The sequence below is a fragment of the Mirounga angustirostris genome, unplaced genomic scaffold, assembly GCF_029215605.1.
Source record: "Mirounga angustirostris isolate CCGP_5_RB_7025 unplaced genomic scaffold, mMirAng1.0.hap1 SCAF_7, whole genome shotgun sequence".
Classification (NCBI taxonomy): domain Eukaryota; kingdom Metazoa; phylum Chordata; class Mammalia; order Carnivora; family Phocidae; genus Mirounga; species Mirounga angustirostris.
In genome coordinates, this window is record NW_026991715.1 from 130,044,870 (window position 1) to 130,189,048 (window position 144,179).

The following is a 144,179-nucleotide window of genomic DNA, read 5'->3' on the forward strand; positions in this document are numbered from 1 at the left end:
TTAAACAATGGAAAGGGATCAAGGCAAATGGTCAGAATCAGCATTATTAGGGAATGGCAATGGATAAAGGCAAGGAGGGCTGGAAATTGAAACAGTTACTGTAGGTCAGGAGGAGTGAGAAATAAAATGGATTGTGATCAGACATCTAGCTCTAACAGCAAGGAAAAGTAACAGGCAGAGTGGGCTTCATGCTTGTGACCAGTGTAGTTGTTCAGGGCCCCATGCTCAGTAACATTCCTTGCTTAGGGTTTCATGCTCTATGGTTGCAAGTCTTGAAATTCTTAATCATTTTTTCTTTGAATTTGTATTTTGTAAGAGAGTCCAGTGCAATGCTAGAGTATGCACCTGGGACTCTGAATCTTGGAGCCTTGGAGCCTTGGAGCCTTGGAGCCTTGGCTCAGGTGTGGTCCCCCACCTCTGCCTTCCCACCTCTTTAGTATTGGTTCTCAGCCTCCTGGTCCCAGCAAGTTGGTTCTCTGGTTTCGGGTTGGCCCATCCTCACCTCACCAAGACTATAACCCTCCTGGTCATGGTCACATTTGTGGGAGGTGTGTGTATTCTGATACTGCCCTGATTCTGGGGGGGCTTGGGCAGTGGCACAGAGAAGGTAAGGGTTAGTCAAATATTTCATGGTGTCTTAGGGTGGGATAAAGCCGTGACCATCTCCTTTCCAGGCTGGCAGTGCCATGGTGCAAACTGCAGGCAACTTGACAAAGGGCCTGCAATGGAGTGAATGTTAGTTGAAACCTCTCAAAATTCCTATGATGAAACCCTAATGTGAAGACATTTAAACATAGGGCTTTGGGAAGAAATTAGGTCATGAGGGTAGAGCCTTCATGAATGGGATTAGTGCCCTTAGAAGAAGAGATAAAAGAGCTTTCTAGTTCTCTTCTACCATGTGAGGACGTAGCGAGAAGACAGCCCTCTGTAACCCAGAAAGAGTGTACTCACCAGGAACTCAACCATGCTGACTCCCTGATCTCAGACTTCTAGCCTCCACAACTATGAGAAATAAATGTTTAAGCTACCTAGTCTATGCTAATTTGTTATAGAAGCCCAAACTAAGACAGAGCATTTCCCATTGCCTGTCCAGATACCAAGCAAAACGCAGCATGGACATTGTAATACATTAGAGTATACCTATCTGCTTTGGGGTGGGACTGCAGGCCCAGGGGAAGGAAAGACTGACTTCCCTGCTTCCAGCAAGGACTGTAGATTTTCATTTTGCACTAGGCCCTGCAAATTATGTAGCCATCCCTAAAAGTCAGCTCCATGTAAAACAATGGCCATGACATCACTGGGCACTATCCTGCTGTTTCTAGGAAGGGGTGGGGGTCATGATTCTGTCTTCCTATGGCCAAGAGATGATGGACTGTCAGGAATTCTTGTTGATCTTCATGCTGGCATGCCTGGCACAGCCCCTAGCCACTTCCTGAGATGAATGGCTCCTTCTCATTCTCAGTAGTATCTTCTCTCAGAATAGTGACCATGTTGCTGCAAGCCTCAAAAAGTCTCCCACACTTTTGTTGCCCGCCCCAGTTCCAAATCACCTTTTTCTACCTAACTCACCTCTTTTAACATTTTTATTTCCATGCATTTTGCTTTCTCTTGCTGCCCTTAGTTGTACTTTTCTGTCCCTTAGGCTTTTCTTCTTTGTTCCTCATCTAGTGGTAAGATTTAATTTATCTCTTACAAGACCTAAAAGTAGGTGGAATTTTCGATTCGTCCTAGTATTTATTCTCTCTCAAGCTATTTTTCATTTTGGAAATGGCATTTTTCAATATGTCATTATTTGTTCTTTGAGCTTAGGTTGAATGCTTTGTCTAAATCAAGGTACAGTTCTCCTGAAATTTGGGAATACATCTATGCTTTTAATTAACTTCATTCCTGCTGATCTTCACTTAAGGTCCATTTGAAATAATTTCTGAGAACCAAGTCTATAAGGCTCAGTCCTGGGGCCTGGCAACTAACACATAAAATTCTTCCTTAGAATTTTTCATGAGGGCTTTTGTAACCAAACAAATCGAGAGTTCATCCACCCAAGGCACAGCAAACCAGTAAAAACTGACAACCAAGCTTTTGCAGTGAAGGACGATAGGCTATTTATTGTCATGGCACCCCCTGGGAGAATGGGAAGCTAATGTTCAAAAGTCTCGATCTCCCCAATGGCTTGCAAGTGATGGTTTTTAAAAGCAAAATTTGGGGCAGGGGTCTTCTGAGAAGGTAGATGCCATTGACTGGAGGCCCATGAGGTCATGCTCTCAGGTGTTACTTAATAATTGGTGCCGCTTTGTTTGGTTCCCTGGAGGTCTACTCCATCTCAGGAGGCTTGGAGTCTGAGAAATATCTTTGTTCTGTATGTCGGAGATTTCATTAGTGCTGATTAACTACTTGTTCTACAGGTCCTTTTGAATGATAAGCATTCCTAGCCCTTGAGCCTAGGCCTATGTGTTCCGTGGCCGCTCCAGCATGTGCCTGGGGGGTGATAGGACCTCTAGTGTTCATTTTTCCACCTGAACTAGGAAAACGGACCCCAGCGTCACCGCTTCTATTTGAAGTAGAAGGAAAATATATAAATTACAAGTATTTTTCATCCACTTTATACTTCATTTTGGTGTTCAGTTGATCATTAGGCATATTTCATATAAAATTAATGTTTCAAATTTACCATCAATATTTCTTTATTCTTTCATACTTTCTCACCCAGCCACTAGAATGGCCCAGATCTCCTACTTTAGAAATAGCAAATAGGAAAGGTAGAAACAGTGATGAAGGTGAAGTGGGAAGAAGAAAGTGTATTAGAAATCTTTGCCAGGTTACTGTGGCCTCCTAAGGCAGAGCTTGGAGAACACCTTGGCAAACTTAAAAGTCATCCGACTTTCACGTTCTTCAATTAATATTAGTCAATGGCAGACAGTGCTATAACCAGACTCATGATAAAGGCAGAAAGAAAGAAAGAAAACTGTAATATTTGCTGTATCGTCTGTGTGCCAAGCATTGTACTAAATGTTTTACATATGGTGTATTATTTTGTCTTCACAATCCCTCTGGGATTTGGATATTATCCCATTTTTGTAAGAGAGAGCAAAGGCTCAGAAATGATAACTTTCTGTAGTCAAACAATTGAAGAATGATAGAGCTCAGTTTCATTCATAAGTCTGTCTGATTTTCAAATACTCTACTGCACTACTCTGAGAATTCTATTCTTCCTTATTTGTATTTTCTTCGTTTTCCTTATAAACTCTGTGGACTAATATTCAACTTTAATTTTAACGAGACAGTCGGCTGCCTGACCTGTAAAAACCTCACCTTTTCTCTTAGGAGCCATCTTAATTTAAAGAGCTGCCAGTCTAGGAAGGGTCAGTAATCTCCTTCCTGTTGAATTATCATGCCTCATACACTTTGTTTTATGGCTTCAGATAAGAGCTAAAGTCCTCCCTTGTTATTCATTGCCTTGTTTCAATAAGGACAGAGTTGGTTAATGTTTTACTGGGAACATCCCCCAGTGGTCACATTCTGGCATGTGAGAAAAATTGGATTTATTTATCAATATATAACCAGCTGTGTGGGAGATATCTTTCCCCACCCATTTTCCTCCTTGTTAGTTACTTGATTTGGGAGGACTGTGAATAGTGAGAGGAGATACAAATTTTGAGATTTTGGTTCTTCAAAGAGAAGAGTCAATTCTGGGCCCAGTGTTCCAATCCTGCCCCTCATAACCCCAATTTTTAAACTCTTAATTCAGAAGATGATGGATAAAAGCTAAGCCAAAATCAAGGTGAGAGAGAAAATTGTTAGCCGTATCAGCTGCGGGGACAGTCATTCTTTGCAGTATTCCACTGACCTTGTAAATTTAAAAACTACATAGTCCTAGATGAGGGTGGTTCAGAAGGAGCAAAATGAGAAGGATGCTAGCCTAACACTGCCAGCTACAACCGTGTACACAGTGTTTGGGGCATGGTCCTTGAGACGCCTCCTCAGAAATTACCTTTCTAGACTTTCCTTTGAAGCGCTTTGCATTCCTGTGTCCCAGGACTTTTTGTGTCCACTCATTTTCTTCTCCGAGTTTAAAAATTTTACTCGAGACATTTACATAATGTTTATTATTTAGAAAAATTTAATTCCATGAACAAAGTACATCAAAAGCAAGAAAATAATCATGATAACGTCCTTTGCTATTCTTCGTATAGTTAGACCGTATGCTGCATCTCTGTAGTATAATCATTGTTTCATTTAGAGAATTTTTTTTTTAAAGATTTTTATTTATTTGACAGAGGGAGAGACAGTGAGAGAGGGAACATAAGCAGGGGGAGTGGGAGAGGGAGAAGCAGGCTTCCCGCGGAGCAGGGAGCCCGATGCGGGGCTCGATCCCAGGACCCTGGGATCGTGACCTGAGCTGAAGGCAGACGCTTAATGACTGAGCCACCCAGGCGCCCCTCATTTAGAGAATTTTAACTAAACAAAAATGATGGAAAGAAAGCCATTTTCTGAATTCAAATTTACCCTTTCAGTTTTAGAATAATTAAAATGGTACCTGGACAGTTTCATCTTTTTGTGTCTTCACTGGGTTGTTCCCTGAATTAGTTTGGGACAGCCATATCAAAGTACCACAGACTGGGTGGCTTAAACAAAAGAAATTTATTTTCTCACAGTTATGGAGGCTAGAAATCTAAGGTCAAGGTGTTGACAGGGTTGGTGTCTTCTGAGGCCACTCACCTTGGCTTGCAGATGGTCATTCTTCTCCCTGTGTCTTCCTTTCCATGGTATTTCCTCTGTGTGTGTCTGTGTCCGAATCTCCTCTTCTAATAAGGACACCAGTCAGTGGATTAAGGCCCACCCATATGACCTCATTTTGCCTTAATTCCCTCTTTAAAGATTCCGTCTTCAAATACAGTCACATTCTGAGGTACACATTCTGGTGTAGGGGAGAAAAAATAATTTTCCCTTTACCTTATAGGTTCTTGTCTGAGAACTCCCGTGCCTAATCATAAAACACAAATGAGCAGAGAAAAACAAACAAAATAACATGTATACTTCCTGTATACATGGGTGATGCCCAGGACAACCGAGTAACCCCCCAAATGGCCCAAGCCATCACCTTAAATACCATCTTCATCTAAAGACAAAAAATGTTTGGGGGTGGGGAGGTCAGTGATGGGAGGTTACTAGGAAAAACACAGTCAACAAGTAACAAAGATGTGGTTGTTACGATGCCTTCTTTATTTATAAGAATTTCTAAAGATTTAATCATCTTTTTCTGCCTGGTACAGAGAGGGAGATACCCTTACAAATGGAAATTTCCCTATTAAGTGTAAGTTTCTCATAAATGATGACTCCTACTTGGATTTCAGAGCTTCTTTTTGTGTCTACTATTTCTTAAAAATAATTAGCTCAAAATAATCAATACACCAAAAAAGTACATTTATTATGGCAAATTCTGCATTCCTTCAGGGGGTTAGGACTTTGACATATGAATTTCAGGGGGACACAGTTCAGCTCATAATACTCCCTAAAATCTAGGCACAAGCTGGCAAACAGAGTGATCCTTGCTTAACACAAGTCAGACTGAGTCACTTCTCAGCTCACAGTTGCCTTCTTGCACGTTCTCATCAGGTGCCTGGCATAGAGGAAGCCCTCAATTCATATTTTTTGAATGAATGTATGGTTTTTTAAAAAATTTTTTACGATTTTATTTATTTATTTGACAGAGAGAGACACAGCGAGAGAGGGAACACAAGCAGGGGGAGTGGGAGACGGAGAAGCAGGCTTCCTGATGCGGGGCTCAATCCCAGGACCCTGGGATCATGACCTGAGCTGAAGGCAGACGCTTAATGACTGAGCCACCCAGGCGCCCCAGATGAATGTATATTTTAAATGTGCTTTTGAAACTTCAAATTGGTGTTAACACCTGTTTAATAAAATGTAGCTCAGTCTACTTTTTCCAAGAAATTCATGTAATAGCCACGTGTTTTGGTGTTCCAGATTTTAGGTTACCTTGATTCAGGTATATCCTGTATGTTTAATGCATCCTAAAGAGAATTTGAAAGGCACAGAAAGGTCAAAGATCAAAGATTTCACGACTGTGTCCTTTAGTCCTGTACAAGTTATCTTACATCTTGTGGGCAGCATTTTTCTCAAAACCACATGTAACTGATGCAACATTTCATTCTAAATTTCCATACAAAGTAGAGCAGGCCTTCTATTTGATGTAGTTCTCTTGATATCAGAGGAAATGTGCATCTGACTTTCTATTCATAAAGTATAACTTAGTGCTTTTAACAGCAGGCTCCGTAATTAGTTGGGCAATTAAGGGACCATAAATTATAATTTTAACTCAGATAGACATCCTCTCTAACACCTTGGGAAGTCCATTTACCATTACTTTCTCTATTTTCCCTTCTGTAAAAAAAGTCTAAATATAGATGTTCCATAAACTTGCTGATGAATGAAAGAAAGATAGGTTTAGAAATGGAGGAAGTTTTGCAAGGTTATCTGGGTAGGTCCCCAGCCTCTAGGCACATTAATTTTGTAAGGATAGACAGCTGCCTTCTCTATTTTATTCTTGAAAATTAAAAAAAAATATATATATTTGATGTGTTTTAATGTTATTTTTATAGAATTTTATGTGAAAAACAAAGTGATTTTCATGTATTATAAGTATGCATCATATGGAAAGCTAAATACTAGCTAATGTCTACTACAGAGGTGAATATATTTACCAGCTGCACCTTGGTTGCATCTTAAATTTCAAGGCCAGTCATTAATGTGCTTAAACTAAGGTAATCTACTTTCATTAAAGGTGTTAGTACCTGCAGATCCTGATTCATAGCCAGATCCCATTCTGGATTTGGAACTGAGCTATAATATTCCTTTCCCTTTCTGAAATCGCTTTCTCTTAAAAGTTCTGGCTTGTATTTCTTTTTCTTATTTTGCTGCCTCTCTTTTTCTCTCTCTCATTAATATGTGCTGTGTTACTACCAAGACCTTCAATCAAACCCTTTATACATTTTTACAGTTCTACATTTCTGTTATCCCAAGGGACTTTATGCCTATAATACCACATTTATTCATCTTAACTTTTTTGAGGAAAAAAACCCACACATCTCCTTTCTTTATACATACAGTTTTCTACTGCACTCTTCCCTTGGGACCCTGATGGAGTTGAAGTTCATAATACTTGAGAGGTAGCACATTTTAGAATGCTGTCACCTGGGTGGGCCACGGGAGTGGTTCCCAATTTGAGTATAGGAGGTAGAAGTCTACCAATATCCTGGCCTCATAAGGTCATGTGTTAAAGAAAAAATAATTCTGATGCTTATTAAATTCTTGACACCTATTCAGCTATCTCCGTAGGTGTTAAGACTATGGTAATAGGGGAGAGAGAGATGAAGCTCAACTCCAAATATAAGTACAAGTGGGGATATTTAGCTAGGGAGTGGAGGGGGTGGAGTTTGGTGGATGGGAAATCATCAAGAGGACACATCAAGGGTAGGGGAAATTCTTGCTAACCTGATCTAACAATTGCTGAAGGCAGGCCAGGATGAGGAGATAGCAGGTGTGAGATGGTAGGGCATGAGGAATTTGATAGATTTCAAGAGTGATCAGATAGGGATCTGCTTTTCACAGATCCTTTCCTTTCCCTTTTTTCTGTAAACAGTTCTGAAACAAATTATTATTAATAAATTATGTTTCCATAATACCCTTCTTCTGCCAGAGCTCCCAGGGGACACTACATACAGAAATAAAAAACAAACAAACAATTATTTCTTATACCTCTTAACTCTGCCTGTTGTCTGAAGCAGTCATTGTTAATCTCAAGAATTTCACAAGTATTTTGAGTTAAGTTCTATAAAATCATCCAATCTTGGAGGATGGCAGCCTATTAGGATGAAGTATTTGGAGGATGAAGAGCTTTGAACTTTAAAAACAACTAAGAGATGTATGAAATCTGACTTTCTGGACAGAAAGGGCCTTGAAGAAAGTGAAGAAATCTGTAAATGTAATATATTTGGGAGATGATTTTTACAAATATCTAGCCATATCTTAACCAGAAGAACTTTCTCTAAGTAACTAGTCACTTTAAAATTTAAAGTGTTTTTAAAGTCTGGATTAGAATCTTAGTCAAAGAATATGATTAACTGTAAGTTTTTGGTAAAGTTGGATAACTGTCATCAAAATGGCTAGGTTTTGTGCATATAGCAATGATCTTTCATCAATTTGTCTTAATCCTCAGTGCAAAAAGCAAAGAATGGGTAATCAATTGAAAACAAAGTACACGGCGTATAGCACCAAAGCATCATGTGTGAAGGTATAACAAACATATGGGATTATTTCAAAGACAGGTACATATTGGATATGGAAATAGTGCTAAACTTCTCATAGAGTACAACTGAACTCTTAGAATCCTATAAGCATAAAATGTGTTTTTTTTTTCTTAGACCTTACTACATTTAAAATAAGTTCCATTTTCTTTTTTGTTTATACATGATAAATTGTCATGTCTGCATTACTTAGATTATAAACAAGAATCATTGTCTGAGGTCAGGCACTTTATGTAGACTTTTTAGAATTAACTCTTCTCTCTGGAGATTACCTAAAGTTTAGATGTTTCCTTGATTCTGGTCACTCTGGGAATTAGGCTATGGCTCATGGTAACTGACTCCTCTGAGGTCACTTGTTTGAGTTAGTACCTTTTAAAAAGTCAATAATTAGGACCACAACTTGTCTGAAGCCAACTGATGATATGTTAGTCTCTGTTTTCAGAAAATCCTGCACACTACATGGTTCTTGAAATCAGTGGGGCAATGATGGAAGTGGTTAATCATTTGTTCTCTAGCCTCACACGTCTCTGAACTTGCCATTAATCATCAGTGTGTATGGGTGTGCCTGCACCTTTTTTTTTTTTTTTTGGACTGGTGAGTTATAAAAAAATATATAACTGGTGAGTAATGATTAACAGAAAGTCTGTGGAGAAATATTGGTGCTGTCATTTCATTGTTTTGTGCTTAACTTTTGCCAGTATTCATTACTACAGAAGAATATTTGAATGACTTCATGTCAACACTATGACAAGCAGTTCAATCCTTCAGAAATATTCATAAAATACTTTGAAACCACGAGAATTTTCACTGTGGCATATCATGGTAAATCATCTCTCTCTATTGCTTTTTGTGTATACGTCTAGGTTCAGACTTGGAAGAGTATGTCCCTCCAAAACTGAAGTATATTTTATGTATGGGTTATTTCAGGGTCCTGGTTAATTTTCTCCCTAGCTGTATATTTCCATACGGTTTAAAAATTGTTTAGATTCCGTCTCTAAGTCTAACTGTATTCTTTTTTTTTTTTTTTTGAGATTTTATTTATTTATTTGACAGAGAGAGACACAGCGAGAGAGGGAACACAAGCAGGGGGAGTGGGAGAGGGAAAGGGAGAAGCAGACTCCCCACTGAGCAGGGAGCCTGATGCAGGACTCAATCCCAGGACCCTGGGATCATGACCTGAGCCGAAGGCAGACGCTTAAAGACTGAGCCACCCAGGCGCCCCTCTAACTGTATTCTTTCAAATTTAGATATACCTTAGTTACATTTCAGGGAGATTTTTAGACCTGAGCGGGGGTGAATTCTCCATATACTTTCTGGCACCAACCACTAAACCTTCTGGGGTTTGCTCTGGCCTGGAGGCCAAACACCACGCACATGGGAGTCTCCGTAGGCAGAGTTGTTTAGTCACCTTTTGGTTAGGTGAATCTGAGGTTTTCCCTTTCTATGAAATTTATCATAACACGATTGGTCTTTCCAAGGACAGATTTTTTAGCTGCTGGAATGTGTGGCACACAAGCCACATGGCCCTTGGCATTTACTCTTATGTCTGGTCAGTTATCTAGTTGTACCTCTAGCATTCAGGTTTGACCAATTAGTGGGAAAATACATGAACAAAACTCCACATTGGTCAGATCTGGCTTTCATAAGCAAAGCAATAGCCATGTGTGAGTTTATGAGTACATGTTCCTAATCACTGAGAATCCCAGACAAGTTTCTTTGACAAACATAGTCTTTGCCTTCCTTGTGTCATGTATTTGCTTCTTAAATCTCCAGTGCTTTACTAGATCTTTTGTTTTTGAGTCCACAGTGTTTAATCCCTGCTGGTTCCACCTCTGAGTGCCACAGTCTCATAGAATGCTTACAAGAGGCGCCTGGGTGGCTCAGATGGTTAAGCATCTGCCTTTGGCTCAGGTCATGATCCCAGGGTCCTGGGATCAAGCCCCACGTCTGGCTCCTGGCTCAGCAGGGAGCCTGCTTCTCCCTCTCCCTCTGCCTCTCCCCTGCTCATGCTCTCTCTCTCTCTGTATCTCTCTGTCTCAAATGAATAAATAAAATCTTAAAAAAAAAAAAAGAATGCTTACAAGAAATACTTATAGCATTCCTTTTTGTATAGAGAAATCAGAATTCGGACGATTGACTTGACTTTAATGATTTGAAATAGCAGTATTTCAGGCATTTGGCCCATGATTCACCTTTTTAAACCTTGTCTGGTATGTAGGAGACACTCAATAAATATTTCTTAGGTGAATGATTGAACATTGAATTAATCTTTAATGGTGCCAACTGACCTCACACCTTATCATGTACCTTCATTTGCTGGTTAAACATTTCAGGGTTTTTTTTTGTTTGTTTTGTTTTGTTTTTTTACTGTGATACATTCTGAAATTCAAACTCCTTATCTTGTCAGTCAGTCAATTTAAAAAATCATTTGCATCATACATATTTTCAGTCTTATCTTGCGTTGTGTCCTAGCAAAAGAGAAAATTAAAAAATCATTAATGCTAATACTAAGTCATATACTTACTATATATGAATAACATACATATAGTACATTCTTTTTTTAAATGATGGCTTAGGTATTTGAACATCACATATTAGGTATTTGAATATTATCTCTTCTCAGACTGCAGCATTTAATGTTGAGAGCCAACTGGATGAGATTTTCCTTCTCACTAATTTTCCTATTCATTTTTAGTCATACTAACCATAAAATCATTATGATGATGTAGTGAATATATCTGTGGATTGTTTTTTTGGTTAAATTTCTTTGGTGAAAACTGCTGGCTGAAATATATTTAGAATAGTTTCCTCTGTGTTTTTTCCTATGATTTTTAATTGTTTAAATGGAAAGAAAAAGTCAAATGAAGGCAACTTTAAATAATATATCACTATATAAAATGAATACACAATGTGAAATGTTATGATGAAATTAATTAGTAAATAAAAGCCAAGTCTAGGAAACCCAGGAAAAAGAACTATATATATGAAACTGTAGTACATATTGTATGTGAACACTTACCACCTGTTTTTGTGGAAACATTTTAAAAAGATGAAGAAAATTATATTTTGACAATGATGAAAACAATAGGAATTTGTGATCTACAAAATATTTTTTTCCCTAGATTTTGTATGTACTTAATATGAGCAATTGCTAAAACAATGAGAAGACTGGGAAGATAGGTATACACTTGTTATTAGTAAGATTTTTGCCTTAAATTCTCTAACTACACATTCTGATGCTTCTTCTGAGCATCCAAACATATTTAAATATCTTTCTCTTCAACGATAAAACACCAAACCAAATCAAACCAAAACACCTGTCTCAATCAATATCTTATCTAGCTTCTACCTTTTCCAATTTTGTACTCAGATCCAAGATTTTCACAAGACTTGTCTACCTATGTGGCAACATTTCTTCACTTTGCATTCATTCCTCAGTCCACTTTAGTCTGGCCTTTTCTTTCTTTATTTAGCAAACTGGTTTTCTCTGAGACCACGAGTGAAATCCTCATCTCTAGATCCATTTTGATATACTTTGCTTCTCAGTAGCAACTGACACTCTTGACCACTCTCCCTGAAATACTTCCATTGACTTCAGCTATGTGGGTCTTTCTTTTACCTTTCAGGTTATACCTTTCCTTTACAGGCTCTTTTTTCTCTGTTTGGCCATTAAATATTGAAATTCCTTAAGACTCAATTATACTCCCTTCTTTTTGTGTATTTTTCCTAGAATGTCTTCTTTACATCATAGTTTGATTTACCATCTGTATGATAAGGACTCTGAAATTAATATTTTGATCTCAGACTTTTCTTGGCTCCAGATTTGCATGTATGCATTGTACCTACTTAAAAATCTCTTTCTAGATGTTTCTAAGGTGACTTAAACCCAACACACCTAAAACTACACCCATGGCCTCTGTCCCAAACTCCATCCCCCTCCTGTGTTTCCTGTTGGGGTGAACAATGCTATGCTTCTGATCACATCTCATGCAATCTTCTGTGCTGAGCTTCAGCTGCACTGGCTGGCTTGCCGGTCTTTGAATAAACCAAGAAAATTTCCATCAAAAGACCTCTGTACTTGCTTTTCCTTTTGCCTGGAATGTCCTGCCTCTGAATCTTTCCAGGGCTATTCCTGGAAAGTCTTTATTCACTTCTCATCTCAAACATGACTTCCTCAAAGAAACTTTCCCCTGAGCACCTTATCTAAAGGAGTGGCTCGCCTACCCCTGCTGTTCTCTACATATTGCTGTTTTTTTTTTATGCTTATAAATATCTATTGTGATGTTATTTTTATATATGTATTGCATTTCCCAAACTAGAATCTAAGCTCCTTAAAAAAGTTACCTTTTTGTGTTGTTCCTAACTGTCAAAAATAGTGTCTACCAGATACTACAAGTCAATTTTACTTATCGGTTGTCAAATTCATTGCTCTTTATCCCCATTGCCACTACCCTAGTCTGAGCTACCTCCTCTCTTGTGTGTACTAGCTTCCTTAATTACATCCATTTAGTTACTTTTCAATACACGTATTTTCCGCCCTGCAACTAGAGTGGGATTTTTACAGAAGCAAATCTAATAATGCTTCTTTGTTTCTTAAATACATTCAGGCATTTTCCCCATTATTCTTAAGGTAATGATAAAAGTCTTTAACATGGGTTATAAAGCCCTGAGTGATCTCCTTCATCTCTTACTGCTTTTCCCCTTGGTCTCTTCTTAACTACTCTGGTGTTCTGAAGGTTCTTCAAATGCACCATTTTCTTCCCATTTTGAAATCTTTCATATTTTTCTTTGGCTTGGAAGTTTCTTCAGCTGCACTCAACTCGCAACTCTGGACTTTATCTAGTTTATCTAGTTAATTCCTGGACTTTATCTAGTTAATATCTAGTTATCTAGTTACTTCTCAAATTTCAGTCCAAAGTCCAATATACTATGTGTCTGGCATTGTGCTAAAATATAATGGTGATCTACTTTCTTACCCTTTCAATCTAGGACAGAAGCCTGATATAAACTCACTGGGCTCCCAAAACTGACTCTAACCCCGTTAGCCCTTTCACAATTTGTAAATATATATATATTTATGCATTTATGGAATTGTTTCTTTATCTCTCTCACTAAGCAGTAAGCTTCATGATTTGCAATACAGACTTGTGGAATGAATGAATGAATCATGTCCATTCAATAAACACTTCTTGAATACTATGGTACATATTAGAACTCAAACTTGATTTCAGTAATTAATATGATAATATTTTGCATATTTGTTAAATATCTTCAGTGAAGATAATTCCATGATTAAAATTTGAAACATCTGTTATTACATACTCAGCTCAAGCTTTATGTTTTGTAACATTTTTTTCTTTCTCTTGTAGAATTTAAGTTTCTTTTCTCTGCATATCTCTAATTATGTCTAATAGGAATCTTGCTTGTGCTCTTGTTTATAATATCCTTTGATGAAATTGCAACTTTGGTCAAATATAATCCTGATTGAATGGGCTCAGTGGTCTTTGCCACAAGCATTTAAATTAATCTGTTGGCAACACGGAGAGAACACATTTCTTTCTATTTGGCAGGATATTAACTCATTTCAGCCATGGAAGCTGTAATTTTCTGAATGGTGTCCTAGTGGCTGGCAAAAGTTAATGCAGGTTTCCAGTCCCTTTCTTATGCCAATGGTACAATTTACACACTGAGAATCTGGCTAGACATACGTTGAATTAAACCAATGCCTGATGTAAAACATGATGAGTTCAGTTCAGCAAGTGTGTTTTGAATTCTACTCTGTGAAAACACTTCTTTTTAGCACTAGTGGGGGATAGAATAAAGGGTATGAGAGAGGATTTTTAATAAGGTTGTAGTCTTACTGGGATAATAAAACTTATACACGTTTCCCTGGGGACTTCATGCCATCATCCAATAGCATTATTTATTTTTGACTTCTTCCAAAAACTCATCCCCTGTTTCAAATTCCTTCTCTGTAAGAACACTATTCATGTGATTACTCAGTTTTGAAATATTGGAATTCTATCAGGCTAATCTCTTTTCTTTCATACCATGCGTCTGGTAGGTCATCATGTGGTATCTCTTCCTCTTCAAAACTTACTCTCTTTTTTAACCCCATCATTTGCATTTCTGTGACCCACATTATTTTCTTTCCTCTTCAGTGAAAACATAAATTTCTAAACCATTTCATAGAGCTGGGCAAGTGGAATGTCATTCACATAGACAAAAATGTAAATGGTACCCCATGAGCTGTGCAAGGAGGCGGGTCTCCTATAGAGTATCATCTAGCCAAACATTGTTAAGTTGGTTTTCAAATGTTTGATCCCATTTATTTATTTATTTATTTATTTTATCATGTTATGTTAATCACCATACATTACATCATCAGTTTTTGATATAGTGTTCCATGATTCATTGTTTGCGTATAACACCCAGTGCTCCATTCAGTACATGCCCTCTTTAATACCCATCACCAGGCTAACCCATCCCCCTCCCCGCTCCCCTCTAGAACCGTCAGTTTGTTTCTCAGAGTCCATAGTCTCTCATGGTTTGTCTCCCCCTCTGATTCCCCCTCTTCATTTTTCCCTTCCTGCTATCTTCTTCTTCTTCTTCTTTTTTTTTTTTTTTAAACATATAATGTATTATTTGTTTCAGAGGTACAGGTCTGGGATTCAACAGTCTCACACAATTCACAGTGCTCACCATAGCACATACCCTCCCCAATGTCTATCACCCAGCCACCCCATCCCTCCCACCCCCCACCACTCCAGCAGCCCTCAGTTTGTTTCCTGAGATTAAGAATTGTTCATAATAGTGAGATCATATGATACATGTATTTCTCTGATTGACTTATTTCACTCAGCATAATACCCTCCAGTTCTATCCACGTCATTGCAAATGGCAAGATTTTATTCCTTTTGGTGGCGGTATAATATTCCATTGTGTGTGTATATGTATATGTATATGTATATGTGTATACACACACCGCATCTTCTTTATCCATTCATCTGTCGATGGAGATCTTGGTTCTTTCCATACTTTGGCTATTGTGGACAGATGTTGGTGGGGATGCGGAGAAAGGGGAAGCCTCCTACACTGTTGGTGGGAATCCAAGCTGGTGCAGCCACTCTGGAAAACAGTATGGAGGTACCTCAAAAAGTTGAAAATAGAGCTACCATATGGCCCAGCAATTGCACTACTGGGTATTTACCCCAAAGATCTCTTTTTTTTATCCATTAATTGTTCAGGAACATGTGATTTTAATTTCTGTATATTTATCAATTTTCCAGCTTTTCTCCTTTTACTGATTTCTGGTTTTACACCATTATGGTCAGAAAAGATACTTAACATAATTTCTGTTTTCCTGAATTTGTCGAGATCTGTCTTGTGTCCTTACATATGATCAATTCTGGTGAACATTCTGTGTACACCAGAGAAGAATGTGTACTCTGCTGCTGTTGGATGAAATAATTCTGTATGTCTGTTAGGTCCGTTTGGTCTATAATGTTGTTCCAATCCACTGTTACCTTACTGGTTCTGTCTGGATGATCTATCTATTAACCTTTTAACGGCAGGACTATGGGCTGGTCTCTATAACCACTCCTGGTTAGTGGAGTCTCAGGCTGTGCTCTGAGTTCATGCAGGGCCACAAGCTGTGCCTGCAAGTTGGGTGGGACCCCTGGCCATGCTGAACGATCAGGTTCCTGGCTGTACTCCTTTGTCAGAGTAGCTGGTTATGCTTTTTGGTTGGGAGGCACCCTCAGCTGTATCCTGTACGTGAGTGGAGCTGCTCCTGACTGTGCTTTGTGGTCAGGTGGGGGTCCCTGGGCCCCCTTGTTGGGTGGAGTTGCAGGCTATGCTATGTGACTGGGTATAGTAACTAGCTTTGTTCCCTGTCTGGGATGGTTGCAGGCTGTGTTCAGCAATTGAGAATGTCCTTCACTGGGCTCCATTGCAGGGAGAGTGGTGTATGCTGGGCTCTGTGGCTGGGTGGTATCATCCTGGTTCCAAAGCTGCCCAGTGTCACTGTTGAGGCTCCTACCAGTTGTGCTCCAGTTTCCTGTGTCCTCTTTCTAGGCTTCTTGGTCAGGAGGGGCAGTGAGCTGTATTCAGGTTGGGTGAATCTTCAAATTCGCTTCCATTCCTGGAAAAGGCTATAGAACAAGCTCCCCTGCTGCTGTAGTTCATTGACTGGGGACCCAAGTCATGCAAAACTGCCAACTAAACTCCCTGGTCAGGAGGGATCACTGACTGGACTCTGTTGATGGGCAGAGCATTGAGCTAGGATCTGTGCTCAGGCATTGCTACAAGAAGGAATGAGATCTGTCAAGATCTGCATGTTGGTTGCTGTAAGTCCTTCTCCCTTCTCCATCTCTGTCTGATCCCCAGGATCAAGCCCCACACATTTCCCCCAGTGATCCCTGAGAAGTGAGACCTGAGTGAGCCTCTCAGGAAGTGACCCAGATAACTACCTTGGAGTCTCTTCCTGCTGAAGAAACTATAGGCCCAAGATGGCTTCCTCAGAGCAGCACCGGGCTGGCCTCTGAGATGGGTGACGTGGTCAGAGTATAGTCATTGCTCTTACCATTCTAATGTGATATTATTCTTGATCTCTGTGGTTCAGGGTGGGTGCCTCAGCCTCACCCCCCCGGGGGTTCTAGAATTTCCCCAGTGGTGTCTTGTCTAAGAATTGTTGCTAGTTGGCCTTCTTGTGAGGGGGGTTGAAGTCAGGAATCACCGATGTCATCCTGATGGCTGAAAGTGAGCTTTCTGCAGGCAGGGGTTATAACATTCATTTTATAAATTTCTAGTAACTAATGCTGCAACAAGCATATTGTTGACATTCATCAAATCTTTCTTGAATGACTAGATCATTTTTTTCCTTTTTGTTTTACAAAGGAACAAAATTAAAAGTAAAAATAGATGAAGTTTTATTTAAATATTCTGAAGTTTACTGTTCAGAAAGAGTCAGATCATTGGCACACAATGGGTTTCACCATTCCTCTGCTAGTATTTTCTTTATTCCTGTCAGATTTGATAAGGACTATAATAAAACTTAGAGAAAACATTAAACTGCTGACACTTGAAATATCCTGTTAGAAAATCTGATGTTCCTACTATTTTCACTCCCAGGGTTCCTGACTGTATTAAGCAGGTTTATTTAAGGGCAACTTAGGTCATGAGAGAACTTATTCTGGGTGACAGATTATACTGAGCCTGTGCTTTGTATGTTTCCATCACACTGAACTGAAATGGATGAAGCATTTGTTGAGTTTCCTTCTATTTTATCATTGGGGTACCAGATAAAATGGCTCACATGAGTTCCTTACTGTCATACACTTGCTGCTGGAAACTGAGCCCTCTGGAAACAATCTTCCCAATCAGTTTGAAGATTTTACATAAGAGTATAACATACTCAAGTTTGTATTTGGAGAAGATCAATCTGGAGCCCATGGGAAGAAATACTGGGGAGGGGTGAGAGATCAGTGAGGAGACATGCAGTAGCCCAGGCCAGGAACCTAGACAGAAACAGTCACGGGGTAGAGATGCTGACACACAAGTTTTATGAAGCAACACTCACCCTTATTTTTCGCGGTGTGCTCGTTACTTTTCCTTCCACTTTATTCTCTTTATTTCATTTCACTCTGTTCCTTTTTTTCCATTATGTTCCACTGTAAAAATAAATACATTCTGATCGAACAAACCACCAAGTTGACTTATACAAACTATTAAGAGGCCACAATCCACAGTTTGAAAAACTCTGCTTTAAAAATCCTCCTGAACCTCGTATGGTTTGAAGGTGAATTCTACAAGTAATACCTTCATTGAGAGTAGGCGAGTGTAAAAGAGTTTCTAGGAGACTAATTAGGGCCCTTGTGGATCTTCACACAGGAATCTTGCTGAGGAGCTCTAAACCATTTAGTTAATCATTTATTCATTTCCCATTCAGCCAGTGGATATTTATGGACTGCCTACTCTAGGGCACGGTGCTAGTTGTTGGGGCTAAAGTGCTCAACACAGGGCAGATCCAGAGTTTGTGGGGCTTAACACCTACATAATTTGGCAACTCATTTTAAGACAAATGATGTAAAATTGCAAGGATAAAATTAGGTGCTAAAGTCATTATTTATTTAAGATGAAAAAAGATACCACACCATATTCTTAAAGCCTCAAGTCCCTTTTGTCTAAGATCTCTTCAGTGAATTTGCCAAAAACGTTTATACACTAATGCTTACTGACTACAGCCTTGTTCCCCTCCTCACCTAGAACACCCGGCAGCTCCTACAACTTCCACCACTCACTGGGGCCTGGGTAAGCAAATGGACCACAACCTGATATTCACTAGCTTCAAAGTAAATCCATTTGTGTTTACCTCTGTGTAAACAATATCAGCATGGGCAAGGCAGACACAAAGGACAAGTCCTATAATACATTATTCAAGTATTTTGTGAGACAGAGAAGTACAGAGAACTGGGAGAACTACAGAGAACTGGTAGGAGAACGTAAAATAGGGAAATCAGACTGAGCCTTCAGCAGAGGGAAGACTTTCCTAAGGAAAGGCCAGCTAGAGAGAAAGAATCTGAGCTGTAATCAAATCCAGGGACTGGTGCTGGTTTGCAAACTGTCAGCACTAGACTATGACAAAACACATCCAGAAACTTAGAGTAAGTGTCCAGAACCTTTCAAAACAATTTGAAGAAGTAATTCTATATCTATTACATCTAATAGTATGATTTAAGCTTGCATTTTGCATGCCTCCTTAGAATTTTGTTTTCCCAGAAATTCATTTTTCTTATATTTATGAAAGTATGAATCTGCACAGATTTCAGGAAAAAAACCTGGTTCTTCCTCATTGGTAGATTGAGAAACTCTGTCAGGGATTCCCCTTACAGCTGAACCTCACTTTTCTCTGCTTTCTTCATGCCATTCTTAGAGTAAATAAAATTAAAGAGAAAATAAAGCAAAATTTGGAATAAGGACTAGACATCAAGAAATATTATCTTTACCTTAAAATAGAAAACTTTAGTAAATAAGAATATTTTAAAAATAGGGTATGAGATGAGAATTTAGAAAACCTCAAAAAAGGGCATGAAAAATTAGGATGTGGTAACTTTTTAAAAATGTATCAAATCATTAAAAGGATAAATCACTGTGCAGTATGACTTAGCATTGAACGAGTTCATATGACAATGAAGTTTTTCATTTAGGAGCTAAAAACCAAATGGATGTGCATGTACTCACAACAGCAGGTTTGTTTTCTCGCTGAGAGCCAGTGGGTAGAGATGGATTCCTTGGTCTTGTACTGGTTGCTTGACAGTCTTCCCCTCCATATTACTCTAAAATGCCAAGAAGGGAGGAGGCAGGAGACACTGAATTCTTTCAGTGCAGGTTATGCCTCTCTCCATGTCGCCAGTGTACAATCTAATGGCAACTCCCTTGGATTGTCGGATACTCCCATGGACGTTGATCAAATGGTGACATGGTAATCACATTCCCAAGTGAGGCAACAGAACATCTGTTAGAAATACATGGACAAGGGCGCCTGGGTGGCTCAGTCGTTAAGCGTCTGCCTTCCGCTCAGGTCATGATCCTGGGGTCCTGGGATCGAGTCCCACATTGGGCTCCCTGCTCAGCAGGAAGCCTGCCTCTTCTACTCCCCCTGCTTGTGTTCCTGCTCTAGCTCTCTCTCTCTCTGTCAAATAAATAAATAAAATCTTTAAAAAAAAAAAAAAAGAAATACATGGACAATATATTCCAGTGTAAAAAATCCACAGCAACTTTAACTTTTTGATATTTATGAACTAAGAAAGAGTTTGCTTCTAAACATTTAATTTCATTTCACGAAGGTCAGTAAAAGAATGTTTAGGCGTTAAAGGAAGAGATATGCCTTTTACCTTAAACATCAGCCTTTAACTCACTTTTAAAATAATTTCTAAGTGTTCAAGAGAATTTAACCTTTTCATATAATTTTTATTAGATTAATGGATAGAAAAAGAAACCAGTATCGCATTTATATTGAGTATTTCCTACTTGTTTTCTCAATCTCCTGTTTTAAACTCATCATATGTTTTCTACTTTAAAAAATACTGTTTTAACATGAGCCCTGATTTTGCAAGTAAAATTTATATATTCCTTTCACCAATAAAATAGTGAAAATTTGGTCATCTTAAGAGAGGCTTTATTAATGTAGTAAAAGCACACTGTTTTTAGTAAGTTGCTTATCATAATATATTTAAAGTATTATTTTTTTCAGGTGAGCTAAACTAGCAGATTATCTAATGATGTGCTTACCTCTGTAAGCTCCTGATTCTTGCAGGGTATCTATATTACATTCTTCTAAAATTAATTCATAACTTTGTCAATTATTTTTCTTGATAGATTTAGAACATTGTATATTGGGTGCATTTAAAAGTGTTCCTATATTTATAAAATAGCAGGAATGGATGACTTTTTTATTGTAGCATTCTTCAGCCATTATGTCATAATTGCTTAATTTAGACAAGTAATGCCTTGTCACGGTGGTAATTTAGTAAAGATAAATCACATTTTTGTTAGGTTGTTTTCCCTCTGTGTAGTTAGATTTATACACTTATATGTAGCTGGTGAAATTTATAAATGGGGTCTACTTTGAACTGAACTTGAAGGAAAAAAAATCTTAAGTGAGATTAATGCAGGAAAGGTTTGTGTTTACCTGCATTTTCTGTTTTTGTTATTAATGTTCGTGTAAGTTACTTGAGTTTCAGAAAATTGGGAAAATTTTAGAGAAATGTCATATACCAAAACTGGGGCACATGGATTGCAAATAATTTATGTGAATCATTGCAAATACACCTGTCAACAGGAAAGGAAAACACAGAAAGAGGACTTGGGTCTCTGTTGGATGGATTTTTTTTTTTTTTTACAAGAGTTTTCTCTGTTTTGTACCATGACACAGAAATGTAAATGTCTCTTGGATAAATTGATGTTGATGGCATTTTCATAAATCGTGCTTTCATGAACGCTCTCTGATCATAGTATTTGGAAAGTAGGATAACTATAGACAGTTTTTTTTTTTTTAAAGATTTTATTTATTTATCTGAGAGAGAATGAGAGAGAGCACATGAGAGGGGGGAGGGTCAGAGGGAGAAGCAGACTCCCTGCCGAGCAGAGAGCCCGATGCGGGACTTGATCCTGGAACTCCAGGATCATGACCTGAGCCGAAGGCAGTCGCTTAACCAACTGAGCCACCCAGGCGCCCACTATAGACAGTTTTGTGTTGGTGAGAATACTGCATAACCATTTTTCTAATAGCATCAAGGAATGAATGAATGAATGAATGATACCGGGGATACTTGGAACATTGATCAGAAGTCACTAAACCCCTTGAAATATTTAAGATTTGCTAGAAATTCAGTTTTTCCATGGACTTAATTTGGATGGTGGATAAATTGGTCAAGTCCATTTCCCAGACTCTTGGAGGAATTTTTTCAAAGCAACAGCAACACATGCTTGTATACTTTTTCTAACTTTCAATGTATTATTTATTCTTCTTAAGACACATTTCAAAGGGGAAAGTACTTGCTGCAGATGCTGTGGATCTAATTACAGAAACACACAGATGTCATAACAAATACACCTTCGGGGCCCAGGATATAAGTTCAGGGTTTAAAGCCCAGGCCTCCGTTGAGGTAAGATCCATGGTAAGATCCAAGTGTTCTGAAAGTGAGAGGCATGATGGCAACTAGGAGTGCTTTCCTCCCATTTTATTGATATAGTTCACCTGGGCCCAACTGTGCAAAATAGAAATTCAGTCTTATTTTGGTTTGGCTTCATTTGGGCTAGTTTTGATGTACAGTTGTCAAATTAGACATGTATAATAAAAGAAATACAGTTAATTAACAGAGTACGAGTGGAATTAAATTGTTCATAAACAAGATAGTTATGAGAAGGGGAGTCATTTGTTGGAGTGAAAAAAAGCGTATTTTTTTCTAAAGATTTTATTTATTCATTTATTTGAGAGAGTGAGAGAGAGAGAGCACATGAGAGCGGGGAAGGTCAGAGGGAGAAGCAGACTCCTCGTCGAGCAGGGAGCCCGATGCGGGACTCGATCCCGGGACTCCAAGATCATGACCTGAGCCGAAGGCAGTCGCTTAACCAACTGAGCCACCCAGGCGCCCCAAAAAGCGTATTTTGAATATATGTCAATATTAAAATAGTATTACTGGATCATGCTTATAAAATATCTTTTGTAAAATCTAGATAAAGAAGTTGTCCATTTACTCCCTTAAAAGTAATCATTTTACCCAGACATGGGTGTGAGAACTTAGCTTTCCTTCAGTTCAAACACATTATTACACAGTGAAGAAGAAAAGAAGAAAGAGATTAGGGGGAAAAGCTACTTAGTAGAGGCCAGAAGCCTCTCCAAACTGAATTTTAAGTGCTGCTTCTCATGTAGGTTTCTTCTTTTCATTAAAAAGGGGTCTTAAGGAAGTAACACAAGCACAATAACCGTTCACACAGCCCCTTTCACAAGTTATTCTTAGTGGCTTGCATTTTTCTGGGCCTCGTGTCGGATCGTGGAATGGAACTGGTGCAGATGGTGGAGAAACAAATTCTGTGGCAGTGGCCACAGTGAGCAATATGGTGTAATCTCAGACACAGTGTTTTCATTGTGCTTGATGCATTCATTCAATTGCAGATGAATTCATTTGCAAATTACCCACAGTTCATATCCCTTTCAGACTAAGAATATGTCATTCCAAGAAGGCCAGTACAACCATGACCCACTAGATTCTTTAAAAGCCTGCCCTGGTTCTGGTTTTCCCCACCCTCTTTTATTTCCTTTGCAAGCCTGGGAGAGTCTCAAGGGAAGAAAGCATGGGCTCATGCGGAATATGAAGGTGTTCCTCCAACTAAACATGCCTGGACATTTTCCCTATGGATATTTCATTACATATCCATTTGAAATTGGTGAAATTAACCATAAACTGATGGAGTAATCTTGGGAGAGAAGGAATTACTTTAGTTAAATTTACTTTGTCATCATGGATGTGCAGTATGTAAATAGATACCTATTTTATTTAGCCAGGGGGGAGATATCTTATATATTCTTGTATTGGGTCACGATTATCTATAATGCTTGGAAGAATATAAGGAATAGAGAATGAAAATCTTATAAGAGAGGAAGAATAAACCACAAAAGAAACTATTGGTAAGATAGGATATAATTCTCCAATAAACAAGGATCCGTGTTTGCCGTTTTGCCAGTGCCTCAGGGCATCTCAGGATAGACTGGCCGGGATGCATCTGTGGCCCATGTGCCATTGCTAAACCCTGAGTTTTAGAAGCACATGGAACTGCCTCTACCTGAAAGTTGCTCACAGTTGACAAAGGCATCTGGGCAGAGTGGGGTCTGGTCCTGCGGGTAATCCATCCTTGATCATGAAACCGTGGAGCTGAAACTTTGAAGAAATGATGACCTCAGAGTCAACTAAGTGCCTACCGAGGGAAAGATCCAAATTTGCACACAGGGGACTTAGAAAAAGTGAGTGTTTGAGCTGAACAACTAACTTTAACATGGCCATATGATCTTCATTCTGGCGCTCCCGCCTCTCCATCACAGTCTCTCATCAAATTCATTGAAGGCTCATCTATAGATTAACTTAGGTGTATAACCGACTCAGTTGTGTCCTCTTTCTGTTTTAAATGATACTCAAGATATTATTATTAATGATAGGAATAACTGAAATATGTTTTGTTCTCTTTACCTAGGCTATCCAATTTTTGACATCCATTCCAGAAAAGGTATTAGTATAGATCAGTAGAACTAGGTTGTGAGGAACTATGAAAACTGACATTGATCATTGGAAACCACTGTTGTTTACACAAAATGAAAACCTCCACTCCCCCTCCCCTTCCCCCCCCTGCTTTTTTTGGACATTACTTCAAAATGTAACCTATAATCATTCTTATGATATTCTGTGGACAAATATTGGGGAGGATGCTAGATGGGTAAGTAGGCATTTGCAGAACTCGTTAGTGGCTCATTTATTGTCACTCTGAAGTAAAGTGTCTAGTTAGGACCTTGCCTCTTGACTCCATTCACTCCTGCAGCATCAGCATTGAATTGAAAGATTAAAAGAGTTACTGTTGCCAATGTTGTGATGTTACAACACAGGATTTTCCCCTCTCTCTCTGCAGTAATGACCAAAAGTAGCCAGCACCTATTATATAGTTGGCAGTAACATACATTTTCTTTAATATTCACAGTGTTCCTTCCTTAGAGGCATATTATATTCTGTACTTAAAAGAGCTGAACCACATAGAATAACCTACCTGAAAAGTCACATAACCTATAAAGTGGAGTGCAGATTCCAGAGATGACTCTTCTGGCTCCCAGACCTATGCTTTTGCCCACTGTTTTCAACTGCCTGTACAAAGCGTCCTTTGAATATATATGTCATCAAAAATATTGCACATTGTATAATCCTGCTACTATCTCAAGATTGCATCCCTTATGGAAGGAGACATCTCTGTTAAATAAGGAGGGGGGTAAATATCCTCCATCACTCTAATTAGACCAGATCATCTTTGTATATTGATAACTTGATAGCTTCTGATACAGTGAAAAGAGCATAAGTACCATTATTATTTTTAAATAAACTTTTGAAAAATTTGGAAAAAATTTAGATTTACGTTAAAGATAGTACGGAGAGTTTGTATACACTGGAGGACTGCCACTGACCAATGCGTTGTGTTAAAGCTTATCAAAGAATTCAAGGACAGGAATAAAAGTTTACTCATTTGCATTCCCTCAAAGAGCACTATGCTGTTATGATGCAGAGTCATAATCATTTTTTGTAATCCTTTGCTTAGCACAGTATTGAATGAGTGAATGCAATAAAAATGCAGTTCTTAACTCAACCTTTTTACATGAAATTCTCTGAAAACATTATTATTTAAGAGTAATTTGATTGAATTGGCAGGACAGTTTTTTTTAAAACACTTGAACCTCTAGCTATTTATAAGAGTTTAAACGAGACTTCCAATTCTTTTCTCTTCCAGCAGGAAAGAAGGAATATCAGATTAAATCTATTTGTGTGAAAGCCCCCAAAGTAGGTTGTGGTTTCAGCTGTGTTTCCCCACAGTAAACTCTGGTTTCAGCTGTGTTTGAGAAAGCTAATGCATTTTATTTTTCCTTGCCATTTCTTTCTTCCTTTCTTTTCTTGTTTTCTTTTATTTACAAAAGAGGTCACTTTCTTTGGAACTGAGTGTATATCATATTTGCTTTAAGTACACATTAAGTTTGGCTATAAGAAGGAAGAAACATGCGAAAGTTCATTTTGCTACCTTGTTTGCCATCATAACACTTATTTTCTGAGATTCTTGAGCATTTCATTAAATTTACTTTAAAATTTAATTATGTAAAACCAGTGCATTAGAGCTTGTGAAATCATCGTGGCTTGGAAGATGATCACTCAAGAGTTGCACACCCAGGGAAGCTGGGAGGTTGCATTACCAATTACCAAAATATGCTTAATGCAAGCCCATTCTTCCTCCTAGATGGTACAGCATTTATTGGAAACATTCCAAAGCCTTATGAATATGTATGCCCTAAATTGTCCATTTAGCTTAGCAACAAAGAAGTGTTTCCTGTTACATTATACAATATTGGCTATCAATTACTTTTAAAGAGTGCTGCAAAAGGTTTTGAATAAGCAGGCAAATAGAAACTACAATATCCCACACTTTTGTCATATAGTAGTAAAAAAAGATAGGTCCTGATACATACATACACACACACACACACACACAGAGTATGTATACATGTATATATTGGGCTTCCTACATAAAAATGTGTATAATTAAAGCAGTTTTGATTTTACATGTGGCATATAATGACCTTCTTGTTTTTATATGGACATACCAGTTGCACCATTTTCATGAGTACATCTCTTTGACCATTACTCATCAACTTAATCTCTAAATTATGTCAGTTAATTTGTTATGGGATAGTTTTAGGTAAGGAGGAAGTCTGGGAGAGTGAGGCAGAGACTGTGATGATGATGATGCTCTCTGTCTAATATGCCAGAGAAAGAGAAAGTTTTTTCTGTAATTCCTTCTTATTGTTCAGTATCATATCTCAGGAGGCTTCCTGGGGTGAGCAAGGGTAATATTCTCTGTGTTTGCTCGGTATGTATTCATTTTGTTCCTCAATAATTATTGGCAATAACTGATTACTAAATGCGACTTTAACAGTCAGTCACATCAGCCATACTTGGGGACAGGAGGAGAAGACGTGTAAGAATCAAACAGTCTGAGGCAACTGATGTGCCATGGATCTGTGTGATAAGCCGCCCTCCATGGTGTTGTTTTGTTTTGTTTTGTTTTACACTTGGTTTGAATTAGATTAATTGTGCAGGGAAGATTATGAGTGCTTATTCAGTAAAATGCTTGTCATGTGCTGGTTATCACATGTAGTTTGGCACCAAGGAGAAAACACTCCTGCAGTTTTCTTAATTTCTTTTTTAAAGATTATTTATTTATTTATTTATTTATTTATTTATTTATTTATTTATTTGAGAGAGAGAGAGAGAGTGCAGGGTGGAGGGGCAGAGGAGAGGGAGAGAGAGAATCTCAAGCAGACTTCCCGCTGAGTGTGGAGCCCGACGTGGGACCCTGAGATCATGACCTGAGCTGAAATCAAGAGTCAGATGCTGGGGCGCCTGGTGGCTCAGTTGTTAAGCATCTGCTGTTGGCTCAGGTCGTGATCCCGGGGTCCTGGGATCAAGCCCTGCATCAGGCTCCCTGCTCAGCGGGAAGCCTGCTTCTCCCTCTCCCACTCCCCCTGCTTGTGTTCCTGCTCTTGCTATCTCTCTCTCTGTCAAATAAATAAATAAAATCTTAAAAAAAAAAGTCAGATGCCTAACCAACTGAGCCATTCAGGTACCCCCAGTTTTCTTAATTTCTTAAGGAAAAACAATTAGATGTTACCTTTTGATGAAAGAAGAGAAATCAGGTAGCAGAACTGCCCCCCAACAAAAAAAATCAAACATATTGAGAATAAATCAAGATTTATGAAAGCACTTATTTAAAAAAGTATTTCTTTTGGGGCGCCTGGGTGGCTCAGTCGTTAAGCGTCTGCCTTCAGCTCGGGTCACGATCCCAGAGTCCTGGGATCGAGCCCTGCATCGGGCTTCCTGCTCTGCGGGAAGCCTGCTTCTCCCTCTCTCACTCTCCCTGCTTGTGTTCCCTCTCAAGCTGTGTCTCTCTCTGTCAAATAAATGGATAAAATCTTTAAAAAAAAAAAAAGTGTTTCTTTCTTTAGCAGTTTTAGCAGTTGGGCCCATTTATTAAAATTTCTGTCCTGAGGAATAAATTTTTAAAATCTACCAGGTATCCAGCCATATTGTTACTGAGTCATATATCATAAAAGTCTGGCTGCAGTAAGTGTGGACAGATTACTTGGAAACATGACATATATTTCTACATAATAAATAGGAGTCATGAAAAATGAGGAAAACAAAGCACAAGATAATCTTCCTTTAAACTGCCCCAAATTAAATTCCAAATATTTTCAAGTATTTGTAGTTCTCTAGGGAAGAATCGCGTTACCTGATTGAAATGATAATTTCCGCAATGCTACTTTGGAACATGCCAGGTACTTGCTTAGATTAGAATGGGATTTATTGGCAAATATATGAATATTTTTGAACATGACTTTTATATTTTAAAGGGAGACCAGGTTTCTCATTTTCCCTTTGGGCAATTTTATTAGGAATTCAACTTGACAAGGACTTGAAGACATTTCCTTCAAATCCCTTGCTTTCCTGGCCCTAGTCCTCTACCAACCACAGAGCCTTCAGCTGTCAAGCTATAGTTTTAAGGAACCATCAGTTCTTTTTTACTTTATCTTCTAATATTTATCAGTTTTCTCCTGTTCTAGTAGCAAACCATCCCCAAACTCATTTGCCTTAACAAGAGTAGTGGGGACAGCAAATCTCCACTTCATGGTGTCGGGGCCTCAGCTGGGAAGTCTTAAAGGCTGGGGTTTAGAATTATCAGATGGCAGCTTCACTCTCACATCTGGCAGTTGATGGTATATCATGGCTGGGATCCCAGCTGGATGGTCAGCTGGCATTTCTATTTGGCCTTCCCATGTGGTTTCTCTGTGTGGGGTTAGTTTGGGTTTCCTTACAGGAAGACAGCTGGGTTCCAAGAGCAAGGACCTACGAGGACCAGATAGAGTCTGCATCACATTTTATGACCTAAGTTCAGGGAATGCATAGTCTCCCTTCTGCTGTAATTGAAGGGAAGGAATATTGACTCTACCTCTTGATGGGAGAAGTCTCCAAGTCACATTGGAACTTAGAGCTGTGGGATGGGAGTTGTGGCGGCCTCTTTTGGCGGATATAATCTGCCACATTTTCCCTCCTCTCCTCACCTTCAATCACTATTTTAGGTCTGTGTCTCATCTTTTTTTTTTCTGGAACATTCAGGCCAATGGCCTCTTATCTATAGGTCTTTCTGCCAATACTCTAATTCTCTTCAAATCTACACTCCACATAGCTGTAAGAGTGACCTATCTAAAATGTGAATCTGTCTTTCATTACATTGTTCCAGATCCCTAAAAGCTCCTTCTAGAAGAAAGGCCCTTAGCCTGGAGTACAAGCTCTTCATGTTCTATTTGCCAAACTCACCAACCTAGTCACATGGGTCTCTCCAACAAGCTTCTTATGGTTCTCTTTTGCCCCGTCCCTTTGCCCCCCACACACGCCTCTCATGCCTTTTTTAGGGGTGTCTCCTTTCCCTCAAGTGTATCCCGCATCTTCATTTTCCTCTAGCTAGTGCATTCCAATTCTCTCTGAATAGGATATTGTGAGGCCTCCTTTAACCCAGTATGCAACACGATTTCAACCCATCTTCTAAGTTGTAATTTTCATTTCTACTCGCTATTGCCTCCTTTCCCACATCTATTAAATGGAAATATAGTCCTCCATTCATATGGCTCTTGGAAAAATTATATGAATTTAAGATATGTGAAGTGCTTGTAAAATAATACCCAACATATGGGAACTGCTCAAAAGATGTTAGGTATTATTATTAGCTTCTTGTATCTTACATTTCTGGCAAACTAGAATGATTCTGGAAAATGTCTTGCCTCAGTATCTTTTCTTATGTTCATCTTTGCATGGGATTCTCTACCTTCAATCTCTATCTAGATCCATTCTCCCTATTCCTCAACTTCCACAAATGTGTAAGTTCCACAAATTCTCAAAAGAAGGCATCTGCAATGGGTTGAATGTTTGTGTACTCCCCAAGTTTATATGTTAAAACCTAATGCCCAAGGTGATGTATTAGGAGGTGGGAACTTTGAGAGGTGATTAGGTCACATAGGTGGAGCCTTCATGAATAGGAATCGTGCCCTTACAAAACAGACCCCAGAGAGGTAGCTTGCCCCTTCTTGCCGAGTGAGGACTCAGTGAAAAGGCAGCCATTTATGAACCAGAAAACATGCCCTACCAGATACAGAATCTGCCTCTGCCATGATCTTAGGCTTCTTAGTCTCCAGGACTGCAAGAAATAAATGTTATTTATAAGCCACCCTATCTCTGTTCTTTTGTTCTAGCAGCCCAAACAGACTTAGACAGCGTATTTCTTCTCCTGACTTTAGACCTTCATGTCTTTGTTGTACACCCCCTTGGAATCTGTATATTTTATTTTTTATATTAGTTTGTTTGAATGTGTCTTGTTTATGGAATCCTTGAGGGTAAGGATTACATCATATATTTTTTTCACTTTAAGCCCTAACATTCAGCCTTGCTTGGAGTAAGCTGATACTCACTGCCTTAAATTAGACTTAAGACAAAAGAATTACTTTAACAGATATTTTGGTATTATTAAACCAAGACAAATATATATTAAATTTGGCATTTAGTTTTATCATATTATGTCATATATTTATTAGTGTATTTTATGAGATATACCCAGTGTCTTATATGTATTATATATAAAACATTAACTTTCATTTCCAGCGTTAATTTTGTTGATGTTTTGATAATACCTATTTTATTTTTTATCTTGTCCTCTTCAATTATCCTTGTTTAAACTCTTTTCAAATTAATGCAAAGGGAAACTATTATGCAGACTGTCCCCCAAAGCATCTTAAATAAAAATTTTAAATACATATTTATACTTGTTAATTTATAATTTATTTTGAATCCAAGATTTATTTCATGACTGCTATTTGGTGCCTAATATGGGATAAACATTGGGGCTACAAGGGTTAACAAGACATAATCTTCATCCTCAAGGTGTTTAGCATCTACTAGGTAGAGAGAGAGGAATCAGTGGGGGATACAGATAAAGAGAGAAGAGTTCAAAAGGGGTGATCTTCTTTTTAGCCAAAAGGAACAGTAAAGGATTTATTGGAGGACATGGTATTTGGGCTGGGTCTTGAAGGATAAGTTTGGGTTGATTTGGTAAACATTCGTTATTTCAGAGTAAAGGAGAAAGCAGAAGAATTGTCCAGTGAAGGTAACAGTGTGAATATACCATTTGGTGGGAAAGCAGAGCAGTGTGCACACATAGGAAAGAGTGTTTGGTTGGAATACACTGTGGGTATAAGGGGAGGAATAAGAAATGTAGTTGGAGCCTAGTGCCAAATTCTTGAAATATTCCACTTTGTTCTGTAGGTGATGCGAAGCCATTCAAAGGTTTATGTGTGATCAAACCGAATTAAAGGAAATTGCATGGGGAAAGAACCACTGAAGTGAATGGATTAGTAAAAGCACCTGACCTCAAATACTTTCTCCATAAATGTTTAAAGAAAATCTAATTGGGATGTGGATATATTTGCTTTTACACTGGCAATCCTATTTCATAAGCTTGAAGTTGCTTTTTAGGTAAGGATTTTTAATCACTCCCAACCCAACCAGGAATCAGTCCAGTGAGTGACCCTGGAGCAACAGCTCCACAAGCCAGTTACAATACTCAGGGGATTTCTGCACAGGGTCTGTGTCACTCTAATTTCAATTAACATCTTTCTTAATTAGAGAGAAGTACAGAGGTACAGAGGCTTATACTTTTAATTCATTGCCCCTTATTTAGCTTTCTGTCCATTTGATTCATAAGATCCCATAGATGAAAATTTAGAGCCAATTCATGGACAATATGATTTAGGACAATAAAAAGTTAGGTCAGATAAATTATATGCAATTTAAAGTTTATTGTAGCCTCCATATTTGTCTTGAAGAAGTTGTGTGATTGTGCTTTAGAAGCTATTCAGTGGACTCTGTATGTCAAACTGTTACGGACAGTGCTCTAATGAAGCCAACATCATACGTAAGAATTAGGTCCCTAATTCAGTTTCCAATAGAAAAATCTGCAGTATAGTTACCTCAAAAACAGCAAAACACCAAAATGAACCAAGTGTTCTTTCATCGTGCCAACTATACTTTGAGACACTTAACCATTGGGTATATATGTTAATTTACCAATGGGAGGTACTTTCAGTATATATACTGAGGCTATTACTTCAGCCAGAGAGAAGAACCCGATTCACTACTACCATCCCAGCCTCTGGTCTTTTCAGAAAGCTGGATAACCTGACCTTAACTAGACAGCTCACATGATAAAAGGTCAGAGGCAGATCATTGCTTTCTGAACTGAAAGCTATCCGTACTCAAGTAAGAAGGGCAATGCATGTTATAAAAATGGCAAGAGAGGAGCAACTCAAAAGGGCTTTTATACTATAGTGAAGACATCACTATGTGAAGACATCACTATGTAATATTCAGCAGGATGGTAACAGAGAAAATCCTACCAGAAGTATTTCCAGGTACTAAACACAACTATCTGGAGGTAGGAGACCCTAAGCTAGGCCTTTATGTCATCTCTCTTTAATTAAAGAGGAGGAACACTTTTATTTAATTTTAACAGAACCTGTGAAATGCTTTCACCATTTCATACACATTGTGATGAGACTAACATGAATAATGGAAACTGGGTTTTCCCCCTTTTAGGTCAATAAAAATAGCTTCCATTTGTTGAATGTTTACTTTATAAATGCTTTACATAAATTATCTTACTTGTTCCCTAAGGTTATGGGTTGATATAATTATATTCATTTAACAGGTGAGGAAGCTGTGGCTAAACATGTTCAAAGATGTTTCCCAAATTACAAGCAATTAAATGAAAGTCAGTGTTTGGATCCAGGTTAGTATGAATTCAAAATCTGAACTATTTCCCACATTGTAATGCCTGTCATGCAGTATCCTAGGATGTTCTGTGGGATGCTATTGTAAAGTATTCCTTAAGTCGACACTGGCATTGGTTTTGGCTGCATCTTCAGCAGTAGCCTATTAATTGGGACCTTTTACTACTAAATTGTGAGGATCACAGGCATAATATCTTGATGCAAACTGAATTAGGAAAGGTTGAGTTTGTAACCTTCAAGTTGCTTTTTCAGATCCCTAAGTTGGTGAATGTAACTGTCAGGTAGAAATGAAGCAAGACTATAATTTGAAAGAGTTCTACTTGCTTTTTTAGTTTGGGTAACTTAGTTATGTTCCTTTCCTTATACTACTCTTTTCCCTGTTCACAAAGTAGTGTAATTGTGAAGGTAATAGCCCTTTATATTTAGGACAGTCTTTATGTAGTGTGGTTCAGCCATTTAGAACTCAAATGAAGCTTAGTACCATAGTTTAAATAAATAAATATTTGACTTTAGACTGAGGCCTACAGTCTGTTTGTGTCCCTTCAAAATGTAAATGTTGAAATCCTAACCCCAAAGATGAAGTATTAGGAGGTACGTCCTCTAGGAGGTCCCTTTCATGAATTGGATTGATGTCCTTATAAAAGGATCCCAGAGAATCCCTGGCCCCTTCCTCCATGTGAGGACACAGTGAGAAATCGTCAATCGATGGGGAGAAGAGTGCTCCCTTGACCATGCTGGCAGCATGATCTCAGATGTCCAGCCTCCAGAGCTGGGAGAAATATATTTCTGTTGTTTTATAAGCTGCGCAGTCTGGTATTTTGCAGTAACAGCCCAAATGGACTAAGACACTGAGATCTCAAAGTTTTCAGGCATGAAGACCTGCTTTTTACTCTTATCTCCTTATCTGAATGCATTCAGTAGGTCTAGTGATTTTTCAGCTCTGAGTCATGCCTCCTTAGCTCACCATATACCCTGAATATCAACTAGCACCAAGGGCTACTTTGTGGGTTTGTCCTGTCAATTTCTAATTTAGGAAAATGGGATACAGTAATTTCCTTGTACTATTTATACGCATTCAGTACTTTTACACTTTTAAACCCTCAGGGACATTCAAGGAAACTTCACACTTTTGTGTCATTTTCTGCTCAGATTCAAGGCCATCAGAATTACAATTAATGTGCATTTTAGACCCCTGTGTAAGAGGATGTCACTTCCTGGTAAAGCTACTGGACGATAAAGTAAAGCAAGAATCATCCCTTGCTCTGTATACACTTAATTAGGAATTCTAGTTAATTACTCATTATGTCCCTTTACATTTCTGGAAATTTATAGAGAAAAGAGTTTCTTCCCCCTTTGTGTAAAAAAAAAAAATCGCTTCAGTATAGGAAAGCTTTTCTTTTTCATACAATCAGATTCTTAAGTGACCATTGTTAAAAATACTTTTCTATCTCAATGTTTTCTTTTACTTTTCAGTTGGTAAAAAACAGCCTGTCTGAAGAGATGCAAATTTTATAGTTAGGTACACTAAAAAGTACAGCATGGATGAAAATAAACTATTTGTTTTATTTTTTTAAATTCAACAAACACTTGTATTTTAAGTGCTTTAAAATATTAGCTCATTTAATCCTTATAATAAGACTGTGATGTGGAATCCTATTATTATCCTATTATACAGATGTGACTACATCTGCAGTCATTATTAGATATTAAATAATATCATTAGATGGGCAATGACCAAATGTTTGAATTCTGTTTATGGGTTTAGAAAAATAGCAGAAGTGAAATGTTGATTACCAGCTTCTTTGAAGAGCTGTTATTTCTCTCTGTGGCAGTTCTCTTAGACTTAATCTCAATGGTGAGTCAAATCTGTATTAGGAGCAGCTTCTTCAAGAATTCTAATGGACAGGCTCCCAAAGCTAATTCTGAAGATGATCTCAGTGTATTAAATTCTGCACCACAGTGAGCCCATTATAGTGAACCCCCAACATGGGTCCTTTTTAGAGTTAGAGTAGCAAATTAAAGATTTCATTTGGTTTTGAGCCATTCTCCAATTTAATTGTTCACATTTATATAATAGGTGGTAGCATAACCTATTGGAAAGGATAGCCAAAAGCAATTGAGTTCTTTTTTTTTTTTTTTTAAGATTTTATTTATTTACTTGACAGAGAGAGAGACAGCGAGAGAGGGAACACAAGCAGGGGGTAGTGGGAGAGGGAGAAGCAGGCTTCCCGCCGAACAGGGAGCCCGCTGCAGGGCTCAATCCCAGCACCCTGGGATCATGACCTGAGCCGAAGGCAGACGCTTAACTACTGAGCCACCCAGGTGCCCAGCAATTGAGTTCTATTTGTTCCTTAATGGGCTGTGTGATTTTAGGTAAATCCCTTTATCATTTTCTGATTTTTGTTTTCTTTTCAGTGAAACAAGAATAATGCTCTTTCCTTTCCCTACCTATCTCCTAGGAATAATCTATGATAAAAACTCCAAACAGCTCTTGCCCATGAGAAGAAGCACAGCTGTGTGTTCCCTTTTCTTTTCTTCTCTGAATGTGAGACTACTGGTAATATTGTCCCCTATTCTTGCCTAACTGCCTTTTTGTGATTTTGATGGACAAGAAACCCTTGTGCAGTTTGTCAAACATTCTATTACAAAAGATTTGATAAAAGCAGTATCTTAACACTTTTCAGACTATAGAAAGTTGCTCCTTGAGATTGTACCTGCTTTGATGTAATGGGCATAGAGGTTAACTTCTTTATTTTTTTGCGGAAATATTTATTCAGTCCTGCAATGAATGATAGGAAGTAAAATGTGTGAACATTGAAGTAGAATTTTAAAACCCTGGTTTTGACTTCCTGCTTTGCCATTTATAGGCCTCTGTCCTGCGATACATTGTCTAAAGTAGCTAAGGTTTTGTTTCCTCATCTATTAAATGAAGCTACTAATATCTCATCTGCCTTTGAAAACCATAGATGCCATTTGTCTTATTGATTTTTGTCAACAAATGATGGTGATATTTAGGGGTGAAACTAGTTAAAGGGGTGATGGTCACCTCTTCTGGTTTTGCATGAGGAATGATGCCTTGAGTCCTTTCAACTTAAATGATGTTGTAGTAAGTTGCCTCTGCACCTTTCCTTAGGAAATCCAGAACTGTTAAAGGGAACTTATTTGTACACTAACAAAAATATCCAAATATTTTCTCCGGGCTTCTAAAAGTTTTAGTTGAGTTTGGATTCCTTTGCAGATTTTCTTCAAAGCCTTTTGAAATCATGTAGAGAATGCTCATAGTGTTTACTGTGAGCTGAGGTCAAAACAGCACCAGGCTCCTTCCTACTTAACTACTCTTTTCCCTCTACACACGTCTGATTTGGATTTGCCATATTTCCTCCAAAAATACTTCCTTCTTCAGAAGTTCCTGTTTCATATGCATTATAGGATGGAAACCAGGGTCATCATGAAACCTTTCCTGCTACCTTATTCTCTCTTCCTCTTTGTTTTGCCCATTATAATCTATAAATCATCCAGAACCATTGATTTCTTCTTTCTCTTACTACTTATATATTTTTTGCATATATATGTCTTCAAAATTTTGAATGAATATGAGGAGCAATGTGTTATGGGTAAGATGCTATGGAGTGGGAGAATCGAGGCCACTGAAATGACCATTGATAGTATAGGCTAAAGTGAGTGCTAATCATAACAAAAAAAAAAGGTTAAATATTTTCTTTTTTAAAATAGATTTGAAGAACAGATTTGGAAAGAGTAGCATGCTGCTTAAGTATTTACTAATTGACATGGAAATTAAAGCAAATCAAGAATGCTAGTATAAACATTCACTAGTGTAAGACAAGCAATATGTAATATGACATGTTATTTAATATCAGACTTAATGACTACAATAAAATATGTTGATAGTTTTTGGTGGTCTTGTGTGAGTTCATGTTGTGTTGTATGTCTACTTGTGTGTAGCAGGCACTTCTGTAAGTTATACTATTATCATGGGTATGAGAAAAAGAGCTAACATATATTAAACATTCTTCTAAATTATTTCCTAGATAGACTCTTATTTCAACTTCATAATAGTTTCATGCAGGAGGTACTATTATTATGACCATTTTACAGATAGCCACGGCTGAGACAAAGAGCAATTATTTTCCCAGAATTACAAATATCTAGTAAGTTGCAAAGCTAGGATTCTGATCCAGGATGTCCAAATTTAGATCCTGAGCTCTTATCCTCAACACATGCTCCTCTTCTCCCTCATGAGAATTTCATCATGATCCTTTATAAGTAGTCATACTATGAGCCCAGTCAGGAAGAGTCATCAACAATAGGGTCTAGAATATAACTCTGTTACCAGGGAAGTAATACATACTTAGCCAATACACTTTACCTGTTTATTGACATTTTAAAATTAAATTCAAACCACGGGTGAGTGGTTGATTGGAGATCACCGAATAGGAGATAGATGACTGGAGAAGGGAGAGCAGAGCTATGTAGGTGGAGGAATCTGGGGAGTTGGGGAGGGGTAGAAATGGGTTTTATCACAGAGTCTGCCTTGAGGGTGATTCCTCAGCAAACTCAAAGAGATCTCTACTTGACCCTTGGGGAGAAATTTAAAGAGTGGTTTCCCACCCTACTAGAAAATCTATGACATATAATGGCTGTTGTATAAGATCAATATATATACAGAGCAGTGGTTTTCAACGGGGGGCAATTTCACCCTACCCCTGGGTGGCATCTTGCAATGTCTGGAGACATTTTTGATTGTCATGACTGGTGGGGGAGTTACTACTGGGATCTAGAGCGTAGAGTCCAGGGATGCTTCTGAACATCTGACAGTTCAGAAAACAGGTTCTCCCAACCCCCAGCCAACAAATAATTATGGTTCAAAATGTCAATAGTGCCACTATTGAGAAACCCTGATATAGAGGTCCTCCTCCTGTCAGCATACAGACTTGAGCAGATGTTGGTTAACACAGAATAAATTTCTAACTAGTAATCAGAAGCAGTATAAATCATAAGGTCCTAGCAGCAATGGTCATGATAAACTTCCCGATGCATCTTTATCTTCATATAGGAGAGTCTGAAAGAAATCTGGGACATTACTTATATGGAGGTATCAGTGGACTATTCTCTGGTGACTTCAAAAAACAGTAAGAAAATAAGTAGAAGGAAAACCAGAGATTCTTCTCTCCTCCCTCCGCTCACCTTATCGAAGTCCCTCCCTCCCTTCCTTCCTTCCTCCCTCCCATCCTCCCATCCTCCCTCCCTCCCCTCCTTCCTACCTTCCTTCCTTCCAGCCATCCATCCATCCATCCTGTCTCTGTCCTTTCAACCAAAACAATTGTGCATCTCTTATGTGTCAGGCAGTCTGTATAGATACAAAGATGAAAAAGCCAAAACATCAAAATGGAATAAAAATATTTTAGGAGGTCTATGATACTTGATGGTATCCATCTATTTAGAACATTATAATGGTGAAACCAAGAGCATGAATAACATATACCTCTGGGCCAGACAAATATGCTCAAGGAAAGATAGCAAAACTTTTGCCTCATATCTCCACATTCAGTATGTATGAGCTCTCAGAAATTTGTGCAGTTTAATCACAAGGGGGAACCAAATAAGACAGGGTAGATATTTCTGTGCAAATCAATCATCTTTAATAGGAAAAAGACCACTATAGCCCCTGTCCTACTGACTAATCACTCAGATTATAGTTAGACTGAGAAAGAAGACTTTTCATTAGGAAACAATTCCAATCAGAAATGCAGGTATTGAAATAAAATTGGGAGATTGGGGGAGGGGCTCTGAATTCAATAGGTATATTTTTTTCACAAAATTTTCCTAGTCAGTGGAAAGTGGCCTTCTATGTGTATCTCTTTTTAGAAAAAAAAAATCTGCAAATTGTGTTTGTATATAAGTTTTTAGTAATTATCCTCCCAGAATATTCTGCTAAAACCAAAAGGAATAGTCAAAGCTCCAGAAGAATCAGTAAGAAAAAAGAATAAAGGCAAATATTTCAGCAAGGAAAATCCAAAGCAAACACTGAAACAATTGAGGTTACAGACAATGGCATGAATGTTAATGAACATAAAGCCATATAGTGGAAATCTGCTAAACACATAGTTGAGGGAATTGAGAGGACATTTCCCTAACAGTTTGTTCCTGTTGCTTATAATTTTGAAAAGATACTGCAGGATGGCCCAATTCAGTCCCAACATCATATTATGCAGATGCGTTACAATTCCCTACTGAAGTTATGTGGAAGAATCGAGTCTAATTTAGCACAGTTGTTTCACACAATATCATCAAGATCAGTAAATGAATACCCAAAGCATGTGCTAAAGGCTGAGAAGTGATTGCAGTTTTAAAGCAACTGAGAACTAACTATTCTTTGGAGGTTCATAAATTTGTTAGAAGGGAAAAAATTATATACAACAACAACAAAAACAACTCACACAACAGTTAGTTAACTTTAGACAATTACCTTCAAGTTCAATATGCATTTTCTTTACATTTTTATTTATAATGATGAAACCAGAAAGCTTTATAATTTTTAACCAAGGGAATGGCTCACCTCAGAAGTCCTGTTTATGTTTTGCTGAGAAGGAAGACATGCTGGCACTCTTAGGACATAGCTGGTGTGCAAATCATGGAGGTAGACTTATGTCAGACATTCAGTCCCCAAAGTAGGCACGCACTTATATCTCAATTCTTTTAACTGCAGAAGAGATGTTCATGGAAGATCTTTCTCAATACTCTACTCAACATTAACCCTTTCTACAGGGAGAGAGAAAGGTATTTGTTATGTACTTATTCATTTATCCCTTCAACAAAGATTTATGGACTGTCTATTATGAACAGTATGGAGTGTCTACTACTTGAAATTCATAGTCAAATTGAGAAGCTAAACATGAAACTAATGAACAATCATACATGCAATTGGATAAGAATTAAAAACTTTGTAGAGCATGAAGCACCTATGCGAGAATGAACTCTCGTCTAGAAGAACGGGGAAAATTTAAGGAAGTTTCACAAAAAAGGGAGGGATAAGAAAATGTCTAAAAGATTAGCAATATTTCCATAGACACAAGTGTGTATCACTGAATACTATGCACCTGCTTTTATAAGACCACCTAATTCATCCACATGTCAGATACTAGCTAACTTAAAAAAAAGATGAGCTGTAAATACCCATAAGCATTCTTGTCGGTTACCCTAGAATTCATCACCACTTGTGAATTTTATCATTGTCAGGATACGGTATCCTCACCAACTTACTCTGGATCTTGTGTCGGACTCGGTGTTGCCTCTGTGGACTCTGTTTTGGCTTGCTGTTCTCTCTGAAGTCCTTCTTTGATTCTCTAAACACCAACCCCCTGCCAGTAATTATTTGCCTGGCATAAAGGTCAAACCACTCCTATTCCTCCTGAGAAGAGAGAGACTTACCAGAAGTGATGAATTGTTGATGTTTCCAGGGATGCTTTTTTTTTTTTGGTATGGAGCCTGAAACATGTGGATCAGATGAAACTGGAAATACAAAATTGGTTCTTCCAACTACAGATTAATTTTTTAAAATATGTGAATGGTAGGTATTTACTAACAACAAACATCAAGTAAGGGAGAAAATGGATTATATTTGTATGTTAGAATATGACGGAATGGGCAAATAGTATAGAAGAGGGGTTGCTGATATGCAGCAGTCAAAGTGACAGTGGAGAAGAATGGATGGGTTTCAACAGTTATTAAAAAGTGTATCTCTCAGGACTTGATTTCTTTTCTGTCCCATTCATTGACGATTTTTCTTATTCCCGTGATAGCAAAGAGCAGAGGATGATTGCCAGATTTTTACCTTGAGGTAAAAAAAGAATAGCCGATGGTTATTTATACTGTGGCATGCATCATGCTCAGTTCTTACTTGTATCATCTAATCTCATCATCTAACAACTGGATGAGTAGTTGCTCTTATTAATGCCGTTTTGTAGATGAGGAAACAAAGAGGTCCATGGAAGGAATCTTGAGAAGCAGTGCATTTTCTGAGGTGGGTATGGGAAGAGGGATAAGTGAATGAGACAGAAATAGAAGGGGCAGAGTTAGGGAGAGAATCTCTGGGAAGAAAGAGAGGAGCAAGGACAGAACTGTGAGGTAAACAACAGCATTTATGGTGGTGGGCATGAAGAGGGGCCTAGCAGGGGAATTATAAGAAGTTCTCAGAAATATAGAAGGAGAATGGGAAGAAAACAGGGAAGAGTTTTGAAAAGAAAAAAAAGAAAAAAAAAAAAAAAGGCTTGCTAGGCAGTGACCCAGACTGAGAGGTCAGGTTATTTGAGGATGAAAGGAGCCTTGAATTTGGCCTTTAGAAGCTTGTTCTATGCACTGTTAGCAGGGTGGTGGGGTAGCAAACTGAGGACAAAGGATGAGGAGTGAATTGAGTAGAAGTAGTCTGTAGCCACCTGAAGGGAGGAGATACTGAGGAAATCAGTGATGAGGAGGAGATGTACAGGTCGATAACCAGAGGACAAAGAGATTAGAGAAGTTTCATTTTTTTTTTCTTAAGATAGAAAAGAAATTCACCATTTTGTTTATATAGAAAGGCTGAGGGGAAGGAGCCACTGAGGATGGTGAAGAAGGGCATAATTGAGAGAATGTCTTAGAGGATGTTGGAGGAGGTGGGTCAAAGGTATAAAGAAGGACAGGAGGAAGGACACCTTGTTCCCTGACCCTGGTTTCCAGGGTTCAGACACAGGTTTGAAACACTGAGTAGTATGAGGGAGAGGAAATGTGAAGAGTCATCTAAGGGATTGGGGAAGTTAGACATACAGAAACTTTTCATGCTACTCCTAATGTGGAACTGGGACAGACTATAAAGTTTTATATATTTTTTCATAAAGTAAAATAAATAAATGTAGTACATCTGCAGTATGACTTTGTACTAAAATGAGCCTCGCTATGGTGCCTTCTTCAAAATTAACAGATAGAGGCATAACGTGTTACAGAAAGTAGTTTCATTTAATTTACTGCATTTCATTTGTTTCACATGGCATTTGCAATTGATGTTCCTTTTGGTGTGATAACTATCTACAAATTACCATGCTTTCTTTCTCAGAAATTCACTGTTTTTGAAAAGAATTTGCAGATTAAATTAGACTTGTATTTTAAAAACTGTACATTTGTGAACATAAAACACAAAACATACAAATCTATATATTTCACCAGTACATTTATCTAATCTATCTATATATAAGTCAAATTAAATACAGTTGACCCTTGAGCAACATGGGTTTGAACTGCATGGTCCACTTATATGTGGATTTTTTTTTTATAAATACTGTACAATACTGTAAATATATTGTCTCTTGTGATTTTCTTAATAACATCTTCTTTTCTCTAGCTTACTTTATTGTAAGAATACAGCATATAATACATATAACATATAGAACATATGTTTTAATTGACTGTTAGGTTATCAGTAAAGGCTTCTGGTCAACAGTAGGCTATTGGTAGTTAAGTTTTAGGGGAGTCAAAAGTTATATGCAGATTTCTGACTGCATGGGCATTGGCACTCTAACCCCTGCATTTCAAGGGTTAATTGTAATTTTAAACAACAGCAACAAAAATAAAGCAAATGAAAGCAAAAGGAACAGAGGATAAAATAGCATAAAATTCAATAGAAAGTGAAAGAATTTTAGATTCTTGTATGGTATAATGGGTTCATTTCAACTCCCCACCTCCCTCCCCTGCCAACTCCCAGAATTATTATTTCTTATAATAAGACTCCTTAATAGAATGTCTCACTGACATTTGGGAAGAAATTCAATTCCCAAACATATAATTGCAGCACAGAGGATGAGGAAAAAAAAATCAACATTTTTTACCCTAAAAAAAGGTTACTTTTAGAATTGAATGAGATACTAGAAAAATGAAGGTATTTTTACACAGAGCATGCCAGTAGGAGTTGCCTACATATATACCAATTAAAATTTAGTTACTTATTATTATTCAGTCATTTCCTGGCTAGAATGCCAAGCCAAGATTATTTAAATGAAATAAAAAGTAATATCTCTTTTATCTATATCCATAAACATGTATTTTGGTAAGGAACTGATTATTTCCCTCTGGCAATAATTTATTATGGGAAAGGAAGGGATATTTAAGTATGACTCTGATCTTACCTGCTTACGATTTGGTAAATGTTTGGTCTTATGTTCTGTCTTCTGGATGTTTCTAAGACACTCTGACATTGGGAGTAGGTAGGTCCTCCGGAACCTAAGATCTTAAGACCCAGATCATGTCTTCAGAGAAGGAGGGTGACCATATGTGTTTTTGCTCAACATTATGTTCTAGACACTGATGTTTCACTGATTCAACTATCTTGCTCTGGGATGGGCATTGACTCTATTCCTAAAATGAAGTGTCTTTGAGGGGCAATATATTAAGTGACTGTTTCCTTTTAGAAATCAATTTATCAGAAATAAATCCTCACTGATAGCTCAGGGAACAAGGTGCTAGTTTGTGGTGAGAAAGTGTTTCCTAAAAAGTGGGCAAAATCCCCAGTAAGTGGAGCTAGGGGATTACCACAAAAACTTTTGCTTGCTTCTTCATTTTGCATGTGGCCAAAAGCACCCTCGTCTTCAGAAACCATTTGACACTGGGCTTTTTCGTGTGGAAGTGCTATAAATGGACTTTCCAAGAGACACTTCAAAGGGTTTTCATTTCTGTTAGAGTCTGTTTTTCAGCTAAGTTCATTCAAACAGAATTTCTTGGCATGCTCATGTAAGTAACATGTCTGGATTGCCTAAAAATGTAATTTATTTCTCTTCCCTCAGATTTATGGAAAGTTAACGAAGGTCAAATTCTTCACTTGCATTGTGGAAGAGCACAATTTGGTTTTATGAATGTGACTCTTAAATATACCTAATACAGTATGGATTTTCAGAAAGCATTTAGTTTAGTTGGTCTCTAAATCTCTGAGCTAAAGAAATTGGGTTGGTAGTCATGACATTTCCACTACAATATTTTTGGGATATCATTGTCTCAAAATAATGTAAAGAAGGCCTTTTTAAATAACATTCTATAAATCAGTTGTCTAAATCTTTTGGAATATCACTTAAATTTATTTGGAGAAAATAGTGATAGTTGAAAGCCACTTGTAACCAGCTGCATATCATAAACAGAACTTATTCTGTATATAAATCATGATTGTTACCTGTATTAGGCAATTAGGAACTAAGTTTCAGATGCTCACAAATTTTGGCTTAGTCATTTTTCTTCTAGTTCTTAGCAAAACTAATATTAGATATCACAATTAATAAATTGTCCCACACCATCCAGGAGTTTATCTAATTACCCAACAGTCCTGGGCTGTTGTCAGCATCACTCCTTTCTTAGAGATGAGGATTCCTTAAGTCAGAGATGGCAAGTGCTTGGTTCAAGACCTCACAGCCAGTACATGACAGAATTAAGACCCAATTCCAGAGTTTTTGACTCTGAAAACAGTGCTCCTGCCATCAAATGCAAACAACGCCTCCTCTCTCTAGTCTGCAATTTACTCGAGCGGATATCTGACTTGGAGAACAGAAAGAACACGATAGCATGATTCCTTAGAGCAGAAAAAGGAAACAATTGTAGACGTTTAAGCAACTGAAAATTTTGAGTCCAGGATAATGGAAAGGGAGTTCCATGAATGACTTCCTAGTTACTGTTCTTTTTATTGACATTGTTGTCAATAAAGAAAGTCAGCATGGCGAATGTAAACCACTCTCCCTAAGACAGAAGCAGGACATAAGTGCTTCTGAAATCTCTGTATCAAATGTGTTTAGCTGTACAAATATACAAAATCTCACCCTGAGATACTTGACTCTGAGACATGTGTGGGAGGAGCATGGATACTCAAACTTGCAAAGTTACCATTTAGCAAGAAAAAACACTGTCCTGTGCATATAGGGATCTCATATAAGGGTCAAGAATATGGCACTTTTTAATATAGGAATTCACCTTCCTCCACTTTTTGTTTGTTTTTGTCAATTACTAAAGTCCTAGGAAAACAGATTACATGGTGTCTAGAAATAGTATATATATCCTTACACTAATTTATCTTGCTAACTGTGACCCTTAGAAAAATTCTGGTAGAAAACCATGAAGGTAATTTAAAGCATAGGATTTGATTGAATAGGTTGGCTACTCAGAGAGAATTAAGACACCCACATTTCCATGACTACATGATACAGTGTTTGATTGCATAGATTCTGGATTCAGACTGCCAAGGTGAATACTAGCTATGACACTTACTAGCTGTGAGTCCTTGGTCAAGACATTAACCGCTCTGTGCCTCAGATTTTCATCTTTTTAATGGGATCATAATAGTACCTATCTCACTGTGTTATTATGAAGATTAAAGTGATTCATATCTATCAATTTTTTAAAGCATTGCCTAGCATATATATAGAATATGTTTGCAAAATAAAAATAATTACATTGTCCTCAAATACTAACTTTCTACTTCCTGAAAATGATAGAGTCATAGAAGTTTAGAGTAAGGAGGAACCACATTGGTCTCTAAAGAAAAGTGGGGTATTGGATAGTCTACTCTCTAATGATACAATTCCTTTTTCAACTACCTGTTGCTAAAAAGCTTCTGGTGTCTCAGTTTCATTGTAGTGAAGTTTTTAGCTTTAATGAGAAATAAAATAATGTGCTGGAACTGTTTATAAGGAATTAACGTGTGAAAAAAAGTCCCACTTAAAGTCTGCTTCTGTTTGCACAGTAATAGAAAAAAATCAACCAAAATTTCAAGTGTAGCTTTTAATTAAACAAGCAGTATGATATGTTTTGAATAGCCCTATATCTGGTTACCTGTTGATGGGGCAAATGGCATTGATTGGTTAGATGAGAAGTTTCTGTGGACTGTTTTTTGTCACTGGACAGAAAGCTATAGGAATGTTTTCACCCCGGTTTCAGGCCTCTTCTTTGTGAGTCTATCTTTATGAGATAATTAAAGGATAGCATTAAGGAGTATAAATGAAAAAGTTCAAACTCCAGTATTATATGACTATGTCACTTTTCTTTCTGGATATCTTGCTGCTGCTTTTTTGTTGACTGTAAATGGCAGCTTGAACATAGAAAAAGATACATACTGTAGAGATGCTGCCATTAAAACAGACAAGCATGTTATTCTTTTTCTGACTTTCAAAAAAAGTCCTGACCTTTTGGTATTGATCACTGTTTAAAGAAATCAAGTTCTCAACAGGATTTTACTTTCCTTACCTGATACCGATTTTTGTTTTAATAACTCAAAATATAAATATGATTAGTGTCTATGGGGCAATTATTTTAATCAGTTCATCATAAGATGTCTAATTGTGTTTCAGATTATAGTGGAATCAGGGTCACATTGGTCTTATAAAATTAGCAAGATATTTCCCTGCGACATTTTATTTGACATATTCTTTTAATTTTTAAAGTACTTAGAAGCTGATTTTATTTTACTATTGCTTTTTTACTTTTGTGTGTCTTTTATCACTATGTTAATAGCTGTTTTTGCATAAATAATATTCTGTAAAATAAAAATGCCTTATATTTCCAGTTAAATAAGAATGGGATTTTACAAGTACATCATGTGTTATATAAATGTGTTCCATTATTTTATTATTAGTTGGTCAATAGAAAAACATATGAAATCTGTATTAACTGTGAATTTAGTTTCATTGGAAAGGGAGAAGGTGCAATGTACACATTATCATATGGTCTACAGTCATCTGTAGAGAGCCTTTTGAAGAATGATGACAGAAGGGGAAGGATAAAAACCAGTCAAAAAATTGGGCAGAAATAAGTAAACTATGTGTAAAATAGAAAAGAGAATGAATTAAGGAGTTGTTTATGTAATACCCAAACTACTGCCAAGTGCAGTGAAAAATTTAAGATGTATGTATGTATGTATGTATGTACGTATGTATTTATTTAGGTATGTATGTATGTATGTATGTATGTATGTATGTATGTATGTATGTATTTGACAGAGAGAGAGCACAAGTAGGCAGAGCTCAAGCACAGGGAGAGGGAGAAGCAGGCTCTCCACTGAGCAGGGAGCCCAACACGGGGCTCGATCCCAGGACCCTGGGATCATGACCCAAGCTGAAGGCAGTTGCTTAACCGACTGAGCCACGCAGGCGCCCTACAGTGAAAAATTTAGCCAGAACAAATACCTGGTATCACCAGCTTGACAAAATACTTTTCTTCATTTGATCATTGCTGTGTTGTACATTGTACATAGTCATACATTTACTATCTCATTACTTCAGTAACGTGCTGAATCTCAGCCTTTTTTCAAGAAATGTAAAAGAGATTGTGCAGCCAATTATGACATAATTCAAAAAAATTTCATGGATAGGCAATGCTTACTTAGTTGAGAAAGAAATAATTTAATCCATATAAGTATTTTCATAATTAAAATGTTATTAACTGAATTCTCTAAATCAAATACCCCATATTTGATTTTCACATATGCACATAAATGCATCTATGCATATAAAATATATGAATGCATATATATGCCTAAATTATAAATTTCTATTAGTTTATTAAATTTATACGGTCACAAATCTAGGTTGTACAAAAATGTAATGTGCTTATTTCTTTAAAATCCAACTCAACTCATGAGCTTTTATTTTCTGCTTAGTTGTGGCACCTTTATTCTAGCCATTTTAAGGTAACCCAGTCACATCCAATTTTTAAAATATATTTTTAATGTACTTTATTTTTTTTATTTTTTATTTTTTAAAGATTTTATTTATTTATTTGACAGAGAGAGACACAGCGAGAGAGGGAACACAAGCAGGGGGAGTGGGAGAGGGAGAAGCAGACCCCCCGCCGAGCAGGGAGCCCGATGCGGGGCTCAATCCCAGGACCCTGGGATCATGACCTGAGCTGAAGGCAGACGCTCAACGACTGAGCCACCCAGGCGCCCCTAATGTACTTTATTTTTAAGAGCAGTTTCAGATTTATAGTAAGTTGAGCAGAAGGTATAGAGATTTCCCGTATGTCCCCTGTCCCCACAAATGCATAGCTTCCCTGTTACCAACATCCACCACCATGGTAGTAGACTGTTAAAATTGATGAACCTATGTTGACATATCATTATCACTCAAAATCCATAGTTTGTATTAGAGTTCACTCTTGGTGTTGTACATTCTGTAGGTTTGGACAAATATATAATGACATGTATCCACTATTATAGTATCATACAGAGTAGTTTCACTCTCTTAAAAAATCTTCTGTGCTGCATGTATTCATCTCTCCCTTCGCTCTAACCCCTGACAACCACTGATCTTTTCACTGTCTCCATACTTTTGTCTTTCCAGAATGTCATATAGTTGGGATCATACAATATATAGATTTTTCAGATTGGCTTCTTCCACTTAATAATATAAATTTAAGTTTCTCCATGTCTTTTCATGGATTGATAGCTCATTTCTTTTAGTACTGAATAATATTCCACTGACTGGATATACCAGACTATTTATTCATTCACCAGTTTGGTTGCTTCCAAGTTTTGGCAATTATGAATAAAACTGCCATAAATACTGTGCAAATTTTTGTGCGAGCATAAGTTTCCAATTCCTTTGGGAAAATATGAAGGAGCATGATTGCTAGGTCTTATGGTAAGATTATTTAGTTCTGTAAGAGACTGACAAACTGCCTTCCAAAGTAGCTGTACCATTTTGTATTCCCACCAGCAAAGAATGAGACTTCCTGTTGTTCATCCTGGCCAGGATCTGGTGTTGTCAGTGTTCTGGATTTTGGCCATCCTAACAGGTAGTCAGTGGTATCTCATTGTTGTTTTAATTAGTATTTCCCTATTGACACATTATGTGGACCATCTTTTCATATGCTTATTTGCCCTCCGTATATCTTATTTGGTGAAGTATCTGTTAAAGTCTTGGGCCCATTATATCCAATTTTAAACTCAGTCATTTTTTAGGGTAAATATCCTCTCATTTCAGAATTTATCCCCATTCCTACTCCTTTATGCAGTCCTTTTTCCTTCATAGCAACTACATTTGGGAGAATCCACTTAATTCTTTGTACTGGGGGTCCAGTGTGAGGTGTACCTCTCATCCACAATGGCCTTTGGTGTTTATTGGCCTCCACTGAGGTGTAATTTGTCCCTCATACTTTTGAGGATAACCTTTGTAACCCCAGCTGCATCTGCCGTGAAGGTCAGTGTTTCAACCTTGGCATGCAGTAGTCAGCTACATGGAATATCCTTCTCTGAGACTGAGAAGTATTTACTAGCCTCCATTTACCTCAAGAGACTCAGCTATTTCCCTGCACCTGTGGAGGTAGAAGATACTCCCTATAGCCACTGCTTCAGGAATATTCTCCTGGATTCAGGCATCAGCCACTGGGGATTCATTTTAGATCTCCAGCTTCCCTAAAAGGTTTGCATCTTCTCAGTTTAACCTGGGAAAGCCAAGCACCAGTCTCTTCTGCCTCTCACGTACTCCATCGCAATTTCTGTCATCCTGTTCTTCTCTCCCAAGGATGTACTTAGGCCCAAAGACTTACTGGGAGCTTCTCAGCATCTAAACCCCAGTGAAATTTATCTATTATTTCTCCTTTCATTCCAACCCAGTGTTGATCTTCTTTTTTTCCCCCCTGCAAGGGGAAATAGTCACGATTCTTCCATGGTTTGTGTTATAGCACTACTTTATGTTCTGATTGTTCTGGGATTTTGCTCTTGATATTTTAAGCAATCACTGGAATTCACAAGAACAATTTTTCTTATTCATGTAGCTCTGCCAGTCAAAAACTGTCGTGTCAAGACTGTTCTCTTGGCTATTTGCCAAAATCTACTCATAATCTCAAAATCCGAAAATATGCCCTTTTGTTCTTTCTATATTATTCCTATGCATATAATGGTAGAAAGCCTCTGCTATTAAGTGGTAAAGAGAGTAGTGTAACTTTAAAAAAACAGAGTTTAAATCACAAATCTTACTCTATTACATTTACATATAATTATGTATCAAATTTTAATGGATACCAATTGTTTTGCTACTTAGAAGACTTTCCCTCCTCCAAGAGCAATTTCTTTCTGTACTCAAACAATATGGGGTCCAGTGGAGCTTCCATTTTCTTACAAGACTTTATCCACTGGCCACATTGGATTGGTTATGGTAGGGGGATCTTACTTATTAAGGATTAATCGGAAGCTTTACAGCGATTTTTTTTTAAGACTTTATTTATTTATTTGAGAGAGAGAATGAGATAGAGAGAGAGCACATGAGAGGGGGGAGGGTCAGAGGGAGAAGCAGACTCCCTGCCAAGCAAGGAGCCCGATGCGGGACTCGATCCAGGGACTCCAGGATCATGACCTGAGCCGAAGGCAGTCGCCTAACCAACTGAGCCACCCAGGCGCCCTACAGCGATTTTTTTTTTTTTTAAAGATTTTATTTATCTGACACAGAGAGACAGCGAGAGCAGGAACACAAGCAGGGGGAGTGGGAGAGGGAGAAGCGGGCTTCCCGCTGAGCAGGGAGCCCAATGTGGGGCTCGATCCCAGGACCCTGGGATCATGACCTGAGACGAAGGCAGACGCTTAACCGGCTGAGCCACCCAGGGCCCAGCGATTTTTTTTTAAAAGAAAAAATATGGAAGACATTTGAGATATGAGGATTATGCATAAGAAAACAGTTCGTGATGAGAGAGAATAAAGACAAGACACAAAGACAAGTAAAGGTGAGAGATGAGGAACGTTTTGAAGCCAACTGGAAAATAGAGTAAAAGAACATCTGATTCTTCACTTTCTAAAGTTCTTTGGGTATCAACCCATGGTGGACACTCTTGGTGATTTGCAACTCTTGGTGCCCATGTGATCCTGAACAAGTTATTTCAACTTTCTGGGCCACACTTACTTATTCTGTGAAATGGGCTAATGGTGCCACCTACACATAGGTTAAACCTACACACTTGGCACCTGTCATTCTCTAACTTGTCATCGGATGGACTTAATGATAAAGGTAATCTTTTTTTTTTAAATTTTATTTATTTATTCATGAGAGACAGAGAGAGAGAGAGAGAGGCAGAGGGAGAAGCAGGCTTCTCGCTGAGCAGGGAGCCTGATGTGGGACTCGATCCCAGGACCCTGGGATCATGACCTGAGCCGAAGGCAGACGTTTAACCATCTGAGCCACCCAGGCGCCAATGATAAAGGTAATCTTAACCCTAAATTAGTCTTTTGTTTTCCTCATAGATGACTTAAAAAGGTGATTTTCTATATCATCCTGGTTTTAGTGAACAGCGCTTCCCAGTTGCTGGGAGTAAAAAACATGGATGAAATTGATGTATTATTTAATCAGAGAAATGTAGGCTTAGCCAACTTCAGTCCCAATATTTAAATATATCTTATCCCCACAGCAGCATTCTGAAATAGACAGTGCTTGCACAAAATCAATGACTGATAATTGCAGATTGCTAACCTAATATTTTTTGCAGTGTAAGATTTTTCTTTTTTAATATTATAGGAAAAGAAGAGTTAAAAATGACACAATTCATTTCTGTAACATCGATTTAAAGGAAATTCAATTCTCTTCCTAGTCCTCTCGTATCTTCTTTATACTTCAAGTGTAACCTTGATTTTGGTGGAGAGTTCAAAAATATGTGAGTTACATTTATAATATTTCTGCAGAAATGCTAATGACTTTAACTTCATCAGTTTGTCATCACAAAATTGCCTTGACAAAGTGAGGAGATGTTATCTCTATCTGATAGTAAATGGCGGAAACATAGCCAGTGAGAAATGAAGACTGTTTTTTCATGGTGTATGCGGTCACTTACTGTTACTAGTCTGGGCCATTATAGATAGTGCTTTGTGAGTGGCTGAAACAGATGAATGTAGAAGAGGCAATGGACTTTGATGCTTCTTACCCTGGAAGACTGTACTTTCCCTTTTCACCTGTGGGAGGCAGAATTTCCTGGCAGGAAGAACTTCGGTCTGTTCATTACCTATATTTTTAGAGCCAGTTGTTCTTTAAGAACTTTGAATTTGGGGGTTCTGATTATAAAAATAATCGTGTGTTTATTGTAGAACATTTGGATTAAATGGAAAAAAATATACATATAAAGAAAAAAAACACACCTTTCACTCCACCACCTAGAAGCAATCACTCTTCATTATTTCTTTCATGTCTGGGTTGGCATATGTGAGATATTTCTGTGTAATCAGTTTTATCATCTGTCACTCTCACTTACTGTTGTGACATAAGCATTTCTTTCTAATCATTGAGAACCTTTTGGAAGCATAATATTTAAAGGCTGCAGAATGTTTGCTGTAATATAATGTATTTCATCTTTGCCTTATTGTTTATGTAGTATTTTTTTAGGTTTCTAGAATTATAAATAATGCTGTGATGAACACTTTTTTTTTTTCTCCATGAGAAGAGCATAGCAAAAGCAGGCAGAGCTTTGAGAGAGCAACTCCTCTTTCCATTCTGTTCTAACATGTGTTGAGGTCCTTATTTCTTATAGGGATCATCATGTATTAAAACAGCTGGGGCAGCTTTGCTGTAGAGCGTGCTCTGATGCACAAGATCAGGGAATGGGATATAGTTATCCCTTGTAACTCCACACCCTGACTCTGTAAATCATTTTAATTTCTGTAGTTTATTGCTTGGTTAGGCTTTCTGTTTTTGAAGACTCCAGTGTTCTGCTGTGTATACCATATTACATGGTCCTCTGATGTTCACCAGATTGTTTTCCTCGATCCATGCTATGTTAGGCACTCCGCAGAAAGCAATGTGGCATGAGAACCATGGTACTGATGATTTTGCATGTCTGTTCTCATGAACTCCAAATGAGGAAATTTAGTAAAACTTTCTTATGATTGGAAATGGTGGTGTTGACTGATAACACTAAGAATAGAGCAGAGGCATATTTTAACCACATCGTATTTTAATCATATCATGGCTATTAGCTACTCTCCAGTCCCTTCATCATGTTGTTGGGGCATTATGAATGTAGCAAAAGTTACATACCCCCCTCTGACTCCTGCCATTGTTTTAAATTTTATCATAGTTTCCCCTGAGTTGAACTGCTGCGTGGTCGATTTAGGAAAATAATGGCTTGGAAAAGTAGAACAAATATGGAGGGACTTTCAGACTGACTTTTTTTTTTTTTTTCAGAATTATGATATAAAACCACAGAAACTCATATTCATATCCAACTCCGCCCCATTTCTCTCTCAACACTGTTTGAATAGACTTAGAATTACATTCTGAAGAAAACCTTCGTTTGCCTCTGAGCAAAGGTTGCCCTGAGGTTGATTAGGCAACTCTAACTCACAAGAGAATATGAAGAGAGGCTTAACCCACAATGACTCTGTATTTACCTAGGTACTCGAGGTACTCTAGGTCTAGGTACTCGAGGTACTCGAGGTCCTTAATAGGGAGCCTAGGTACTCGAGGTACTTGAGGTCCTTAATAGGGAGTATAATTCCAAACTCTCAATCTCAATATTGTTCAAAGGCTTAGCAGAGAAAAACAAATGCTTCTGGAGGATTGCCTGAGAGAAAAGCACTAATTCATTTCTGTGAATCAGTGATTCCCAGTGGAATGTGGGGAAGTGGAAGACAGAGAGAAGGAAAGGAGGGAGTCCTAATGTCCTCTCCTTAGAAGGTCCTGCTTCCAAGATGAGGACTTTACTGATAGCCATCACTCCCCTCAGATGTTGATGTGGATAAAATTTGAGAACCAATGCTTGAGCAATGCTAAAGTAGGGGTGACAAACTAGAGACCTCTTAGTCAAATCCAGCTTGTAGACATGTTCTCTCTGCTCAGTTTATGTGTCTATATAAACACACACACATATTAACAAGGAATATAAAATTTGCGTAAAATCTGGATTTCCCTGGAAACAACAGAAGAAATCTGGGCACACTGGGCCTGGCAATAAATTCGTGGAACCAAGAAGTAGTTCCTTCTTTGGTCATTGTCCTTTTCCTTCCTTTTTGCTCACTGCTGGCTCACATCACTGATTTAGATTACCAGGGTGGTCAGTGCAGGTGTTGGAGTTTACAGCCTTTGAGTAACATCCTAACCCTACATTAAGGCAAAAGAAAGAAGAGCTGGGTACCTGGGCCACATCATTTTACTTTCTAGAAGCGATTTTTTTGATCTGTCTGATGCCACGGGTCTTGTGACATAAGGAAATGACCCAATCCAAATTTAATATAAAAACATTTTTTCATTATTTTGGGCATTTTATAAATAAAGGGACTAAAAGGACAGACTCTGGAGCCAGACTGCAGGGAACCCAATTCCAAGTCCTGAATTTCCGAGCTGGAAACCTTTGGCTTGGCATTTGATCTTACTTTGATTCATTTTCCCCTTCTCTAAAATGAAGATAGTACCACTTATTTAGGATTTTTGCTAAGATCAAATCTATTAATTTGTGTAATGTGTTTAGGACAGTTCGGAGCGTTGACATTGACAAATGTTTGATAAGTGATACTATTACTAGTATTATTAACTCTTGTCTCAGAATTAAGAAAAGTTGCATTTGTTATTATGTTTTTCTATTTTATGGAGAATCTAAAACCTGTAATGAATCATGTTTGTGTCTTCTTATTGGCTGCTAGAAAGCTTTATGTGAAATATGATACATCTATTTAGTAAATTTATCACCGTACATGTTTTGTTCTGCCTCTTATTTTCCTACTGTTCATTGTCCTCTGTATAATTCTCAATCTTAGTTTTTCTTATCTCTGCTCTATAATGTGCACCTTTGCAAGTCATCTTAAGTCTCTTTTGAAACAATTAATAAAAGGCCCTCAAAATAAACCAAAAGCAAACCAACATATATGAGCTCTCCTAATGGACAAGTATGACCAGTAAAACTAATTATTTTCCAACATGAATTTCATGTGAAGTTTGCTTTTCTGCTGACATTCTGAGCTTCCATTTATTTTCAGCTCTGTCTTTTAGCTTTAGGGATAAACCGATCCAGTCATCTTCAATAGCAGCACTCGAGCAAGTTCCCGCAGTCATGTTATTTCCCAGATGTCTTCAAATATATTGCATTGCTGCAAATTGATTTTTAGCTTGTCTTTAAATCTAACATCTCAGTATCCTATGCCCAGTTGGCCTTTTTTTAGGTGACCAAAGGGAATTGTTTGCATATTTAAATTTGCTATGGTAGACGCAATATTAAAAGCAGTCACATATTCTAAACGTCTTGTGTAAAGTAGGCTATTCCACCAATATAAATAAAGCTATTTGGAAATGGTCAGCCTCCTAATGTTTACTCCCAAGAGACTTAATAGAATGCTTGGGGAATTTTACTATAATCATTTGATACAATGAGTACAAGAAAATTTTATGATTATCCACCCTGAGGCTAGTAGAATGGCAGGGCTTTATTTCTCTCCTTTTTAATTTGATGGTAAATGAATGAGACAGTTTTTAAGATCTTATCAGCCATTTAAATCCGTGAAACAGAAACCACTCTACTGAGGTTTAATATGGGGAGTTGGTCACCAAAGTGAAGGATGGGCCGCAGAAGCCAAAGGGATAGAAGTGCTGTTATGCAGAGCCTTATGAATTGCACTCACCACCAACATGGCTAGAGCCCTTGTTTTGAGTAGGACCCCAGGAGCCCATACTCTCATTAATGCTTCTAGTGTGTTCCTTCCTTCTCTCCTGATCTCATGCTAGCTCCTCCCACTGGCAAAACTTAACTGGCATACAAGCTGGCAAGGGGTTCTGGGAAAAGTGTGGTTTCAGACCTCCTTCTGGCAATCTGAGGGAAGCATAGAAGCACATACTTTCTTGTACGTGGTTCCATTACTCTGAGTCACTTTGCTTTCATGTGTTGTATTCATGTAAGTATTCTAATTTTAAAACATTTTGAACTGTATGAAATATCTCTAGGTCCAGGAGTGTCAGTTATGTCAGAAACACTTAGAGGAGCCACTTCCAGCAGTCTAACTAGACATATTTTAAGTTATTTTATTGCCAGTCCTTAAGTTACAAATTTTTTGATGAGAGAAAATACTTAATGTACCTCTCTATTATTTTAGCTGCTTGAATTCTGTTCTCTTTAAAGAGGTTAAAAATAATTTAATTCTTATATATGAACATTTTGTCAGCCTTATTTATTTGTATTCAATTTTCATTTTGGTTTCCTGATTTTCATAAATATGCACTTGTTTTTAGCTATCCTGTGTCAAAATATGTGTTTAAGTATTCGGCTCCTACATCAAAAACTGTGGCTGATCAGCTTTCACCCTGAGTGCCAAAACATTTGGAAGAATTAGGGATTCTTGAAATGCATCATAAATTGCACCCAGAAAGACCAAGGTGTTCGAGTGGCAGAGACAGAACTGCTCAGAGCTTCCCCATAACTGGGTTGGCAAGTCAACAGAATCTGAGTGGGAGGACTCATATCTTTCTACAGCCCTTTGTCCCCAGAAGGGTTTCTTGTCATTTTGGCAAAGGTTGACAGGGCTCAGTGGAGTCCTGGCATGGGCTGGGACTTCTGTAAGTGTTTCTGACATAACTGACATAGTCCTGGAGGCTTTTGACAAGTTTGCCAACCTAATGAATGGGCAACTAAGCTTTAAAACCACAGTAAAGATTGTGTAAGTTGTTCAATAGAGGGTGCAAAATCCAGGTAGCCAAATAATGGTTTCAGCGTTATTCTGCTTGCCTGTTTGCTGATGGCACTTCAACAGACCAAAATTAAAAAAACTATTATCTTTGAAATAAATATTCATCTTTGGGAATATAATATAGCATATACCTTGTAACACAGTACCTTTTTTTTTTTTTTAAGATGTATTTGTAACATTGATCTTCTCATTTGTTTTCATTTTCTCTTGTGTATGGAATAGCTGAAATGCTTAATGCTTTAGGTCTCTGGTGAATTCTGGCTCTGAAAGGTTTAGGTTACTGTGGTCAGTGTTTCCCAGAAAATGGAACAGTGACTACTAAGTAACTTTGCTGATGTGAGGATTAGCCAGAGTAATTACAATTGCTTGGGATTTTGTGTTTCAGGGACAACGTTCTATATGGAAATCAGTAGGGCCTCTGACACTCAAGTGTCACTCTATTTGAGCAGAATCATAATTAACAATAATAATTAGATTAAACTTTGAGAGTTAGAAACAAAAAAAATAACTGTACATGTCTGCAATTATTAAACAAAATAAAATTATATTCTTCCTTTACTGTTCCACTTGAAAGGTATGGTATTTGGCTTTGCAGACCAGATCTACTTGAGTAGACCTAAATCTAAATTGAGTATCTAAATTGGACCAGAATTTTAATGTTTAAGTCCATTTTGCTTGGGGCTCTAGTCTCTGGTATTTCGGAAAATCTGTTATTCTAACTTTATACATGGATTAGGATATCTCCAATGCAGAGAGGTCTGAGTTTCTTATCTCAAAGCCTCTGAAGTAACTGATATTTTTACTCAACTGGAGTGTAAAGGCAGAGCAGAGTATGGTCTAACAATCACTAAGTTTTCTTGTACTTGTACTTATACGTCTTGTATAATGAAGTTATTAGTTCATCCTGCTTTTTTGGAGGGACTTTAAGCTTGCAATGAATCTAATTAAAGATACTCAGTCCCCCTTGTTCCTATATTTATTCATTGTTTAAAATATTTTATATTTCCTTGAGAGAGAAAGAGAGAGAGTGAGAGAGAGAGAGAGAGAGAGAGGGCATGAGCAGGGAGGAGGGGCAGAGGGAGAGGGAGAAGCAGGCTCCCAGCTGAGCAGGGCTCAATTCCAGGACCCTGGGATCATGACCTGAGCTGAAGGCAGATGCTTAACGGACTGAGCCACCCAGGCGACCCTATTTATTCATTGTTAAAATCTGGAAGGTTCATTCAAGAGGGTTACATCCAGTGATTCTCATTTTTCCCCAAGGGTGAGGTTTAGGGGTAATAAATGGGGTAGGTAACAGGTGATGGGGTAGTAGGAATGAGGGTACTCCCACCTCTTCTCAGATGGAGTTATGATTGTATTTTATATATTGGAGGTTCTTGTGATACGTAATTCTGCTGCTAACCAGTTCCCCTACATTTCAGATGAGAAAATTTGGCCCCAGAGAAACTAAGTGGCTTGCCCAGGACACAAATCTACTTCATGGCCAACTGAATTCAGGATCAGATCCCTTGGATCGTAATGTTTTCTCTCTTTTTTAAACTCAATCAGTGGTTTTTGATAGGATTTCTGATAGCATTGGATAGGAAAAACAAGAATAAAACTCATATCCTTTCAAAGGACTTACAGTTTAATGAAAGAATAGATGTACAAGTAAGTGTGATAGATATTTGCACAACTTAAGAGTCTCTAAGCAAAAGAATGTTGCTCATGTGTTCATAAGTAAATCAAGAGAAGTTTCAGAAAACAATTTCTTTAAGGTTTTTTCCTTTATAATATTAGCAAAGACATTCTAAAAACTCTTAGAAGAGTTGATTATTTATGGAATTTTTACTCTATAATCATATTTTTATAAAAGTAAGCTAATAAAAGAAAATATTTTAATTGAGCACAGACAATATTTCTTACCTAGAATTTAAAATATTTATCTAGAATTTTAGCATATCACATGAGCTGCTTCCAATATGGATTTTTCTTTTCATTTGGATGATTTGAATCACATGTTGCTTGCTCTTCAGCCTCAGAAGTGTGCCTTGTCTGGGAGAAGTTAACGATTGCTATAAAAAATAATGATACTTAATTATTTCACATAACAAGTGACCTCGAGGTCTGTGGCTTCAGGGATGGCTCAACAATGACATCAGTAATCCAGGATTTCTTTCATTTCTTTCATTCCTCAGTGCGTTGGCTTTTCCTCCTCTGACACATCACCACATGGTTGCAAGATGGTTCTATGGCTCTGGCCTCAGGTATTCACACAGCAGCATCCCCAGTAGGGCAGAAGGGAAAGAGAAACAGCAGCTTTTCTTTGTCAGATAATCTTGTGTTCATCTGCCAAGAACCCTTGATTATTTTGATCTTTTATTTTGATTAAGTGAACTTAAATACAATATATTTTGGTTTATATTAAATAGACTCTATTAGATGTGGGCTATCCAACAATGAGGGGGGGGTGTGTGTGTGTGTGTGTGTGTGTGTGATGTATAAAACCTGTCTGTTCCTCACCATAGATCGTGGGTGTGATGTGAAAGGAAAAGTTTGTACAGGTAGTCCATGTTGGGGTAGTGGGTTGAAAAATTGTTCGACGTTTTCCTCCAAAATAGAACCTTTATCTTTAAGGCACAGAAGTAGGATAAAGCTCACACTTACCCATCAGTTTTTGCTCTCGCTCACTCACCATAAGTGAATTTCATTGATTACTGTGGACATTTTTACCTGAGGGTCTTTCTCTTCTTTCCATGCCACAGACACTGCTTTAAGCCGCCACACTCTCTGGCTGAGCCACTTCAAAAGATTCCTAAATGGTTTTCCCATAGACATTCTACCCTCAGTCCAATCTGTTCCCCACTCTGCAGTCAGTGATTGCCTCAAAATGCATATCTTGTTTTCACTATGTTTAGAAAAGTTTTGTAGAAACCATTCCTCTTAGAAGAAATAGAAAAATGTTAATTGCCATCTCTAAGACAGCTATGGGGCTGACTCACCCTTATCTCTCCAGCTCCATCTATAGGACACTATGTTTGTTTTCTGAACTCCCATACTAATGGTCCCTCAGTCCCTTGGATGCTCTCAGTTCCTTCCTGTCTCTGATTATATTTGTATGTACTGCTCCCTCTACATGCAATTTCCTTGTACTTCTCATTTCCCTCTGCTCCAACATGCTGCTCTTTATTCTGTGGATTTAGGCTATGCTGTCAGTTTCTTAGGGAAACTTGTGACCCTGAGAGACTCTGTTCTCTTAGCACATCTCCTTTGTATCATTTACACTACTCTGTAATTTTATAATTATTTTTGTGATTGTGTGATTAGTATCCATTTCTCACCACTGGATAGATGGTGAACTTCATGGGGGTTGGAACATACCTACCTATTTTTTAAATTTATCTTGTGTTCAAAATGTTTAATGTGATACTTGGCACATGGTAAGTGCTCAATGTGTGTGTGTTGACTGGTTGTATCAATAAGTGAATGAATAAATAATATTTATTGTGTTATCTGATATCTGAGTGACTTAAGTATTCGGTTGCTGAGTTTAAGTAATTGATGTGGCTGTAGGTAGTACTTCAGAATATTTTGGGTCCTCTGTTTTAAAATATTTATTTATTTATTTATTTATTTGAGAGAGAGAGAGAGAGAGAAAGAGAGGACTCACGGGGAGGGGCAGAGAGAGAGGCGAGAGAAGCAGACTCCCTGCTGAGTGGAGGAACCCACCACCGTGGGGCTTGATCTCACAACCCTAAGATCAGGGCCTGAACTGAAATCAGGAATTAGATACTTAACTAACTGACTGAGCCACCCAGGCACCCCTTGGGTCCTCTGTTTTAGAAAATCAGAACTTTTTGCTTTCATTATTAATTCCCTGAAAAATAATCCTCACGTGGCTTTTATATGCTATATGCACATGAGATTTTACATTAGAGAACTTCTAAATGCAATGACAAGTTTTCTCTTAATAGAGTTGGAACCTGTAAGTGTAAAATTTTTGAATTAGAAGTCAAAGTACTATTAAAGTGGTGAAAAAATTTCAGACCTTCTATATATGGATTTGAGTTTGGAGAGATCCAAATGGCATTTGGAGTAAAGTCTATTGTATAGCATGGTGTCCAAGATAAATAATAAAAATGGTTAAAATGATGTGGTTACAAAGTTCAGATCTCTTTCCCAACATTCCTTTTAACTTGTTCTATTTTTCTGAAACCATAACACTAACTATCTTTGCCTTTGGGAATTCGACAAAATTAATGAACACTTATCAAGCAGATATTATGTGTCATTTATTAATTCGGCAAATAGTTATTGGTTGCCTCCTACTTGCCACCTATAAAGTTGTATTCTTGTCAGGAATTTATGTATGCAAATGACACAGTCTCTGATTTCATGGAACAAATTGTGGATAAGAAGTTTAAAATATAGCATGATAAATACAAGTACTTTGTTAAGAAGTAAGCAGAGGAGGTGATGAGACAATAGATTAAATGTCTCTAACTCAATTTCTCTTAAGGCAAGTGAGGAGAGAGGGGAGCTGAGGGAGGGTTTCCTGGAAGAAACATGTTAGCAGAATTCTGAAGGGCAAGTAGAAGCTTTTAACAAAATATTTTTTAATGATGATGATGCCAATTTTCTTATTATATTGAATTATTATTAAGTAGCATTGTTATTTTCTCCTCAACTCTTATCATTTTTTCTCTCTCTCTCACCTATACACTAGAGTCTTCTTGAGAATGGGAAATATATGTTATATTTTTAGGTATCTAACAAATTATTAAACATAATGTACATCATCTGGATACACACGGGTGATTTCACTTCCTAGTATTAAGTGGATTAAAGCTTTGCAGTGATGGTTCTAGGAGGAAAAAATAAAAGGCACTTGGACCAGATTCCACCATGAGCTATGATTTGAAACAGCTTAAGTAATTGCCAATAGCTCTAATATTTGGAAAGACTCTAAGTGGCCTTCCCTATGTAGGCATTCATAGGTGATATGCCTATTGGGAACTTATTCTGGTCTTAAAATTTGGGCCTTTGCATAGTTACAGACTCATAAAAGGGTCAGGGTTTTTGAAGTAACGTTTAATGGATTGTGTTTCAGATGGGATGCATGATGAGCATTTAGTAAATACACTTGGTGATCAAGCTCACTGGTCTATGCATCCTTTATTTTTTCCTCTATTTAATCTGTCACTTTTGCTTTCAAAACAGTTGCGGAAAATTTCAAAGAATACATGCAGATTATTTTAATTTAGAAGAGTGAGCCAATTTTTTAAATAAATATTTTATTTATTTATTTGACAGAGAGAGAGAGAGGGAGGGAGAGAGAGAGAGAGCACAAGTGGGGGTGGGGGGAGAGGCAGGCAGAGGGAGAGGGAGAAGCAGGCTCCCCACTGAGCCGGGAGCCCGATGCAGGGCTCGATCCCAGGACTCTGGGATCATGACCTGAGCCAAAGGCAGTTGCTTAACTGACTGAGCCACCCAGGCACCCCAAGAGTGAGTCATTTTTAACTATTGTGAATTGAAGATACGCCAGATATCTTGGTTCCTACGACCATTCTCTGAACCAATAAATTGGTATTTAAGTGATCTTGAGGGAGGGCAAGATAAACACTTTCCAAGTTTATTGATGTAGTGGGAAGAAAGAATGACCTTTATTGTAGCATTACTTCCTTGAATTTACTGCCTAAGAAATATTGCTTCATCTGACATTTTTGGTTAAAGATATTAAGTTTATTATTTTTGGTTTTGTTACTGACTGGTAGCATCTCCAATTGTTTTCCCTCTTCTGTGTTTCCCCTTCAGATGGATTATTTATTTTCTATTAAGTTGTTCTTCTCCACCTACATAAGTGAGTTTTGAGGAGCTAAACATTATCTGTTCACTTAATCTCTCTTCAGAGTTCACATTGCCAAGACCCTACCTTATTTTTAGAAGCACTTCTCTGTATTTTTCTATACTTTTTCAACTGGATGATGCCTGAATTGTTCTAATATCCCAAATGCAGCTTTCTAATGCTTTGTAAAGTAGCGATATAACCTCTCATTATGGAATATTTCTTTTTAATCATGTAGGGTTAGCACTGACCTTTTCTTTTTCTTTAAGAATGCTGCATAGCTTAAGAAGCACTTATGCCAAGTGCTCATGTAAAATGAAGAAATATACATGTTAAAAAAGAAACACACACAACAGCTTACTCATTGTGGAGCACTTACCTGACGGTTTTAGCCATCGGAAGTTTCAATAAATGCTGGCAAAGGCCCTCTGAGTTGTAGCAGTTGCTTAGGACATATTTCCCAGAAAACTCTGTGAGCTGGGGGTTTGGTGGCTGTGCTTCTAACTAGACCCTTAGGATTTCACTTAGGGCTTCTTTACCCATATTTACAAATAAGATGGGTTTTCTGATTTCTCAGTCTTCAACACACTGGAAATAGTAGAGTGAAACCAGAAAAGAAGCAGAGAACAGGTATGTTTTGAAATGGGGATGATATAAATAATAAACACAAAAGGAAATTTATCCCATTTTATCACTCTTCTGATTATGAAAGATAAAAGTGTCTTACTGACCTTTTTACATTACATTTTGCCAATAGTCGAAATGGCTTTGAGTAAGAAAGAATGTTTTTAGTTTAGATTCTAGGGTTCTTTTTTGAAAACTAGGGATAAAAGAAGACAGAATGTGAGTTATACAGATATTTTTTTTATTTGTTAGAATACTTTATAATTATAAAATATGATATATCTCAAAGACATTACAGATTCAGTTATTAATTATACATAAAGTACAGTGAGTATTGGGGCACCTCGGTGGCTCAGTCAGTTAAGCAGCTGCCTTTGGCTCAGGTCATGATCCCAGGGTCCTGGGATCAAGTCATGCATCAGGCTCCTTGCTCAGCGGGAAGCCTGCTTCTCCCTTTGCCTACCGTTCCGCTTCTTGTGCTCTCTCTCATAAATAAATAAATAAACAAATAAATAAATAAAATCTTTAAAAAATTACAGTATTTATCAGCCTGTTATCTTTCTTAATTCAGTTCTAGAACTGTATAAAACAAACATTCTTAACCAGCAGCCCATTGGGTATTTGGGAGAGTGGTGGCAATTGAACTCTTGACCTATGGGAATTATATGTGTTTGTTTTAAAATGGAAACGTAAATAATATAAACCTTAAAAGAGTCATTTCATTTCATGCCTGATATGTTAATGAGAAATAGAACATTTTTGTTCAATCCTTTGAATAACTTGTCCACTATTTAAATAGTTCTCACATAAGCAAGAATATTCTAAGACTGGATTTTGAGGTGTTATATTGACACTTAGAAATCACGGGTGCTGGAAATGTGAGGGTCAAAAGGACCACTCCTGAGTGCACTGGTGATGATGAATATAATCTCAGGGCCACCAACTCTTTCTCTTTTTTCTAGTTTCGTGTATGACAGACTCTGCCAACAATCATTGTGCCAAAGACTATTCATGACGCAAAATTCATGTCATTTGAGATAGCAAATAACCTTTCTTTTTTTTTTTTTTTTTTAAAGATTTTATTTATTTATTTGACAGAGAGAGAGACAGCGAGAGAGGGAGCACAAGCAGGGGGAGTGGGAGAGGGAGAAGCAGGCTTCCCGCGGAGCAGGGAGCCCGATGTGGGGCTCGATCCCAGGACCCTGGGACCATGATGACCTAAGCCAAAGGCAGATGCTTAACGACTGAGCCACCCAGGTGCCCCGCAAATAACCTTTCTCTTGGACAGACTTTTAAATGTTTTCATTAATACCAAATTAAAATACTAAGTGACATGTGCTTACACCTTTTGGGTTTTGTGCTGGTGACAGCATACTGCAATCTAGCTCTCAGTGTGCTAGATTTCAAGGGCATTACACATCATCCTTTGTGATGTCACCCATCCCTGCTTCTCCATGGCCCCAGGATGCCCTGTCAAGCATTTCACTGATGCTTTAACAGCTGAATAAGCTGCTAAGATTATTGCTGGTTTAGTAAGGTAGGTTTGCATAGGAACATGTGAAAGGAATCTCAACTAACAGAAGTGGAGCTCAAATGTAAATCTTTTAAAATATAAGTATTCTTATATTTAGTTGCAATTATTACTTTGGTGTTGAGCCTGGTGATGCTGGTTGTTCCTTTAGTAATTAGCAAAGAGAAAATCGAATAGAATAAGAGGCTATTCCTCCCCTATCCCTCACTCCCCTCCCCTCCCGACTCATCTATTTTTTCGTTTCTTTTTTCTTTTAAAGTAAACATGACAGTGAGGTACTGTTTTTACTTTGCATGGATATTCCTTGCCTGATCGCCCCCCGACTTGCAAAAAAACTCAAAAACACACACACACAAAACCAAACACACACACACACACCACACACACACCCCAGTTAGGTCAGGTATTTCTTCAGGTGCAATGGCAAAAGGTAAAATGGACGAAAATTTCCTCCACTAGTTTCTTTGAAAACAAGATTCAAGAAACAATCTAGTTTGTGAAACAGTGTATTTGATCAGTAACAGCAGTGGTTCAAAATGTGTGTACTTTGTGGTGCAGTGTGTTTTTTGATTTGCCAAGTTTTGAATCATCACAAATTGATAAACTAACCAGTCATCCTCTACACCTGGGCAGCATGCTGTTTTCCTGGATGCTGCCCTTGACTCGATTGGGCAGAGGACAAGCGAGAAGTGTGGGATCACTGTTCGCTCTGGGTAGTGTGTGAGCGCTGCCAGTGTGTGTTGAGAAATCTGAGTGTATTTCCTGGAAACACTCACACTTAGAAGTTTCTATGTTTTCCCCATACACCACTGAGTTGAATTCAGAGTTGTCAGTGTCTTTGAAAACAGCAGTGTGGTCTTGTTGGGCATGGCTGCATTTTAATCACTCCACGGATATTAATGAGTTCCAGTTTATTCCTGCCTCTCTCTTCCTTCCAGAATTCCCCTTAATCTGGCTCTTGATAGGAGGGACTTGCCTATAGGGGACACGCAGAAGCAAAAGATAACAGGAAGGCCCCCCACTATGCCAGAGTGTCTTGAAACATGAAAGGTCAGACACTACGTTTCCCTAAAAATCTCTTTCCATGGGGTCAGTACAACTGCTATCACTAAAGAAAATCTCCACTTTAAATTTCTTCCTTTCTTTCTCTCTAGAAAAATATGCCAGTGTGTTCTATCGTGTGGCTGATTAACTGTTAACAGAGTTTAGTTCAAACCTCCCAAGTCCGTTTTTAAACCGCGTTAGAGGGATAACTGATAAGGTGTCTACATTGCAATAAATACAGTACCACCACAGGCCTTTTATAGTGTGGGTCTGTATTAGTATCATTATTATTTTTTCTCTCCTTTCTTCATTTTGCATAAATTGAAATTTTTTCAAACTTCAGCAGCATGTTATTAAAGTATCTGTATACCAAAAAAAAAAAAAATTGCAAATGATTTATTTCTGGAGGAAATGGCTGCTGAGGAGTCTTTGAAGCCAGGGCTTTTGTTATGAATCTGGGAGTCATTGTTACCTAACAGATTCATACCCTAGGCAGAATTGCTGTGGAATCATGTGCATAAAACCCTGTGTGTCAGCCTAGTGTGCCTCAGGAAGAGGCAGGACCATCGAATGTCCATCAGAAAGAAAAATATATGGGTTTCGGCATCCACTGCTTTCCTGTATCATTGTAGTCGTAAAGCAAATTGCATACTCTTTAACCCTCTGTCTGCCCACCGGGAGGGAAAGATCGGGACAAATCCTAAGTCTGCATTGTATTCCTGCTGAAATGTCTATCTTATCTGACTGATAAGACCATTTTCATGGACCACTTGAAAATAAGAGTGTGTTTTGCTCTTCTGCATGATATATATACACATGTATATCCATACATATATAGGTATACATAAATATATATAAATATGCAGGTGTGTATATACTGTATATACTCTCTCAGTATATACAGTATATACTGTATCTCTCTCTCTCTCTCTTTTTTTAAACTCTAGGGAGATATTGACTAAAAGCAGGTGGAAAAAGAACTCCCTTCAGTGTCAAAGACATCCTGTTGCTTTAATCTGCCAAGACTACCATATCCTTCTGTGATATGGGGTCTGATGTGTGTGGAGTGGGGAAGAAGGTGGGGGTGTTCCAGAGCATTCTTAACTGTGTTTGTGTTTAAAACAATATAGAAAGGAGGCTTTCAATATTTTTAAGTCTTCAGGGTGATTCTGTGTACTGATCTTTATATAACAGCAAAGGTGGGGCAAGTTAGAGGAACAGTTGTCCTGGTCCTCAGGTTCCAGTCTGGACATCCACTTGCTGGGTTTCTGTCTGTTTTGATATATCCAGCGGCACATAATGAAAAAATAAATTAGTGATATATAGTGGCAGGAGTCTTGAGTCAATGATGATACCTACTTCAGGGAATATTTTTTTAAGCCTGGTGCTATTCTTCTTTTGTAAATTAAGAATGGAAACAGGGATACTTCCCATTTAATTTAGAGCTGTTATAATAAAGGAAAATTTATATTTAAAAAATTGCATTCTTTGGAAGGCATTAAATCCAAGAGAGATAATTACTATTTCTTTTTTTTTTGTATTCCTGAAATTTGGTTCACTATAAAAGCCATATCTTAGGAAATTTAAATGGTGATTAAAACCTTAAATTGTATAAGAATTGTTTGGAAAACATATAGATGGTACTGGAGCTTTTCTGTTCATCAAGTTTATTTCAGTTGTTGGAGGAAAACTTTTTCTCTCTTCCCCTAATTTGTTTGGATGGTCTAATAATTAAATTGACAGAAGACAGACTAACAGGAGAAAAAATTAATTTTTTACGTATGGGAACCCCAAAGATATGAGGTTCCCTGACACTGAGACAGCTGAGGTGTATATGCCATCCTGAGCTGAGGAGAAGGGGGTAGGGGTCTGAGACATCAGAGGGAGGAGGACAATTCACAGGATGATGGGAAGAGCAAATGTTTGGAAAACCAATGTTTGCTGTGCCATGCAGAGAAGCCTTATGATGTAAAGAGTTCTCTCTCATAATTGCTATCTTCCTGATACAGGCTCCCTGTTTAAATTCTTTTAGGTAGTTAAGGGAGAGGTAAAAAAAAATTTTTTTTCCTGAGTCTGTTAGGCCTTGATTCCCTTCAGCTTAATATAATCCACATGCCAACTGGCATATTTTGGGGTCATGAGTTCTGCTCCCCCTCGCAGTCAATATGAGATAATTATGAAATGAGAAAATAGAGAAGCCCATCATGGAGAAATGAGATTATTTTAGTTTACGTATGACCAAGGAAAGAATAAGTACACATAATTCAGTTTGATTTTAGATAAATTAATAAGTATAATAATTTCCTAACTTTCTTCAGAACTAAACTGACTTGCTCAATGACTTGTGTTTTATAACTATTTTCATTATTTTTTATTCAAGTTGAATAGATACACTACATGTAGCTTTAAATGTTTAACACTAGAGAAATCTTTTCCTAGTTTCTTTTCCCATGAAGCAGTTGGCAACTCATTTGAAATTAAATCATTCATCTGTATTTTTACTATTGTTTCATGATACTAAAGTTTACTCAGTTTAAGGGTTAACCAGTTCCAGAATGATTACTCAGTGAGTTACCCAAAGTTTTAAATGACCCTGTCCCCCCAACCTGTGACCTCTTGGAAGGCAGTTTCATTGGCTATCAAGAACTTTGAGTGCTGTCAACTCTATCTAATCACCGAATCTGAAAGTCCTTCCTATTGAAAATATTCCCACAGTCCCTATATCTTCTCTATTCTCCTTTAATGCATGAAGCAGTGTATTTGGGATTCTAAGGCCAAATACTTTTTAGCATTGTAGGCTCATCACTTTCCTTTCCATAAAAGAGATATACTATTATGGATAATAATATTGGCTTACTTATCAATAATAATGTTCAAAATTGGCCCATTGTTTTTCCTGAAAAGTGACGATATTTTAGTTTGAATTTCAAGTTAATCTTAACCACAGTAAGCAAAATGATTAGCACATCCATTAATGAAAAGGAATTTTACCTTAAACAGGAAAAAAAGTTGGATGCTTTGGAATAATTAATTCATGCCAGGTTTGTTCCAGAGAGGTGAATTTTTATTGTGTTGTATATTGTACTCTATTCTATTCTTTCTACTATTTTATTCATCAAGTATCTATTGGATATTTACTCTTTTCCAAAAAATATGCAAATCTATTGATTTAACGAACTGAGACAAATCAGTTTCAATCTCTGTTAGACTCGGTTGAGGAAGGATTGAAAAAGTTTCTCGAGAACCATAAAGGGTTTTTTTGTTTATTTGTTAGTTTTTTGTTTTAATTCTCCATATTTAAAATCTACTCTCAGACAGTTATATAATGGACACTCTTACTATCCATATATTAACACTGCTGTAAATTCTCTAGGGGGTTTAAATGTTAATTTCGATGATTTTAATGTGTGGCATGAATCTGTAGAACAGTAAGAATAATAATCAAAAAAGAGAAATTGCTGATTTCAAAAATAGGAAGAAAAAGTTGGGAAGTTGTACTTTCCTAGACACTGAATACAACCAAGATTTGCTTTTCAGGAATGTGTTTGACTCTTAACTGACAAAGACTGCATTGACAGAAAGCCTTTCCAAAGGTTAATTATTTTATAAAGAAAGAAATCAGTACTATATTGCTTGTTACCCTTTATTTTAATCTTAAAATTATTTCCCTTAATTACCTGACTGCATAGTTTCAGGGATGTTTTTGATTTCTGATTTACCTTATCAGTTAAAATATTTTTCAAATCTGCATCTTATCTGGTTAATCTTATTTATTCTGAAGAGAATAGATTAAATCCACTTAACTGTCCACTTTATTAAATTTTGGCTATAATTTATGTTACTGTAATAGAATCAGGACAGGAGGAAATTAAATTGCTTAAAAAATACAGAAGAGTCTGTGGCTTCCATAGTCTCCTAGGTAAAGTCTAAAACCATTTAATGTTCTAAGTAGAGACAGTAGCATTATAAAACTTTATGAAAACAAATGCCAAAATAACATTTACTTCTTTTCATTTTGATAGTAGCATATTGGAAAATCACTGGACTGTCTGGATAGGGATTTTGATTTCCCTTCGAATAATTTTATAGTCATTCAAAAGTTTTAGGCAGAAAACTTGTCCCAAAATTTTGACATCCATTGCAATAGTGCAGGGATTAGACTTTTTATTTCCCAGTATTTGTTCCCTGGGCAGAAATAAAATAGAGTTTGTATTGGGTATCAATGCTATAAATCAATGTATACAACTAGTTTGGACCAGCCAAGGATAAAAACAATACTCCATTTTATTCTGTAATTATTCAAAAGATTTACCTCTTCTTTTGTTTCATTTTTTTATAGCAACCCTACTTGGAAGGATACACATGGAAGGTGCACAGATTTAGGGAGATATGAAATATTGTCAAGGGGAAGGAATTACTGGAGAAATTGCAGTACTGTTAATCTGTTGTGTTTAGTCCGGGAATGAAATCCATGGAAACCTGAACTAATTTGTACTGCCCAAGATCCATAAGAATAGGACTATCTGGTGCCATTGTTTGGGAATGGTAATTTTAAACATTAAAAATGATGCAGTTAGGGGCGCCTGGGTGGCTCAGTTGGTTAAGTGACTGCCTTCGGCTCAGGTCATGATCCTGGAGTCCTGGGATCGAGTCCCGCATTGGGCTCCCTGCTTGGCGGGGAGTCTGCTTCTCCCTCTGACCCTCCCCCCTCTCATGTGCTCTCTCTCATTCTCTCTCTCTCAAATAAATAAATAAAATCTTAAAAAAAAATGATGCAGTTATTGGCACTTTTCTCAGTATCCATGTGTTTGTTAAGCAGTATGAGCCACATACTATGTTGTTTAGCTGCGTTAATTAATGAGTATTTATTAGGTGCCTACTGTGTATGAAGCAGTAATTTAGGTGCTCTCTGGGGGGCGTGGGGGGTGTAAAGGACATGTAAGACAGGGGCGCATGGGTGGCTCAGTCGGTTGAGTGTTGGACTTTTGATTTTGGCTTGGGTCATGATCTCAGGATCATGAGATTGAGCCCCTTGTCAGTGTGGAGTCTGCTTGAGAGTCACTCCCTCTCCTTTTGCCCCTCCCCACACTTGCACACTCATGCTCTCTCTGTCTTTCTCTCTCTCAAATAAATCTTTTATTAAAAAGAAAAGGACATGTAAGACAGATCATGAAGTACTGAAGGAAAACCGTATTCCTTCATCAAAGGGTTTCAGAATGTCATAGAAACAATTATTTAGTAACAAAGCAACAAAGTCAAATGTATGGTTTAAAATCTAAATACACTGGTATGGGATAGAAGTGGGTATGACTGTTCTGTTAACTTTTTAAACTAAGAGACTTGAATTCTGACTTTAAAAATAAAGTTGTATTATTTTCAGATGCTCACACTGCCTAAGCACTGAAGACTGAATTCTGTGTTCAGCTATTTGGCTGTTGTTAGCACTGATGCATGAAGCAAAAAGAAAACAGCTTGATTTCCATAAGTTAGGCAAACTCTAGAGAGCTGGGATGGCAGGGAGGCAATTGGCTTGCAAAATAAACTGACCAAACCGGAAGCCAAAATTAAATAGAGTGTATAAGGGCACCCCAGGGATCGCCTTAACAGTGTACTAGTTAGAACTAACTATTGCCATATTACCACTGCTAATGAAGAAGGCATAGGAGAAGGCAAGCAGTGCCTCTCCCTGATTACTGTGGGCTTCCAGTTTAACTAGCAAAGGCACTCAATGATCCTTAAAAAAATGAATTTACTCAAATGTCTTTCTACTATTAGTGAGGATACCATTAGACATGGTTTAGCTTCAGAAAGTATGAAGACAGTTTGGCTAATAATGGCTGAAACTGCTGGATAAAACATTCTTAGACATAGATTTTTTTTTTTTTTACCATGTTTTGTGACTTGATAATGATTTTAGTTTCTAATACATTTTTTAAAAATGATCTGGGGAAGTTAGTAAATGCCAATTTTCATTTAGAAATATTAATCTATTGGCTTAGTTAAGTTTTTAAAAACATTTCTAATGGTCAAAGCTTGGGAAAAAATATTTTCCCAGTGGTGGCTTTTAGGACAGTGGAAGGCAATTAATATGCGAAGTGGTGCTACTCTAAAAAAAAATATATACCGTTATTAACTATATTACAGATTTGGCTTTGAGGGCAAATAAAAACTAATGATTAGAATATCTATGAAAATATCTAGAGTATCTATGAAAATGATTCCTTATCCAGTCCTCCTCATATTTGAAGAAGCAAAAAGTACTTCCTTATTTGATTCAACTTATTTATTAGTCATTCATTTATCCATGTAATTCTCAGGAGATGTTTTTATTTCTACCATAGGTCAAACGGGTTGATTAAAAATATAAGGCTAATAAATAACAATAATAAGTAACATTTCTTAAGCTGGGAATATTGGACTCCAGGGTACTGATTAAAGGCAAGACAGCAAGTCCCTACATCCTGGGCTGAAATCCTCACTCTGCAACTTACTGATTGTGTGACCTTTGGCAGGTTATTCATGCCTCAATTTTCTTATCTGTGAAACGGATATACAATAACAGCATCCATTCCATAGGTTTATTGTGGAAAATCGATAAGATAACATCTGAAAAAGCATTTTGAACAGTGCAAGTCTCATGGTAAATGATCAGTAACTATTAATAATTATAATTTATTGTTTTAATTATTGCATTTAATATTTATAGACATGAGCATGCCAGTGAAACACTTAGAATGAAACAGGTAAACAGTATAAAATGGGATGGATTATAATTGCTTCTTTAGGAATTAAAATGCTGAGTTTCCACAGTCTGATGTCTTTTTTGTCTCTATTTGTGAACTATATCTGTAAGTCCTCATACCTTCTTAAAAATAATAATAGATATACAATAATAATAATAGCTATCCAGGTAATAATGGGTTCTTATGGATTACTTATGAATGTTGTATGATCATCCACATTTTATACTGGAAAAACTGAGCCACAAAGAGGTTAAGTGCCAATTGTCCAATACCAAACAGCTACTAAGCAGAGGAGCCAGAATTGAAACCCAGGCAGTGTGACGCTTATCCAGGTCACTGTGCTGTCTCCCAGCAGGGCCACATAGCTTTTCTCCAATTTAAAGATCACTCAAAAAATCACATATGATGTCAGGTTTTGAGAGCAATTTACTGAAGGTAACACAGTCCTGAAAGCAGATAACAGCTCCAATCTTCTATGTAAAGCAGCTGTCTCTTTGTATCTGGAATAATTAATTAAAATAGGTCATTCTGATCTATAAAGCTGTAGAAGATCTGAATTCTGATTGCTTTAGAGATTAATTCTTTAGACTTACTGTCATGATCATCAAAGTGCTTATGCTAATATTTCCCAGGTTTGAACTTTGGGAAATCAAATGCACCCCCCCTTTATTTTCACATTGTAAATTTTAGGCAACCTTCTTGATAAAATGGAATTTAGGTCAAATCTCTCGTATTCAAGCAGGTTCTTTGTATATGGAATGAGGAAGCAAATTAAGAAGGAAAGAGAAAGACCTCAATTTATCTTAATCTTATGTTGTATGAGCCTGTGTTATACTAGATGAAAAATGCATACATATACATAACAAATGGAAATTGCTCCTTGACTAGAATGTCAATTCAGGGTGTTATTGCAAACTGTGACTGTAGCTAAGAGATCCATTCCTCTCCCCTCCTCCTCAGAATAATGAAACAAGTACGTATTTTCCCCTTTTGATTTCTTTTCTTTTCTTTTCTTCTTCTTCTCTCTTTTTTCCCTTCCTTTCTCTCAATAAAGGATACTCAACCAGAGATCATGCTTGCTTCAGATGAAATAAATACTTTCGCTTTTTTGGTAGTTGTCCTTCTCAGAATCAAACAAAAGTTAGGCAGGAAAAAACCCTGGTTTTCTTTCACTTAGATGCTCTGCTCAGATTCAACATTTTGATTTAACTGAATGAGGAACAATATAATCTACTGAAGAATAATATTAACATAAAAACACAATAGAACTTGTCACAAAATGCATGGCAAACATTATAGCTTGTAGTCTGGAGCTTTAATTAACATATTTGTTAAATGCCAATTCTTCGAATAGACACTATCAACAAAGAAAAGACTTTCCTAACACAGATAATGCAGATAGCTTGCCTTCCTTTAAAAGAGATTTGACAGTTATACTATTGAGCTCTGTAATTCTCCTGGGAACCAACTCCCATCCTTCTGCCACCCAGGCTTTCAAAATCAGAACAGAAGAGGAAGTCAGTAGCTTTTACTGCTCCACAATTTATTCCAACGCAGGAGTTGTAAATGGATGTATATACAGACTCAGGAATTAGTATACTGGATATCTCCTCTCAGTTTTCATATGTCTACCTCTGTCCCTGTCATTTAATTTGCATTTATTCACCAATCAAGTTTGTTTCCTGGATGCTTCATTTGCATGAATGGGTAGCAGAGTAATTACAGCTAAGTAAAGTGGTTTTATGAATGAAGGCACAATTTACAGTATTGTGTGTGAGTATCACCTCCCCTTCTCTTGTTTAATATTCAGACCTGTCACCTTGCACGCAAGCTGTTGGAAAAGGCTCCAGAAGCCAAAGTTATACCTCTAACAAATCACACCAGATTGTACTGCTCTAGAGGACTTTCTTGGGGTTGAGCAAAAAAGAGTCTTAATAAGAAGCCTGAGACACAAAAGCTTGATTCTTTATTGCATATAAAGAACAAAGATTTGGGGAACTGACAGGTAAAATGAAGGGAGAAAGTTAAATAGAAAAAAATTACATTTTATTTTTGGAGAAGATTGAATTTTATTCCATGTATTTGCTATAAAATTCTCTCTTTAGAACACTGATGGTTCAGCTTTTGAACACGGAGGAGAAAATTTAGTAAGAACATCTTTGTTGACCATGGATATAGTACTAAAGCTTGAGAGTTTTCATGTGACATCAGGTAGGCATTTTTGAAAATGTTGCAGAATATATTCATAATCTGTAAGTTGGTCAATTAGGAACTGATTGTGACTCCCCAGACATTTGCAAGTTTTTCCTTCATTAGCTCACTGTCACTCCCTTAAGCCAGTTCTCAACTGGGGGTGATTTTACCTTCAGGGCACACTTGGCAATGTCTGGAGACATTTTTAGCTGTCAGTACTGGGCAGGGGCCGGCGCTACTGGTGTGGAGTTATAAAGGCCGGGGATGCTGCTAAAAATTCTATGTTGCTTAGGACAGCCTCTCACAACAAAATATTATTTGGCCTGAAATATCAGTAGTGCCGAGGTTGAGAGACCCTGCCTTAAGCCCAGTTTGCAAATGTCCCCATCCCCCCCCACCTCCCCATCCCACCACTGCTCTTCCTTGAAGAAAATGATCTTGCCACTTGGCTCTTATTTTACAGAAAGAATAAAAGCTGTCAGCTGTGACCTCCCTTAATCCTTCTCATTCACCTACAAACTTGTTTGCACTTAAAGCCCTTCCATTTAAAAGCCCTTACTGTCATTCCTCTAGCCTGAAAAAGAGGAGCCCCTTTTGCTTTCTAAGGCTAATGGATTCATTTGTGTTCTAGATTTCATCCCTTCCCATCTCCTCCTAGGCATTTCTTCATCATTCATCTCTTTACCCTTTTCTTTTATCTAAAACCTTCCATTCTCCATGGGTTCAAGACTCATCAATTAAATATAAACCCTTTCTTTGATGTTAGTTTTCCTCTTTCCTTCACAGAAGTTTTCAAAGAGTATTTCACAGCTGCTGTCTCTAATTCTGCAAATGTATATCCCATTAGTCCATTGAGTTCTTTTTCAGCAACTCGCCTACTTTCGCTGTTTATATCAGTTAGTTATTGCTGTGTAACAAACCACCCCAGAATTCAGTAGCTTAAAATAATAAGCATTTATTATTGTTCACAAGTCTGTGTGACATCTGGATGATTCTTCCAGTCTCAGTGGGGCTCATGAATGTAACTGTAGTCAGTTACACGTCTGGTATGTAGGATTTTAAGAGAATGAGTGGAAGAGGAGGCTTCTTCAGGCCTAGGCTTGGAATGGGTATAGTTCTGCTTCTAGCACAAGTCAGAAGGCCAGCCAAATTCAAGAGGTAAGAGAATAGACTCCTTATCTTGATGGGATGAGGGGAAAGTCTCAGATGCAATAAGGGGTAGAGAATCATTGTATTAAAATTACTAATTAAAATTACTGATGATCTAATATTCAAAATAAGCTCCAATTTCTAATTTCTTTCCTTCTAGAAACCTTACTCTCATGTCTACCATAACACCATTCTCTTTAATTGTCCTTCTGACTCTCTGATCACTCTTGATAATCCTTGATTATCTGTACCATAACTGATAAAGACTGTTGGTTCTAGGGTTTCTGTCCTTGGATCTCTTTTTAGTCTACAAATACTTAGTTGGCAATCTTATCCCAATTATATTTTTATCTGTCCACCTATATTTGACACCAAAATCTAAATTTCTAGCATAACACATTTTCATTAGACTTTTATCTCCCATCTGTGTATTAGAAATCTTTACCTGGAGACAACATATTATTCTTCCAATACGTGTTTCTCCTCAAAGTATCTAATTATCTAGCCAGTTATTTTTGGTTCATCCTTTTTTCTCATCACTTCCAACCCTTTAACCACTATAGTCCATTTAGTGGTTCATTAAGTTCTGCTGATTTATTTCATCAACTCAATTATTATTATTATTGTATTTTTTCATCAACTCAATTAAACAAGTATTTATCCAGTGCTTACAATGTGCTAGCCTCCATGGGGCTTAGATTATGTACTATATATATATACTCTGCTAGCTGATGATAAGTGATATGGAAAGATTTAAATTTGGGAAAGGGGAAGATGGGGAGAGCCAGTGGGTGTTGTCATTTTATTTAAGGTGGTTAGGAAGATCCATGGAGGAGGTAATTCATTATGAAAGACCTGAAGGAGTTGAAAAGTTTAACTATCTGGCGAGAACATTAGGTCCTGCTATGGCAGGTTGTGTGGCCATTCAAGGAACAATAAAGTGGCCAGTGTGACTCATATGTGGGGGAGAACAGTATTTATGATCTAATTAATATGTTTGTAAAAGTAAGTTTTATTATTTACTGTGTATATTTTTATACTTTCTGTCAATGTTTAGAATCTTTTATGTCCTCCCCATCAATAAGACAGGAACTTAGCATGCTCTTTTGTCCCTAATTTCCTGCCCAAACTCTTCATAAACCTGGTCCCAGGTTTATGTATCTTTTTGTAACTCTAAAAAAACTAATATTTTTATGTAACTCTGCTGGTACAGAAATTTTTTCATAATTATTTTTGGGGATCTTTGTAGGATTTGCCTTTCTTAATGATAATTTGACTGGACATGAGATTCCTTATTTAGAACATTGACAATATCGATTCAGTGTTACCTTATGGGTGAGGAATCTAATTAAGGTTAGCAAATAAATATGTAGGGCATCCAGTTCAATGTTAATTTCAGATAAACAACAAGTACTTTTTAAGTTATAATTATGTCCCGAGCAATATGCAATTTGGGACATACTAATACTAAAAAACTATCCACTGTTTATTTGACATATATGGAGTAACAGGGCGTCCTGTATTTTATCTGGCATCCCTAAATCTAATGTAATCTGATTATTCTTTTTCTGTTTCTCTAGAACTTCTTAATAAAAGCATGTCCTGAAGCTTTAAAGAAATGTATGTTTATCCTTAGAATTCTAAAATGTCACCATGGTGTGTCTGGTTGTGGATCTGTTTATCTGCATTTTCTTCAGACTCAGTAGTCCCTTTTAAACTTAAATCTTCCATTTGTCTCCATTTCTGGGTTGTTTTTTTTTTTAATTATTGCCCTAACATTTCTTCCCATAGGTTTCCCCAGTTCTTTCTAGAACTCCTGTTAGATGTTAAACCTTCTGAATATAACTTCTATGACCCATTATTGTCCTTTCATACATTCCATCTCTAGGTTTGTTTGCAATGATTCCTGGAAGAATTTATTATCTTTGTGCATTAATTTAGTCTTTAGCTATGTGTATTCTGCTATTTCCCTGATCATTGTAAGCTTGATTTCTGGGAATGGGGCTTTCCTATGAGTCTTGGGGTTAATAGTCCTCATATCATGGCCTCTTTGATCTTAGCACCTTTATTCCTCCATTAGCTTTTTTGCAGCTGCTTAGTAGCTCACTGTGTAAAGTGATTACAGAAAGGAAAGGAAGTCCAGGCCTCCAGACAAACTCTAGCTCTATTTTTTATACCCACTGACTCTTAGTGGGGCTTAGTAGACCTTGTACTACTCTATGTTATGGACTGACTTGTGTTCTTCAAGTTCATAAGTTGAAGTCCTAAATCCCAGTATCTTACAATGTAACTATATTTGGAGATAGGATCTTTTGGAGGGGCAGTTAAGGTTAAACAAGGTCATAAGCGTGTGCCCTAATCGAGTATGACCATTGTCCTTATATGGAGAGGAAGAGCTACCAGGAACATGCACTCAGAGGAAAGGTCATGTTAGGACACAGAGAGAAGGCAGCCATCTGCAAGCTAAGGAAAGAAATCTCAGGAGAACTAAACCTGCTGACACGTTGATCTTGATCTTTCCAGGCTCCAGAACTGTGAGAAAATAAATTTCTGTTGTTTAAGCCACTCAGCCTGTGGTATTATGTTGTGGCAGTCCTAGCAACTAATACATCTGTTTGCAAAGGATGGTCTCTTGATGTTTTTCCTTCTACCTCTTTTCTTACATTTCTGACCCACTAGTGCCACTGGTTTTGTTTGTTTTGTTTTTATTTTGTCTTATGGACTTATTTAGCTAAAATAACATTTTTTGGTAATTTTATGGGATTTTAGGCAAGAAGGGAATGTGGAGAAATGCTCAGTTCATTGACTCTCTATAAACTTAGTTATTTTTCAGTAACAGAAGTAATATTAGGTAGGTCCTGATAAAACCCTTTGATAAAGCCCATCATACTGGCAACAAAAGGAGATCCACTCTCTTTTGCATCTGTTTTCCATGACTTCACTATTTCCTCTATCCTTGATAATCTTTCTCTTCCTCCAACAAACTACTTGCAACCTATGGTCCTAGCATCTCAAGCTCTTTGAAGTTTCATTTTGTATGCCATGATGTTTCGTTTTTACTGATATGTCTCTCCATACCTTTACCTACTTGTTGAAGCCTTACTCAACATTCGAGGTGCTAACCACCTATGTCTTATTCTTTGAATGCTTTTCTCTTGCCATTTTGCCTCTGAAATGCTGAGACCATTCTTTGGTACCACCAGTGTGCATTTCTGTATGTCCTATTAACTTATTTCTCAGTATTTGTTTGTACTGTTAAAGAGTAAAATATTTGAGGATGGAAGCTGATTATCTTTGCACTCCATTGACTTAGATATGACTAATACTCAAGAATAATTGCTTAATACATGGATTAAAAATGAGTAAACGAAAAAAAATGAGTAAATGAGAGTATAAAAAAAAGATCATGAACCCTTGAGTCATTTTTCAATTTTTAAACAGTTTTAAGGACCATGAACCAATCTTTTATTATTTCTTTTAAATTTAGCATTTTCATTTGATTCCATTTCATTCCACGTCATAGATTACTGTAGTGTCTTTTAAATGAAAATTGGCAGGGAGAAACTTCAAATCACTTAATCCTTTTGTATTCATTAAAAACGTAAGTAAAAAAATACTTAAAATAATTAAAATATAGGTCAACCTTTCTTGTACCTAATTTATAATACTGTAGGTAATTGCCTTGGGACATCCAACAGGCGAGCAAAAGAATCCCATTTACCACTTGCCCAGCTCTGTATAATCCAGAACACTTATCCTGAAAAGGGCACATATTCAAAGAGGAGAAACAATTATCTGCAAGTGAAACAGGTAATGAAGTTTTCTGTGTGCTATAATTTTAATTTAAAGAGCATGTTTGAAAGGCTAAGAGACCCAGACAGGCAGATATTTCCTTCTTCACAGTTATAAAATCTGTCACATCTTAGAAATACTCCCCCATTGAGTGGCAATCACAGTTTTTATTCTAAAGGTTCCACATGCATGGCATATTATGTAATGGACAGCACTTCAGAATAATCTAATGAAAAGAGAACTCTTTTCCATGCTAATAAACTTCAGATTCTGCTTGTTTCAAGAAAATGAATTCAGGCTTTGAACTGCTGAGGTCCACATAAATTCAGGTTATCCATACAGCCGTGCAGAAAATCTCTAAGATGAGTTCTTTATTAATAGCAAGAATGAGTGAGTCAGTCAGCTCATTTAATGATCTGGCCCATAATTTGAATCCATTGAAAGTTGCCTGTTAGCACCTCTGGGAGCTGGGATCAAGCGTGACCTTGACTTGTGATAGTCTGAATTAAATCCTTGTATGATAGTTTCCACACCAGCTTTGTTTTGATCATTTGGCATGCAAGCAGACTCCTTGAACATCCTTATAATTATTACAAACATGAAAATTATAAGGAAGTGGGAGGAGGGTTATGCTAACATGTGAAATCTATTTTGATAGAGAAGAATAGGCAATTCTCCTCCTCTGTGAAATTACTTGTAGAGGTCTATTAAAAGAGATAAAGTTCATGCAGGCAGTTTTGTTGGGCCTCTGCAGAACATTTTGTATATATGTTTATTTGTTAGGACTTCCTGTTTTTTAATATATCCATGATATGATTCAAATAGGGAGAAAAAAAATCTCTCTCCCTATGAGTGACCTAAGTTTTCATCTCTCTTGGCAACTTGAACTTGTGAAAGTTTAAGGGTTAAAGTCTTTGCCACATCTTGGTAATCATATTTTAGAATTTGATCCTATCTGAGCTTTTAAATATGATAGCTTTGTTTTAAGATGTGTTTATCTTAAGCATCCTATTATTATATTTAAATATTAATTTATAGTTTTCACATGATTTTTAATTTTTTTTTAAATTTATTTATTTGAGAGAGAGAGAGTGCACGCGGTGGGGAGGAGTAGAGGGAGAGGGAGAGAGAGAGAGTTTTAAGCAGACTCCAAGCTAAGTGTGGAGCCCAATGTGGTGCTCCACTCCACAACTTTGAGATCACAACCTGAGCTAAAACCAAGAGTCGGACGCTTAACCAACTGCGCCACTCAGGAGCCCCAGTTTTCATATGATTTTTAGGTGTTGTGATAGTTCTGCCTTTTTTTCTCCCTGCCTCCACCTCACTATTTTACCATAGAGAAAAGGTATAATGTAATTCCCTAAAAGCATAAAACTTCTTTATAGGAAGTTAGTGGCATTAAGGACTCTAGCTTTATAATGGAAAGTGTATGCATTTCCTAAGTCTGCTTTAACAAAATGCCATAAGCTGGAAGATAGAACAAGAGATGCTTATTGTCTTGTAGTTCTGGAGATGAGAAGGCTGCAGTCGAGGTGTTAGCAGAGCTATGCTCCCTCTGAAAACTATAAGAGAATCCTTGCTTGCCTCTTGCCAGCTTCTGATGCCTTGTTGCCACTCTTTGACATGCCGTGGCTGGTCAGTGCATCACACCAATCCCCCGTCTTCACATGGCGTTCTCTGTACGCCCCTCCAAATAGTTGTCTCTCATGTGCATGTCTGCTTCTGTGCCCAATTTCCCCCTTTTTATGAGGTTCCAGTCGTATTGGATTTTGGCCCACCCTAATTACCTCCTTTTGTAATGACTCCATTTCCAAATAAGGTACCATTCTGAGACCACAAAGGGGGTTGGGAATTCAACATATCTTTTTTTGGGGGGGACACCATTCAGCCCATAATAGAAAGACAACTTAAAATGTCATATTGACATGCATTTTTTTCTTTTGCGTTTTGCATTTAATACTTGTATTTGTTATTTGAACTATTTTAGATGTATTTCTAAAGGTGAGATATGAATTCTTTTTCTTTTTTTTTTTAAAGATTTTATTTATTTATTTGAGAGAGAGAGAATGAGAGACAGAGAGCATGAGAGGGAGGAGGGTCAGAGGGAGAAGCAGACTCCCTGCCGAGCAGGGAGCCCAATGCGGGACTCGATCCAGGGACTCCAGGATCATGACCTGAGCCGAAGGCAGTCGCTTAACCGACTGAGCCACCCAGGTGCCCTGAATTCTTTTTCTTGATAATGGCTTGGAGACAATGAGAACAGGTAGTATCACAGTACAGTGTAGATGTGATTTTACATGAAAGTGCCCCATACTGTGAACCTAACAAATGTCAGGAAAAAAAAAAGTATGTTTAGAATGACAGCTTTAGATAAACTTGAACACTAGAAATGGTTAATATTATAAACAGACTGTAACAGATTGTTATAATTGGCATGTACTAGTGCTTTTTTCTTTGACTTTTCACTGTGATTTTTCCATTGTTTTACACAGCAGAAGTGATTTGATTTTATCAAAGTGTCTTCAGTTTCTTGTATTAATAGCTACATCACATCAGAAATGGAATAAATTCAGGGGAACATACAATGCAAACTGATTTAATTTCTTTGGATGTTTCTTAATTTTAGGGATCTTCAGTCTTTTAAACTAAAATTTCCAACAGGGGGCACTGTGAAGCACTTCTACACTTTAATACCATCCATAGCCTATGGGTTCAGAACTTTAGTTTATATAGTTTTTCCTGTTCTGAATTAGTAAACAGCAAAGTGAATTACTCGCAGGTAGCATGAGTTGGCTGACAAACCCAGGTGTTCCATGACCTTCCCAATAATTTTCAGTCAGATAGAGCTCAATACTGTAATTATTTTAAGACTGGGAAGGGAAAAATTGTGTTTATAAAGTCAAATAAAAATCAAATAAGAATAATTTTTATTTAAGACTGTCACCAAGTGAAAATCACAGAGGGAATTCCCTTTGAGGGCAGTACACAGAGATCTCATGTAGCTATGGTAGAGGTCACGCTCATTGTGATCAGATGAATAGAAATGTTAGGCAAGTACAAGTTAATCTTTTTTAATACATTAGCATAAAATGATTAAAACCAATACCTTTTCTAGGTGATCACTGGACTCCAGGAGGTATGATTTTACTTGATTTTGAACTCTTTTACTAAATCTGCTGAAATATGTGGTCAATTTAATTTACTGTAGTTCATTAAGACTGTCTCATATGCACCAGGATAGTTGTTAGGTTTCGTAAGTATAGATTTTTGCAGATACGAGATTGTTTAATCATATCTAGCCATTCCATGATTATATGAACAGAACATTAGTAAACTGAATGTCAGTTTTCACACTTCTTGAGTATTCAGTGTCCTTTATGAAACAAATATCCAATATACCTATTCAATGCATTTTCAAAACATGGTAACTAAGAAGAATCTAAATAAGAAGAATCTTTCCAGGTCAGTTCCACCTTGGAATCACTATGGGATTGTAATGCATATAAATCTTTTACAAAATATGTATATCAAGACATGGTTGCCGCCTCCCCCCCCCCCCCCCCCCGCCCCGCCAATACACACACAGCTTATTATGCTTCTGCTGTGGCTTTCAATAGATGATGGAATGGAAAGTAGGAATAGTTTCTCGTTTATTACATTGCCAGTTTAATAATTAGTTCATGACTCTGCACTTGTGGTCAATTGCAGTATTTCTAATCTATTCCAGGGCCAGTCAATTTCAAATAATATTTCCAAATTGAAATCCATTCATCTCTTTGGTCTGACTTCACTTAAATGTATTTATGGAACAGGTTAATTGGAGCCAGCACATCCATGACTGTGAGCCAGTCATTTTGAATGATATAGCTAGCATTAGCTCATGCTAGACCACAGCAAGCTCATTTCCCAGAGCCAGTGCCATACTTGCATTCTGGACCTGTGCCGTAACCGAAGGGATCCTTTTGGAGTAGAATTAATCATATTTCACCACTGTTTGCAGAAGAGAACAAAGGAGAAACTGAATAGAGATGAGCACCCTCCAAACCAGCAGAAAGTGCTCAACTCCTGTGTGTTCAAAGAAGTCAATAAATCTAGGGTGCTTGAAATGATATAGTTCGTCTGTCTTTGGATCAGCATGGTTTACAGAGCAGGCGTGTCCACATTTTTCAGTAGTGGCCCTCATGATTAGTAATTTACATTATACAGTCATATTGATTTTTGACGAAACTATGGCGTGTTGAGAGGCTCCATGTTTAGTGTATGGCTATAGAAGCTGACTCCAGCATGAATCAACTGATTACGTAACATTTATTCTTCTCATTTATTCCTTTATCAGGAGTCTTAATGCTTCATGTTTTGTGGTATAATATTAGGAAATTAAATTGCTCAAAATTTTATAATTAATTTTTTCAGTTTCAATTATGATTCACAGTCTACTAGCCTGGCACCTGCTGGCAGGCAATTATACAAAGTCAGCAAAGGATATGTGGTAAGTTTCTTCTTCATGTGCTTTCCTCAGGAGGTATTTTTTTCCCCCTCACTTTTTCTCTCTGCCTCCTAAGTCACAGGTGGAACATGCTTTGGGGTTAAGTTTGCTTCTTGAACTGTAAGCACTTTTCTCAAGTGTGTAGACTTTACAATATTGCTCTCTACTCATTTGCTTTTTTTTTTTTTTTTTCCTGACCCTTGTTTCTTTTAGTGCATTTGTCCCTGGAATTTCCAGTCCCCATTTCTACAACTTTGCCTTTCGTCTCTTATCCTGGACCAACTGAAGATTCTGTGCTTATTCTGATCTTCATACCTGGTTCTCTGAGCCTGCCATTCATTCTTGCATTTGTTTAACAGATATTTCTGAGTGTCTCCTATTAACTCACATTGAGTCCACAGTTGTATACCAACGGAACTTGATGGTAGTCATGTGAGGTGTCAGGAGTTATAAACACAGATGAATCAACAATCTTGTTTGATTACTACTTATCTTTGACTTTTGCCAATGTAACCAGTCTTTCTCAGTGTCCCCACATAAGTGAAAAAGCAGATGAAAAACAACAACTAGCAGACAAATAAGGCTCTAATTTCTCTGGCTTGTTGGCCCCTGGGTAGCACCAGTAATGGCTGACACTTTTTATTTCATTTACTGTGTGCCTGGGACTATTCCAAGTTGTTTTAATCTTCATAACAGCCCCATGAGAAGCACAAAACAAAATAAAAACAAAAGCAATACTATAAGGGGCAGGGGGGGAAGGCCACACAAAAAGTTTAAAAAGCTTTCCAATCATATCCAGCTGGTAAGTGGTGATGCTGAACTCTGAACCTCACCGTCTCAGTCTCTTCTAGCTGCTATAACAAAATATCATAGACTGGGTGATTCATAAGTGACAGGATATCACTCATAATTCTAGAGGGTGGGAAGTCCAAAATCAAGGTGCCAGTAGTTTGGTGTCAGGTGAGAACCACTTCCTGGTTCCTAAATGGCCATATTGCTCTGTCCTCACATGGCAGAAAGGTTGAGGGATCTTCTCTGGAGTCTCTTTCACAGGTGGCAGTAATCCCATACATTCGAGTCCCACCCTCATTACCTGATGACCTCCCAAAAGCCCCACCTCAAATACTAGCTCATTGGGGATTAAATTTCAACATACGACTTTCGAAAGGACACAAATATTCAGTCTGTAGCACTAACTAATCTGGTTCTAGGAGTGTTTCTGTAAAGTCTAATGTATCTCATGTGAGAGTGAGGGAAGGCCTGCCCTGTTCCTGTGCTGGAAGTAGCACTTCCCAAGGCATTTCTGTGCATCTTGAGTTTGAGAGCACAGACTTAATAGGATTACATCTTGTTCAGTGTTCCAAGTCTCGCATCTAAACCTAAATGAATGGATGTGAGCAACTAAAACGGCAGTTATTATATGTGGGTCATGGTTTACAAATTTCTGGAGAGTGTAATTTTGAATAATTGAACAGTATACATTTCAGATAGTATTTAAGGAATTTTGCTTCATATTCTCTTTCTACCCTAAATGCCTTTTTGGGGGTTTCTTTTATTCAATTTTATGTGTACTTTTGAGCTCAATATTCATGTTTCTGGTGACTCTGTCCACATGATGTCTTATAGAAGCCTCAAAACCCAGCATGGCCCAGATTGAATTCCTAATCTTCCCATGCCCCTCCCCTAAGTGGCTCCTCTTATGGATTGTATCTCAGAGAATGGCACCATTATCATGCCTCTTTTCTAGGCCTGATATGAGGGCTGCATTCTTCATTTTCCCTGCTTGCTTCCCGATACCTTCTACCGCCCAGTCAGATCATTCCTCATGATACATCTTTATCTATGTCCTTTACATTTCTCAAATCCTTTCGCTTCTCTTCATCTCCACAATTTAATTAGTTTCTTTTTTCCCTTGACTATTTGTGGTAGACAATTCCCTGTATCTCTGGCCCTCCCATCCCTGTTTTGGTTTTTAGCATGACCTACAACATGCTCTATCATGTGGCCTTTGGTTCCCCTTAGGATTCAACTCTTACTCCTTGACAATCTCTACTACCTGTAATGAGGTCCTTGCAGTTCTTCAGATGAGCTATGTGCCATATTTCACTCCCGGGATTCTATGTATACTCTTCACTCTGTATGGGATACCCATCTCATCCCTCACTCTTCCTTTTACGTAATTCCTGCTCACGCTTTCATTCTGCCTTTCCACACAGAATCTGGCATATCATGGGTACTCAAGAAATACATATTAAGTGGATCATGGAATGAGTATAGATGGTCTGCCTAGAGAAGCATTATGAGATTGGTTTAAAGATGAAGAAGCATTTGTGTTAGAGAATGTAGGTGATATTTTCCAAAAGCCTAAAGTTAAATTAAAAAAAAAAAAACAAAAACCTTAATGCCTATTTCAAGAGTAGGGTTTTAATAAATGAAGGTATTTACTTGTCATATGATTCCAAAAGACAGATGAACTTGTTTCTGTATTAGTAATAGATAGACTACTGATCTCATTTTTATTTGTCGCAATTAAAACTATTCCTGTCCATATCTATTAAAAGACACTGTGCTAAGTTTCTAAAGGTAATTCCATGATGTCTTTATAATAACCTCTATGCATACACTTTCTCTGAATTAGATAGACCAGTTTATGTGAGTTTCCTGAAAGTGTAGACCACTAATATTTATTTTTCTAAATTGCAAAACTATCTGTGACACATAGTAGATGCTTTAGGTACTTTTGTTGGATGAGTGATTTAAAGAATAAAGAAAATCATGTAAAATAAATAGTACAGTAAAAACATGGTTTCACTTACTTTAGTTGGTAGTGCGGGTGGTGTCAGGATATTACCAGCTCACATAGACTAATGTATCCGCTGCGTAAGTGGCAGTCAGCAAAAGCACATGGAGACTTGTCAGTGTGCTTCCAAGGCCACTTTCCTGAGTCAGCTTGTTGCATCATGGTGGTGTCACAAACCTCTTCCTTGTCACACGCCCGTATGGAAATTGAAACTGCTCTTCTTTGCCCCTCTGCCTGTAGTTTTACTAAGTACCTGCTCTAAATTCTAGAAGTTGACAAACATTCTCCCCTTGATCAAACTTTAGTTAGGCTCCTTGGAGTCCTCTGCTCAACTAGGCTGGACCTTCAGCTTCTGTCTCCATGCTTGTAGAGTCCAGTTTTAGCAAAACTCCTGTCAAGTTGGTTTAAGCAGAATCACTCCACTCTAGATATCTGATCACCCTTGATTACCGATTGGGTTCCTCATCTTCCACCCTGCCCCCACCCCCGACCCCTGCCAGGTAGTATATAATTATTATAGCCCGCCTTTAGCCAGAAGAATCCTATTAGATTAGTTTAGCAAAGAATTATCTTACCTTCTTAATTTTTCATCTACTGACCCCCTCCACTCTGCTCCTTGGCTACAAATTCTCCTTTTTCTTTCTTGTATTTGAAATTGCACCCAACGTCTCTACCCATTGCGGTAGTCCTTTATCTATCATGGCAGTCTCTCTGTAGCCTGCCTTACTGTAACAACAAGCGTCTGAAAAAGTTTTTCTTTAACAAAGCTGAGGTATACAGTGTTCTGTATTTCAATATTGCAAAGACCACAGAACTTAACAGAATAACAACTGAAGAAAAGAGGATTTGTCTCTAAGAAGAAGAGTTCAAGATGAGGACAAGGAGAAGCAACTCACAGAGGGGCTTTTGGAATACTCCAGTGGTTAATTGCAGTTCTCAGTCATTCTGGAAAATAAATACCCTAGACATAAGCAGATATGAAAGTGTAGACTAGAGACAGAAGAAAAGAAAGGAGATAGACTTGGAAATAATCTCACAACCTCTTGAAATTATGAAGTTATTTTTAAATGGCAGTAGTTCTAATCAGGACAATAATGCCATCTTCTTTCTAGTTTTTAATTGTTTTTTAAAAAAACTCAGGTGTAGAATACCAAGAAAGGGCAGATTAAATTTGGAATAAATATTCCCCAAATTAGGATATCTTGCTTTTCCAGTGCTTCATGCAGATGAGAAACTTATGAAAAGAGTTAAAAATGTCTTTTTATGTCTTATGTCTTATGTCTTTTGCCTTAACATTTTAACTGGGATCTTGCTTTGAAAAAGCTTTTGTTCCATTTCTTCCCCATTCCTGTCACTGGCATTTTGTTTGTCTGAGAGCAGGTAAAAATACAGATCATGGAATAACTTTGGATAAAAATGGAAGTAGCAAATGAAGCAGTCAACCAGAAGTCTTTAGGGGGCATTTGCTTCCATCTGTGTATGTGGCACTTTCACGTGGTCAGGACTGTGGGTCTGTGGTCATAATTGTTTTTATTTTTTAGATGCAGGAGTGCTCATTGTGCTGGCTTTCCCTCTGTCACTTGAGTTCAAAATGTTATATCATGAATGAACAATTTCAGAGCAAGATTGACTGGATATACTGTGTGCTGAGATGACAAAATTGGAGATAGTTTGTGTAACTTTTCCCCAACATATCATTTCTCTTTCTCTGTGTACAACTTACAACAGAGAGTGGTCAAAGGAAAAGAATATCATCTTGTAAGAGAGGAAGCAATACATGATAGAAATCATGAGAAAGCAAGAGAAAAAGGCCCTGACATTTCAAGGAAATAGCCAGCTATACCTTATAAGTCATGAATAACTGAGATTTTCTTACAGTGCCTCTTCCTGTAATCCCCTTGTCAAGTCTTCTCATTTTTTCCCTTGCCCCCTCCACTCCATCATCACATCTAAACATGATGGCTGCCATAGGGGACCTCTTGCAACTTAATGACTTGATACCTCCTCCTTTCCCTCTTCAGTGTTTTCCAAGGTGACAAGTTCCTTATCTGGCTAATAAGCTAACGCAGGGTGATGAGGAACCAATCCTTTTCCCTCCTCCGTCTTTCACCCTCCAAGAATATATGTCCTTTTTGTCATCCCCTATACTGCATAAAGCTGAGGATGATACTATGGTATAAATTTCCTTCCAGAAAGCAAAAAGAGGGTGGCTTTTGGCATACCAATGGAGCGATGGATGGGGTTTTAGCACATATAAGCCCCGCAAGAAGGAACAAACCATGTGTTGTGACTGCCAAAAAATAGAAATAAAAGCTAATGCAATGCACAGAATGTCCCTCAGCATTCTCATTAAAGAGTTTGCCTACAAACAAAGCTAATGACAATTATTTGTACAGATTATATTATGTTTATCAAATTATTCAAATAAATTAATAAAAATTACAGCATGGCAAAAATTTCTAAGCAGCCAAAGAGAGAAAATTCAGGCTTTAGCGATCGCCAGTCCTGCTGAGTTTCTGTGTGGGACTGCCAGCAATTTAGGAGTTCTTTACAGACTGCAGCAGCCTCCAGATTAGAGTACCTTATAGTAACCACACTGTGTATAATGATTTACCATTCACAGAGCACTTTCAGGTATATTTCTTCAACAGTAACTGTGACAGGGAAAGTATTTCCTCATTTTACAGATGCAGAATCTGTGAGTCCAAGGGATTTAATACTAAGAGAAGAAGCTTGAGCTAGAAGGTGAGCCTCAGACAGTTTATTACCATTTGTTTTGGACTGAATGCTGTGTGTTCCTAAAATTCATATGTTGGAGCCCTAAACCTCAATATGATGGTATTTGAAAATCGGTCCTTGGGGGGTAGTTAGGGTTAGATGAGATCACGAGGGTGGGGTCCTCATGATGAGATTAGCTCTCTTATCAGAAGAGACGCCGGAGAAGTTGCTTTCTCTCTCTCACTCTCAAGAGCAGGGGACTCAGAAGCCGCTGTAACTGGCGAGGGTCCCTACAGATAACAGGCAACACCGGGGAGAGGATCTGCAGCCGGTGGTTGAGCAGGTACTGAAAATGGGCCTTGCGCCGCTGAAGTTTCTTGTCTGAAACCCCATCGTAGGCTGCATGGGGGCTGGCAGAGCGCAGCTTAAAGTCCCGGGCCAGTGCCTTGTCCACCACCCGGGCCAACCGGCTCAGCCCCTCTGCATCATGCTTCTCCTGCAGGGCGATCTGGCAGTGAATGTCCAGGCACTTCTCCTCCAATTCCCGCTCCCCACACAGGTCTGCGTGCGTGCCCACGGTGCACACCACAGCATGGGGCACGCGGGCCCCCACCCGATGCAAGAAGGAGCCCACAGTGGTGAGAAAGCGGGGTGGTTCATAGGTGGCCAGGTTCACCACCAGCACGTAGAGGGCTCCTGGGGAGAGGGAGAAGAGCTGTATCACCTTGTAACTCTCATCACCAGCGAAATCATACACGATGAGCCTCAGTCCCCAGGAAGCATCAGCCATCCATCTGGTTACCTCAGTGCCTTTGCTCACAGGAGGAGCGGAAGCGGGGTAGCTCTTTTCCTTGTCCCCTCCTCCTTGGTGTCCCTCCACTCTCTCCTCAGTGAAGCAGTGACGGAGCAAGGTCTTCCTTGCAGCCTTGTGGCCCATCAGGAGCAGCTTGAGGCGGGGCTGCACAGCGGGCTGGAAATGGGCCAACTCCTTCTGGTAGGCGGCGATGTAGGGGATCCCCTTCATGCAGACCTCATAGGGGGGCTGGATCAGCGGGTTGTCCTTGATCGTCCACAGGCCCACCCTGGAGAGCTGGCCAAAGTTGTCAGGCAGCACGGCCATCTGGTTCCCTCGCAGTACCAGCTCCTCCAAGCCGGTCAGCTCCACGGCTGGAGCTCGGGCAGGTAGTGGATCCGGTTGTTACCCAGCCAGAGGGTGAGCAGCCGGCCCAGGCCCGAGATGGAATCCCGGCAGCACGCGGTAGCCTGTGGGACTGCATGGACGTGCTGCAGATTGTGAGCCGTGCAGCCCGGTGCTCCGTTTTCTGGAGAATCAAGTGAATTTTTCGGATGCATGAGCCCTCTTGGTATCTCCAGCTTTCATGCTTCCTCTGCATCTGGATGCACTGCTGGGAGGAGAACTCAAACAAAGCTGGTTACCTGGTTCTCTAGGATACTAGGAATGGGCGGGGGTGGGGGGTGGGGGGTGGAGACTGGCACTAAAGCTGTTGGTTTAATAAAAATTGATAATGGGAAAAAAAAAAAAAAAAGAGCAGAGTACTCAGAATGAAACTTCCCTTTCAGGCACCTTGATCTTGAGATTCCAGTCTCCAGATTGTGAGGAATAAATGTCTGTTGTTTAAGTACCCAGTCTATGGTGTTTGGTTACGGCAGCCTGAGCAGTTGAGACATCCTTTCATCTAGCTAAACCACATAGCTTCTCATTGGCTAGGTGCCCATGTGACATGAGCTGCTAACCAAGACCTGGTGCACTATAATTTTATCATTCTTTTGTACTTTCTTTCATGCAAAAGCATTTCATTCAATACCTGCTTTGTGCCAAGAGGTGTGTCAGGTACTAGAGATACAAAAATGAACAAGCCATATTCAAGTTGCTCACATTTTGATAGGGGAATGACATGTTAAGAAGATAATTATAATTTGATAAATGCTATAATAAAAGTATTAAAGCGCTTTGGAAGCATGAAGGAGCTCATTTAGCTTGGAGGAACTCAAGTGATGCCTCACAAGGGAAGTAACATGGATGACTTTTTTAAAGTGATTATGTGTGAGGCTTGGAACCTACCACCCAGATGCATTTAACAAGGATGAGGCTGACAGAAGGAAGGAGGGAGGGCAGGCATCACCTAGGCGGGCAGCTGCAGTCCTTGGGCTGCGTACCTGGCATTAAGGTGAACAGCAACCTAGCACATCTGTCTACACTGAAATCCCCCCAGGGTTTCTGTAAACCCAGCATCTTGAGTCTTGACCCAGACATGACCTAGCAGAATACAGTCTCTGGGCATAGCACTATGAATCAAGCATTTTTAATAAGCACTCCAGGTAATTCTAATACTCACTGAATTTAGAATAACAATACACTCAGGATGCAGGAAGGAAAAGTAGGTTTTTCTCTGTATTTCAGCATGGATGAATTCTGATGTTAGATTTCCTATATACTCGTACATGTTCCTTTATACTCCAGTGTGTTTTTTTTGTTGTTGTTGGAGCAATGAAATTTCTTTGTAACTCTACTTTCAAAGCATCCCTACTGCTTTGTCAGTAGAATACTTCCTTTTCCTCTTGATTAATAAGCAGAGTATCATCTGTTTCGTCATGCTGTTTCAGTTCTATTCTACTTTTACCTGAAATATCTTATAGTTGGCTAATAAGAAATGTGATTGTACTGCACAAGGTCTGGTGAACAATTACCACTAAATAGAGATAAGTTTCCTCCCACAGCATCCTTCTATTCCATTCTCTCCAACCCCCCAACCCCCCCCGAATTTCAACCACTTCACAGGCATCAGTCATATTTAGTTTCTTCTTGAAAAATGCTGAACATGTAATTAAAATTAAGATACTCTGAGGGCTTTCTCTAGCTTTGAGGTTGATTCCTCCCTCTCTTTGGACGTTTATCATTAACCTCTTTTTTCCTATAAATGTCAGATGTACCTGCCCTGAAAGAAGTTTTCTGAAGATTCAGCAGTGATGTTAGTCAACTAGTATAAAAAGTGCCAAATAACAGCTATGCAATGTGCTGGGCAGAAGCTCTCTTTGGAACATCTGTGGTACTTGACCCTTTCAGTGATTCTCTTTTCTTGACAAATTATGTCATATTGCTTCACTGCACATGGAGGGAGCAACAAGATATAATGTAAATAATTAAAGCCAAAAATTTTGACCATTTATGTAATAAAGGAATAAAGAATAGCAATGATGTAGCACCACAGTATTTGATGCAATAAGAAATCAAGTAATTTAAAGAAAAAGTTTTAAAAAAAAGACCAAATAGCAACACGGGGTGCCACTGGGAACTTTACTTCTTTTCTTTGAAAGAAATCCCATGTCCCTGTCTATCAAAGTACATGCTATATACAATTACAACTGCCTTCTGGATTGTTTGGAAATCTGGGAGTTACCTTTGATTCTTCAGTCTCCCCCACCAAACCAGTTGATACTACTGGTATCTTTGAACTTGTCTATCTTTTCCCAATTCTGCTTCCACTCTCTTACCTATCATACCAAATTCTCTCTATTGTCTATTTTAGTTGTCCTTTAACTGGTCTGTGTACTCCCTTATTACATCTCTTCCAACCCATTCTTCACACAGTAGTCGAGTGATTCTTTAAAAAAGTAAATCAGGGGCGCCTGGGTGGCTCAGTCGTTAAGTGTCTGCCTTTGGCTCGGGTCATGATCCCGGGGTCCTGGGATCGAGTCCCGCATCGGGCTCCCTGCTCAGTGGGGAGCCTGCTTCTCCCTCTCCCACTCCCCCTGCTTGTGTTCCTACTCTCTCTCTCTGTCAAATAAATAAATAACAAAAGAGAAAAAAAGGTAAATCAAATATTGTCTTTCTCCCCCTAAGTACTGTACATGGAAACAGGCAGTATCCTTACCTTCAGTTGTAGAAGCCTGGCTATGTTGAATTCTGCTTACTTCTGCGATTTCATTTTAAAGCACTTGCTCTTTCTCACTGTTGCTTAAGCCAATTGTGCACCTTTAGTTCTTAGAGTACCCCAAGCTCTGACCTACCTCAGGACATCTATGCATAATCTTTCCCCTGTAGAGCTTCTGTATAAGGTGTCCCTCCCTCCCTCTTTGACATTCTTTGAATTTCAGCCCAAATCCTATTTTTAAAGATAACAATTTTCTGGGATTAAAAAAAGAAACCTCAGCACTTCCAAGTGCTGTTTAATGTTTGTTACCACCAACCTGACCATGAGCTCAATGTGGGCATTGACCAAGTCTTTTTGACTTATCACTGTGCATTCCTGGTGCAGAGAACACGGCCTTGGCAGTTACTAGGGATTTAATGGATGATTGTTGAATAAATAAATGAACAGTAGAGAAGGTGGATTCTGTTTTTGCAATGCCCATTTGTAGAAGAGCTTCTAATTAGCTTGTAGAGTAAAAAAAAAAAAAACTTGGAAATAAGCTAGTAGTAGGAGATGGAAAGAGCTGAAATTACATCTGAGAGTGAAGAGTAAAGGAAGAGAAATGGAGAGAGAGAGAATAGCTGCTGGATAGATAAATGAAAACAAGACAACAACATGAAAACAAAACCCTCATGTGGACTGTTGAGGGACTGAGTATAACACTCAGTTTCTAAAACTCAGTTTGCAATTTTTGTACATGCCCTTGATGTAAACTCCTATTTAGCTTTCCTAAGCCACCAAAAATGTATGCAAAACAGAAAGCCTGGTGTGTGTTGGAGTTTGTTTTAGGTATGTCAATTATCTACTTTTGCATAACAAATTACCACAAAAGTCAGCATCTTAAAATCATATACATTGATTATATCAGTTTGTATGGCTCAGAAATCTGAGAATGGTTTAGCTGGGTCTTTTATTTCAGTATCTATCACAAGGCTGCAGTCAAGGTATTGGCAGGGCTGGAGTCTCATCTGAAGGCTGGACTGGGGTCTTCCAAGTGTTGGACTGAAGACATCAGTTCCTTAGGGGCTGTTAGACAAAGGCCACCCTTGGTTCTTTGCCGCGTGGGTCTCTCCAGTATGGCAGCTTGCTTCATTAAAGTATGTAGTCCGGAAGGCAATAGAGAGAATCTGCTACAAAGATGAAAACCACAGCCTTTTGTTACCTACCAACAGAAGTCACATCCCATTCCCTTTTCAGTATTTGGTCAGTCACAAGCAAATCACTAGGTTCAGGCCACATTTAAAGGGGGGGCTATTGTATAAAGAGTCATGAGCCAACTCAGAAATCACCTACCATAGTACATTTGTTGATGTTTTGGTTATGTGTGTGTGTGTTTGCATGTGTATGTGTGCATGTGTGTATGTGTAAGTCAAGGAAAGGACTAAATTTTACATTTACAATGACCTAATTCAGTTAGGAACAGGCTGCTGAAACAGAGCTAATCGTGAAAACATATATTTCCTGAAAATATGAAGAAAATTTGGGACAGCCATTTGCAGGTTGTTGATAAAGGACTGAATCGTATTATTTAGCTCCCATGGGGCACTTGGACCTTCAATTCTAACATACTCCAGTAACTGGATTATCTAGAGCACTGCCATAACTTTCCAGTTTGCCTTCCCTGACAACTCTGATAACTCTTTTGAAGATACAATACATACAAGAGTTCTAAAGGTTGCCAAGAGTTAGGGGGGATTCGTATAATAATTGTGGATAGAGTGAATTTGATAAGACTTTGCACCACAGAGTCAATGCACTTCAGGGGTACAAAGTCCCCAAGTTATTTTACAGTTCGTCTTGGCTTAAGGTCTAATCTAGAATGTCAGAGGAAGATCTCCAGTGATCCAGCACCAACTCTGTAATTGTAAGCCCTATGATTGAATGAATTAGAAAAATGTTTTATTACAAAAACTGGATTATTAATATACTTAATATACATCTCTAAGACATTCTCAGCTCCATGCTGTGGTGTGAGGCTCTTCCCACTCAATCCTTCCTTCTGTATTTGCTTTCACAGTTGTCAGACCTGCATCACTATCTGAAAGCTCTTCCCATCTATGTCTGCTCCTCCTTCTTCTGTCCTTCATAGGTGACTTGACCCACTAAACCTCTTGAGCATGTCTAATGCCATCTTGGTGTTAATGTGTTGAAGGACTGAACTGTCCCAGGTAGTAAGTTCACCATCACAAGGGACCATTATGCCATATACTATTATTATGAGCATTCACAGTCTCTGAAATAAGCCTGTGGAGGCTGGCATAGTGAGGAGGTTGGGGATGGCATTGATAGACTTACATTCCTCAATTTGATTGCAGTGGAGTTACATTTTGGGTACTGCATTTTATTTAAGAAATCAGAGCAGTATATTACCACATTAGGAGGATTCTTTGTTCAAAATAGGATTTTCAGATTTGGAATGTATTTCAGTTTCTAGGACAATTAAGTCACTCAGAACACCATGTTTGCATATTATGTCAGTTGGATGAGGTGTTTCACCATAATAATGAAAAAAAAAACCTAGTAGGTCGAGGAATGCATATTTAGATTGAGCTCATCTGTTTTCTGTGTTTTTAGATATATGTAGATATGTGATGTGGGAGGTTTGTCATTGACTGGGAGCAAAACCCAGAATAGGAAAAGTTAGTCCATCCATTAGTACAATAACCGCAAATTCAGACTTCCCTGTTAAATCATGATAGCTTGGAGTCACAGCAGGATTTGTACATATCTTCTGAAAAAAACTGAGATTCTGGTCTCCATGGTGGGAGTGTGCAGGTCCATTTTGTGCCCCACTGTATTCCTAGTCCTCAGTACAATGCGTTATAGTGGTCGATGCTCAAAAAATATCTGTTGAAAAAAAAGGAAGGGCATTATGAGAGGGACAGTTTTAATTATGAGTAAATGTGACTCTGTTCTAGTACTCTGACCATTTTTATATGTAGAATAATGAATTAATCACAACTAGTCACAATCATGTCTATTCTTGTATGATCTGTTTCTTTAACATTGATTATTTTTTATCTGATGGGTAAATAGGGGAGTGATGTTGGTATAATGTGAAAGAGGTGTTGATTTATATATGATTTTTCTCAGGGTGTTAATTTTTTTTAAGTGATCGGGCTGAGCTCTCTCATAATTAAATGCTTTAGCAATGTTTAAAGTCTGAAACTCTATAAAAATGCCTTGTTTTAGTGTAAGCCAGGCTTGCCCTTCACTGTGTTAAGCTACAGAGAAATGCAAGTGCATGTGAAGGGCATGGTGCTGAAATTTCCTCCCTAATTAAAACAATGGATTAACAAAACAGGCTAGTCTGGATAAGATTTTTGATTTTGATGACCATGTGTCTATTAAAACAAATGCCCTGCAAGAAGTACGTCTCAAAGGAAAATGTGTAAGTGTCAGAGTTCATGTTGCAAAGAGCTAACTGTGATACTTGATGCCAATGACAGCATATTTTAGATATATTTGTGTTTTTATTAGGATTGACATTGGTTTTGATATTCTGGGTATAGTACTTTTTCAGTCATTGGCTCCAACCCTGTTTTTCCCCAGAGCCAATATTATTTTTACCATGCGATTTTACAGAAAGCATGTCTTCCCTTAATGTCTGAAACACATATATAGCATGATAGCAAGAATGCTTATATTTAAAAGAAAAGCAATAAAGTAAGTTGGTTAGGAATTGAGCTCTAGAGTCAAATTGCTTGGATTTAAATTTCGGCTTTGCCATTTCTGAGCTGAGTATATTTGGCCATGGCACTTAATATTCTGTACTTTGGTATCTACAAAAATGGTAGATCAGAGAAAATTACAGTATCTGCCTCATTGGGCTGTTGTGTTTACTACATCATGAGCTGATGTAGTAAAGAGCTTAGAAGAGGGCTAGGCATATATTAGGCAGTCAACTAATGCTAATTGTTGTTATGGAATAAAGCAGCTCTTGCCCTAACTAGGCCATGTGAGAGAGTTCACCCTGCTATGTGAAGACATGGCATGGTTTTGTAACTGGGACCTTAACATAGAAATTCCTTCAAGGCTTGACTCATAGTTCTTTGTAGGCATTTTAGGAGCTAATCCTCTTTTGAATTTGTATGCACTATTGCCACAACCTGTTTTAAAATTTTGTCTGGCTAGCATCACTAGACTGTGACTTAAATTATAACTTTAAAAGTGATTTCCTCCAGTTACTTGTGCTCTATACAGTAGAGTTCATTACACACTTATTACTCTTATTTGACATTTTCTTTTACTCTTTTTCTTGATAAATTATGACCTTTTATGCCACTTCCCTTCTATGTGAAATTGTTACAGTATAATAGAAACAAGATGTAATATCAATAAAATGATCTATCATAAATACAGCTAAAACTGCAAAACAGATGTCCAAAATTAAGTGATATAGAATTAAAGTATACTATTTTTCCCCTAGGAAAGGGCTGATGAAACCAAAGATTAGAACAAGGACAAAAGCCTTTTAGTACCTCTTAGCAATGTTTGTATTTTGGGGATTCTTTGGGAAAACTGGATAAGTGCTGTGTGGGAGGTTGCTTTAAGAGTGGGATCTCTGGGTTGATGCGTCCTTTCTGAAATGCTTGGATTTCCAAAGTAGCCATTCATGGTGTGGGGTTAAACAGTGCTCTCTCCCAGCTGAGTGTTTTCAAATTACTTGTAAAATGGTAAACCTATTATACAATCACTGGATTAAGCCTGATGATCAAGCTGAGTGACAGGATGGACAATAAGATTTCAAAGATCCTTTGATTCTGTGAAACACTCATTAATAATAAAAGGGGGGCTGCAACACCTGAAAACAAATTGCTATATCCATTTTGCTGTCCTCCATTCATGGTAGAAGGAAAATATGAGAAAAACAAGTACTCCAGCAGGAAAGGACTACATGGAGGCTAGAGTTCCCTGTTTTCAAATTCTCTATAGGACTGGGTCAGGCTACTCTAATATGAATACACATAAATAAAATTATGATAAGAGGAAAAAGCAAATTATGTATTAAACACCTACCTCAGGCTCTGAGATTAACATCTATTTTATTTAGGCCTCCCCTCCCTCCCCTCCCCCAGAATTAGACATTATTATTCTTACTTTGTAGCTAAGAGATCAGACTCAGAACAACTGGGCAATGAACAAGGTTACTCAGTCTGTTTTCTTTCCACTATATCAAACCTTGCCTTAGGATCTTCCTTCTTTAGTTCTCTTCCTCCCCCTTATTGACATTACTCTTAGTTTCAGACTACTTGGACTGTACTCTTTTCCTACCAGTCCTCTCATCTTTAGCCTGTATAAGTCAGAATTTTAAGGAAGTGTGCCAGGATCAGAATGTCAGCAGCCTATCTAGAGGAGACCTCAGGGTGCATCTCCCTTGATGAATTTACTTACTCCCTAGTCTAACTCTCAATTTTGTAGGTCAGAAACTTGGTTTTCAGGAGTAATGAGAGTGACTGTTTCTATGTTAACTAAATCCATACATGTTGATGTTTAAAACCAAAATATCGGTTGATTTTATTTACAATGTGTAGCCTGGCCAAGATCCCAAACACTTACATCCTGTGGCTAATACTTTTATTCTTTGCAGATAGGTGTCTTAAAAAGCCACATTATAATCACAAAATTGCTGGTGATTACTGAGTCATTAGAAGAGAAAGAATTAGTAATTCAATGTGTGTTGGTGGCATCTGGTAAATTAGCATAGAACATTCATATCTGAAATACATACATGATAAACTGATGAATAGAGTCAAGTCTTTGGGCAGTGAAATTTGGGTGGACATTGTCAATGCTGTTTTTATCTATCATCTGTCTATCTATTTATCTGTCTATCTATCTATCTATCTATCTATCTATCTATCTATCTATCTATCTACTTACCTACCTACCTACCTATCCATCTATCTATCCATTCTTGTCTCATACATGCTTAGGTTTTTGACAGTTCACCTTCTGATTGACTCATAACTCAAATTTTGCTGATTCCAGGGAGAACTTATAGAACTTAGTGTGGCTTTACACATAGGTGTTTTAATCCATATGGTGTTGATTTTTTTTAGTTAAACTTTCAGGTAGTAGTCTTATTTCTCTTATTTGAAAATAAATTTTTAATTGGATGGAGGAAATCCCTCTGTACATCACGAAGCATTAGATACCAGATTTCTTTTCAAAAGAAAATGAAATATATGCCTTTGAACAGATATATGAGAGATTACACTTTTTAGAAATGATAATTAAAATTTTATGAGGTATTAATAATGGGACACTATATTTATATTTTGCTTCAGGAATTTTGTCTAAGAACTCTTACATATGGAGGCACCTGTTCTCAGACCATGTTTTATGGGAAGAAAATAGTCAATGGCTGCCTCCAGGATGAGATTCAAAAAGTTGTGGGAAAGCCTTATAGGCCTCAAATATTTTTCTCACCATCTGTCTGTAATTCAACCTTTGAGACAAGTTTCTTTGAGTCTTAAAATCTTTTCCATTTAAAAAATTTCTTCTTAGAATGTAGTACATCTGTCTGGGATAATACATTAGGCCAATGTTTATCAAATGGATATCATTAAACAAGATGCAGATATAATTTCAACATCTGGAAATTCTCTAGAAGAATTTAATTTTAATAATATAATGATAATATATGCATATTTTGGATCATCTGGATGACTATATTATAAATGAGTATTTTCTTCTAATTTAAAGCCTGAATTTGTTTTTGTTGTTTTTACTTTATTATTATTATTACTTTAATTGTCACTAGCTCATTAATGATGGGATTCTTTAAAAAAAAAAAAAAAAGGCCAAACACTATTACCTCACTCTACAAACCAGGCTTCTTAAAAACTTGAAGTACAAAAAGAAGTGGAAGAATGGAGTTCTAGCAAAGGGTAGTGGACACATATTGTATCTGGATAATTAGTATCTGGATGACTATTGATTTGAGGCAAATGGATATTTTAATCTTGCCCATGGGGTGATCAGATTGAAATCAAGCTTCCTTACATCCATTATTTCCTGACTTTGAATTAAAGATCACTTTTTGTCTGTTAACTTGTCCCTTAGAGGAAAATATTGATGGCTCTGATTCCCAGTAGTGAAAAATGGGATGCCTTCCCCTATTGTGAGAGATTAAAATTGTTTGAAGTGATTTTTCATCACAGAATCACGTAGTGGCTTACTTTTTATTTTTAAGAGTTTGTGGATTGATTGCTGACATACAGACTAGGTTTAGAAGATTCTTAGATATTGACTTAAGAGTCTCAAACTATATAGATCCAAGAAATCTGTTTTCCTTTCTCCTTACACCACTGAGCTTAATCTGTTCTCCTGAGTTTAGGATATCATTTGAATTTCTGGGAAAAAAAGATGGCTAAAAGCTCTGAGGATTCTTTTTTTTTTTTTTTTTTTTAAGATTTTATTTATTTATTCATGAGAGACAGAGGGAGAGAGAGGCAGAGGGAGAAGCAGGCTCCCAAGGATCAGGGAGCCTGATGTGGGACTCGATCCCAGGACCCTGGGATCATGACCTGGGCTGAAGGCAGACGCTTAACCATCTGAGCCACCCAGGTGCCCCAGCTCTGAGGATTCTAATGGTTGTCATGTTCAATAAGACCCATTAATAGTGTAATAAATCTGTTACTAGAAACCAGAAACAACAGTTTCTTTGATGAAACATCCATGTGAATGGTCCCAAAATTCTGACTAAAATAGTTCTAGTTGTTACTGTACTGTGGGTACATCCATGTCTGACTACTCTCAGTGTGGCTGGGGTAGGCAGTTCATGGATTTGGAGAAATCCAAACAGATTTTGGAAAAATTTTCATAAGAAAATTGTGGTAGTATTACATAACTTACCACACAGTGCAACTCTATTGCCTCTCCTTCCTTTTAAATTCCTATTTCTTCCTTTGACTTTTTCTGTCTTTCTGATGTAAAGCCTTGTATTTTTCTTACTTTTTATTAAATTCTCCTTTTTTCTTCTTTCTTCATTTCCCGGGAAAGTAAGGAGAGATGAGAAAGGATTTATACTGATGCTGGCATTTATGTGTACAATAGTTCGTTAATCTACGTACTCTACAAAATAGGTAAATTGAGACCCAGGGTGTATAAACAACAGCCTTAAGACAACTAACAAATGATAGAGCCAACTTTGAATTCATGTGTTAGACACAGGTATTCCATACTTAGAATATTATTTATCTTTCTGCATAGTATCTCACCATGTATAAAATATAGGTATTAACTATCCATCTGTCTATATATGTCTACAGTGGTGCTAAAAATCCTTCCTTCCTTCCTTCCTTCCTTCCTTCCTTCCTTCCTTCCTTCCTTCCTTCCTTCCTTCCTTCCTTCGACTCCATTCCATATTCCAAAGAAAAGAATGATTTAAGGCAAATACTTGGTCTCCAAATATTTGTTGAATAGAAAATATGTCTCAAAAGCTCACCATTAGAATATTTCTATTCTATTTTTAGGTATATAGAGTATGCAGTATTCATAACCACAGATACAAGATGCAATCAAAGAACTTAAATTTAATTTACTTTTCATTAAATGCCTCAAATCCAAAGTTTAAAAACATGAAGAAATTTGTAGATGCTCTCGGCCCTGGATAGTGTACAGTGCTTGCCGTCAGAATTTATTTTCTTCAATAATAGAATTAACATCATTCCAGAAAAAAAGGGTAATGGCAGATATAAAAATTAAGTTAACTTAGACATAAGGATTACAAACTGAGTGTATTTATCTTTGGAGGTAATCAATCATTGCATGTGCCAGAGATCTATAAAAGATTGGCCTCAGAACTTACTATAGGGACTTTATCCTTTCCTCTACAAATTGCTCAGTTCCACCAAAGCAAAGACACTATTCCCCACTGAGGACTAAATAAATGACAAGCTTGAAGTGGTGAAAAATAAATTCCTTCTCTGAGTTACTTGAGTAAAAAGCTGCCTGAACAAAAATCACACGTTTCTCTCCACATAATGGAGACTTACCACTTATACCATACTATACTTATTTGAGAAGAAGCTTGGGAAATTCATTATAAAGAGAAGGATATTTGGGATATTAATTCTACCACAACCACAAATAATGGAGAACATTGGGAATCAGGATCATTTGGCCTATTCATCCCCCAAACCTTTATCTATGTTATTACAATCCATATATTGTTCATACATATAAACATTTTCTGGTAACCAGGGAACACTTTATTTATGCACTTTATTTCTGCTGCATGTCTATAAGAATGCAAAAATGTAAACATTGATCTACATAATCATATACATATATTAAATGAAACTTCCTGCAACACTGTGAATCAGATCATTAAAAAATAGTAAAATTGCAGTTAATGGCTTATTAGCTGAAAGTGGGTATTTTAATTATTCTAGATAGTTTGAATTCATGAATAACTTATTAGTCACTCATATTTTTTTTTTTCCTGCTCATAGTCCTGATGAGCCTCTGATATTTAGATCATAGTCTTGGATGCTTCTTTATTTGAATTCTTATTAGAAAGTTCTGAGAAATGATATGGCCAGCCAGAGTAGATGGAGTCCTTGTTACAGGTCACCAACAGATTGTGTAATCCATTTCCTAAGAGAAAAAGAGTACCAAAAAACATAATGTGGGATATTTAGAAGCAAGATTTTTTTCCAAAGTAGATGACATTGAAAGATACTGAATTATAGGAAAATTATGTGTATATATTTTGCATCTTTTTTTTTAGGCTCTAAAGGAAAGAACATTGACTAGAAATCATGAGGAGACCTAGGTTTAGCTTTGAACTTATATCAACAGATTATCCTTGACTGTATTTCTTCACCCTGCTACTGTTCCCTTAATCACTGCCACCAAACCCCCCAGTGTCTTCCTTGCCACCATCTTGCTTACTCACCCATCCCCAAACGTGTCAGCTTCTTTCTTTCCTGGAATATACCAAGATCTTTTCTACCTCATTGACTTTGCACATTATTTCTCTTCTTCACATTTTATCCAGTCATCTCCTAATCATTTGGGTCTTAATTTATAATCACTTTCTCAAATAGAACTTTCTCAAATAGACCTTTTCAAGCCCACCATCTATTTGGGGCTCCTGTATAACGTGCTCATCGAGCTCATACTACCAGTACCAGTACCAGTCTTTATAAATGTAAATTTATTTTCATTGTTTTATTACTGTCTGGATAGTGTAGGTTATGTGTTTCATTAAAGCAGAGGGTTTGTCTAGCATATTGTAGATGCTCAGTATGAATTTGACAACGAATTGAAGAATGAATTAGGAGGAATAAATTAGTAATAGAAGAGTTGAGATAGGGTATATGATCTATAAGACCTCTATCTTGAGTAGTCTGTAACACTGGGGGTAAATTCATTGTTTCATTTCTATGTGAAGCCAGTCCTGAAGGAGATTTTATCATAAACCATGCATTGTGCACACAGTCAGAAATTGCAAGGGAGTCTTTTAAAACAAACTCTGAATTTTGAACTTTCATTTAGCCATTCATACCAAGGGGTTAATCTCTAAAACATAAATCTAATCCCACACTTTCTTACTGAAACCTGACCTGGCTCTTCACTCTCTGTAGCATGAAGTCTAAACACCTTGTGATGATATGCAAATTGCTCAAAATCTGCCTATTCTTTCAGGCTATAGCTAAGACAAAAATCCTGCATTTGACATTTAAGACCCATGTAGAGTTTCCAAAATTCATAGTGCTTTTTAACTTTTTTCACTTGGTGTCATGTCTTTGCACTTACTGTGTCCACATTTTAGAAAGCTTCTCTTCCCTTTCCCCTTTTTAGCTTTTGTTCATTAGGCAAATTCCAACTCAACCTTCAAGATTTGGCTGAAGTTTTGAATGCTTAATCATTTTTTAATCATTTTAGAAAGACTAAAGAACTTTATTACATGCATACCTCTATTATAGCACTTAAAGGATTTCTGTAATCATTAACCTACAGGACTGTTTTCCCTTAACATTGTCAATCTTGAAGAATAAGGACTGCATTCTTATCATGTATCTTCTTGGTCTCCAGCACAGTGCCCAGCACAAGTTAGACAATTCGTGAATGTGGAATGAGTAAATGAATGAATGGTGTGACCCAAATTAGTATGTTCAAGGCTTAGCCAATGTTTTCTAGTGCTTCAGGTGTGAGTCAGAGAAGTTGGTCTCTAACCTCCCAGTTTTATTCTAATATTCTCAGGTTTATTAATAATCACTTTATGGACTTGTCTTTATAAAGTTAATATCTCAAATCAACATTTTTGGATAATTTTATTGATAATAATTTTATTGTTTTTCTGTCAACATTTATGTTTTTATTTTTTGCAGTTTTCCTAAAATTAGTTCATTCAAACTGGAGGGAATCATCTATGTAGAAATAGTGTTCTCTCGATTTTGGTGGTCATAATTCTGAATATATCAGCTTCTTGTCAGGTTTTAAAATCGGAGAATTATTTTATAACCCTTTGTTCAATCTCATATTCATTATTACTTTAAATCTTCATCTTCCATATTTATTAACTGGTCTTCATTACCCACTGATTTTTTTTTTTCTACAATAAAAATGCATGATCAATCCTCAGCTCCTTTCAGTGGAACATTGATTTTACTTTTTGGAGTAATCATAAATTCTGTTCCTGTTTTCCAAGATGTCAGAAATAAAATCATACACTTTTGCTTCTGGTTATAATGAAACTGCATCACATCATGATGTGGTACTCATTAGTATGTTTCCTCTTCTCTGTCTGATATTTGACTAACCCTTAAGTCAAATATCAAACCCTCTGAGCTCTCCTGACCCTCCAGTGAGTCATGGAACTCAGATTGGTCCATTTCAGGTGTAGCTGCTCAGAGTTGGGCTTTTTTGGTCATGTCACCTCTTAATGCCATTTATTTAGTGTTAAACACCTGACATTCTGATGATGGAAAAATTCAACCAATATTTCCTTTTAAATAAGGATGGTGAAATATCAAAGACCCCAATACATGTTGTAAAGAACAAAACTCCCATCTTTCAGGTTTGTACTTATAAAAGAAATGGTTATCTCTACTAAAGACAGAATAAAAAAAGACAGTTTTACATACATATGTTTCAGAACTAGCTTAACGATAATAAAACACAAATTTAGGAGGAAGAAAAAAGTCTTTCCCAATACTTTAATAGTCTTATTTTAATTATTTCTATTGGCTGACAAGCCAAGTGCTAATGTGCCCTTGCTCCAGTCTGGCCTCTAAATTATTTCAGAACTAGCAGTGGATTGAGCCTCCCTTGGGCTGCGAAACAGCAGGTGGCCCTTCAGCTGCAGCCTGGGCATTTTATGAATGGCTCAATTGCTCCCTATAGGCTGCCGTTCCTTCTTGCTGAGAGTCAGACTACCTTGACTGAATGCTCCAAGCAGCAAGACTTTTATTGATAAAAACGTTGCAAATTGACAAGAGGAGGTATTTGATAACTAGGAGGGCTCATTCCTTAGTTTCAGGCCTCAGCAACAGGCCTGGTGCTGTGAGTTGGTAGCGTCTTTGGTAGGATGAGGGATTAGAGGGAGGATGTGAGAGTCAGTCTCTCTAGTGTGCCTTTTCGTGCCTAGAGTAACTCAAAACATTTAAAAACAAGAAGAACATGATAGCTCAAGAATATCTATACCTCCTTCAAATGGAATGTAATATGTAACTACAAACTAGAGTTTACACAAGCCACCATGCACGATTGAAGTGTACAGAAAATGTTTGCAGGAATACTTATATTATTATTCTGTTTATGGCAAAAGCATCTGGAGAGGGGAGAAGTAATTGAGGAGCAGTCTTGAGGAGGAATAAAGATGAATTTTTGCTCTATGTATTTTATATTTTTAAAAATGTTCTAACAAAAATGCTATCTCTATTTTCTAAAAAAATATTTTCCTAAACACAAATGCCCCCTGCTTTTTGGTAAATACTAGCCTATGTAAGCTTCTCTAACCTTAGTTACAATTTAACTTACCAGCTTTGTCATGACTAATATTTTAAAAAAGGTATTAAAATCTTCAGTATACACTTTAGTTGCCCTTTACCATTAGTAGGGCAAGGCAAATTATTGACCAACTGGAAGAAATCATATTTAGGGGACAGCAGAAGGTCCCCAACTAACCTACCAGTGGTCATTGTCATCATCATCATCATTATCATCATCATCAACATCATCAAACAGCAGTTTTTAAACAGTCCATCTGAGCATGGCATGGCACAGTACTCTACAAGGTTAATGAAATAGAGCGTCAAGGACTGTCATTTCACTATTCCCATTCATACCAGAGACTAAACGTCAACAGGAACACACGCATGTAAGTATAGACCTACCACGATAAAAACACTGGCTCCAAAATAATTTTGGAGATGATATTGGCCATTACTAATTGAGGAAACCAAAATGCCATGGAGGACATTCTTTTACATTTTCCTTCTTTAAGAAGAGCTTCATCAGGCAGTTTGGGAAAACATTTTGTAATAGTATGGTTCTGAGCTATAGAATCCCTGTTAAATTTTTCTTTGAAGTACTAACATTGTGCTAGAACAGTTCCTTGTAAATAACAAAAGTGTAATCGTTCTTAGTAAATACTTCTCTGCTGCTGACCAGGATAAGACATATCTTTCTGGCTATATTTACTAGAATATTTCTTTTTTGTTGGCTTAGGATGAAGAGTCTTTTTCTTCACTGAATTTTCTATTGATATGACATGAACTTTAAGGAACATCAAAGAATATACATTTTTATTTCTGTTGTTGATCCTAACAATTATATCTTATAATTGGTTTAGAAGTTGATCTTGTCTCCATGCTTTATAAGAAAAAACAAAAAGTGACTTTAAATTTTTATACAGTAAGACTCTATAAAAAGCATCTTTTTTGTTATTGGTGTTCCTGAGCTCAAATAAAATCTCCTTGAAAATGATATGTTTATCCTTCTGAAAATTACTACTGTTATTTATTTTTTATTAATCTCCTTTGTGAGGGGTTATGGAAGAATAACATAAGTCTTTTTTGCTTAGAGTTTTAAGAAGGCCAGGTGGAAATCAAATCATGTTTGTGAGAGCTTATCAACACATATACTAGAGAGAGAAAAGGCTTAGGATTTTAGAATCACTCTTATTTCACTTTATTTTTTAGAGCAGTTTTAGGTTCACATCAAAACTGAGAGGAAGAAGGCACAGAGATTTCTCACATATTTCCTATCCCCACATGTGCATAGCTTCTCACATTAACATCCCCACTAGAGTGGTGCATTTGCTGCAGCTGATGAACCTATGTTGACACATCATTATCATCCAAAGTCCATAGTTTACCTCAGGGTTCATTCTTGGTGTTGTACGTTCTATGGATTTGGACAAATATATAATGACACGTACCTACCAATATAGTATTATACAGAGTATTTCCATTGCCCTAAAAATCCTCTGTGCTCCACCTATTCATCCCTCTCCCTACTAACCCCGGCAACCACTGAGTTTTTATTGTCTTAATAGTTTTGCCTTTTCTAGAATATCATATATTTGGAATCATACAGTATGCAGTCTTGGCTGATTTACTTTTTCACTTATGACATGCTTTTAAATTTCCTCCATGTATTTTCATGAGTTGTCATATAGCTCACTTCCTTTTAGTGTTGAATAATATTCCATTGTCTGGATGTACCACAGTTTTATTTACTTACTCAGTTTCTGAAAGACATCTTGGTTGCTTTCAAGTTTTGGAAAATATGAATAAAGCTGCTATAAACATCTGTGCGCAGATTTTTGTGTAGACATGGGTTTTCAACTCCTTTGGGTAAACACCAAGGCGCACTCACTATCATTTTTGAAAAGGAAGGCAGGGACTCGAATTGTGGTGCCACGATACCTTTCACGCCAGAATCCTAGTAGGTGACGCTACTAGCCGTGCTGTCTTCACATTAAGCCTTTTCCTCATTTGGATAATGTTTTGTTTAGCAGAAGGACTAATAGAAAAAGGTTTCAAGGACTTTGTTCCATGAGCAGACTGTAATTACTATGAGAACAGGGCTATTTCAGATTTTTTAGGATAAGTTAATAATGTTATAGGTTTGGGAATATAGGTTTGTCAGTGACAATGACATGATATTAATCCATTTCACAAAAACACTTCACGTGGAATTATTATGGAGCTGTAACTTCGGTTGTCATAGGAATAACACTGACTTTCTAAGGGGAATTCCTGAATTTGTGGCAGGCTGTATTAGACATGATTGTATTCTACTGATCCTTTTTTTTTTTTTAATTAAAATCAAGGAAATACATTGTGCAGTAAATTCAGATTGATTATATACATATTCCTTACCTTAGATAAGGATGCAACAAAGAACAATAGCAACTCTTGTTCTGTTATATTTCAAACTCTTGGCAAACCTCTTATGACTTAATATGCTATGGGAACCATTGTAAAGATCCTGAGTCAGTCATCTAGAAATGCTCCCACACAAAGACTCACAAGAGATTACAGATCATTTTTCAGACTAGGGACAGTCAAATGGACTTAGGCCTGAATAAAATGTAGTTATATAAGGAATCTAAAAGCAGTAAAAATTTTCCATTAACTATACAGAAGAGAAAACCATTACCATTCTGCCATTTCAGCAGTGTGATATAAAACAATGCTCTGATAAAGATGAAAATAAATCTATAAATCCAGTCTATTCTTGAGGAGGATGCATCCACAGTGGCATTAAATGTGACTTCAAATCACATGCAGACAACCTAAAGACCTTTCTAGTGAGGGTCAACCTCAGTATGATTGTGAAACGTAGAAACTTGGCCCCACAACAAAAGGTGCCCTTATTTCCTTGAGAGGTTTTATTAACTTCACTCACAAATCTCATTTAATATCTAGACAGCAGCAATAACATCCAGGATTTTGACTTAGCATTGGTGGAATATCACAAAATTGAAACAAAATGTATCTATTTAGCATCTATTTTGTGTCCCAGATTGTGCTAGGCAATTGGGAAACAAATCAAAGCTATAAAAAAAAAAAGGAAGAACAAATTAAATTATTTTAGAGATGACATTTGCTTGCATGACAGAAATAGTGAACCACATAAGATAGTTCATAGTCAAATTTTGTTTTCTGAACAGAATATGAAAACTCACAAGAAGGGAGTCCAGCATAAGCTGCAGTACCTAGGCTTTATGAAAAAAAAATGGGTCTTGGGCTATGCATTAAAAGATGTTTCTTGGAGTGGTATTAAGGAGAGAAGTTTGATTTACTTGGTTGGATTAGCTATATATGTAATATGAACGAAACATGGCTGTGTAAATGTCAATAAAGAGAACAAAAAAAATGGTACCAGGACACTCCTAAAAAAAGTAGATACAGTACTGGGCACTTTAAAATATGTTAAGAAGATAGATCTCATGAGAACACACGTTAAGTGTTCTTAAAAACAAAAAAACAACAAAACAAAACCTACAAAAGCACAGAAGGAAATTTTTAGAGGTGACATATATGTTTAGAACCTTGGTTAGGGTGATAGTATTATCATGGATATCCAAATGTATGTCCAAACTCATAAAGATGTATGCATTAAATGTGTGAATTTTTTAAAAAAATTTATTTATTTGTTTGAGAGAGAGAGAGAGAGTGGAGGGAGGGACAGAGGGAGAGAATCTCCAAGCAGACTCCTCAGTGAGTGCAGAGCCTGATGCAGGACTTGAGCTCACAGCCTGTGAGATCATGACTTGAGCCAAAACCAAGAATTGGACGCTCAACCAACTGAGCCACCCAGGTGCTCCTAAATGTGTGCATTTAAAAAAATATATCTATTATACCTCAAATAAAGCTAAAAAAAAGGGAGATAATCTTGAAATGTGGAAATTAGAGAAGTTGCAGCTCATGCAGGTAATAGAAGGCCACAGTCAAGACTAAAGCTTGTAAATATTAGCAGAAGCAACTGAGTGGGATACTTAATACACATAAAAAATTGGTACTTCTGTAAACTTTTGCCAATATGTTTGATGTGAAAGAATAATCTGAAGAAGAATATATTTAAACGTTTGCATCATCATAGATATCCATAGATATTGGTAGATGGATTCGCATATGTATGATTCTTGTATGTAAAGCATGAAAGATGATGTTTTAAAATAATTTTAGAATCCTATCAAGTAATAACATATGAAGCAAAATACTATAGTGAAGTTCAAATTCTAAACTATTTGTCACAAACTAGCAGAGGTACTGTCTCTTCTACATAAGGTTAGTCCCTTCACTTCTCACAGGAAACTTAAACCACCCACTAGCCCTTCTCTTTCTCTTATCTCTAATTGCTTATGTTTACTGCATCTTTTTGAACAGCTTTTAGATGTATTCAAGGTCTTCTCATGTTTAAAATAAAACAAAACAAACTGACTGAACTTAAATACAAATACATTCATCTTGTTAAACCAAATTGTAATTATTTGTCTGATGTCATCTTCTTACCTGCTTGTAAAATAGTTTCTGACTACCTACTTATATGTAATCAGTCTATAGCTATGTAAACCTTTAAGATGCACCTGGTGCACAGAAGATTTAAACCATTCTATACATGTCTTCAAACATTATCTCTTTCATCTTTTCTTTTTTTTGCTCCTGTTTAGATTCTGGATTTTGTATGTCCAGTTTGAAGAAAAAGAATTGTGGAAAAAATGTGATAAATAAGATAAGAGAAATAAAAATAAGAATCTGAAAAAAAAAAAAAAAAGAATGCTGGAGAATGTGCCAGAATTCTGACTCAACTCCAACACAAACTTTGAGGAGCATTTCCTAATTACCTAGCCTGGTAGTTTGTACATGTGTTTGCAACTTTATCAAATTTTATTAGTCCAGTCCTGTGATAGAGCATAAGCACTAAAAATATAATTTGAGCGATCATTATTCTAAGGATATTTAGATTACTATATGATTGCTTCTGAACTCCTAGGCTCTAATAATGACTAGATCTATATGGTAGAATAACCTAATTGGGGCATAATTAATTTAGCCATTTTGGCTTTTCCATCATCATCCTATTGTACCACAGTTGGTTGTAGGCCAAAGACTCTCCAGAATGTATGACTTGATTCTCTCACGGACAATCTACTCACATCAGTTAGACACAGAAAGACACCAGACAAATATTTAAGTGGATTTGGACTACATTATAAATAAAGGAGAAAATCTGTTGAAATTTCCCAGCCTCCATTTCTAGGCAACAGTCCTACAATCACTGGGGCAGCTAGAATGAATTTGTTGACTCTCTTTTTAAGGGGTGCTGTGATGTACAGTTAAAATAGAAAGTAAACTTTAGTGCAATTAAGCTATTTAGTTTCAGTAGCTTTATATAGAGATTTAAAATAATTTTTAATTTTTGCTGATAGTTACAAAACTAAAATGTAGAATTTTATCTCAGTGATGGAGCGGATGCTCAGATTACTGAGGATAAAAACATACAATTACAGTCACCATAGTCATTCTTTCATAGTTTATGCCCACACAAAGGATAAAATAGAGCTTGGAATTCTACACAAATGAAAATAGTAGTTGGACCATTTAATATGGGCATTTGAATTTAAAAAAGCAAATTTGATATAGTCATGTACGAATGCATCTCTGTACATCTTATTTCTGATGTCTTCTGATGTGTACTGTCTAATTACAGAAGTTGAGTGACTTGTTCTATATGGTTGTGTTCTGCAGATAAGCATGAAACATAAAATATTTCTAATGAATTTAAACCCCTATTTGTTTGGCCATAGATGCCATTTAAAAACTCCACCTCAAATACCTGTGCAAGTTCATTGCTTTTAGTGGGTTACGATGCAGAGGCGATATGATGATCCGTTTGCTTTCCAAAAAGTTTGAAAATGATCTTCTATAAACTGTGGTACATTTGCCTTTCCTGTTTGATTACAGGCTGCTTTTTTCAGTTAAACCAAAATTACCTAGTTTATCAATGGAATTAAGGTTTGTTACCCACTCTGTTGGAATCACCAAAAGTACTTTTGAGAATATATTGCTCCTACAAATTAAAAGTAAATGATAAAAATGTATGAGAATTTCCTCCCTTTTCTAAAGCAGTTAATATCAAGGAGATGCTGAGTCACTCAAAGCATTTGAAACATATTTTCATCTGAAGATCAAAATTAATGTAAAACATGATTTTACATGGCCTAAGAATGTGGACTGTTCAATTCGTGTTCTAACAGTCCTTCTGTGCATAAAACCACACAGAGTACTTGGTGACACGCAAAGGATGTCAATCGTATACCTATAAGATTTGACTTTCATGAACAGGAAGAAAATCAATGCATATAAAATGATTAATATGAGATGATATTTGTTAAAATGTCAAAAAGGGGGTGCAGATAGTGAATACCATAATAGCTCCAAAGAGAAAAAAATTAGGTGGAGACTACAAAGAAACTTCATTGAGACTGAAGGTTTTGGGCTGGGCTCTGAAGAATGAGTAAGAGTGGGTAGACGAAAGTAAGATGAAAGAGAGATTGGTTGAATACTCCAGGCCATAGCCTAGTTTAATCAAAAGCATAAAGACTGGAAAATGAATGAGAAACTGTAGACTCACACAGTGAGAGAAGAGGCTAGAAATACTTGGTTTCAAAACCCAGTCCATCATTTATTATTTGTGTGATGTGACCTTAGGCAATTTAATTAATTTTTTTTTTTAGTCTCAGATTCCTCATATGCAAGTTGGGGTTATAAACCCATAGTTATGTGTATGATCAGAAACAGTGTTTATTAACAAGTTTTTCAAAATGTCATGGTGCTGAATAAATTTTGATTGCTCCATTTAATTAATTTATTTTGAACAAAGAGACAATTTATATTGGAAGATAGAGTACATTTATGTTAGATTTTAGAAGACTTAAATGGCACACAAAAGGCATTCAAACTTTATCCTGTAGGCAAAAGGTAGATGTGGAAAGTTTTGAAAGTTTTGGATCAATTTTGAAACAAATGCACCTGGTGAATATATACAGGATTTATTAGTAATGTATGAGGTTGAGTCAGAAAGACTGGATGAAAGATTCATTTGATTAAGGCCCAAATTAGGGTGCGTATAGTTACCTTTTCTAGAATTAATGAAAGCAGGAAAAAGGAAGATAGTTTTGTGAGGTGAATATTAGTAATTGATAGCTTCTGATCAATGTCTTTTGTAATTATACCTCAATCAGGATAAAGTTTCATGTAAGTCACTCTACATTTCAGGGTATTGGCTGAAGTCCTTAACTGCAAACAAACAATAAAAACAGACTCAATTTAGATGAAAGAAATTTAGGAAAGATATAAGGTAACTCAGAGATTCTCTGGGGGTTTAAAAGCATCAGAGGTAGAGAATTTTTGTCTAGACTCTGTGCCCCAAATTGTACCCTAGACCCTTTCTAGCAGACACACCACTGATACCATGGCTGTACATGAGACATAAAGCTACAATCTTGATACTGCTGCCTCTGGAAACAAGATGTACCTGCCTTGTTCTCCTAAGATTGGATTGCCCAGAGTCCCTCATTCTTTGTGTCACCAGGTTATCCATGAGCTGAAGCCACATTAAGAGAACCTGGGAATTTGGCTTCAGTGCGGTAGGAAAAGATTCATAATGTAGGAAATTCCCCAAATACATAAGAATGCTGTTATGGACTGAATTGTGTCCCCTCAAAATTCATATGTTGAAGTACTGACTCCCAGTACCTCAGAATGTGGCAATATTTGGAGAAAGAAACTTTAAAGAGGCAATTAAGGTTAAATGACATCATTGGGGATGAGCCCTAATCTAGTGTGACTGGTGTCCTTATAAAAGGAGGAGATCAGGACACAGATGTGCAGGGAGGGAAGACCATGTAAAGTTACAAGGAAAACATGGCCATCTACAAGGCTAGGAGAGAAGGCTCAAAAGAAATCAACCCTGCTGACACCTTGATCTAGGATTTCTAGCCTCCATAATTGTGAGAAAATAAAATTCTGTTGTTTAAGCCACCCAGTCTGTGCGACTCTGTTATGACATCCCTAGCAAACTAATACAAGTATTCACAGGTACTGAAAATCCAAAAATAATGGCATATGACAAATGTAAACTATGTTTATAAGAGAGGGGAATTTCCCAGGTGGGGAAACAAAAAGTAAGAAACATTAAAGAAAGCTGAGAAAAAACATCTTGCCTTGTTACATATAAGACAGGGAGTCAGAAAACCTTAGTACAGAGTGTTATTTTGGATAGAAAAATGTGAGTTTATTTGAGACATTTTGAGTTTGAAGTGGTGGTGAATCTGATGAACATATTCAATAAGCGGATGGAGGTGCAGACCTAGAACACAGAAAAAAGTTCAAGTTTGACATATGAGCATAGGATCCCTCATGAAGAAGAGGTCATTGAAACGTAGAGAAAGAATCCATTGTAAATATATCTGGATGAAATAGGAGAGCTTCTCTAAGGACTAAAAAATGCCAAAGTTAGGGGAAGGAAGAGTTAGAGGAAATTCAGAGGAGAGTTAGCGCCTGTGTGTTTCTCTCACAGCTCAGTGTCATATAACTGTGTGCCAATATTTGCATTTAAAAGAGTGAGTTCGTAGTGGCAAGGGGCCCTAGACATGGATAAAGGAGTACAGTGTTGGCAAAGGAAGCAGCAAGTCAGGGAAAAGTATGATTAAGGTGATAGGCGTGGCAGTTTCAGTAAAATCAAAATTGATTCCCTGGGAGAAGGGGTAATATAGCAGGAATTTTTGTGGTAGGAGCTTATTGTTTCAGAGATAAATGATAAATGTGGCAGGAAATAAGATAGACCTGCTCCATTCTGCTGGATCTTGCTTTCTCATAAGCATTATAGACAAATAACCTGACAGTTACCGTGTCTTGTGCCATGACATAGAACAAACATAGTGCCCGGGATGCTATAGGTGCCTCTGAGAGACAACCTGACTGAGACTTCAGAAAGTGACATCTAAACTAAGATTATAAGAATGAGAAGGAGGTAGCAGCCTAAGAAGTTACGGGGAGATGGGCATATTATGTAGTTTGGTTTTGAGCCTAAGAAGTTACGGGGAGATGGGCATATTATGTAGTTTGGATTTGAACATATTATGTAGTTTTGATTTTAAGTAGGGGAGTGACATAGATTTATTTTTTAGAAGGGACAGGACTGAAGGCGCAGAGTTTAAATGGGACTGCTGAATATATCATGGTACTGGATGATCATGCAATGAAGTAGAAGGGTAGATAGAGAGAAATAAATACCCAGTGCATGTAGGAAATACAGGCAACAGAATTTGATTAATTGGATGTGGAAAGCAACGGAAAAGGTTAAGAAGCAATTCAAAGTTTACCTCTTGTGCAAGCGGGTGGACTGTATACTGTTCACTGAGCTAAGGAGCATAACAGGAGGAGTATGGAAGTGTTGAGGGGGAGAAGATGAGTAAACTTCTGAACTGGATTAATTTAAGGTAGATGTGGAAACCAAGTTCCAAACTCATGCTCAAGAGAAAGATTTGGACCAGAAAGAGAGGTTTGGAAGTCATCATATGCTACTGTTATTACTACTAATATTACTACAAAGAACAGCAACAGACTGTGATGACCCGGTGGAAAGTGGTGGAAAGGAGAATATTTCAAGAAAGTGGAAGTTGACTATAATGGAGAAGGAGCCTATAAATGGCCAAGCCAGGTTCATAAGACAACAAATGGTTAGGACAAGTAGGTCATGGGTGGAGGGATGCACATTATATCCAGGTACAACATTAATTTCATGGAAATAAGGAAAATGTAGATGTAAATATTCTGTTAATTTGGAAGTTGGGAGTTAATGGTATTCATTTCTGGTAGCTCCTATGTTTATTTGTTGGAAGGTGCAGGGCTGTGGTGTAGAGGAGCTAACAGTAGTAAATTCATGTGCAGAAAATGTCTTTTGGTGAAGGTTAGCCTTATGAACGTATTTGCTCTATCCCATGGTAGGGCTGTGTTTGGCTGAGGTTTCTAAGCACTGCACTGTAGGAATATACTGTTTGCATAATGGAGCTATTACATAAAAGAAGGCTTGATATTCATGAATGTAAACAAGCTTATAAGGGTGTTGTATTAAAACATTTGACCTCTAGTAATGTCATAAAGAATCTCCCAAAAAATGGCAGTGCCAACACAATGTGAATTGATTCTATGTTATTTGATCCTACGTGTCTTCTCTCAGTCTTCATGAAGAACACAGATGTAGGGGACAGAAATGCAAGTATGTGAGAGAGCCATAGTAGTGCATAAAGTTCTGAATCTTCCCATTATTTAGAAAATCTGTATCAGTACAATGTTTAGATGAGTACCTTTAACATTCTGGGTTCTCGATGAGAGGGAAAAAGAAGTGAAGAAGAAGTGGTGCAGTGTGGAGGAAGGTAAGAAACTTTTTGTTCCAGTGGGTTGACTTTATCACTAACTAGCTGTAGAATTTGAGGAAGATGACTTAATCTCACTAATTTGCAGTTTTCTAAGCTAAAGGCAGCTCAGAATCTAATTTGTGAATGCCTCTGAATGTCATCATCTTTTTATAAGTTGTATATTTAAACTTCATATGTATATTATTATTTCCATTTTCTAGATAAGAATATGGAAGCTCGGTTAAATTAAAACACAACTTCAAGTTTAAATAGCTTGGTCCTAAACCTAGGTCTTATCTGAATTCAAAGTCTATGCATTTTCCATTACACTGACTAATATTCCACATGCCCTTCAGCCCAGAAATCCTACATAGTATGAAGAATTAAGGAAGAACTTTTTTATATTGGTGACACTTTCTTCAGTTCCTACCACTCCCTTTATCTATCCTCTGTACTCCCACATTCTCTGTTTATTGTATCGTTCAATAAATGGGTCCCTTGGCCCACCTCTGTTTTCTTTGCACCCTTTAACTCTCCTAATTTTTCCTCTTTCCCTACTTTTAAATTAGCAGAGGATTCTGATCACCTGAGAAGGTAGCAGGCCATGGTCATAAAAGTACATGCCCAGTATTAAGGGCAGAATTGTACTATAAAAGAAAATTGTGTCATAGAATGAGTTCCTTTTTTCACTGACCCCATTACCCTGGTAAACTACTCTGCTTTATCTATATTCTTAGCTGTAAATGGACAGGTCATATTTCATAGCTTGCTTAAGCTAAAAATCTTGCTGGGCCCATCTGTTATGTAGAACCAATTTCCATCAGGAAATCTAAAATTCTACAGCTGGAAGGGACTCAAAGATCAGCTAATCATACGAGGTCATTTCAGAAGTGGGAAATTGGGTCTCTGCAAGAATAAGTGCTTTCCCCAAGGTTACCATGAGGAGCAAAATTCATACCTGCCCAATGGAGGGTTTTGAATCAGCATATTTGACTTTAAGTCTCAACATCTGATCAGTTATTTAACTAGAAAGGGATGTGAAAGTCTTTGTATGTTCCCTAATGGGATAAATGGTTAAGGCCATACATCTTCGTGGTTGAGAGGATATAAGGTTAAAGTCACAACTCTGCTGCTTTATATGTGAAACTCTTGTACTCTACGAGCTCTGTAAAGGCAGTGATCATGTATCTTTTGGTTATCATAGTATATGCTGTGCCTAGCATGAAACTGCTAAGTCAGGGATACTTGCCTTCATTCATTTGGAGGAATAAATGAATGCATCAGTAGTTTCTACCTCTTAAATCATTGTGAGGTTTCGAAGAGAATTTTAGCACACCAGACCAGAAGAAACTCTAAGTGAATATTAGTTATTATTATTGCTAAAAGCAAAGCTGAGTGTCCTCTTGCTTTATATTCAACATTTCTGAACATCGAAGATCCTTCTGATCATGTTCAGAAAGTTCTTTAATCTTACAGGTTATCCTGGGAGCCAAAGAATGCCTATGGGGCCCTTAGAAGCAATCATTAGGCAAGAAAGACAAAAGAATAGACTATGCACTTGTTATACCATAAATGTGTACAGATGGTACAAAGGGAGGAATCAAAGGGTCTGTGTGTTGGAAGGTTGTGGCAGGAAGGGCAAAAATGAAGTTTCAGCTGCGTGGAGACTGTTTCTGCCAAGCTTTTCCGGTCCTTCTTTCTCCTCTTGATGCTGAGCAGGAACAACTCTTGTATCAACACAAAGTGTTGGCAACTTGGTTTTCTGCAGTTCTTTGAAGTTTCCAGTGAAACTTACAAAAATTTAACTAAGTTTAAGGGACTCATATACTTGGCAGAAAAGTACAACCCCCTTGTTTTGAAAAAAGTGAAATCTATTCCATTAATATCCAAATCTAAGTAAATGGGCTGTCAACTATGGAGTGAAGGAAGTGTACCATGTTTATATTGGCATTTAGTTTCTTAGTAATTTTTTGGGCATACATATATTACATTAACAAATGATAGTAGTCTGGCACAGGGGTTTTGAAATTGTAGATCTACATCATAAATGTCATGTTTGTTTTTAGTATTTATATTTGTATAGTGCTAAAATGTTTTCAGATTGTTAATAAAGTTAGTCATAATTCCTCAAAATATATTGATTCTAGCAGATGACTATATTATGACTTTTTTTTTTACAGTGAAGCAACAAATTATTGGTTTCTATGAGGACTTGGATCATATATAATTGTAGAAAAATGGTGAGATGATGTCAGTGGCTTGTGAATTACTGTAGTCCTATAAGCTAAACTCTTAATATGGCATTTACAAAGCTATCTATGGATCTTTAAAATACTGCTCATGGGAGAGAATCTCCACCGGGGACAACGCCCTTTCAAATCCATTGCCTGTAAGTGTCTGTAGAGAAAATATTTGAGGTCAAGAATAACCAAATCCTAGACAATAAGTACAGTCTGTCAAAAAACAGGGCATCTGGAGTCCTTATCTAGGTACTAGTGATGCCTATTGCTACTTGACCCACTTTTTTCTCTCCTTATAAAATAATTCACATTTGTTTCAGTTATAAAAAAGGAAGCAGGCTACAAAACATTTATTTTATTTTGCAATGTCTTAAAATAATCAAGAAATCCATTTTTAAATGTCAAAATTTATCTGGAACATATAACCTTGTACAGGTAATTCAAATAGTAACTATACATGTGGAAGACAGCCTCATTAAATTGGATTTTAAATGGATGGAGACACACGATCGCATGTGACACATGGAATTTCTCTTTCCACCAGAATTCACAAAATCTACATCAGCCATGGTGAAATTCATGTGGGCTGTTGAGTCATTGATTAAGATATGAAAATAGTTCCTGTATAACACAAACATTTTTACAAGAGCTTACTCATCTATAACATTTTATGATGTGTGAACTTATATTTTAGTGACAGTGTTTTTGAAAATTAGTAATGACATCTTCTTTTTCACAAGTTACACCTGTTTCATAAGTGACACCTGTTTAATCGTATGATCTTGATTTGTAAGTTTAAGAAACATGTAATTATGTTGGATGTCTACTTCAGTGGTGTGGGAAAGATAGGGCCTTTGGGGCATAGTGTTAGCACTAAGTAGACCTATCTTTGACAAACTAATTTAGAGGAAAAAAAAGTCCAGAGGATCCAAACCATGATCAGGTAGGTCCAGGCAGAGGATATACATTAAGCCTGGCTTGTTTCTTCAATGTGGCAAAAATCAATTAAGTGGAAACTGCGGGGAAAGAAACTATTACATTCCTCTTTTGTGTGTGCTCCTTCTCTATTGATTGATTAATTCTATGGCCAACAGAATGAGGTGTTCCCTTCCTCAGCACCACTTTCCCAGTCTCACCTTTCTCTGGAAGTATTTTTTTTTTAAAGATTTTATTTATTTATTTGACAGAGACACCGCATGAGAGAGAACACAAGTAGGAGGAGTGGGAGAGGGAGAAGCAGGCTTCCCACTGAGCAGGGAGCCTGATGCGGTGCTCGATCCCAGGACCCTGGGATCATGATCTGAGCCGAAGGCAGATGCTTAACAACTGAGCCACCCACATGCCCCTCTCTGGGAGCATTGATTACAGCTATGGGACACCTGCCAATAATCCTGGCCAGTAGTGGTCTCCTTCAGTTTTAACTGGACACAGACATAAACATTCTTAAGGTCTGTGCCTGGGCAGCTTGATGAGACCAGAAAATTCAAGCCCAAACTCTGGAACAGTTGCCCCTTAAAGGCAGTTGATGCTTCTAGATTGCTGCTTTGGTTTGTTTATGGTATTCCATGAGGAGCAACTCACCACTGTACAGAGTCTTTCTGCTGCCTGCTTATTGTAAAGTTCCTAGAATTACCACCCAAACAGTAAAACTATTAAAAAGAAATACTAACCGGATCAATGGAGATACTTAATCTCAGAATTTTATTACCTATGTGAAATGCCTGACATAGTAACATTGATAATTTTCACTGAAGTACTTATATAGAAACAATGTCTTAGGGTTTACAAGTATACTTCCTTGCAGTTTGTTTTCATAGAATTAAACATTAAATATCCCATTTCAAGACTTGAGAAACCGAGGAAAAAGGGGAAGGATACACAATAGAGTTAAAAAAAATTCTCTCTGAGAAGCTTCTTTCATATATATATCAGCCTCTTAGAGTGAAATATATTTTATGGTGTCCTAAGCGCAATGTATAAACCTATCTTTATAGATAGCATCAGATTAGCAATGATCTGTGTTTCTGTCTGCTTTGAGTATACCATTAGAAGCCTTAATTAGATTGATTGGGTTTACTAACAGGGCCACATTTTAAAATCCATGTTTTCAGGCAGGTTTGTGTGTTTTGTTTGGGTTCGTTAGTTGGTGGCTTACATATGAGACCCTACTATATTGCTCAATTGCATCAGTATCCACTTGTCTCCAAGACTGCCGTTTGCTATAAAATATTGCAGTGCGCATGCTCTCCTATACACCTTAGAGACCTAACATCCTTCATTTCTGCTACATCATCCAACATAACCAATTGTTGCTGTGAATGTCTTTACAAAGAATTACTCAGCAGAGGGGCTTCTGGGCTCAGTTGGTTAAGCGACTGCCTCAGGTCATGATCCTGGAGTCAGGGGATCGAGTCCCGCATCGGGCTCCCTGCTCAAAGGGGAGTCTGCTTCTCCCTCTGACCCTCCCCCCTCTCATGCTCTCTCTCTCTCTCATTCTCTCTCAAATAAATAAATATAATCTTTTAAAAAAAAGAATTACTCAACAGAGGCCTCTTAAGAAGAAAAACTAATATTAATACAAGTTTTTTTTTCTCCTAAGCTCATCTTTTGATCTAGCTTCTTTTAATCAGCGTTGTCACCAATGTATGTGACGTGTGTATGAACAGTATATACTATAATACAGTGATACAGGTTACAGAGGAAACAGTAACAGTGGTTTCAGTTTATAGGTATGTTCACTACTCTGCTTTGTCTGAAGATATCATATATGGCATAGTGGATGTGATGCATAATTAAAATATTTATGTAATGAAAGCTAAAAAGCAAAACTTCATCAATATGATTGTGCAACCTCCCATACGTTAAGCAGAGCGATCCCACTCCGGGACTAGTAGACTGTCTGGTTGTTGGAGTGAGTCAGCCTATGTATACACATGTGTTGAATTGTACCAAACTGACAAAATATTGACCATGTCTTCCATATGAATCATTCATTCTTTTGAATATTTACTGAATGCCAGGCACTGTACAGCAGAGTACAAGACAGATGAAGTTTCTTCCTGCTTGATGTTTGCATAAGACTAGCAGGGGGATGTGGGATGAGACAAATAGATAAATACAAATAATAGTGTGGAGAGTGATGAGTACTAAGAATGAATAAGTGGAGGCTGTGATAGAGCATCACAAGGGGACTTCCTTCATATAGAAGGAACTGCAGGGTGTAGAGTGACAGCAGAGAGGCAATCTCTGCCCTCAAATTGCTGACATCCCAGGGGGTGGCTGAGGTGTGTACAATGAGAACCATTAATCACTAGGGTGCTGTTTCTCAACAGAATTCTGCCAAATCCTCATTTTGCCAGAGAGATGTTAATAGGTATTTTATGAAAACAATGAAAAGTTCTGTGGTCATATATATCTGGAGAGCACTGCATAGCAACGTATCTCCTTTTAGAAATTCACAATGCACAGCACAAAGCAGTGTGGGCTCTGAGAAATCCAATAGTAATAAAAGTTATACAAATTTGCTTAATCCTGTATTTCAAAAATTATTTTGACCTTGGATCCTGATTCCAGTCTAGTAAGTTCTTTACCGTTCAATGAATTTGAATGATCTTGAAGAGATAAAGGTGTATGTAAATATCATGAGGTTTGGCAGCATAGCTGTGTATTTTGTGAATAAAAATAATAGGTGTGGGAAATTTGGAGATCATCATTCTTTGGTGATGGCCGTCATTGTCCAGTGATCCTCAGAAATGTTTTCCTAGCAGAAATGATGTTGGAATAGTGTTTAACTCTAGCTATTAGGGATATTAACATATAGAATGCCAATCTAATAAAAATGGAAAATAATGATTTTGTTTCTGTTTTGGCTATTCTAGGATTATTATAAAGGTACTGCATATCAGTGATATGTTACAAATAAGTCTACTCCGTGAAACTCTTGTCTTTTGATTCTTGGCAAAGTAATTCATAGTCACATTAGTTATTAGTCAGATGGTACATACATATACACTTGATATTTTGAGATAATTTGCCAGAAGTGTCGGTATAGTTTAAAGAAACCAACAAGAGATTGAAATACCCTGAGAAGAGTGACAAAAAGTATCCTTACCATCCCTAGTTCTAAACCCAAATGGGAAGCTGTATGGGGAGAGCTGCCTTAGATGAATTGTGCCTTTCACTATAGGGGAGCCCCCAACTCATAAATACCTGGCAGAAAGAGAGCTGAAGGGAAAAATATCCCAGCTTACACCCCTGTGCCCTCAAATTGCCGATGTGTGCCTCCTAATGGCTAAAAACAGCTAGAAGAGAAAGGGCAAAGGGGCCTGTTGATGGCTTTCATTTAGGTGAGCCTTTGAGGCCAGAACAGAGTGAAGAAGAGTATAAATTGATTTTGGCGAGGAAAATGGACTATATTCAGCACAGGGTCATTTTTATGTTCCTCATGAAAGAAAATTTAGATGCCACGTGTGAATCATTTAATCTGTTTCCATCCTTTATTAAACAGGAGGAATGTTTTATTTACATATATATAGATACACACTAGCCTGTATATATTAAACAAGAAGAGTGTTCCCAGTATATATATATATATACACAGTGTGTGTGTATACTAGCCCAATTGTACTAAGTATTGATATGACTAAGTTTTAAAAATCTTGATATTTAGGCTAACGCCCATGCCCTAAAGAGTTTGCTACAACTTTGTGAACTATGAAATTATTATATTTTAGATATCCATTATCATTTTACTAGTGGGGTCCATATCCCACTGTTTCCTTAAAATAAAGGTAGTGGCTACTCTGCTTTCTTCCTGCATTGAAAGACAAATATAAAAAAGGTGTTCTGGATAATCAGAATCATTTCCTTCCTACTTAATTCTTCTTGCTTCCTAACTCTAGTAGGAGGATTCAGGTGGAGTTCTGCTCAGACCCCCTTGGATCTCTTTTGCTGTTTCTTCTTGTACACCCTTCAGATTCTGAGTCTTTTGCTTCTTATGGCCGTACGTGCAACTCCACTGGGACAACCACCCTTGGGTACTGGCACTTTGCTGGTATGTAGTACTTTCTTAGTCTGCTCAGGCTGCCATAACAAAATACCATAAACTGGGTGGCTAAAACAACAGAAATTTATTTTCTCAAAGTTCTGGACGCTAAAAGTTCAAGATCAAGCTTTTACAACATGATTGTTTTATAGTAAGAACTTTCTTTTTTTCTTGAAGGTGTCTGCCTTCTCTCTGCATCTTCACATGGTATAAAGTAGAGGTGGAAGAGAGTAAGCTCTCTGGTTTCTTCTAAGAGTATTAATCCCATCGTGAGGGTCTGATATGGTTTCATCCAAACCTCATGATCTCCTAAAGGCTGTATCTCCAAATACCTTCACATTAGGGCTTAGGGCTTCAATAAGAATATGGATTTGGGGGGAACATATTTTAGTCCATAGCAAGGATGGAGGTAGACATGCCTGTAAGTTGATATCCCTTGGGGCAGCCTTTAGCCGCTGAATGTCAGGACAAAGCAATGAGGCATGATTCAGACTCCATGGGAATAACAAGTGTTATGTGAATCAGGCTGAGGAAGGGTATGTTCAGAATGAAGAGTACTGTCTGGATGGCATGCCTGTGTGTCTTGGCACAGTATGTGATGGTAGGGTGGGGAGGGCATTCCTTTGAATTTTTAGTTCCAGAGATGGGCAAAGAGAAGGAAGGTGGGAAGTCAGCTTTCAAATTTCACCTTCCTCACAGTTATTCCCAGGAATGAGCTATGGTCATAGATTCTCCCTGAATCAAGGATTTATATATATCTGAGTAGTGATTATTCGCTCACAGAATAAGTCTTTGACAGACCATGGCAGGTTTTTTTTTGTTTTTTGCTTGTTTGTTTGTTTGTTTTGTTAGTTCAAGCAAAATATTTTAAAATGAAATAAAAGTCATTTTTCCCTTCACAACATAATCTGTATGCATAAATTATACCCAATTTGAATCCTAATTCATATATTTAATAACAATAATTTGACATGTTGGTGTGGTACCTTCCTGGAGCTGTAGGATTGATTCATTTACTGACAAATCAAACACAGTTTTTATACAATCCCGTGTATATAAAACATGTTAAGAGTCTGTCAAAATAACATTTTTATCCACTAGGCCTTTAAATATGTGTAGTATAGGGTATAATTAGTATCTTTTTTTTATTATTAAAGATTTTATTTATTTATTTGACAGAGAGAGACAGCGAGACAGGGAACACAAGCAGGGGGAGTGGGAGAGGGAGAAGCAGGCTTCCCGCCGAGCAGAGAGCCCGATGTGGGGCTGGATCCCAGGACCCTGGGATCATGACCTGAGCCGAAGGCAGATGCTTAACGACTGAGCCACCCAGGCGCCCCATATAATTAGTATCGTTGACATTTTCTAATTATCAACATAAGATAACCTGTCTTTTTTTAAAAAAATAAAACATATTTGTTAATACTCCTGTCACTGGTATTGTAACTACATCAAAATTGTTTTTTAAGTATGTATCATACACACTCAATACTCTAGCTTGATAAGCAAAATATATGTGACTTTAAATATATAAATAGCTTTGTAAGCTAAATAGTGAAGACGAATCTCTCCATCATTTCAAAACTAACATTATCATCTATTAGATTCTCAGGATTATAACTCTTGAAAGCTACTGTGTCTTCCTATGGATGATGCTTTGCACATCCATCACATACTTGGCTAATTCCTGCAGCAAACTTTATCACCTCTACCAGGCAGCCCAGATTGTTATCACGGAGTGCCTTATTCAGCACTGAATCCCCAGCATCTAACAGTGCTGGGCTCACTGCAGACACTTTGCAAATATTTGTTGATTGAATGGTGAATTTTTCTGTTAATTAAATGATCCCCCAAGGAATCAAAATTAACTTTTGACCAATCTATTCTTTATGGATTCTCCACTTCCAGCCTTAAAGACAATTTGCCCTATAGACATGTGAAGAGAAAACAATCTTTATTTTTCTATGGCATGTAGAACTCCCACCTGTCTGTTTTTGCAAGTCTTGTCTCTAGGCTAAAGATTTGGAAACTATATATATTCTTTTTTTCTTTAGCATTAAAATGAGTAGGTTTCAAACTATTGGAAAAAGAAGTCAATTGCAGAAAATTTCAGCTTAGCCAGTGATTAATGTAACAGCAGGTAGCTTACTTTCCTACTTTGTCAATCAGTTTCTATAGCATGAAAATAATGATATTTGCTCCTTTACTTTTCATAGAGGTGACAGGGAGATTAAAGAGGAAACATTGGTCATGGATTTCGTCTCTTGTGGAGCAAAGCTGCCATGACGATTTAGCTCCATGTGGAGCTATTTTAAGATCGAAATACTTCAGCCTGGTCCTTAGCTACCTAATGCCCTTTACACTTCTGCTGCCATTGTACAGAGCTGGTCAGAGTGTGTACGTTTAAAATGACCACTCTCTGGGGACAGAGAATTTCTGTAGAACCACATGAAGCACCGTTGGCTCTCTACCTTCAGTAGAACCACAAATGTCCACACAGCCAGAAAAACCAACCATCTCTCTTTCACGCAGTTAAGGACAGCATGAGAGATTCTCTTAGGGTTAGTGATGCAGAGTCCACTGCCATGGAACATGCTAGTGTTCAGGCAAAAACTGGTTCAGTGGTTCAGTCATTCCATTTGGGGTTTCTGCTCCCCCACTGCATAGGAAAGTGCTGGTATTAAAGTAGAGGTCGATTAATAATTCTTTATTGGAAGGTGGCAACAGAAACCAGAAATGGCAAGAAGCGCAGAGAGAGATGAAATCAGATAGAACGCAAAACTTAGAAATGTAAGAATCTGTCAAGAATGGTGAAGAGTTAGAGATTTTACTCTAATTGCAAGTTAAAAACTTAGTCTGCCACAACTTCATGGATGCTGGCAGAAGATACAGACTTTGGGTTAGAGACAAGGGACTTTACAACTCACAGAAGAGCACCGGTGGCCTGAGCTTCAGTTTGCATTAGTTCTCTTGTCCGTCAGGCTGAGAGGGGGCTGCGTGGGGATGCTTTGAACACGGTGGCTGTGTATCACAGCTGAGGAATCCTGAGTTTAAAGAAATCCTAATATTATGAAGTGGAACAAGCCAAGTTGCCCAACTTTTGCCCTAGGGAGAGATACTATCTTTCTTATTCTGGTCAGGAACAAAACTGCCTTTTGCACCTAATGGAGATCCTTCACCATCCAGGGCTCTTTGCTATAAAAACGTCCTTGAGAAAAATAGTCAAGAACAAAAGCTATCAATGTCTCAGTGCAGAAGACATGCAGAAATGTGAAAGGCCAATGGACAATTGCCTCCCCAAAGTCTCATGAGATCCTGAGCTGGCTCTTCAGGGTCCCTGGTTTCCAATATTCTACCCTTTCTCGGGAGCAGCACCTCTCCACTGGTTATGCTTTTATACATATCTGTATTCTGGTAAAGTGCTCTGCATGATATAAAATATGTTTGATAAATGACTTCAAACAGTTAACCAAAGGTCTCATTTTCTGATGCCTGTGCAAGTCACTATTTTCCCCTCAGAAATTCAGTTCTGCTCAGCCATCAATCACTCAATGGGAAACTTTGCAAAGGTGGCATATCAGATAAATTCATTAACCAATTTAATCCATTTTATGTATATACTAGAAATTGCATGGGGATATTTTATTGTATTTCCAGCTAAGAGAAGCAATTTAATAATAAATTACATCTGTCATTTCATGCAGACTTCTGTATTTACTTTTTTGGGTCACTTTTGTTAGACTAGTGATTCCCAAATTTTCTTGTATATCAAAATCTTTTGAGATCTTTTTTCATAATCAGGTTCCCTGGCCACTCCCTTAGAGATTCCTACTCAGGATGTCTGGCATGTATTCTTGGAATACCTGATTTAGAAAACTTTCTGGGTGATTTTAGCTATAGCTTGGTATGGGCACTTGCAGATTTTAATTATAATTCACAGTTATTAACACTTCTATTTATGACTTAAGAGGAAAACATTTAAAATCTAAAATTTTTTATTTTTGGTTTCATTGCTACCCACTCTAATCTGTATATTTTCTTCTGCTTACTTTGGATTACATTTTCCTTTCTTTGCCTAGTTTTTTAAGGTGGAAACTGACATCATTGATTTGACACTTCTTTTCTAGTATGCATATTTACTATTTTAACAGTATCCCACAAATTTTTATATATTTTGTTATCATTTTCATTCCTCTGAAATACTTTCTGATTTCTCTTTTAATTTCTACTTTAACCCATAGATTGTGATTGTTTACTTTTCAAATATATGGAAATTCTTCTTCCATATATTCTTCCAGAAATTCTTCTCTTATTTATCTCTATTGTAATTACATTGGTCAAAGAACATACTTTGTAAAGACATACTTTGTATGACTTGAATCCTTAAAATAAATGAGACTTGTTTGTGATCCAAAAAAAAAAAAAATCTAAAATGTAAGGAGCTGAGGAATATTCTAATCACAACTGTGTAATTTTAACTGGGAAAACAATGCATCTCTGAAAAAGTATGGGAATAAATTATTTTATACTTTGAGCACCTTTGGGGTTTTGAGGGGGTTTCTGGTACAAGAATAATTAGAGCAAATCAAGAAGTGTGAAAAGGCTGGTGATTTTTTAAAAGGCTGGAATTGCCCACATTTTGATCGGCACAGGGCTGTGGGTTTGGAGAGGACTGTGATAGGAGCACAATGGCAGAGGGGTGCCATTACAGCACCTTCTGGCCAGGTGACTGGAGGTCATGCCGAGAGTGTTGGTGGAGGGGACGAACCATGCAAGAGAAACAAGAGGAAGACCGAACAGAAATTTAGTATTTGGGCAAACTTTTGAAGAAGAGTGCCAAATTTCAGAAGATTAAATACAGGACATTTCTAGATTCTGATTTTCAATTTAATCCCTCTTGGCAGCTGCTGGGTATACTACTAGTACTACTGCTGCTACTACTACTACTACTGCTGCTGCTACTACTACTGCTACTACTAGTAGTACTGCTGCTACTATTGCTACTATTGCTGCTACTGCTGCTACTACTGCTACTACTATTGCTGCTACTACTACTGCTGCTTCTACTACTGCTACTACTAGTAGTACTGCTGCTACTACTGTTACTACTACTGCTGCTGCTACTACTGCTACTACTATTGCTGCTACTACTACTGCTGCTTCTACTACTACTACTGCTGCTGCTGCTACTACTGCTACTACTAGTAGTACTGCTGCTACTACTACTACTGCTGCTACTACTGCTACTACTACTACTGCTACTACTACTATTACTACTACTGCTGCTACTACTACTATTACTACTACTGCTGCTACTACTACTGCTGCTTCTACTACTACTACTGCTACTGCTACTACTACTGCTGCTGCTGCTACTACTGCTACTACTAGTAGTACTGCTGCTACTACTACTACTGCTGCTACTACTGCTACTACTGCTGCTGCTACTACTACTGCTACTACTATTGCTGCTACTACTACTGCTGCTTCTACTACTACTACTGCTGCTGCTGCTACTACTGCTGCTGCTGCTACTACTGCTACTACTACTGCTACTACTAGTAGTACTGCTGCTACTACTACTGCTGCTACTACTGCTACTACTGCTGCTGCTACTACTACTGCTACTACTATTGCTGCTACTACTACTGCTGCTTCTACTACTACTACTGCTGCTGCTGCTACTACTGCTGCTGCTGCTACTACTGCTACTACTACTGCTACTACTAGTAGTACTGCTGCTACTACTACTGCTGCTACTACTGCTACTACTACTACTGCTACTACTACTATTACTACTACTGCTACTACTACTGCTGCTACTACTACTGCTGCTGCTATTTTGATTATTCTCACCCTAAGTCTCCGGCTATTTGGTTGAAATGAGGGGATGATGAGCCCAGCTGAGTCTGCAAGTTAAGGTCCTGGTTCCGTATCTCTAAGTAGCCTTGTGATCTCTGAGAAATGTGTTGGACTCTCCTGGCCTTTGCTTCTGATCTAAAACATGAGTTGTGTTCAGTTAGATCAGTGGTTTAGAAATGTCACTTCATGGCCCCAATGAGATTTTCGATAATCTAAAACACAACCAAAAAATAGAAAATAATAAAATTTAAAATACATATGTAAAAGAACAATAAAGAGGATCTTTAAACTCTGATTCTTTATTCTGAGATTATGCTTTTCCTGCCTTTTTGGTGGCAGCACTTTGTTTTATATGTAATAGAAGAGAAAATTTTTATTTATATATTTTTAATGCCTTCACTTCTTGGCAAAATTAGGAACAACTATGCTGATTCTAATTTGTGTGTGTGTGTGTGTGTGTGTGTTTATTTCCTGGTTTACTGAAATTCAAAAGTCTGGGAATACTGTGGAAAACAGTTTGGTAGTTTCTCAGAAGGCTAAACATAGAATTACCATAGACCCAGCAATTCTACTTCTACATGTATATAACAATGGAAAACAGGGAATCAAACAGATATTTGTGTACCCTATTTCATAGCAACATTCTTTACAATAGCAAAAAGATGGAAACAATCCAAGTTTCCATCAGCAAATGAAAAACAAGATGTGGTATACATATACAATGGAATATTATTCAGTCATAAAAGAGAATGAAATTTTGATACGGATACAATATGGTTTGACTTGAAAACATTATGTTTAGTGAAATGTCAGACTCACAGGGAGAAATATTGTATGATTCCACTTACATGAGGTACCTAGAGTAGTCAAATTCATAGTGACAGAAAGGAGAATGGAGTTTATGTTGAGCTAGGGGGAAGTGGAGTAGGGAGAGTTTTTGTTGAATGGGTATAAAGTTTTTGTTGGGGATCATGAAAAAGTTCTGGGTATAAATAGTAGTGGAAGTTGCGCAGCACTGTGAATATATTTAATGCCATTGAATTTTATACTTAACAAACAGTTAAAATGACAAATGTATCTTATGGGTATTTTGCCACAATAAAAAAAGGCTTGAAACTACTAGACCACATGACCTTTCAATTTTTATGTCCTTCTAGTATTTCATTGTTAACCTGCCCTTGTGTAATAATATGCCAAGGATTTTTGCCTATAGCAGATTATATTTAAAGATCAAGGAGAACTACTGTTCAATTATGATAAAGTCTATGGTTATTATTATATTTTGTAGTACAGTCCCAAATCCCTAAAAAATAATAAGGAATATTAAAAGTGTTTTCTGTAAATTATGGAATTTTGTAGCTTACTGTGTTTTCTAAATCTTAAGTAAACATTGATTTTTAAGTAAAGTAAAAGCTATTGTATTTTTTTAATATTTTATTTATTTGACAGAGAGAGAGAGAGACAGTGAGAGAGGGAACACAAGCAGGGGGAGTGTGAGAGAGAGAAGCAGGCTTCCTGTGGAGCAGGGAGCCCGATGCGGGCTCGATCCCAGGACTCTGGGACCATGACCTGAGCCAAAGACAGACGCTTAACGACTGAGCCACCCGGGCGCCCCAAAGTAAAAGCTATTAGCACAAAGTTTATAAATAAGAATTTTTGAATTGGGCTCATGTGGTAGGTAGACTTCTGAAATGGCCTTCTATTATACCTGTCTCCTGGTATTCATGGGTTCGTATATTCTCTTCCCTTTGAGTACCGGTTGGACCTAATGCTTTGCTTCTAACCAATAGAATATGGCAACATTTCTGCAATTAGATTATGAAAACTCTTACTCCCAATTTTCCAGCAGATTCTTTATTGACTTCTTGGTTTTCAGGTTTTGATGAAGGAAACTGTTATGTTGGAAATTGTGGTGGTTAATTTTATGTGTCAACTTGGCTAGACTATGGTGCCCAGTTGTTTGGCTTAACATCAGTCTAGATGTTGCTCTGAAGGTATTTTTTTGGTTGTGATAACATTTAAATCAGTAGACTTTGAGTAAAGCAGATTAAATAAAGTAGATAATGTGGGTGGGCACTGTCCAATCAATTGAAGGCCTTAAGAGAAAAGACTGAGGTCCCCTGTGGAAAAGGAAGTTCTATCAGCTGACAGTCTTCAGACTGGAGCTGAAACATCAACTCTTCTTTGGGTCTCCAGTCAGCCTCGTCTGCCCTGCAGATTTTGTATTTGCCAGTCTCCACAAGGGCATGAGCCAATTCCTTAAAATAAAACTTTCTATATTTATATAAATCCTATGTGTTCTGTTTTTCTGGAGAACCTTGACTAATACAGAGAAGTCTACATGGCAAGAAACTGAAGACAGCCTCAGTCCAATAACCACCTGAGGAACTGCATCCCTCACTTCAACTGAGTGAGAAGTACTGAATTCTCCCAATAACCATTAAGTGAGCTTGGAAGTAGACCTTGCTCAGTTGAGTTGTGATTGCAGCCTTCTGAGAGACCCTTAAACAGGGGACCTGCTGAGCTGCAGTCTGGATAGGAACTGTAAGAAATAGAGGTGTGCTGTTTTAAGCTGCTAGGTTTTGGGATAATTTATTATGCAACAATAGATAACCAAATGAGTTTTTTAAAAGAAAATATTTGTTAGCAGAATGAAAACATCTGGAAAAGAGCTTGAGTTTCATGTATTTTCTGAAGAAAAGGTTTGCTCGTAATTTGTTTCCCTGCCACTAGTCACCTAGTTCCTTTCCTTCGAATTTGCACTTCCAGTCTGCTGTAAAACAGGACATGGATAGCTAGACTTTTTAGCATTAATATTAAATAAGTTGTAAAATGTGAGGGTTTAAAAAGTCTTAATAAGATAAAATAGGATAAAGACTCTTTGCGAGAGAGGGTGCATGATTTGGTTCCTAGACTTCATGTCATTTATTTTGGCACCTAGGTGCCATTTTATTTTCTTGAAGTTCCTTCACTGTGTTTCTGGAAAAGAAGTATCCCAGGGGATCATTAGAGTTGTTTTTTTTTTTTATCCTTTATTGAAAAACTCAAAATGTAAGAGAGATAGAGACAGAAAGAGAGAAGGAAAAATAACAATCGAGTTTCCTACACAAGTCAGAAAAAAATGCTCACACTTTGGATTTGAGAACGCATGAACTCTGACGTAGTATTTTGGGCATCCTTAAATAGTTGCAGTAATTTTTTTTTTTTTTTTTTGGTCTTCAGCTTCAGTGTTTTACTTTCATATATTTTCTATCTTTGAAGTTATGTTGTCTCCTAATATTTGAAGAACCAGTGATTCAAAATGAGGGCAGAGATGTCAAATCATGTTTTGAACAGAACGCAGGCAGCAGACGGTCTCAGGATTTATTTCTGCATCCCCAAGTGACTTGCAGTGCAGTAGGGGCACAGTTCTGCTAAATCTCTCCAAAGATTGCCAGTCAACAACATGGGCAGCTCTGTAGGGGTAATTCATGTTTGTAAATACTCCAAGACCCTTGACCTAAGATGTTGTTGAGGTGCAAAGTATTATTTTCAAGTGACTGAACATCTGGAACCTATGAACTCTACAGAATAAAGTGGTTTGAGTAGTTTACTTAACACTTCTTGTGTTTGGCTTTACTGATTGCTAGGCATGTAAGAAATAGAGAAGATCCAAAACAAATGAGCAAAGGGAAAGAAAAAAGAGAGAGGGAGGCAAATCAAGAAACAAACTCTTAACTATAGAGAACAAACTGATGGTTCCAGGAGGGGAGGTGGGTGGGGGCATGGGTGAAATAAGTGATGGGGATTAAGGAGGGCGCTGGTCGTGATGAGCACCTTGTTATGTATGGAAGTGTTGAATCACTGTATTGTACACCTGAAACTAATATTACACTGTATGTTAACTAACTGGAATTTAATTAAAATCCTAAAGAATAAAAAATAAACAAATAAAATAAGGAGAAGATCCAAATAAAGTTGTTTCATTCTCTTGTTTTAAAGAATATCATGCCACATAACAGATTTCACACCTAATTTGAGGATATTCCTCTTGGTATTCTTCAGTGTTTCTTCACTTTTTGTGAATCTGTTTAGTTTTATGAATCTCTAGATATAGCCACAATTAAAAAAAAGAAAAGAAAAAGGTCAATGCCATAGAGATATCCTCAGAATAACTTATTTCCCGGTGTGAGTCCACCAGGAGGTTCCTGTATCAACCTGTCTTTACCTTCCATTTGAAGCATGCTGAAGAGAAGGGTGATGCTGAGGGCAGCATCTTCACTGGTATTGCACACTCCTGTCTTCCAGGTTCCCCTTGAATATGACTCTTTCAAAGATATCCTCATCCCCTCAACTTTCCAAAATGTGAGAAAGTGTGGCCAAGTGGCTTTCACCTAGCGGTGGATAAGGAGGGGGGGCATGCGTTGAACTTGTCACTGATTTAAGCTCACTTTTGCTGTAGAATGTCTTACACATGGCGGCAAGATAGAAGGGGTTTTAGCACATACACTTCAGTGGGTGTTGAATTGCTTGCATAATTACCTTTCTCTATATCTCTCATTGTTGAGAAAAACCTTACTTGTTGGCTTTTTAGCATACACTGTGAGAGTATTTTATGATTTTTTTCCCCCACTAGTTTCAGGTACTGTGGTTAGTTATTTGCTATACCTCACAGCCATTTGATTAGCCTGTATAAATGTCAGTCTGAGTGAATGGATTCACTTTATGTAGTGTCTGGAAGTCTAACTAATGGTACCATTATAAAGTGAGGAAAGGAAACAACTATAAGAATCACAGTCCTTCATGGAAATTGTCTTGTTCCTTCTGATCTGTGAAGTCTACCAGGTGTTAAGAGCTCCTTGATTGAGCCTAACAGTCCTTGAACATAGGGATGGAGTTGAGTTTTAATGCAATTGAATCGCAAACTATACAGTATTTTGTAGACTCACATCGATTGGCAGGCTAGAAAATGAGGACTGGCAAAAAACTCACATCCATAAAACGTCTCCTAGGCTCATCTACCTCAAATGCTTTTTCTATCAGTGTTAGCATATTTGTCCCAGCTCCCTGGACTCAAGTCCTTGTGAGGAATTACAATTCAATTTTTCCAAGATCACCTCTGAATCACATCAGTCACTACTTTCTTTTTTATCTTGTGCACAAGATTTCCCTTTGCTGGTCTTCTGGTGGTTCTCTACTCCTCTGACTTCTATTTTATCACATCCGACCAGTTTTCGTCTTACAGTTTTGCCAGTTTCTTCTCTGCCTCCTTCCGCATTTCTTCTCCTTTATCCCTTAACTGCTCTGTTGCCTTCTTCCCTCAGCTCTGTTCAGGCTACATGCCTTTTCTTAGAAATCTCATCCTCACTCATCATTTTATAATTGCTTAAATGCTAATGATTCCTGAACGTATATATCTTGTCTTGACCACTCCACTGTTGTTCAGATTTATTACAGCCTGCTGTCTATCCATTTAAGTTGTGTAGGTACCTCAGATGAGACATGTTCAAGACTGAATCCATTGTCTCTCTCCCCTTTATATCATCCTCTTGAATTTTGAATAATATCTGACACACCACCCACTGAGCCAGCTGACAGAGAGAGAAAGTCAGCAATCGTCTTAGATATTTCCTTCTTTACTTTTCTTATCCCATAAACCCCACAATCCTTTCCATTTGATCTCTGAAATATTTCCAGAGTCTTTCCTTAGTTTTTCATCACTGTTATTCTGCACAGGTTAATGCTCTTTCACATCAGGATATGTTAACAGTATCCCAACTAGGTTTTTTCTTTTCAGCCTCACCTTGTCCTAATTTATGCCTTAGATGGAAACTTCTAAAACACAAATCTGACCATAACACTCTTAAGATTAGAATAGTATTTTTCATCTATAAAATTAATACCAAGCCCCATAAAATGACCCAAAAGACTTCTTTTGTTCTTTGTATTATATTATGGTCTTCTTCCAGACTGATTCCTCCCTCCATTGTAATTCTCCCTCAACCTTCAAGACTTAAGTTCAAGTATAACCTACTCAAGAGACCTTCCTTTTTCTCACTTAGGGTGGGCTAAATGCCTCTTCTCTCACCTCCACAGCAGCATATCCACAACATTCTCATTGCACTTGTGAAGTTGCAGGAGAATTATGTTCATTATTCTGTGAAGTCCTCAATACTGCCATCCTTCCACTCCCAGAGCCCAGTGTAGTGCCTAGACCAAACTTGGTGAACTAAGCCAGGATATTCCAGGTTCTTATGATATCAAACAAATGCTGCAGTAGCTTTATAACCAGTATCCTTGCCTCTATCTCATTCTTGCTACAATCCACCTTGCACACAGTTGATAGGTGAATATAAATAAAGCACTGCTCTTATAATTTTCTTTCCTACTTAAGATCTACAAAAGCTTCCTAATGTTTTATAAAGATTTATGATCAAATTTATCTGTCTTTCCTCATGTGACTGGTACTACTTTATCCATTCAAATACATCAACTGCTTCTTCTCAGCTATCTCTTCTTAACTCACACTGCTCTCCTTTGCTATCACCATTCAGTTCAATCCTCATAAACGTTCAACTTTAAGTAAACTCTTAGCATTTAAAAAGAACTTTCATAATGCATGCTCATTCCCTAATTTTTGCTCTTCTTTCTGAGTATTTTGCTTTCTTTGCGTCCTAATTTAAATTCTATTTTCTTGAAGGTTCAAATCACAATTATCACTCTTCTGATATCCATAGGAGGAGATAGCAGTCTTTTCCTCAGTCTGTATTTTTCTAATAAAGACACATAGTTATGCTTTTTACCATACGGTTTCTCCAACTCTAAATATCTCTCCAAGTTTTCCTAATGTTTAAAGCTGTGTATTGTATCTAACTAGCATCAGAGTTTCTCAAAGGTAAAGACTAAAACTTCTCTCTCTATATATATATTTCATACATGGTCCTTGGAACAGAATAGATTCCCTCTGTGGGTGGCATTTACTGAGATATTCTTCTCCTTCTGTGAAATAAATTTATTTTCTTCTCATACTTAAATTCATTCCTGGAAGATAGTTGATGTATTCTTAAGTTTCTTTTCTTGTAGTATTCTTGTAGTATTTTTGGACAGTCCTTCAAATAATCAGGAAAAATGATTTTTTCTTTATCATGACATTGATTTTGACCCAGCCCCCAAAATGAGTTTTTGCTCTATAATCAGTGAGATTGCTATTCCATGCACAAATAATAATCTGTAACGTAATACACTGTATCAACATGACAACAGGCTAATGAACAAGACCTGAAATAAAGGATAAGGTGAGTTTTTTTGTTTTTTAATCCAGTTCAGTGAGGTGATAGAAACATATTTGGAAGGAAGGATGTTAGTTTATAGGTTTACTTTCTTTGATTGCCTGCCATGGATTTCTTTTTATTTTCACACACATCAGCAGTATTATGTAGAAATAATGAGTGCTTATATCATGGAGACTAGGTCTTTGCCTTAACAAAATAAAGCAAGTTTTAAATCTAACACAGTTGGGGAAAACAATGATAGTAATACAAAGATAAAGTACCATGTTCTGTGTAATGAGATCTACTGTTTAGCTAACAACCACTTTTTCACATGTTATAATTGGGTAGGATTTATGTTCCAGGTTAAAGCTTCACACGCAAGCAAATTCTAGAGATTTTTAAAATGTAAATTTAGTGATAACAATAATCCCCCCAGGGAGTCCAGCATTATTTACAAAGTCAATTGGACTATGACAGTGATCCTTCTTTTTATCTCTTATATAGCTCCAACTCCATTTTCCAGCTTTTTCTCAGAGCTCTACAACCTATAACTTAAACAGCATATATCAGGCATACTAAAGTCTGCTCTTCTCATCAGGGGACTTGTGCAATTGACTTGCTGTCCTGGTGAGAAGAAGAGCAAATTGGTATGGGGCAAAAGGTCAATCTGCATTCATGGTGTGCTAATGTCTTTATAGATGAAAAAATTATAATAACCCTCCTGGATATACCACACTGTATGCATATCTCTCTCTTTTTTTTAATAAAACACTTGTGCAAATTCTTTGAAGATATTTTAAGTGAAATTGAACTGGCAATTTTATCAGGGTACTACTTACCGATGGCCTTCTGCCTCTAATTTGAGAAGTACTTCCATGGGAAATAATGTTGTTCTGGAACTCTCCATTCAGACAGGACATGCAGCTGCCTTTATCTCTTTCATGTTAATCTCATATCCAATGGGTAATAACTTAATAAGGGGGCTCACTATTATTTAATTTTTGATGAACATAGCACATCTGAATTTCAAAACATTAAATCTTAATGTTTGTTTCAGTGTTCCATGTCCTGCCATACTGAGGGGATGTTTCTGGTAAAATCACTTAATTAACAGCCAATCACGACAAGGGACCTGTCATTCTGAGTCGAGCCAACATGCACTGTATAAACATGATTAATAAAAGAACACCCTGGAGTAAAAGAGGTCAATCTCTGCATCGTGACATTAAAAATTGGACTGTGGCATGTCAACAACTTTAATTGAGTTAAGTGTTCCATGAAAAGAATTGAAAAAATCAGAATGAGAAACAGGGGCTTTCATTATTTCCAAAATTGTTGATGCAGGATTTTTTTTTTTTTCCCAAGTGAGGGAATCTTGCATCCCTAGAAGAAATACCAAAGTGTTAGTTGATCTCTCTTATAAAGAATATTAAATACCTCCATCAATAGAAAGGCTAAAACATGATGTGATATCTATTGGATATTCAGTAATTCTTGTTCTTTTTAATTTTAAAAAGATAATACAACAAGAGAATATCAGAAGATATAGTTATTAAGAAATTCTAAAGAGGAATTTTAATAAGTTTGGACTCTTTTGCCTTTTATCAACCTGTTCCAACATTCTTTTTTAGGTTACTAAAAAAGTAATTTTGATTGCTTTAAAAAACTATGAATAATTTATACACAATAAAATGTATAGATTTTAAGTGTTCCAATTTGTTGAGTTTGATCATTGCATACACTTGTATAAAAGGTAGAGAATGTTACACCATTTAAGGAAGTTTTCTCATGACCTTTCTATTAACCCTATAGTGAGGTGCAACCACTTGTAGATTCGTTTTATCTGACTAGAACTTTATAAAAATGGAATCACACCATATGTTACTCTCCCAATGTTCTTGAGATTCATCCATGTAGCGGTAGAAATATGGTCTTTATTGGTAGTTTGCTCCTTTTTATTCCTGATTATTATTCCATTGTATGGATATAATACAATTTGTTTTTCTGTTTTCCTGTTGTTTACAGTTATCTTACACTTTCAGCAATTGCTCTATTATTTTTCTTTGTAGAAATACCCAGCCTCGCTACTTTGCTGTCGTACTGCCTAGGTGGCTAAAGCTTGTTTCTTCATTGTTCTGAAGGGGGGGGGGGGGGGCGGTAATTTTAAATCAGTGATGGAAGAAATATGTTTGTAATTGATTAAGAATTTGGCTATGACTGTTAATGCCTTAGAACAGATGTACTTTTCTTAAAAGAAACATAATTCATTACAATTGTTATTTAGAGTGTAAATATAAGCGTATTTGAAAAACTGTAAAGATAATTTATAAGATGTTGTAGTTTATACAAATGATAGGTATTTGGATAATACTTTCAAAAATGCCTATTCTATGCAATAAAATTTTTTCATTTATTGATGTGCTTTAATCTTTCTTTGTTCTAGAAGTTTAAGTAAATCAGGGTATGCAAAGATTTGTGTGCATGTATTTTTAGCTATCAAGAAAATGCATGTTCTAAAATCCCATAATTATGTATAGAGCAATACCTCTGTCCAAAAGACTGTAATTATTTAGAATACAGTGGGCACACTGTTAGCATAATTTACCTCATTGTTCAAAATAGCCATACAAATGGTCCTACTTCAGATGACTGACAACTGCTTTGAAAGACTCAAGGGATGGGCCCAAGTATCAAATTAAAGGCATGCCATAACACATTTTTTAGCTTGTCATTTGCTGCATCCAGTTTTACATTATGATTCTGATATGAAATTAAATTTCCCATAATGGATGATTTTTTTTCTTTCCCCCTCCAAACTGTTAGTTCTTGTGAACAAGGTTTGCTTTTTGTTCACCTCTGTGTCTTTGAATCCTAATGTCCGCTCCAATCCCCAGAACATGGTAAGTAATAAACATAATTATCCTTATCTTTCTACTCCAGTAAATGGAAACTATTTACCCTCCTACTCAAACTAGATTCCTGTAAGTCATTATGGACTCTTCTTTCCTCCTATTCTTTTAACTTGTCAGCAAATCCTGTGAATTCTACTTTCAGAATATACCTTGAAATCATCTACTTCTTTCAATTTTTCATCTGTTTCCATCTTGTTGGGGCCACCCTCATCTATCTTCTGGATTATAGCCATTGTCCCCACTTGGCCTCTTTTCCTTCTCTTTCCCCTTTAAATCTATTCTCCACACTGCAGCATGAAGAATGACATTTTTAAAGCATAAATTATAAAACTATAACATATCCTTTAAAATCTCCCAATGAGTCGGGTGGGGGGAATGCGTGAAATAGGTGAAAGGGATTAAGAGCATACTTATCTTGATGAGCACTGAGTAATATATGGAGCTGTTGAATCACTGTATTGTACACCTGAAACTAATATAACACTGTATGGTAACTACACTGGAATTAAAAATACATAAGTAAAATCCCCCAAAGATATCCCAGTACACTTAGAAGAAGTCCAAATTTGTTGCCCAGTCTATAAAACCATCCAAAATCTGGTCTCAATTTATTCATCTAGTTTTAAGTTTTGACTCTGTTCCCCCTATACAGATCATCAGGATTTCTTAAAACACATCAGCTTCTTTCCAATATCATGGCCTGCTTGCCATAGAGGGAATATAGTGTGATGCTTATATGCCCATACTTTGCAGCCAGGATTTGCCTTCTGATCGTACCACTTGCCAGCTGGGTGGCTTTGGGCACAAATCACTTAAGCTCTCTGTGATTACATTCATTTCCTCATCCATATGGAAAATGAAGAAAATAATAGTGTCAGTGTCAGAGAGTTGTCCTGAAAATTGGATGTAAAATATTTAGAAGAGCGCCCAGTAAATCCTAAGTGTTCAGTAAGACTTAGCTGTTAATATCAGGCACTGTAGTGTTGCTCAGCACTCACTTCTACCTCTTATTCCTCAGCTCTCACCTTTAAACATCATCTGCCTCAAGGAGGATTTGAACACCTCAGCTGAAATTAGCCCTTTTAAAAATATTTCTATATTTCATTTCTTCATTCATGTCTATTATAGGACTTATAACACTGTGTATTTATTTTATTTACTTGGTTGCTCTCTTCTCTGTCTCTGTCTTCCTTCTTTTTGGTTGCTAGAATGCAAGCTCTTGGAAGACATGGATCATGCAGCTAACTCAGTGCCTGGCACATGATAGGTGTTTAATAAGTATTTCTCTGAATGAATCAATGAATGAAATTCTAGCAGCTGAGAATTCATATCCACTTCACAGTCATAATGGTAGTTACTCGTATATATTTATCACCTTCTCTTGGTGACAGATGCAACACCAGGGCGGAGATGAGAAAAGAGAGGCAAGTTCTCTAAGCATCCCAATTTGAGAGAACCTGTGATTCAAGAACCTCTTGCTACCTACCTAGTTACAATGGAGATACCTTAATGTTTATATCAATATAATAAGGACGCCAGTCTACATACTTCTATGTAAATTTATATGACTTATATTTAGTTTTATAATTCTCCTATATATGAGTATATATTTTCATTAGATAATTAGTTCTCAGCTTCTGTTGGAGATAATTATTCCCTCTTAAACTGAAAAAAATATAATTAAACAATTGTTTTTAAACTCAATGATTATCCAATGACAGACTTGTATATGGAACAACTAAAATAAATCAAGTGAAGAAAGTCCACTTCCTGAAGGTTTTCCTATTTGTTTTTTAAAACAGATGGCTCTGGTTTTAGATCTATGTATCTAGGACAAGAGAAAGGGTTTTCTGATTCAGATACTTTCTGTAGTGGTTAATAATTGACTGCCATTTTTTGTGATTCAAGTAAAAAAATGATACCCAAACCCATATAAGACCATACCATATATTTATTCCACTAATACAGATATTTTCACTTAAATAAGCTCACTTTTAAAATTAAATTTATTCATGTAAATATAACATACATAAAGAGAAGTTCACAAATATTAAATATACCTGTTGGTTAAGTTTCTCAAAGTGATTGCATCCATGAAACTATCATCCAGATTAATAGGGAGAATATTATAAGCATTGCAATCTCACCTCTCTTCTCCCTTCCCAGTCATGCTCCCTTCCCCCCACAGATAAACACAATCCTGAATTCTCAAATCATAGATAAGTTTGCTCTATTTTTGAATTTTATATAAGTGGAATCATACACTATGTGCTTTTTTTGTGTCTGGCCTCTTTTACTCGTATTTCCTTCATGAGATTAATCCATATTGTTGAATGTAGCAGTAGTTATATCTTTTAAATTGATGTATATGTTTCCATTTTATAGATATTTCATACTATAAAGATTCTTTCGGAGATTTCAGAGAGATACCATCATTTACCTATCTTACTGTTGATGGGAAATTTCACTTTTTGGTTACTATGAGCAGTGATGGTACAAGCATCCATGTTCATGTTTTTAGGACATGTAGGTACTCTTCTGGGTATATACCAGGAATAAAAATGTTGTCTCATAGGATACAATTTAGAAGACATTGCCAAAGAGACTTCAAAGTCATTATACTAATTTGAACTTCTGTCAGCAATGTTGAAGTGTACATTGGTATTTAAGTTGGGAATTCCTCACCAATACTCAGTATTGTAAGTGTTTTTACTTTTGTCCATTTAAGTGGAAGTATACTGATATGTCATTGTGCTTTTATTTTATCTTATGTTTTATTTTATTTTTTTAAAGTTTTTATTTTAATTCTAGTTAACATACAGTGTTACATTAGTTTCAGGTGTACGATATAGTGATTCAGCACTTCCGTACAACACCTGGTGCTCATCATGACACAGGCACTCCTTAATCCCCATCACCTAATTCACCTATCCTCCCACCCACCTCCCCTCTGGTAACCATCAGTTTATTCTCTACAGTTAAGAGTCTGTTTCTTGCTTTGTCTTGCTCTTTTTTTTCCCCACTTGCTCATTTGTTTCTTAAATTCCACATCTGAGTGAAATCATATGGTATATGTCTTTCTCTGACTGACTCATTTCACTTACAGTATACTCTCTAGCTCCATCCATGTTGTTGCAAATGGCCCGATTTCATTCTTTTTTATGGCTGAATAATATTCCATTGTGTATATATACCACCTCTTCACTATCCATTCGTTAGTGATGGAAATTTGGGCTCTTTCCATGGTTTGGCTATAGCAGATAATCCTGCTATAAGCCAGGGTGCATATATCCTTTTGAATTAGTGTTTTTGTATTCTTTGGACAAATACTCCATTGTGAGATTACTGCATGGTAGGGTAGTTCTATTTTTAACTTTTTGGGGAAACTCCATACTGTTTTCCACGGTGGCTGCATCAGTTTGCATTCCCACCAATAGTGCAAGAGGGTTTCCCTTTCTTCATCTCCTTGCCAACCCCTGTTGTTTCTTGGGTTGTTGATTTTAGCTATTATGACAGGTGTGAAGTGATAACCTCACTGATGTTTTGATTTGCATTTACCTGATGATAAGTGATGTTAAGCGTCTTTTCATGTATCTTTTGACTGTCTGTATGTCTTCTTTGGAATATGTCTATTTATATCTTCTGCCCATTTTTTAACTGAACTATTTGTTTTTTGGGTGTTGAGTTTCATCAGTTCTTTATGTATTTTGGATACTAACCCTTTATCAGATATGTCGTTTACAAATATCTTCTCCCATTCCATAGGTTGTCTTTTAGTTTTATTGATTTGTTTCCTCGCCTATACAGAAGCTTTTTATCTTGATATAGTCCCAATAGTTTATTTTTGCCTTTATTTCCCTTGCCTCAGGAGACATATTTAGAAAGATATGTTGAGGTATGTTGAGGTCTGTTCCTTCTAAACTTACTTTGTTGAGGGTTTTATCATGACTGGATGTTGTACTTTGTCAAATGCTTTTTCTGCATCTATTAAAATGAACATATGGTTCTTATTCTTCCTTACTGATGTGATTTATCGCATTGATTGATTTGTGAATATTGAACCACTCTTGCAACCCAAGAATAAAGCCCATTTGATCATGGTGAATGACTTTTTAATATATTGTTGGATTTGGTTTTTCTAGTATTTTGTTGAGGATTTTTGTGAGAATGAATTTTCCTTCCTTTTATATTTTTTGGAATAGTTTGAGAAGAATAGGTATTAACTCTTCTCTAAATGTTTGGTAGAATTCCCCTGTGAAGCCATCTGGACCTGGACTTTTGTTTGTTGGGAGTTTTTTGATTACTGAGTCAATTTCTTTGCTGGAGTCAGTCTGTTCAAATTTTCTATTTCTTCTTGTTTCAGTTTTGGTGATTATATGTTTCTAGGAATTTATCCATTTCTTCTAGGTTTTCCAATTTGTTGGCATACAGTTTTTCATTATATTCTTTTATCATTTCTGTGCTTTT